This window comes from Macaca mulatta, chromosome 6, assembly GCF_049350105.2.
Source record: "Macaca mulatta isolate MMU2019108-1 chromosome 6, T2T-MMU8v2.0, whole genome shotgun sequence".
NCBI lineage: Eukaryota > Metazoa > Chordata > Mammalia > Primates > Cercopithecidae > Macaca > Macaca mulatta.
In genome coordinates, this window is record NC_133411.1 from 51509319 (window position 1) to 51653497 (window position 144179).

The following is a 144179-nucleotide window of genomic DNA, read 5'->3' on the forward strand; positions in this document are numbered from 1 at the left end:
AGAGAAAGAAGCTTTCTGAGAAACTTCTTTGTGTTCTGTTAAATCATCTCACAGAGTTACAGCTTTCCCCTCAAGAAGCCTTTCGCTAAGACAGTTCTTGTGGAATTGGCCAAGTTATATTTGGAAGCCCTTAGAGGGCTATGGTGAAAAAGGAAATATCCTCAGATGAAATCTGGAAAGAAGCTTTCTGAGAAACTGCTTAGTGTTCTGTTAATTCATCTCACAGAGTTACATCTGTATTTCGTGGATCTCTTTGCTAGCCTTATTTCTGTGGAATCTGACAACAGATATTTCGAATCCCTTTGAAGACTATAGGGCCAAAGGAAATATCCTCCGATAACTAAGAGAAAGAAGCTTTCTGAGAAACTTCTTTGTGTTCTGTAAAATCATCTCACAGAGTTACAGCTTTCCCCTCAAGAAGCCTTTCGCTAAGACAGTTCTTGTGGAATTGGCCAAGTGATATTTGGAAGCCCATAGAGGGCTATGGTGAAAAAGGAAATATCCTCCGATGAAATCTGGAAAGAAGCTTTCTGAGAAACTGCTTAGTGTTCTGTTAATTCATCTCACAGAGTTACATCTATATTTCGTGGATCTCTTTGCTAGCCTCATTTCTGTGGAATCTGAGAACAGATATTTCGGATCCCTTTGAAGACTATAGGGCCAAAGGAAATATCCTCCGATAACTAAGAGAAAGAAGCTTTCTGAGAAACTTCTTTGTGTTCTGTGAAATCATCTCACAGAGTTACAGCTTTCCCCTCAAGAAGCCTTTCGCTAAGACAGTTCTTGTGGAATTGGCAAAGTGATATTTGGAAGCCCATAGAGGGCTATGGTGAAAAAGGAAATATCCTCAGATGAAATCTGGAAAGAAGCTTTCTGAGAAACTGCTTAGTGTTCTGTTAATTCATCTCACAGAGTTACATCTCTATTTCGTGGATCACTTGGCTAGCCTTATTTCTGTGGTATCTGAGAACAGATATTTCGGATCCCTTTGAAGACTATAGGGCCAAAGGAAATATCCTCCGATAACTAAGAGAAAGAAGCTTTCTCAGAAACTTCTTTGTGTTCTGTGAAATCATCTCACAGAGTTACAGCTTTCCCCTCAAGAAGCCTTTCGCTAAGACAGTTCTTGTGGAATTGGCAAAGTGATATTTGGAAGCCCATAGAGGGCTATGGTGAAAAAGGAAATATCTTCAGATGAAATCTGGAAAGAAGCTTTCTGAGAAACTGCTTAGTGTTCTGTTAATTCATCTCACAGAGTTACATCTGTATTTCGTGGATCTCTTTGCTAGCCTTATTTCTGTGGAATCTGACAACAGATATTTCGAATCCCTTTGAAGACTATAGGGCCAAAGGAAATATCCTCCGATAACTAAGAGAAAGAAGCTTTCTGAGAAACTTCTTTGTGTTCTGTGAAATCATCTCACAGAGTTACAGCTTTCCCCTCAAGAAGCCTTTCGCTAAGACAGTTCTTTGGGAATTGGCAAAGTGATATTTGGAAGCCCATAGAGGGCTATGGTGAAAAAGGAAATATCCTCAGATGAAATCTGGAAAGAAGCTTTCTGAGAAACTGCTTAGTGTTCTGTTAATTCATCTCACATAGTTACATCTGTATTTCGTGGATCACTTGGCTAGCCTTATTTCTGTGGAATCTGAGAACAGATATTTCGGATCCCTTTGAAGACTATAGGGCCAAAGGAAATATCCTTCGATAACTAAGAGAAAGAAGCTTTCTCAGAAACTTCTTTGTGTTCTGTGAAATCATCTCACAGAGTTACAGCTTTCCCCTCAAGAAGCCTTTCGCTAAGACAGTTCTTGTGGAATTGGCAAAGTGATATTTGGAAGCCCATAGAGGGCTATGGTGAAAAAGGAAATATCCTCAGATGAAATCTGGAAAGAAGCTTTCTGAGAAACTGCTTAGTGTTCTGTTAATTCATCTCACAGAGTTAGATCTGTATTTCGTGGATCACTTGGCTAGCCTTATTTCTGTGGAATCTCAAAACAGATATTTCGGATCCCTTTGAAGACTATAGGGCCAAAGGAAATATCCTCCGATAACTAAGAGAAAGAAGCTTTCTCAGAAACTTCTTTGTGTTCTGTGAAATCATCTCACAGAGTTACAGCTTTCCCCTCAAGAAGCCTTTCGCTAAGACAGTTCTTGTGGAATTGGCCAAGTTATATTTGGAAGCCCTTAGAGGGCTATGGTGAAAAAGGAAATATCCTCAGATGAAATCTGGAAAGAAGCTTTCTGAGAAACTGCTTAGTGTTCTGTTAATTCATCTCACAGAGTTACATCTGTATTTCGTGGATCTCTTTGCTAGCCTTATTTCTGTGGAATCTGACAACAGATATTTCGAATCCCTTTGAAGACTATAGGGCCAAAGGAAATATCCTCCGATAACTAAGAGAAAGAAGCTTTCTGAGAAACTTCTTTGTGTTCTGTAAAATCAGCTCACAGAGTTACAGCTTTCCCCTCAAGAAGCCTTTCGCTAAGACAGTTCTTGTGGAATTGGCCAAGTGATATTTGGAAGCCCATAGAGGGCTATGGTGAAAAAGGAAATATCCTCCGATGAAATCTGGAAAGAAGCTTTCTGAGAAACTGCTTAGTGTTCTGTTAATTCATCTCACAGAGTTACATCTATATTTCGTGGATCTCTTTGCTAGCCTCATTTCTGTGGAATCTGAGAACAGATATTTCGGATCCCTTTGAAGACTATAGGGCCAAAGGAAATATCCTCCGATAACTAAGAGAAAGAAGCTTTCTGAGAAACTTCTTTGTGTTCTGTGAAATCATCTCACAGAGTTACAGCTTTCCCCTCAAGAAGCCTTTCGCTAAGACAGTTCTTGTGGAATTGGCAAAGTGATATTTGGAAGCCCATAGAGGGCTATGGTGAAAAAGGAAATATCCTCAGATGAAATCTGGAAAGAAGCTTTCTGAGAAACTGCTTAGTGTTCTGTTAATTCATCTCACAGAGTTACATCTCTATTTCGTGGATCACTTGGCTAGCCTTATTTCTGTGGTATCTGAGAACAGATATTTCGGATCCCTTTGAAGACTATAGGGCCAAAGGAAATATCCTCCGATAACTAAGAGAAAGAAGCTTTCTCAGAAACTTCTTTGTGTTCTGTGAAATCATCTCACAGAGTTACAGCTTTCCCCTCAAGAAGCCTTTCGCTAAGACAGTTCTTGTGGAATTGGCAAAGTGATATTTGGAAGCCCATAGAGGGCTATGGTGAAAAAGGAAATATCTTCAGATGAAATCTGGAAAGAAGCTTTCTGAGAAACTGCTTAGTGTTCTGTTAATTCATCTCACAGAGTTACATCTGTATTTCGTGGATCTCTTTGCTAGCCTTATTTCTGTGGAATCTGACAACAGATATTTCGAATCCCTTTGAAGACTATAGGGCCAAAGGAAATATCCTCCGATAACTAAGAGAAAGAAGCTTTCTGAGAAACTTCTTTGTGTTCTGTGAAATCATCTCACAGAGTTACAGCTTTCCCCTCAAGAAGCCTTTCGCTAAGACAGTTCTTGTGGAATTGGCAAAGTGATATTTGGAAGCCCATAGAGGGCTATGGTGAAAAAGGAAATATCCTCAGATGAAATCTGGAAAGAAGCTTTCTGAGAAACTGCTTAGTGTTCTGTTAATTCATCTCACATAGTTACATCTGTATTTCGTGGATCACTTGGCTAGCCTTATTTCTGTGGAATCTGAGAACAGATATTTCGGATCCCTTTGAAGACTATAGGGCCAAAGGAAATATCCTTCGATAACTAAGAGAAAGAAGCTTTCTCAGAAACTTCTTTGTGTTCTGTGAAATCATCTCACAGAGTTACAGCTTTCCCCTCAAGAAGCCTTTCGCTAAGACAGTTCTTGTGGAATTGGCAAAGTGATATTTGGAAGCCCATAGAGGGCTATGGTGAAAAAGGAAATATCCTCAGATGAAATCTGGAAAGAAGCTTTCTGAGAAACTGCTTAGTGTTCTGTTAATTCATCTCACAGAGTTACATCTGTATTTCGTGGATCACTTGGCTAGCCTTATTTCTGTGGAATCTCAAAACAGATATTTCGGATCCCTTTGAAGACTATAGGGCCAAAGGAAATATCCTCCGATAACTAAGAGAAAGAAGCTTTCTCAGAAACTTCTTTGTGTTCTGTGAAATCATCTCACAGAGTTACAGCTTTGCCCTCAAGAAGCCTTTCGCTAAGACAGTTCTTGTGGAATTGGCAAAGTGATATTTGGAAGCCCATAGAGGGCTATGGTGAAAAAGGAAATATCCTCAGATGAAATCTGGAAAGAAGCTTTCTGAGAAACTGCTTAGTGTTCTGTTAATTCATCTCACAGAGTTACATCTGTATTTCGTGGATCTCTTTGCTAGCCTTATTTCTGTGGAATCTGACAACAGATATTTCGAATCCCTTTGAAGACTATAGGGCCAAAGGAAATATCCTCCGATAACTAAGAGAAAGAAGCTTTCTGAGAAACTTCTTTGTGTTCTGTTAAATCATCTCACAGAGTTACAGCTTTCCCCTCAAGAAGCCTTTCGCTAAGACAGTTCTTGTGGAATTGGCCAAGTTATATTTGGAAGCCCTTAGAGGGCTATGGTGAAAAAGGAAATATCCTCAGATGAAATCTGGAAAGAAGCTTTCTGAGAAACTGCTTAGTGTTCTGTTAATTCATCTCACAGAGTTACATCTGTATTTCGTGGATCTCTTTGCTAGCCTTATTTCTGTGGAATCTGACAACAGATATTTCGAATCCCTTTGAAGACTATAGGGCCAAAGGAAATATCCTCCGATAACTAAGAGAAAGAAGCTTTCTGAGAAACTTCTTTGTGTTCTGTAAAATCATCTCACAGAGTTACAGCTTTCCCCTCAAGAAGCCTTTCGCTAAGACAGTTCTTGTGGAATTGGCCAAGTGATATTTGGAAGCCCATAGAGGGCTATGGTGAAAAAGGAAATATCCTCCGATGAAATCTGGAAAGAAGCTTTCTGAGAAACTGCTTAGTGTTCTGTTAATTCATCTCACAGAGTTACATCTATATTTCGTGGATCTCTTTGCTAGCCTCATTTCTGTGGAATCTGAGAACAGATATTTCGGATCCCTTTGAAGACTATAGGGCCAAAGGAAATATCCTCCGATAACTAAGAGAAAGAAGCTTTCTGAGAAACTTCTTTGTGTTCTGTGAAATCATCTCACAGAGTTACAGCTTTCCCCTCAAGAAGCCTTTCGCTAAGACAGTTCTTGTGGAATTGGCAAAGTGATATTTGGAAGCCCATAGAGGGCTATGGTGAAAAAGGAAATATCCTCAGATGAAATCTGGAAAGAAGCTTTCTGAGAAACTGCTTAGTGTTCTGTTAATTCATCTCACAGAGTTACATCTCTATTTCGTGGATCACTTGGCTAGCCTTATTTCTGTGGTATCTGAGAACAGATATTTCGGATCCCTTTGAAGACTATAGGGCCAAAGGAAATATCCTCCGATAACTAAGAGAAAGAAGCTTTCTCAGAAACTTCTTTGTGTTCTGTGAAATCATCTCACAGAGTTACAGCTTTCCCCTCAAGAAGCCTTTCGCTAAGACAGTTCTTGTGGAATTGGCAAAGTGATATTTGGAAGCCCATAGAGGGCTATGGTGAAAAAGGAAATATCTTCAGATGAAATCTGGAAAGAAGCTTTCTGAGAAACTGCTTAGTGTTCTGTTAATTCATCTCACAGAGTTACATCTGTATTTCGTGGATCTCTTTGCTAGCCTTATTTCTGTGGAATCTGACAACAGATATTTCGAATCCCTTTGAAGACTATAGGGCCAAAGGAAATATCCTCCGATAACTAAGAGAAAGAAGCTTTCTGAGAAACTTCTTTGTGTTCTGTGAAATCATCTCACAGAGTTACAGCTTTCCCCTCAAGAAGCCTTTCGCTAAGACAGTTCTTGTGGAATTGGCAAAGTGATATTTGGAAGCCCATAGAGGGCTATGGTGAAAAAGGAAATATCCTCCGATGAAATCTGGAAAGAAGCTTTCTGAGAAACTGCTTAGTGTTCTGTTAATTCATCTCACAGAGTTACATCTGTATTTCGTGGATCACTTGGCTAGCCTTATTTCTGTGGAATCTGAGAACAGATATTTCGGATCCCTTTGAAGACTATAGGGCCAAAGGAAATATCCTTCGATAACTAAGAGAAAGAAGCTTTCTCAGAAACTTCTTTGTGTTCTGTGAAATCATCTCACAGAGTTACAGCTTTCCCCTCAAGAAGCCTTTCGCTAAGACAGTTCTTGTGGAATTGGCAAAGTGATATTTGGAAGCCCATAGAGGGCTATGGTGAAAAAGGAAATATCCTCAGATGAAATCTGGAAAGAAGCTTTCTGAGAAACTGCTTAGTGTTCTGTTAATTCATCTCACAGAGTTAGATCTGTATTTCGTGGATCACTTGGCTAGCCTTATTTCTGTGGAATCTCAAAACAGATATTTCGGATCCCTTTGAAGACTATAGGGCCAAAGGAAATATCCTCCGATAACTAAGAGAAAGAAGCTTTCTCAGAAACTTCTTTGTGTTCTGTGAAATCATCTCACAGAGTTACAGCTTTGCCCTCAAGAAGCCTTTCGCTAAGACAGTTCTTGTGGAATTGGCAAAGTGATATTTGGAAGCCCATAGAGGGCTATGGTGAAAAAGGAAATATCCTCAGATGAAATCTGGAAAGAAGCTTTCTGAGAAACTGCTTAGTGTTCTGTTAATTCATCTCACAGAGTTACATCTGTATTTCGTGGATCTCTTTGCTAGCCTTATTTCTGTGGAATCTGACAACAGATATTTCGAATCCCTTTGAAGACTATAGGGCCAAAGGAAATATCCTCCGATAACTAAGAGAAAGAAGCTTTCTCAGAAACTTCTTTGTGTTCTGTGAAATCATCTCACAGAGTTACAGCTTTCCCCTCAAGAAGTCTTTCGCTAAGACAGTTCTTGTGGAATTGGCAAAGTGATATTTGGAAGCCCATAGAGGGCTATGGTGAAAAAGGAAATATCCTCAGATGAAATCTGGAAAGAAGCTTCCTGAGAAACTGCTTAGTGTTCTGTTAATTCATCTCACAGAGTTACATCTGTATTTCGTGGATCTCTTTGCTAGCCTTATTTCTGTGGAATCTGACAACAGATATTTCGAATCCCTTTGAAGACTATAGGGCCAAAGGAAATATCCTCCGATAACTAAGAGAAAGAAGCTTTCTGAGAAACTTCTTTGTGTTCTGTAAAATCATCTCACAGAGTTACAGCTTTCCCCTCAAGAAGCCTTTCGCTAAGACAGTTCTTGTGGAATTGGCCAAGTGATATTTGGAAGCCCATAGAGGGCTATGGTGAAAAAGGAAATATCCTCCGATGAAATCTGGAAAGAAGCTTTCTGAGAAACTGTTTAGTGTTCTGTTAATTCATCTCACAGAGTTACATCTATATTTCGTGGATCTCTTTGCTAGCCTCATTTCTGTGGAATCTGAGAACAGATATTTCGGATCCCTTTGAAGACTATAGGGCCAAAGGAAATATCCTCCGATAACTAAGAGAAAGAAGCTTTCTGAGAAACTTCTTTGTGTTCTGTGAAATCATCTCACAGAGTTACAGCTTTCCCCTCTAGAAGCCTTTCGCTAAGACAGTTCTTGTGGAATTGGCAAAGTGATATTTGGAAGCCCATAGAGGGCTATGGTGAAAAAGGAAATATCCTCAGATGAAATCTGGAAAGAAGCTTTCTGAGAAACTGCTTAGTGTTCTGTTAATTCATCTCACAGAGTTACATCTGTATTTCGTGGATCTCTTTGCTAGCCTTATTTCTGTGGAATCTGACAACAGATATTTCGAATCCCTTTGAAGACTATAGGGCCAAAGGAAATATCCTCCGATAACTAAGAGAAAGAAGCTTTCTGAGAAACTTCTTTGTGTTCTGTGAAATCATCTCACAGAGTTACAGCTTTCCCCTCAAGAAGCCTTTCGCTAAGACAGTTCTTGTGGAATTGGCAAAGTGATATTTGGAAGCCCATAGAGGGCTATGGTGAAAAAGGAAATATCCTCAGATGAAATCTGGAAAGAAGCTTTCTGAGAAACTGCTTAGTGTTCTGTTAATTCATCTCACATAGTTACATCTGTATTTCGTGGATCACTTGGCTAGCCTTATTTCTGTGGAATCTGAGAACAGATATTTCGGATCCCTTTGAAGACTATAGGGCCAAAGGAAATATCCTTCGATAACTAAGAGAAAGAAGCTTTCTCAGAAACTTCTTTGTGTTCTGTGAAATCATCTCACAGAGTTACAGCTTTCCCCTCAAGAAGCCTTTCGCTAAGACAGTTCTTGTGGAATTGGCAAAGTGATATTTGGAAGCCCATAGAGGGCTATGGTGAAAAAGGAAATATCCTCAGATGAAATCTGGAAAGAAGCTTTCTGAGAAACTGCTTAGTGTTCTGTTAATTCATCTCACAGAGTTAGATCTGTATTTCGTGGATCACTTGGCTAGCCTTATTTCTGTGGAATCTCAAAACAGATATTTCGGATCCCTTTGAAGACTATAGGGCCAAAGGAAATATCCTCCGATAACTAAGAGAAAGAAGCTTTCTCAGAAACTTCTTTGTGTTCTGTGAAATCATCTCACAGAGTTACAGCTTTGCCCTCAAGAAGCCTTTCGCTAAGACAGTTCTTGTGGAATTGGCAAAGTGATATTTGGAAGCCCATAGAGGGCTATGGTGAAAAAGGAAATATCCTCAGATGAAATCTGGAAAGAAGCTTTCTGAGAAACTGCTTAGTGTTCTGTTAATTCATCTCACAGAGTTACATCTGTATTTCGTGGATCTCTTTGCTAGCCTTATTTCTGTGGAATCTGACAACAGATATTTCGAATCCCTTTGAAGACTATAGGGCCAAAGGAAATATCCTCCGATAACTAAGAGAAAGAAGCTTTCTCAGAAACTTCTTTGTGTTCTGTGAAATCATCTCACAGAGTTACAGCTTTCCCCTCAAGAAGTCTTTCGCTAAGACAGTTCTTGTGGAATTGGCAAAGTGATATTTGGAAGCCCATAGAGGGCTATGGTGAAAAAGGAAATATCCTCAGATGAAATCTGGAAAGAAGCTTCCTGAGAAACTGCTTAGTGTTCTGTTAATTCATCTCACAGAGTTACATCTGTATTTCGTGGATCTCTTTGCTAGCCTTATTTCTGTGGAATCTGACAACAGATATTTCGAATCCCTTTGAAGACTATAGGGCCAAAGGAAATATCCTCCGATAACTAAGAGAAAGAAGCTTTCTGAGAAACTTCTTTGTGTTCTGTAAAATCATCTCACAGAGTTACAGCTTTCCCCTCAAGAAGCCTTTCGCTAAGACAGTTCTTGTGGAATTGGCCAAGTGATATTTGGAAGCCCATAGAGGGCTATGGTGAAAAAGGAAATATCCTCCGATGAAATCTGGAAAGAAGCTTTCTGAGAAACTGTTTAGTGTTCTGTTAATTCATCTCACAGAGTTACATCTATATTTCGTGGATCTCTTTGCTAGCCTCATTTCTGTGGAATCTGAGAACAGATATTTCGGATCCCTTTGAAGACTATAGGGCCAAAGGAAATATCCTCCGATAACTAAGAGAAAGAAGCTTTCTGAGAAACTTCTTTGTGTTCTGTGAAATCATCTCACAGAGTTACAGCTTTCCCCTCTAGAAGCCTTTCGCTAAGACAGTTCTTGTGGAATTGGCAAAGTGATATTTGGAAGCCCATAGAGGGCTATGGTGAAAAAGGAAATATCCTCAGATGAAATCTGGAAAGAAGCTTTCTGAGAAACTGCTTAGTGTTCTGTTAATTCATCTCACAGAGTTACATCTCTATTTCGTGGATCACTTGGCTAGCCTTATTTCTGTGGTATCTGAGAACAGATATTTCGGATCCCTTTGAAGACTATAGGGCCAAAGGAAATATCCTCCGATAACTAAGAGAAAGAAGCTTTCTCAGAAACTTCTTTGTGTTCTGTGAAATCATCTCACAGAGTTACAGCTTTCCCCTCAAGAAGCCTTTCGCTAAGACAGTTCTTGTGGAATTGGCAAAGTGATATTTGGAAGCCCATAGAGGGCTATGGTGAAAAAGGAAATATCCTCAGATGAAATCTGGAAAGAAGCTTTCTGAGAAACTGCTTAGTGTTCTGTTAATTCATCTCACAGAGTTACATCTGTATTTCGTGGATCTCTTTGCTAGCCTTATTTCTGTGGAATCTGACAACAGATATTTCGAATCCCTTTGAAGACTATAGGGCCAAAGGAAATATCCTCTGATAACTAAGAGAAAGAAGCTTTCTGAGAAACTTCTTTGTGTTCTGTGAAATCATCTCACAGAGTTACAGCTTTCCCCTCAAGAAGCCTTTCGCTAAGACAGTTCTTGTGGAATTGGCCAAGTGATATTTGGAAGCCCATAGAGGGCTATGGTGAAAAAGGAAATATCCTCCGATGAAATCTGGAAAGAAGCTTTCTGAGAAACTGCTTAGTGTTCTGTTAATTCATCTCACAGAGTTACATCTATATTTCGTGGATCTCTTTGCTAGCCTCATTTCTGTGGAATCTGAGAACAGATATTTCGGATCCCTTTGAAGACTATAGGGCCAAAGGAAATATCCTCCGATAACTAAGAGAAAGAAGCTTTCTGAGAAACTTCTTTGTGTTCTGTGAAATCATCTCACAGAGTTACAGCTTTCCCCTCAAGAAGCCTTTCGCTAAGACAGTTCTTGTGGAATTGGCAAAGTGATATTTGGAAGCCCATAGAGGGCTATGGTGAAAAAGGAAATATCCTCAGATGAAATCTGGAAAGAAGCTTTCTGAGAAACTGCTTAGTGTTCTGTTAATTCATCTCACAGAGTTACATCTCTATTTCGTGGATCACTTGGCTAGCCTTATTTCTGTGGTATCTGAGAACAGATATTTCGGATCCCTTTGAAGACTATAGGGCCAAAGGAAATATCCTCCGATAACTAAGAGAAAGAAGCTTTCTCAGAAACTTCTTTGTGTTCTGTGAAATCATCTCACACAGTTACAGCTTTCCCCTCAAGAAGCCTTTCGCTAAGACAGTTCTTGTGCAATTGGCCAAGTGATATTTGGAAGCCCATAGAGGGCTATGGTGAAAAAGGAAATATCCTCAGATGAAATCTGGAAAGAAGCTTTCTGAGAAACTGCTTAGTGTTCTGTTAATTCATCTCACAGAGTTACATCTGTATTTCGTGGATCTCTTTGCTAGCCTTATTTCTGTGGAATCTGACAACAGATATTTCGAATCCCTTTGAAGACTATAGGGCCAAAGGAAATATCCTCCGATAACTAAGAGAAAGAAGCTTTCTGAGAAACTTCTTTGTGTTCTGTGAAATCATCTCACAGAGTTACAGCTTTCCCCTCAAGAAGCCTTTCGCTAAGACAGTTCTTGTGGAATTGGCAAAGTGATATTTGGAAGCCCATAGAGGGCTATGGTGAAAAAGGAAATATCCTCAGATGAAATCTGGAAAGAAGCTTTCTGAGAAACTGCTTAGTGTTCTGTTAATTCATCTCACAGAGTTACATCTGTATTTCGTGGATCACTTGGCTAGCCTTATTTCTGTGGAATCTGAGAACAGATATTTCGGATCCCTTTGAAGACTATAGGGCCAAAGGAAATATCCTTCGATAACTAAGAGAAAGAAGCTTTCTCAGAAACTTCTTTGTGTTCTGTGAAATCATCTCACAGAGTTACAGCTTTCCCCTCAAGAAGCCTTTCGCTAAGACAGTTCTTGTGGAATTGGCAAAGTGATATTTGGAAGCCCATAGAGGGCTATGGTGAAAAAGGAAATATCCTCAGATGAAATCTGGAAAGAAGCTTTCTGAGAAACTGCTTAGTGTTCTGTTAATTCATCTCACAGAGTTACATCTGTATTTCGTGGATCATTTGGCTAGCCTTATTTCTGTGGAATCTGAGAACAGATATTTCGGATCCCTTTGAAGACTCTAGGGCCAAAGGAAATATCCTCCGATAACTAAGAGAAAGAAGCTTTCTCAGAAACTTCTTTGTGTTCTGTGAAATCATCTCACAGAGTTACAGCTTTGCCCTCAAGAAGCCTTTCGCTAAGACAGTTCTTGTGGAATTGGCAAAGTGATATTTGGAAGCCCATAGAGGGCTATGGTGAAAAAGGAAATATCCTCAGATGAAATCTGGAAAGAAGCTTTCTGAGAAACTGCTTAGTGTTCTGTTAATTCATCTCACAGAGTTACATCTGTATTTCGTGGATCTCTTTGCTAGCCTTATTTCTGTGGAATCTGACAACAGATATTTCGAATCCCTTTGAAGACTATAGGGCCAAAGGAAATATCCTCCGAAAACTAAGAGAAAGAAGGTTTCTGAGAAACTTCTTTGTGTTCTGTGAAATCATCTCACAGAGTTACAGCTTTCCCCTCAAGAAGCCTTTCGCTAAAACAGTTCTTGTGGAATTGGCAAAGTGATATTTGGAAGCCCATAGAGGGCTATGGTGAAAAAGGAAATATCCTCAGATGAAATCTGGAAAGAAGCTTTCTGAGAAACTGCTTAGTGTTCTGTTAATTCATCTCACAGAGTTACATCTGTATTTCGTGGATCTCTTTGCTAGCCTTATTTCTGTGGAATCTGACAACAGATATTTCGAATCCCTTTGAAGACTATAGGGCCAAAGGAAATATACTCCGATAACTAAGAGAAAGAAGCTTTCTGAGAAACTTCTTTGTGTTCTGTAAAATCATCTCACAGAGTTACAGCTTTCCCCTCAAGAAGCCTTTCGCTAAGACAGTTCTTGTGGAATTGGCCAAGTGATATTTGGAAGCCCATAGAGGGCTATGGTGAAAAAGGAAATATCCTCCGATGAAATCTGGAAAGAAGCTTTCTGAGAAACTGCTTAGTGTTCTGTTAATTCATCTCACAGAGTTACATCTATATTTCGCGGATCTCTTTGCTAGCCTCATTTCTGTGGAATCTGAGAACAGATATTTCGGATCCCTTTGAAGACTATAGGGCCAAAGGAAATATCCTCCGAAAACTAAGAGAAAGAAGGTTTCTGAGAACCTTCTTTGTGTTCTGTCAAATCAGCTCACAGAGTTACAGCTTTCCCCTCAAGAAGCCCTTCGCTAAGACAGTTCTTGTGGAATTGGCAAAGTGATATTTGGAAGCCCTTAGAGGGCTATGGTGAAAAAGGAAATATCCTCCGATGAAATCTGGAAAGAAGCTCTCTGAGAAACTGCTTAGTGTTCTGTTAGTTCATCTCACAGAGTTACATCTATATTTCGTGGATCTCTTTGCTAGCCTTATTTCTGTGGAATCTGAGAACAGATATTTCGGATCCGTTTGAAGACTATAGGGACAAAGGAAATATCCTCCGAAAACTAAGAGAAAGAAGCTTTCTGAGAAACTTCTTTGTGTTCTGTGAAATGAGCTCACAGAGTTACAGCTTTCCACTCAAGAAGCCTTTCGCTAAGACAGTTCTTGTGGAATTGGCAAAGTGATATTTGGAAGCCCATGGAGGGCTACGGTGAAAAAGGAAATATCCTCAGATGAAATCTGGAAAGAAGCTTTTTGAGAAACTGCTTAGTGTTCTGTTAATTCATCTCACAGAGTTACATCTGTATTTCGTGGATCTCTTTGCTAGACTTATTTCTGTGGAATCTGAGAACAGATATTTCGGATCCCTTTGAAGACTATAGGGCCAAAGGAAATATCCTCCGATAACAAAGAGAAAGAAGCTTTGTGAGAAATTTCTTTGTGTTCTATGTAATCATCTCACGGAGTTACAACTTTCCCCTCAAGAAGCCTTTCGCTAAGACAGTTCTTGTGGAATTGGCAAAGTGATATTTGGACGCCCATAGAGGGCTATGGTAAAAAAGGAAATATCCTCCGATGAAATATGGAAAGAAGCTTTCTGAGAAACTGCTTAGTGTTCTGTTAATTCATCTCACAGAGTTACATCTGTATTTCGTGGATCTCTTTGCTAGGCTTATTTCTGTGGAATCTGAGAACAGATATTTCGGATCCCTTTGAAGACTATAGGGCCAAAGGAAATATCCTCGGATAACAAAGAAAAAGAAGCTTTCTGAGAAACTTTTTTGTGTTCTGTGAAATCATCTCACAGAGATACAGCTTTCCCCTCAAGAAGCCTTTCGCTAAGTCAGTTCTTGTGGAATTGGCAAAGTGATATTTGGAAGCCCATAGAGGGCTATGGTGAAAAAGGAAATATCCTCCGATGAAATCTGGAAAGAAGCTTTCTGAGAAACTGCTTAGTGTTCTGTTAATTCATCTCACAGAGTTACATCTGTATTTCGTGGATCTCTTTGCTAGCCTTATTTCTGTGGAATTTGAGAACAGATATTTCGGATCCCTTTGAAGACTATCGGGCCAAAGGAAATATCCTCCGATAACTAAGAGAAAGAAGCTTTCTGAGAAACTTCTTTGTGTTCTGTGAAATCAACTCACAGAGATACAGCTTTCCCCTCAAGAAGCCTTTCGCTAAGACAGTTCTTGTGTAATTGGCCAAGTGATATTTGGAAGCCCATAGAGGGCTATGGTGAAAAAGGAAATATCCTCAGATGAAATCTGGAAAGAAGCTTTCTGAGAAACTGCTTAGTGTTCTGTTAATTCATCTCACAGAGTTACATCTGTATTTCGTGGATCTCTTTGCTAGCCTTATTTCTGTGGAATCTGACAACAGATATTTCGGATCCCTCTGAAGACTATAGGGCCAAAGGAAATATCCTCCGATAACTAAGAGAAAGAAGCTTTCTCAGAAACTTCTTTGTGTTCTGTGAAATCATCTCACAGAGTTACAGCTTTCCCCTCAAGAAGCCTTTCGCTAAGACAGTTCTTGTGGAATTGGCAAAGTGATATTTGGAAGCCCATAGAGGGCTATGGTGAAAAAGGAAATATCCTCAGATGAAATCTGGAAAGAAGCTTTCTGAGAAACTGCTTAGTGTTCTGTTAATTCATCTCACAGAGTTACATCTGTATTTCGTGGATCTCTTTGCTAGCCTTATTTCTGTGGAATCTGACAACAGATATTTCGAATCCCTTTGAAGACTATAGGGCCAAAGGAAATATCCTCCGATAACTAAGAGAAAGAAGCTTTCTGAGAATCTTCTTTGTGTTCTGTGAAATCATCTCACAGAGTTACAGCTTTCCACTCAAGAAGCCTTTCGCTAAGACAGTTCTTGTGGAATTGGCAAAGTGATATTTGGAAGCCCTTAGAGGGCTATGGTGAAAAAGGAAATATCCTCCGATGAAATCTGGAAAGAAGCTTTCTGAGAAACTGCTTAGTGTTCTGTTAATTCATCTCACAGAGTTACATCTATATTTCGTGGATCTCTTTGCTAGCCTTATTTCTGTGGAATCTGAGAACAGATATTTCGGATCCCTTTGAAGACTATAGGGCCAAAGGAAATATCCTCCGAAAACTAAGAGAAAGAAGGTTTCTGAGAAACTTCTTTGTGTTCTGTCAAATCAGCTCACAGAGTTACAGCTTTCCTCTCAAGAAGCCTTTCGCTAAGACAGTTCTTGTGGAATTGGCAAAGTGATATTTGGAAGCCCAAAGAGGGCTATGGTGAAAAAGGAAATATCCTGAGATGAAATCTGGGAAGAAGCTTTCTGAGAAACTGCTTAGAGTTCTGTTAATTCATCTCACAGAGTTACATCTATATTTCGTGGATCTCTTTGCTAGCCTTATTTCTGTGGAATCTGAGAACAGATATTTCGGATCCCTTTCAAGACTATAGGGCCAAAGGAAATATCCTCCGAAAACTAAGAGAAAGAAGCTGTCTGAGAAACTTCTTTGTGTTCTGTGAAATGAGCTCACAGAGTTACAGCTTTCCCCTCAAGAAGCCTTTCGCTAAGACTGTTCTTGTGGAATTGGCAAAGTGATATTTGGAAGCCCATAGAGGGCTATGGTGAAAAAGGAAATATCCTCCGATGAAATCTGGAAAGAAGCTCTCTGAGAAACTGCTTAGTGTTCTGTTAATTCCTCTCACAGAGTTACATCTATATTTCGTGGATCTCTTTGCTAGCCTTATTTCTGTGGAATCTGAGAACAGATATTTCGGATCCGTTTGAAGACTATAGGGACAAAGGAAATATCCTCCGAAAACTAAGAGAAAGAAGCTTTCTGAGAAACTTCTTTGTGTTCTGTGAAATGAGCTCACAGAGTTACAGCTTTCCACTCAAGAAGCCTTTCGCTAAGACAGTTCTTGTGGAATTGGCAAAGTGATATTTGGAAGCCCACAGAGGGCTATGGTGAAAAAGGAAATATCCTCAGATGAAATCTGGAAAGAAGCTTTCTGAGAAACTGCTTAGTGTTCTGTTAATTCATCTCACAGAGTTACATCTGTATTTCGTGTATCTCTTTGCTAGCCTTATTTCTGTGGAATCTGAGAAAAGATATTTCGGATCCCTTTGAAGACTATAGGGCCAAAGGAAATATCCTCCGATAACAAAGAGAAAGAAGCTTTGTGAGAAATTTCTTTGTGTTCTATGTAATCATCTCACAGAGTTACAACTTTCCCCTCAAGAAGCCTTTCGCTAAGACAGTTCTTGTGGAATTGGCAAAGTGATATTTGGAAGCCCATAGAGGGCTATGGTGAAAAAGGAAATATCCTCCGATGAAATCTGGAAAGAAGCTTTCTGAGAAACTGCTTAGTGTTCTGTTAATTCATCTCACAGAGTTACATCTGTATTTCGTGGATCTCTTTGCTAGGCTTATTTCTGTGGAATCTGAGAACAGATATTTCGGATCCCTTTGAAGACTATAGGGCCAAAGGAAATATCCTCGGATAACAAAGAAAAAGAAGCTTTCTGAGAAACTTTTTTGTGTTCTGTGAAATCATCTCACAGAGTTACAGCTTTCCCCTCAAGAAGCCTTTCGCTAAGGCAGTTCTTGTGGAATTGGCAAAGTGATATTTGGAAGCCCATAGAGGGCTATGGTGAAAAAGGAAATATCCTCAAATGAAATCTGGAAAGAAGCTTTCTGAGAAACTGCTTAGTGTTCTGTTAATTCATCTCACAGAGTTACATCTGTATTTCGTGGATCTCTTTGCTAGCCTTATTTCTGTGGAATCTGACAACAGATATTTCGAATCCCTTTGAAGACTATAGGGCCAAAGGAAATATCCTCCGATAACTAAGAGAAAGAAGCTTTCTGAGAAACTTCTTTGTGTTCTGTGAAATCATCTCACAGAGTTACAGCTTTCCCCTTAAGAAGCCTTTCGCTAAGACAGTTCTTGTGGAATTGGCAAAGTGATATTTGGAAGCCCATAGAGGGCTATGGTGAAAAAGGAAATATCCTCCGATGAAATCTGGAAAGAAGCTTTCTGAGAAACTGCTTAGTGTTCTGTTAATTCATCTCACAGAGTTACATCTATATTTCGTGGATCTCTTTGCTAGCCTTATTTCTGTGGAATCTGAGAACAGATATTTCGGATCCCTTTGAAGACTATAGGGCCAAAGGAAATATCCTCGGAAAACTAAGAGAAAGAAGGTTTCTGAGAAACTTCTTTGTGTTCTGTCAAATCAGCTCACAGAGTTACAGCTTTCCTCTCAAGAAGCCTTTCGCTAAGACAGTTCTTGTGGAATTGGCAAAGTGATATTTGGAAGCCCAAAGAGGGCTATGGTGAAAAAGGAAATATCCTGAGATGAAATCTGGGAAGAAGCTTTCTGAGAAACTGCTTAGAGTTCTGTTAATTCATCTCACAGAGTTACATCTATATTTCGTGGATCTCTTTGCTAGCCTTATTTCTGTGGAATCTGAGAACAGATATTTCGGATCCCTTTCAAGACTATAGGGCCAAAGGAAATATCCTCCGAAATCTAAGAGAAAGAAGCTGTCTGAGAAACTTCTTTGTGTTCTGTGAAATGAGCTCACAGAATTACAGCTTTCCCCTCAAGAAGCCTTTCGCTAAGACAGTTCTTGTGGAATTGGCAAAGTGATATTTGGAAGCCCATAGAGGGCTATGGTGAAAAAGGAAATATCCTCCGATGAAATCTGGAAAGAAGCTCTCTGAGAAACTGCTTAGTGTTCTGTTAATTCCTCTCACAGAGTTACATCTATATTTCGTGGATCTCTTTGCTAGCCTTATTTCTGTGGAATCTGAGAACAGATATTTCGAATCCGTTTGAAGACTATAGGGACAAAGGAAATATCCTCCGAAAACTAAGAGAAAGAAGCTTTCTGAGAAACTTCTTTGTGTTCTGTGAAATGAGCTCACAGAGTTACAGCTTTCCACTCAAGAAGCCTTTCGCTAAGACAGTTCTTGTGGAATTGGCAAAGTGATATTTGGAAGCCCATAGAGGGCTATGGTGAAAAAGGAAATATCCTCCGATGAAATCTGGAAAGAAGCTTTCTGAGAAACTGCTTAGTGTTCTGTTAATTCATCTCACAGAGTTACATCTGTATTTCGTGGATCTCTTTGCTAGCCTTATTTCTGTGGAATCTGAGAACAGATATTTCGGATCCCTTTGAAGACTATAGGGCCAAAGGAAATATCCTCGGATAACAAAGAAAAAGAAGCTTTCTGAGAAACTTTTTTGTGTTCTGTGAAATCATCTCACAGAGTTACAGCTTTCCCCTCAAGAAGCCTTTCGCTAAGGCAGTTCTTGTGGAATTGGCAAAGTGATATTTGGAAGCCCATAGAGGGCTATGGTGAAAAAGGAAATATCCTCAAATGAAATCTGGAAAGAAGCTTTCTGAGAAACTGCTTAGTGTTCTGTTAATTCATCTCACAGAGTTACATCTGTATTTCGTGGATCTCTTTGCTAGCCTTATTTCTGTGGAATCTGACAACAGATATTTCGAATCCCTTTGAAGACTATAGGGCCAAAGGAAATATCCTCCGATAACTAAGAGAAAGAAGCTTTCTGAGAAACTTCTTTGTGTTCTGTGAAATCATCTCACAGAGTTACAGCTTTCCCCTTAAGAAGCCTTTCGCTAAGACAGTTCTTGTGGAATTGGCAAAGTGATATTTGGAAGCCCATAGAGGGCTATGGTGAAAAAGGAAATATCCTCCGATGAAATCTGGAAAGAAGCTTTCTGAGAAACTGCTTAGTGTTCTGTTAATTCATCTCACAGAGTTACATCTATATTTCGTGGATCTCTTTGCTAGCCTTATTTCTGTGGAATCTGAGAACAGATATTTCGGATCCCTTTGAAGACTATAGGGCCAAAGGAAATATCCTCGGAAAACTAAGAGAAAGAAGGTTTCTGAGAAACTTCTTTGTGTTCTGTCAAATCAGCTCACAGAGTTACAGCTTTCCTCTCAAGAAGCCTTTCGCTAAGACAGTTCTTGTGGAATTGGCAAAGTGATATTTGGAAGCCCAAAGAGGGCTATGGTGAAAAAGGAAATATCCTGAGATGAAATCTGGGAAGAAGCTTTCTGAGAAACTGCTTAGAGTTCTGTTAATTCATCTCACAGAGTTACATCTATATTTCGTGGATCTCTTTGCTAGCCTTATTTCTGTGGAATCTGAGAACAGATATTTCGGATCCCTTTCAAGACTATAGGGCCAAAGGAAATATCCTCCGAAATCTAAGAGAAAGAAGCTGTCTGAGAAACTTCTTTGTGTTCTGTGAAATGAGCTCACAGAATTACAGCTTTCCCCTCAAGAAGCCTTTCGCTAAGACAGTTCTTGTGGAATTGGCAAAGTGATATTTGGAAGCCCATAGAGGGCTATGGTGAAAAAGGAAATATCCTCCGATGAAATCTGGAAAGAAGCTCTCTGAGAAACTGCTTAGTGTTCTGTTAATTCCTCTCACAGAGTTACATCTATATTTCGTGGATCTCTTTGCTAGCCTTATTTCTGTGGAATCTGAGAACAGATATTTCGAATCCGTTTGAAGACTATAGGGACAAAGGAAATATCCTCCGAAAACTAAGAGAAAGAAGCTTTCTGAGAAACTTCTTTGTGTTCTGTGAAATGAGCTCACAGAGTTACAGCTTTCCACTCAAGAAGCCTTTCGCTAAGACAGTTCTTGTGGAATTGGCAAAGTGATATTTGGAAGCCCATAGAGGGCTATGGTGAAAAAGGAAATATCCTCAGATGAAATCTGGAAAGAAGCTTTCTGAGAAACTGCTTTGTGTTCTGTTAATTCATCTCACAGAGTTACATCTGTATTTCGTGGATCTCTTTGCTAGCCTTATTTCTGTGGAATCTGAGAAAAGATATTTCGGATCCCTTTGAAGACTATAGGGCCAAAGGAAATATCCTCCGATAACAAAGAGAAAGAAGCTTTGTGAGAAATTTCTTTGTGTTCTATGTAATCATCTCACAGAGTTACAACTTTCCCCTCAAGAAGCCTTTCGCTAAGACAGTTCTTGTGGAATTGGCAAAGTGATATTTGGAAGCCCATAGCGGGCTATGGTGAAAAAGGAAATATCCTCAGATGAAATCTGGAAAGAAGCTTTCTGAGAAACTGCTTAGTGTTCTGTTAATTCATCTCACAGAGTTACATCTGTATTTCGTGGATCTCTTTGCTAGGCTTATTTCTGTGGAATCTGAGAACAGATATTTCGGATCCCTTTGAAGACTATAGGGCCAAAGGAAATATCCTCGGATAACAAAGAAAAAGAAGCTTTCTGAGAAACTTTTTTGTGTTCTGTGAAATCATCTCACAGAGTTACAGCTTTCCCCTCAAGAAGCCTTTCGCTAAGACAGTTCTTGTGGAATTGGCAAAGTGATATTTGGAAGCCCATAGAGGGCTATGGTGAAAAAGGAAATATCCTCCGATGAAATCTGGAAAGAAGCTTTCTGAGAAACTGCTTAATGTTCTGTTAATTAATCTCACAGAGTTACATCTATATTTCGTGGATCTCTTTGCTAGCCTTATTTCTGTGGAATCTGAGAACAGATATTTCGGATCCCTTTGAAGACTATAGGGCCAAAGGAAATATCCTCCGAAAACTAAGAGAAAGAAGGTTTCTGAGAAACTTCTTTGTGTTCTGTCAAATCAGCTCACAGAGTTACAGCTTTCCTCTCAAGAAGCCTTTCGCTAAGACAGTTCTTGTGGAATTGGCAAAGTGATATTTGGAAGCCCATAGAGGGCTATGGTGAAAAAGGAAATATCCTGAGAAGAAATCTGGAAAGAAGCTTTCTGAGAAACTGCTTAGAGTTCTGTTAATTCATCTCACAGAGTTACGTCTATATTTCGTGGATCTCTTTGCTAGCCTTATTTCTGTGGAATCTGAGAACAGATATTTCGGATCCGTTTGAAGACTATAGGGCCAAAGGAAATATCCTCCGAAAACTAAGAGAAAGAAGCTTTCTGAGAAACTTCTTTGTGTTCTGTGAAATGAGCTCACAGAGTTACAGCTTTCCACTCAAGAAGACTTTCGCTAAGACAGTTCTTGTGGAATTGGCAAAGTGATATTTGGAAGCCCATAGAGGGCTATGGTGAAAAAGGAAATATCCTCCGATGAAATCTGGAAAGAAGCTTTCTGAGAAACTGCTTAGTGTTCTGTTAATTCATCTCACAGAGTTACATCTATATTTCGTGGATCTCTTTGCTAGCCTTATTTCTGTGGAATCTGAGAACAGATATTTCGGATCCCTTTGAAGACTATAGGGCCAAAGGAAATATCCTCCGAAAACTAAGAGAAAGAAAGTTTCTGAGAAACTTCTTTGTGTTCTGTCAAATCAGCTCACAGAGTTACAGCTTTCCTCTCAAGAAGCCTTTCGCTAAGACAGTTCTTGTGGAATTGGCAAAGTGATATTTGGAAGCCCATAGAGGGCTATGGTGAAAAAGGAAATATCCTGAGATGAAATCTGGAAAGAAGCTTTCTGAGAAACTGCTTAGACTTCTGTTAATGCATCTCACAGAGTTACATCTATATTTCGTGGATCTCTTTGCTAGCCTTATTTCTGTGGAATCTGAGAACAGATATTTCTGATCCCTTTGAAGACTATAGGGCCAAAGGAAATATCCTCCGAAAACTAAGAGAAAGAAGCTGTCTGAGAAACTTCTTTGTGTTCTGTGAAATGAGCTCACAGAGTTACAGCTTTCCCCTCAAGAAGCCTTTCGCTAAGACAGTTCTTGTGGAATTGGCAAAGTGATATTTGGAAGCCCATAGAGGGCTATGGTGAAAAAGGAAATATCCTCCGATGAAATCTGGAAAGAAGCTCTCTGAGAAACTGCTTAGTGTTCTGTTAATTCATCTCACAGAGTTACATCTATATTTCGTGGATCTCTTTGCTAGCCTTATTTCTGTGGAATCTGAGAACAGATATTTCGGATCCGTTTGAAGACTATAGGGACAAAGGAAATATCCTCCGAAAACTAAGAGAAAGAAGCTTTCTGAGAAACTTCTTTGTGTTCTGTGAAATCATCTCACAGAGTTACAGCTTTCCCCTCAAGAAGCCTTTCGCTAAGACAGTTCTTGTGGAATTGGCAAAGTGATATTTGGAAGCCCTTAGAGGGCTATGGTGAAAAAGGAAATATCCTCCGATGAAATCTGGAAAGAAGCTTTCTGAGAAACTGCTTAGTGTTCTGTTAATTCATCTCACAGAGTTACATCTGTATTTCGTGGATCTCTTTGCTAGCCTTATTTCTGTGGAATTAGAGAACAGATATTTCGGATCCCATTGAAGACTATAGGGCCAAAGGAAATATCCTCCGATAACTAAGAGAAGAAGCTTTCTGAGAAACTTCTTTGTGTTCTGTGAAATCATCTCACAGAGTTACAGCTTTCCCCTCAAGAAGCCTTTCGCTAAGACATTTCTTGTGGAATTGGCAAAGTGATATTTGGAAGCCCATAGAGGGCTATGGTGAAAAAGGAAATATCCTCAGATGAAATCTGGAAAGAAGCTTTCTGAGAAACTGCTTAGTGTTCTGTTAATTCATCTCACAGAGTTACATCTGTATTTCGTGGATCTCTTTGCTAGCCTTATTTCTGTGGAATCTGACAACAGATATTTCGGATCCCTTTGAAGACTATAGGGCCAAAGGAAATATCCTCCGATAACTAAGAGAAAGAAGCTTTCTGAGAAACTTCTTTGTGTTCTGTGAAATCATCTCACAGAGTTACAGCTTTCCCCTCAAGAAGCCATTCGCTAAGACAGTTCTTGTGGAATTGGCAAAGTGATATTTGGAAGCCCATAGAGGGCTATGGTGAAAAAGGAAATATCCTCAGATGAAATCTGGAAAGAAGCTTTCTGAGAAACTGCTTAGTGTTCTGTTAATTCATCTCACAGAGTTACATCTGTATTTCGTGGATCTCTTTGCTAGCCTTATTTCTGTGGAATCTGAGAACAGATATTTCGAATCCCTTTGAAGACTATAGGGCCAAAGGAAATATCCTCCGATAACTAAGAGAAAGAAGCTTTCTGAGAAACTTCTTTGTGTTCTGTGAAATCATCTCACAGAGTTACAGCTTTCCCCTCAAGAAGCCTTTAGCTAAGACAGTTCTTGTGGAATTGGCAAAGTGATATTTGGAAGCCCTTAGAGGGCTATGGTGAAAAAGGAAATATCCTCCGATGAAATCTGGAAAGAAGCTTTCTGAGAAACTGCTTAGTGTTCTGTTAATTCATCTCACAGAGTTACATCTATATTTCGTGGATCTCTTTGCTAGCCTTATTTCTGTGGAATCTGAGAACAGATATTTCGGATCCCTTTGAAGACTATAGGGCCAAAGGAAATATCCTCCGAAAACTAAGAGAAAGAAGGTTTCTGAGAAACTTCTTTGTGTTCTGTCAAATCAGCTCACAGAGTTACAGCTTTCCACTCAAGAAGCCTTTCGCTAAGACAGTTCTTGTGGAATTGGCAAAGTGATATTTGGAAGCCCATAGAGGGCTATGGTGAAAAAGGAAATATCCTCAGATGAAATCTGGAAAGAAGCTTTCTGAGAAACTGCTTAGTGTTCTGTTAATTCATCTCACAGAGTTACATCTGTATTTCGTGGATCTCTTTTCTAGCCTTATTTCTGTGGAATCTGACAACAGATATTTCGAATCCCTTTGAAGACTATAGGGCCAAAGGAAATATCCTCCGATAACTAAGAGAAAGAAGCTTTCTGAGAAACTTCTTTGTGTTCTGTGAAATCATCTCACAGAGTTACAGCTTTCCCCTCAAGAAGCCTTTCGCTAAGACAGTTCTTGTGGAATTGGCAAAGTGATATTTGGAAGCCCATAGAGGGCTATGGTGAAAAAGAAAATATCCTCAGATGAAATCTGGAAAGAAGCTTTCTGAGAAACTGCTTAGTGTTCTGTTAATTCATCTCACAGAGTTACATCTGTATTTCGTGGATCACTTGGCTAGCCTTATTTCTGTGGAATCTGAGAACAGATATTTCGGATCCCTTTGAAGACTCTAGGGCCAAAGGAAATATCCTCCGATAACTAAGAGAAAGAAGCTTTCTCAGAAACTTCTTTGTGTTCTGTGAAATCATCTCACAGAGTTACAGCTTTCCCCTCAAGAAGCCTTTCGCTAAGACAGTTCTTGTGGAATTGGCAAAGTGATATTTGGAAGCCCATAGAGGGCTATGGTGAAAAAGGAAATATCCTCAGATGAAATCTGGAAAGAAGCTTTCTGAGAAACTGCTCAGTGTTCTTTGAATTCATCTCACAGAGTTACATCTGTATTTCGTGGATCTCTTTGCTAGGCTTATTTCTGTGGAATATGAGAACAGATATTTCGGATCCCTTTGAAGACTATAGGGCCAAAGGAAATATCCTCGGATAACAAAGAAAAAGAAGCTTTCTGAGAAACTTCTTTGTGTTCTGTGAAATCATCTCACAGAGTTACAGCTTTCCCCTCAAGAAGCCTTTCGCTAAGACAGTTCTTGTGGAATTGGCAAAGTGATATTTGGAAGCCCGTAGAAGGCTATGGTGAAAAAGGAAATATCCTCAGATGAAATCTGGAAAGAAGCTTTCTGAGAAACTGCTTAGTGTTCTGTTAATTCATCTCACATAGTTACATCTGTATTTCGTGGATCTCTTTGCTAGCCTTATTTCTGTGGAATCTGAGAACAGATATTTCGGATCCCTTTGAAGACTATAGGGCCAAAGGAAATATCCTCCGATAACTAAGAGAAAGAAGCTTTCTGAGAAACTTCTTTGTGTTCTGTGAAATCATCTCACAGAGTTACAGCTTTCCCCTCAAGAAGCCTTTCGCTAAGACAGTTCTTGTGGAATTGGCAAAGTGATATTTGGAAGCCCATAGAGGGCTATGGTGAAAAAGGAAATATCCTCCGATGAAATCTGGAAAGAAGCTTTCTGAGAAACTGCTTAGTGTTCTGTTAATTCATCTCACAGAGTTACATCTGTATTTCGTGGATCACTTGGCTAGCCTTATTTCTGTGGAATCTGAGAACAGATATTTCGGATCCCTTTGAAGACTATAGAGCCAAAGGAAATATCCTCCGATAACTAAGAGAAAGAAGCTTTCTGAGAAACTTCTTTGTGTTCTGTGAAATCATCTCACAGAGTTACAGCTTTCCCCTCAAGAAGCCTTTCGCTAAGACAGTTCTTGTGGAATTGGCAAAGTGATATTTGGAAGCCCATAGAGGGCTATGGTTAAAAAGGAAATATCCTCCGATGAAATCTGGAAAGAAGCTTTCTGAGAAACTGCTTAGTGTTCTGTTAATTCATCTCACAGAGTTACATCTACATTTCGTGGATCTCTTTGCTAGCCTTATTTCTGTGGAATCTGAGAACAGATATTTCGGATCCCTTTGAAGACTATAGGGCCAAAGGAAATATCCTCCGAAAACTAAGAGAAAGAAGGTTTCTGAGAAACTTCTTTGTGTTCTGTCAAATCAGCTCACAGAGTTACAGCTTTCCTCTCACGAAGCCTTTCGCTAAGACAGTTCTTGTGGAATTGGCAAAGTGATATTTGGAAGCCCATAGAGGGCTATGGTGAAAAAGGAAATATCCTGAGATGAAATCTGGAAAGAAGCTTTCTGAGAAACTGCTTAGAGTTCTGTTAATTCATCTCACAGAGTTACATCTATATTTCGTGGATCTCTTTGCTAGCCTTATTTCTGTGGAATCTGAGAACAGATATTTCGGATCCCTTTGAAGGCTATAGGGCCAAAGGAAATATCCTCCGAAAACTAAGAGAAAGAAGCTGTCTGAGAAACTTCTTTGTGTTCTGTGAAATGAGCTCACAGAGTTACAGCTTTCCCCTCAAGAAGCCTTTCGCTAAGACAGTTCTTGTGGAATTGGCAAAGTGATATTTGGAAGCCCATAGAGGGCTATGGTGAAAAAGGAAATATCCTCCGATGAAATCTGGAAAGAAGCTTTCTGAGAAACTGCTTAGTGTTCTGTTAATTCATCTCACAGAGTTACATCTGTATTTCGTGGATCTCTTTGCTAGCCTTATTTCTGTGGAATTTGAGAACAGATATTTCGGATCCCTTTGAAGACTATAGTGCCAAAGGAAATATCCTCCGATAACTAAGAGAAAGAAGCTTTCTGAGAAACTTCTTTGTGTTCTGTGAAATCATCTCACAGAGTTACAGCTTTCCCCTCAAGAAGCCTTTCGCTGAGACAGTTCTTGTGGAATTGGCAAAGTGATATTTGGAACCCCTAGAGGGCTATGGTGAAAAAGGAAATATCCTCAGATGAAATCTGGAAAGAAGCTTTCTGAGAAACTGCTTAGTGTTCTGTTAATTCATCTCACAGAGTTACATCTGTATTTCGTGGATCTCTTTGCTAGCCTTATTTCTGTGGAATCTGACAACAGATATTTCGGATCCCTTTGAAGACTATAGGGCCAAAGGAAATATCATCCGATAACTAAGAGAAAGAAGCTTTCTGAGAAACTTCTTTGTGTTCTGTGAAATCATCTCACAGAGTTACAGCTTTCCCCTCAAGAAGTCTTTAGCTAAGATAGTTCTTGTGGAATTGGCAAAGTGATATTTGGAAGCCCATAGAGGGCTATGGTGAAAAAGGAAATATCCTCCGATGAAATCTGGAAAGAAGATTTCTGAGAAACTGCTTAGTGTTCTGTTAATTCATCTCACAGAGTTACATCTATATTTCGTGTATCTCTTTGCTAGCCTTATTTCTGTGGAATCTGAGAACAGATATTTCGGATCCCTTGAAGACTATAGGGCCAAAGGAAATATCCTCCGAAAACTAAGAGAAAGAAGCTTTCTGAGAAACTTCTTTGTGTTCTGTGAAATCATCTCACAGAGTTACAGCTTTCCCCTCAAGAAGCCTTTCGCTAAGACACTTCTTGTGGAATTGACAAAGTGATATTTGGAAGCCCATAGAGGGCTATGGTGAAAAAGGAAATATCCTCCGATGAAATCTGGAAAGAAGCTTTCTGAGAAACTGCTTAGTGTTCTGTTAATTCATCTCACAGAGTTACATCTATATTTCGTGGATCTCTTTGCTAGCCTTATTTCTGTGGAATCTGAGAACAGATATTTCGGATCCCTTTGAAGACTATAGGGCCAAGGGAAATATCCTCCGAAAACTAAGAGAAAGAAGCTCTATGAGAAACTTCTTTGTGTTCTGTGAAATGAGCTCACAGAGTTACAGCTTTCCCCTCAAGAAGCCTTTTGCTAAGACAGTTCTTGTGGAATTGGCAAAGTGATATTTGGAAGCCCATAGAGGGCTATGGTGAAAAAGGAAATATCCTCAGATGAAATCTGGAAAGAAGCTTTCTGAGAAACTGCTCAGTGTTCTGTTAATTCATCTCACAGAGTTACATCTGTATTTCGTGGATCTCTTTGCCAGCCTTATTTCTGTGGAATCTGACAACAGATATTCCGGATCCCTTTGAAGACTATAGGGCCAAGGAAATATCCTCCGATAACTAAGAGAAAGAAGCTTTCTGAGAAACTTCTCTGTGTTCTGTGAAATCATCTCACAGAGTTACAGCTTTCCCCTCAAGAAGCCTTTAGCTAAGACAGTTCTTGTGGAATTGGCAAAGTGATATTTGGAAGCCCATAGAGGGCTATGGTGAAAAAGGAAATATCCTCCGATGAAATCTGGAAAGAAGCTTTCTTAGAAACTGCTTAGTGTTCTGTTAATTCATCTCACAGAGTTACATCTATATTTCGTGGATCTCTTTGCTAGCCTTATTTCTGTGGAATCTGAGAACAGATATTTCGGATCCCTTTGAAGACTATAGGGCCAAGGGAAATATCCTCCGAAAACTAAGAGAAAGAAGCTTTCTGAGAAACTTCTTTGTGTTCTGTGAAATGGGCTCACAGAGTTACAGCTTTCCCCTCAAGAAGCCTTTTGCTAAGACAGTTCTTGTGGAATTGGCAAAGTGATATTTGGAAGCCCATAGAGGGCTATGGTGAAAAAGGAAATATCCTCCGATGAAATCTGGAAAGAAGCTTTCTGAGAAACTGCTTAGTGTTCTGTTAATTCATCTCACAGAGTTACATCTGTATTTCGTGGATTTCTTTGCTAGCCTTATTTCTGTGGAATCTGAGAACAGATATTTCGGATCCCTTTGAAGACTATAGGGCCAAAGGAAATATCCTCAGATAACAAAGAGAAAGAAGCTTTGTGAGAAATTTCTTTGTGTTCTATGTAATCATCTCACAGAGTTACAGCTTTCCCCTCAAGAAGACTTTCGCTAAGACAGTTCTTGTGGAATTGGCCAAGTGATATTTGGAAGCCCATAGAGGGCTATGGTGAAAAAGGAAATATCCTCAGATGAAATCTGGAAAGAAGCTTTCTGAGAAACTGCTCAGTGTTCTGTTAATTCATCTCACAGAGTTACATCTGTATTTCGTGGATCTCTTTTCTAGCCTTATTTCTGTGGAATCTGACAACAGATATTTCGAATCCCTTTGAAGACTATAGGGCCAAAGGAAATATCCTCCGATAACTAAGAGAAAGAAGCTTTCTGAGAAACTTCTTTGTGTTCTGTGAAATCATCTCACAGAGTTACAGCTTTCCCCTCAAGAAGCCTTTCGCTAAGACAGTTCTTGTGGAATTGGCAAAGTGATATTTGGAAGCCCATAGAGGGCTATGGTGAAAAAGAAAATATCCTCAGATGAAATCTGGAAAGAAGCTTTCTGAGAAACTGCTTAGTGTTCTGTTAATTCATCTCACAGAGTTACATCTGTATTTCGTGGATCACTTGGCTAGCCTTATTTCTGTGGAATCTGAGAACAGATATTTCGGATCCCTTTGAAGACTCTAGGGCCAAAGGAAATATCCTCCGATAACTAAGAGAAAGAAGCTTTCTCAGAAACTTCTTTGTGTTCTGTGAAATCATCTCACAGAGTTACAGCTTTCCCCTCAAGAAGCCTTTCGCTAAGACAGTTCTTGTGGAATTGGCAAAGTGATATTTGGAAGCCCATAGAGGGCTATGGTGAAAAAGGAAATATCCTCAGATGAAATCTGGAAAGAAGCTTTCTGAGAAACTGCTCAGTGTTCTTTGAATTCATCTCACAGAGTTACATCTGTATTTCGTGGTTCTCTTTGCTAGGCTTATTTCTGTGGAATATGAGAACAGATATTTCGGATCCCTTTGAAGACTATAGGGCCAAAGGAAATATCCTCGGATAACAAAGAAAAAGAAGCTTTCTGAGAAACTTCTTTGTGTTCTGTGAAATCATCTCACAGAGTTACAGCTTTCCCCTCAAGAAGCCTTTCGCTAAGACAGTTCTTGTGGAATTGGCAAAGTGATATTTGGAAGCCCGTAGAAGGCTATGGTGAAAAAGGAAATATCCTCAGATGAAATCTGGAAAGAAGCTTTCTGAGAAACTGCTTAGTGTTCTGTTAATTCATCTCACATAGTTACATCTGTATTTCGTGGATCTCTTTGCTAGCCTTATTTCTGTGGAATCTGAGAACAGATATTTCGGATCCCTTTGAAGACTATAGGGCCAAAGGAAATATCCTCCGATAACTAAGAGAAAGAAGCTTTCTGAGAAACTTCTTTGTGTTCTGTGAAATCATCTCACAGAGTTACAGCTTTCCCCTCAAGAAGCCTTTCGCTAAGACAGTTCTTGTGGAATTGGCAAAGTGATATTTGGAAGCCCATAGAGGGCTATGGTGAAAAAGGAAATATCCTCCGATGAAATCTGGAAAGAAGCTTTCTGAGAAACTGCTTAGTGTTCTGTTAATTCATCTCACAGAGTTACATCTGTATTTCGTGGATCACTTGGCTAGCCTTATTTCTGTGGAATCTGAGAACAGATATTTCGGATCCCTTTGAAGACTATAGAGCCAAAGGAAATATCCTCCGATAACTAAGAGAAAGAAGCTTTCTGAGAAACTTCTTTGTGTTCTGTGAAATCATCTCACAGAGTTACAGCTTTCCCCTCAAGAAGCCTTTCGCTAAGACAGTTCTAGTGGAATTGGCAAAGTGATATTTGGAAGCCCATAGAGGGCTATGGTTAAAAAGGAAATATCCTCCGATGAAATCTGGAAAGAAGCTTTCTGAGAAACTGCTTAGTGTTCTGTTAATTCATCTCACAGAGTTACATCTACATTTCGTGGATCTCTTTGCTAGCCTTATTTCTGTGGAATCTGAGAACAGATATTTCGGATCCCTTTGAAGACTATAGGGCCAAAGGAAATATCCTCCGAAAACTAAGAGAAAGAAGGTTTCTGAGAAACTTCTTTGTGTTCTGTCAAATCAGCTCACAGAGTTACAGCTTTCCTCTCACGAAGCCTTTCGCTAAGACAGTTCTTGTGGAATTGGCAAAGTGATATTTGGAAGCCCATAGAGGGCTATGGTGAAAAAGGAAATATCCTGAGATGAAATCTGGAAAGAAGCTTTCTGAGAAACTGCTTAGAGTTCTGTTAATTCATCTCACAGAGTTACATCTATATTTCGTGGATCTCTTTGCTAGCCTTATTTCTGTGGAATCTGAGAACAGATATTTCGGATCCCTTTGAAGGCTATAGGGCCAAAGGAAATATCCTCCGAAAACTAAGAGAAAGAAGCTGTCTGAGAAACTTCTTTGTGTTCTGTGAAATGAGCTCACAGAGTTACAGCTTTCCCCTCAAGAAGCCTTTCGCTAAGACAGTTCTTGTGGAATTGGCAAAGTGATATTTGGAAGCCCATAGAGGGCTATGGTGAAAAAGGAAATATCCTCCGATGAAATCTGGAAAGAAGCTTTCTGAGAAACTGCTTAGTGTTCTGTTAATTCATCTCACAGAGTTACATCTGTATTTCGTGGATCTCTTTGCTAGCCTTATTTCTGTGGAATTTGAGAACAGATATTTCGGATCCCTTTGAAGACTATAGTGCCAAAGGAAATATCCTCCGATAACTAAGAGAAAGAAGCTTTCTGAGAAACTTCTTTGTGTTCTGTGAAATCATCTCACAGAGTTACAGCTTTCCCCTCAAGAAGCCTTTCGCTGAGACAGTTCTTGTGGAATTGGCAAAGTGATATTTGGAACCCCTAGAGGGCTATGGTGAAAAAGGAAATATCCTCAGATGAAATCTGGAAAGAAGCTTTCTGAGAAACTGCTTAGTGTTCTGTTAATTCATCTCACAGAGTTACATCTGTATTTCGTGGATCTCTTTGCTAGCCTTATTTCTGTGGAATCTGACAACAGATATTTCGGATCCCTTTGAAGACTATAGGGCCAAAGGAAATATCATCCGATAACTAAGAGAAAGAAGCTTTCTGAGAAACTTCTTTGTGTTCTGTGAAATCATCTCACAGAGTTACAGCTTTCCCCTCAAGAAGTCTTTAGCTAAGATAGTTCTTGTGGAATTGGCAAAGTGATATTTGGAAGCCCAAAGAGGGCTATGGTGAAAAAGGAAATATCCTCCGATGAAATCTGGAAAGAAGATTTCTGAGAAACTGCTTAGTGTTCTGTTAATTCATCTCACAGAGTTACATCTATATTTCGTGTATCTCTTTGCTAGCCTTATTTCTGTGGAATCTGAGAACAGATATTTCGGATCCCTTGAAGACTATAGGGCCAAAGGAAATATCCTCCGAAAACTAAGAGAAAGAAGCTTTCTGAGAAACTTCTTTGTGTTCTGTGAAATCATCTCACAGAGTTACAGCTTTCCCCTCAAGAAGCCTTTCGCTAAGACACTTCTTGTGGAATTGACAAAGTGATATTTGGAAGCCCATAGAGGGCTATGATGAAAAAGGAAATATCCTCCGATGAAATCTGGAAAGAAGCTTTCTGAGAAACTGCTTAGTGTTCTGTTAATTCATCTCACAGAGTTACATCTATATTTCGTGGATCTCTTTGCTAGCCTTATTTCTGTGGAATCTGAGAACAGATATTTCGGATCCCTTTGAAGACTATAGGGCCAAGGGAAATATCCTCCGAAAACTAAGAGAAAGAAGCTCTATGAGAAACTTCTTTGTGTTCTGTGAAATGAGCTCACAGAGTTACAGCTTTCCCCTCAAGAAGCCTTTTGCTAAGACAGTTCTTGTGGAATTGGCAAAGTGATATTTGGAAGCCCATAGAGGGCTATGGTGAAAAAGGAAATATCCTCAGATGAAATCTGGAAAGAAGCTTTCTGAGAAACTGCTCAGTGTTCTGTTAATTCATCTCACAGAGTTACATCTGTATTTCGTGGATCTCTTTGCCAGCCTTATTTCTGTGGAATCTGACAACAGATATTCCGGATCCCTTTGAAGACTATAGGGCCAAGGAAATATCCTCCGATAACTAAGAGAAAGAAGCTTTCTGAGAAACTTCTCTGTGTTCTGTGAAATCATCTCACAGAGTTACAGCTTTCCCCTCAAGAAGCCTTTAGCTAAGACAGTTCTTGTGGAATTGGCAAAGTGATATTTGGAAGCCCATAGAGGGCTATGGTGAAAAAGGAAATATCCTCCGATGAAATCTGGAAAGAAGCTTTCTTAGAAACTGCTTAGTGTTCTGTTAATTCATCTCACAGAGTTATATCTATATTTCGTGGATCTCTTTGCTAGCCTTATTTCTGTGGAATCTGAGAACAGATATTTCGGATCCCTTTGAAGACTATAGGGCCAAGGGAAATATCCTCCGAAAACTAAGAGAAAGAAGCTTTCTGAGAAACTTCTTTGTGTTCTGTGAAATGGGCTCACAGAGTTACAGCTTTCCCCTCAAGAAGCCTTTTGCTAAGACAGTTCTTGTGGAATTGGAAAAGTGATATTTGGAAGCCCATAGAGGGCTATGGTGAAAAAGGAAATATCCTCCGATGAAATCTGGAAAGAAGCTTTCTGAGAAACTGCTTAGTGTTCTGTTAATTCATCTCACAGAGTTACATCTGTATTTCGTGGATTTCTTTGCTAGCCTTATTTCTGTGGAATCTGAGAACAGATATTTCGGATCCCTTTGAAGACTATAGGGCCAAAGGAAATATCCTCAGATAACAAAGAGAAAGAAGCTTTGTGAGAAATTTCTTTGTGTTCTATGTAATCATCTCACAGAGTTACAGCTTTCCCCTCAAGAAGACTTTCGCTAAGACAGTTCTTGTGGAATTGGCCAAGTGATATTTGGAAGCCCATAGAGGGCTATGGTGAAAAAGGAAATATCCTCAGATGAAATCTGGAAAGAAGCTTTCTGAGAAACTGCTCAGTGTTCTGTTAATTCATCTCACAGAGTTACATCTGTATTTCGTGGATCTCTTTGCTAGGCTTATTTCTGTGGAATCTGACAACAGATATTTCGGATCCCTTTGAAGACTATAGGGCCAAAGGAAATATCCTCCGATAACTAAGAGAAAGAAGCTTTCTGAGAAACTTCTTTGTGTTCTGTGAAATCATCTCACAGAGTTACAGCTTTCCCCTCCAGAATCCTTTCGCTAAGACAGTTCTTGTGGAATTGGCAAAGTGATATTTGGAAGCCCATAGAGGGCTATGGTGAAAAAGGAAATATCCTCAGATGAAATCTGGAAAGAAGCTTTCTGAGAAACTGCTTAGTGTTCTGTTAATTCATCTCACAGAGTTACATCTGTATTTCGTGGATCTCTTTGCTAGCCTTATTTCTGTGGAATCTGACAACAGATATTTCGGATCCCTTTGAAGACTATAGGGCCAAAGGAAATATCCTCCGATAACTAAGAGAAAGAAGCTTTCTGAGAAACTTCTTTTTGTTCTGTGAAATCATCTCACAGAGTTACAGCTTTCCCCTCAAGAAGCCTTTAGCTAAGACAGTTCTTGTGGAATTGGCAAAGTGATATTTGGAAGCCCATAGAGGGCTATGGTGAAAAAGGAAATATCCTCCGATGAAATCTGGAAAGAAGCTTTCTGAGAAACTACTCAGTGTTCTGTTAATTCATCTCACAGAGTTACATCTGTATTTCTTGGATCTCTTTGCTAGGCTTATTTCTGTGGAATCTGAGAACAGATATTTCGGATCCCTTTGAAGACTATAGGGCCAAAGGAAATATCCTCGGATAACAAAGACAAAGAAGCTTTCTGAGAAACTTCTTTGTGTTCTGTGAAATCATCTCACAGAGTTACAGCTTTCCCCTCAAGAAGCCTTTCGCTAAGACAGTTCTTGTGGAATTGGCAAAGTGATATTTGCAACCCCTAGAGGGCTATGGTGAAAAAGGAAATATCCTCAGATGAAATCTGGAAAGAAGCTTTCTGAGAAACTGCTTAGTGTTCTGTTAATTCATCTCACAGAGTTACATCTATTTCGTGGATCTCTTTGCTAGCCTTATTTCTGTGGAATCTGACAACAGATATTTCGGATCCCTATGAAGACTATAGGGCCAAAGGAAATATCCTCCGATAACTAAGAGAAAGAAGCTTTCTGAGAAACTTCTTTGTGTTCTGTGAAATCATCTCACAGAGTTACAGCTTTCCCCTCAAGAAGCCTTTAGCTAAGACAGTTCTTGTGGAATTGGCAAAGTGATATTTGGAAGCCCATAGAGGGCTATGGTGAAAAAGGAAATATCCTCAGATGAAATCTGGAAAGAAGCTTTCTGAGAAACTACTCAGTGTTCTGTTAATTCATCTCACAGAGTTACATCTGTATTTCATGGATCTCTTTGCTAGGCTTATTTCTGTGGAATCTGAGAACAGATATTTCGGATCCCTTTGAAGACTATAGGGCCAAAGGAAATATCCTCGGATAACAAAGAAAAAGAAGCTTTCTGAGAAACTTCTTTGTGTTCTGTGAAATCATCTCACAGAGTTACAGCTTTCCCCTCAAGAAGCCTTTCGCTAGAACAGTTCTTGTGGAATTGGCAAAGTGATATTTGGAAGCCCATAGAGGGCTATGGTGAAAAAGGAAATATCCTCCGATGAAATCTGGAAAGAAGCTTTCTGAGAAACTGCTTAGTGTTCCGTTAATTCATCTCACAGAGTTACATCTGTATTTCGTGGATCTCTTTGCTAGCCTTATTTCTGTGGAATCTGAAAACAGATATTTCGGATCCCTTTGAAGACTATAGGGCCAAAGGAAATATCCTCCGATAACTAAGAGAAAGAAGCTTTCTGCGAAACTTCTTTGTGTTCTGTGAAATCATCTCACAGAGTTACAGCTTTCCCCTCAAGAAGCCTTTCGCTAAGACAGTTCTTGTGGAATTGGCAAAGTGATATTTGGAAGCCCATAGAGGGCTATGGTGAAAAAGGAAATATCCTCCGATGAAATCTGGAAAGAAGCTTTCTGAGAAACTGCTCAATGTTCTGTTAATTCATCTCACAGAGTTACATCTGTATTTCGTGGATTTCTTTGCTAGCCTTATTTCTGTGGAATCTGAGAACAGATATTTCGGATCCCTTTGAAGACTATAGGGCCAAAGGAAATATCCTCAGATAACAAAGAGAAAGAAGCTTTGTGAGAAATTTCTTTGTGTTCTATGTAATCATCTCACAGAGTTACAGCTTTCCCCTCAAGAAGACTTTCGCTAAGACAGTTCTTGTGGAATTGGCCAAGTGATATTTGGAAGCCCATAGAGGGCTATGGTGAAAAAGGAAATATCCTCAGATGAAATCTGGAAAGAAGCTTTCTGAGAAACTGCTCAGTGTTCTGTTAATTCATCTCACAGAGTTACATCTGTATTTCGTGGATCTCTTTGCTAGGCTTATTTCTGTGGAATCTGACAACAGATATTTCGGATCCCTTTGAAGACTATAGGGCCAAAGGAAATATCCTCCGATAACTAAGAGAAAGAAGCTTTCTGAGAAACTTCTTTGTGTTCTGTGAAATCATCTCACAGAGTTACAGCTTTCCTCTCAAGAATCCTTTCGCTAAGACAGTTCTTGTGGAATTGGCAAAGTGATATTTGGAAGCCCATAGAGGGCTATGGTGAAAAAGGAAATATCCTCAGATGAAATCTGGAAAGAAGCTTTCTGAGAAACTGCTTAGTGTTCTGTTAATTCATCTCACAGAGTTACATCTGTATTTCGTGGATCTCTTTGCTAGCCTTATTTCTGTGGAATCTGACAACAGATATTTCGGATCCCTTTGAAGACTATAGGGCCAAAGGAAATATCCTCCGATAACTAAGAGAAAGAAGCTTTCTGAGAAACTTCTTTGTGTTCTGTGAAATCATCTCACAGAGTTACAGCTTTCCCCTCAAGAAGCCTTTAGCTAAGACAGTTCTTGTGGAATTGGCAAAGTGATATTTGGAAGCCCATAGAGGGCTATGGTGAAAAAGGAAATATCCTCCGATGAAATCTGGAAAGAAGCTTTCTGAGAAACTACTCAGTGTTCTGTTAATTCATCTCACAGAGTTACATCTGTATTTCTTGGATCTCTTTGCTAGGCTTATTTCTGTGGAATCTGAGAACAGATATTTCGGATCCCTTTGAAGACTATAGGGCCAAAGGAAATATCCTCGGATAACAAAGACAAAGAAGCTTTCTGAGAAACTTCTTTGTGTTCTGTGAAATCATCTCACAGAGTTACAGCTTTCCCCTCAAGAAGCCTTTCGCTAAGACAGTTCTTGTGGAATTGGCAAAGTGATATTTGCAACCCCTAGAGGGCTATGGTGAAAAAGGAAATATCCTCAGATGAAATCTGGAAAGAAGCTTTCTGAGAAACTGCTTAGTGTTCTGTTAATTCATCTCACAGAGTTACATCTATTTCGTGGATCTCTTTGCTAGCCTTATTTCTGTGGAATCTGACAACAGATATTTCGGTTCCCTTTGAAGACTATAGGGCCAAAGGAAATATCCTCCGATAACTAAGAGAAAGAAGCTTTCTGAGAAACTTCTTTGTGTTCTGTGAAATCATCTCACAGAGTTACAGCTTTCCCCTCAAGAAGCCTTTAGCTAAGACAGTTCTTGTGGAATTGGCAAAGTGATATTTGGAAGCCCATAGAGGGCTATGGTGAAAAAGGAAATATCCTCAGATGAAATCTGGAAAGAAGCTTTCTGAGAAACTACTCAGTGTTCTGTTAATTCATCTCACAGAGTTACATCTGTATTTCATGGATCTCTTTGCTAGGCTTATTTCTGTGGAATCTGAGAACAGATATTTCGGATCCCTTTGAAGACTATAGGGCCAAAGGAAATATCCTCGGATAACAAAGAAAAAGAAGCTTTCTGAGAAACTTCTTTGTGTTCTGTGAAATCATCTCACAGAGTTACAGCTTTCCCCTCAAGAAGCCTTTCGCTAGAACAGTTCTTGTGGAATTGGCAAAGTGATATTTGGAAGCCCATAGAGGGCTATGGTGAAAAAGGAAATATCCTCCGATGAAATCTGGAAAGAAGCTTTCTGAGAAACTGCTTAGTGTTCCGTTAATTCATCTCACAGAGTTACATCTGTATTTCGTGGATCTCTTTGCTAGCCTTATTTCTGTGGAATCTGAAAACAGATATTTCGGATCCCTTTGAAGACTATAGGGCCAAAGGAAATATCCTCCGATAACTAAGAGAAAGAAGCTTTCTGCGAAACTTCTTTGTGTTCTGTGAAATCATCTCACAGAGTTACAGCTTTCCCCTCAAGAAGCCTTTCGCTAAGACAGTTCTTGTGGAATTGGCAAAGTGATATTTGGAAGCCCATAGAGGGCTATGGTGAAAAAGGAAATATCCTCCGATGAAATCTGGAAAGAAGCTTTCTGAGAAACTGCTCAATGTTCTGTTAATTCATCTCACAGAGTTACATCTGTATTTCGTGGATTTCTTTGCTAGCCTTATTTCTGTGGAATCTGAGAACAGATATTTCGGATCCCTTTGAAGACTATAGGGCCAAAGGAAATATCCTCAGATAACAAAGAGAAAGAAGCTTTGTGAGAAATTTCTTTGTGTTCTATGTAATCATCTCACAGAGTTACAGCTTTCCCCTCAAGAAGACTTTCGCTAAGACAGTTCTTGTGGAATTGGCCAAGTGATATTTGGAAGCCCATAGAGGGCTATGGTGAAAAAGGAAATATCCTCAGATGAAATCTGGAAAGAAGCTTTCTGAGAAACTGCTCAGTGTTCTGTTAATTCATCTCACAGAGTTACATCTGTATTTCGTGGATCTCTTTGCTAGGCTTATTTCTGTGGAATCTGACAACAGATATTTCGGATCCCTTTGAAGACTATAGGGCCAAAGGAAATATCCTCCGATAACTAAGAGAAAGAAGCTTTCTGAGAAACTTCTTTGTGTTCTGTGAAATCATCTCACAGAGTTACAGCTTTCCCCTCAAGAATCCTTTCGCTAAGACAGTTCTTGTGGAATTGGCAAAGTGATATTTGGAAGCCCATAGAGGGCTATGGTGAAAAAGGAAATATCCTCAGATGAAATCTGGAAAGAAGCTTTCTGAGAAACTGCTTAGTGTTCTGTTAATTCATCTCACAGAGTTACATCTGTATTTCGTGGATCTCTTTGCTAGCCTTATTTCTGTGGAATCTGACAACAGATATTTCGGATCCCTTTGAAGACTATAGGGCCAAAGGAAATATCCTCCGATAACTAAGAGAAAGAAGCTTTCTGAGAAACTTCTTTGTGTTCTGTGAAATCATCTCACAGAGTTACAGCTTTCCCCTCAAGAAGCCTTTAGCTAAGACAGTTCTTGTGGAATTGGCAAAGTGATATTTGGAAGCCCATAGAGGGCTATGGTGAAAAAGGAAATATCCTCCGATGAAATCTGGAAAGAAGCTTTCTGAGAAACTACTCAGTGTTCTGTTAATTCATCTCACAGAGTTACATCTGTATTTCTTGGATCTCTTTGCTAGGCTTATTTCTGTGGAATCTGAGAACAGATATTTCGGATCCCTTTGAAGACTATAGGGCCAAAGGAAATATCCTCGGATAACAAAGACAAAGAAGCTTTCTGAGAAACTTCTTTGTGTTCTGTGAAATCATCTCACAGAGTTACAGCTTTCCCCTCAAGAAGCCTTTCGCTAAGACAGTTCTTGTGGAATTGGCAAAGTGATATTTGCAACCCCTAGAGGGCTATGGTGAAAAAGGAAATATCCTCAGATGAAATCTGGAAAGAAGCTTTCTGAGAAACTGCTTAGTGTTCTGTTAATTCATCTCACAGAGTTACATCTATTTCGTGGATCTCTTTGCTAGCCTTATTTCTGTGGAATCTGACAACAGATATTTCGGTTCCCTTTGAAGACTATAGGGCCAAAGGAAATATCCTCCGATAACTAAGAGAAAGAAGCTTTCTGAGAAACTTCTTTGTGTTCTGTGAAATCATCTCACAGAGTTACAGCTTTCCCCTCAAGAAGCCTTTAGCTAAGACAGTTCTTGTGGAATTGGCAAAGTGATATTTGGAAGCCCATAGAGGGCTATGGTGAAAAAGGAAATATCCTCAGATGAAATCTGGAAAGAAGCTTTCTGAGAAACTACTCAGTGTTCTGTTAATTCATCTCACAGAGTTACATCTGTATTTCATGGATCTCTTTGCTAGGCTTATTTCTGTGGAATCTGAGAACAGATATTTCGGATCCCTTTGAAGACTATAGGGCCAAAGGAAATATCCTCGGATAACAAAGAAAAAGAAGCTTTCTGAGAAACTTCTTTGTGTTCTGTGAAATCATCTCACAGAGTTACAGCTTTCCCCTCAAGAAGCCTTTCGCTAGAACAGTTCTTGTGGAATTGGCAAAGTGATATTTGGAAGCCCATAGAGGGCTATGGTGAAAAAGGAAATATCCTCCGATGAAATCTGGAAAGAAGCTTTCTGAGAAACTGCTTAGTGTTCCGTTAATTCATCTCACAGAGTTACATCTGTATTTCGTGGATCTCTTTGCTAGCCTTATTTCTGTGGAATCTGAAAACAGATATTTCGGATCCCTTTGAAGACTATAGGGCCAAAGGAAATATCCTCCGATAACTAAGAGAAAGAAGCTTTCTGCGAAACTTCTTTGTGTTCTGTGAAATCATCTCACAGAGTTACAGCTTTCCCCTCAAGAAGCCTTTCGCTAAGACAGTTCTTGTGGAATTGGCAAAGTGATATTTGGAAGCCCATAGAGGGCTATGGTGAAAAAGGAAATATCCTCCGATGAAATCTGGAAAGAAGCTTTCTGAGAAACTGCTCAATGTTCTGTTAATTCATCTCACAGAGTTACAACTGTATTTCGTGGATCTGTTTGCTAGGCTTATTTCTGTGGAATCTGAGAACAGATATTTCGGATCCCTTTGAAGACTATAGGGCCAAAGGAAATATCCTCCGATAACAAAGAAAAAGAAGCTTTCTGAGAAACTTCTTTGTGTTCTGTGAAATCATCTCACAGAGTTACAGCTTTCCCCTCAAGAAGCCTTTCGCTAAGACAGTTCTTGTGGAATTGGCAAAGTGATATTTGGAACCCCTAGAGGGCTATGGTGAAAAAGAAAATATCCTCAGATGATATCTGGAAAGAAGCTTTCTGAGAAACTGCTTAGTGTTCTGTTAATTCATCTCACAGAGTTACATCTGTATTTCGTGGATCTCTTTGCTAGCCTTATTTCTGTGGAATCTGACAACAGATATTTGGGATCCCTTTGAAGACTATAGGGCCAAAGGAAATATCCTCCGATAACTAAGAGAAAGAAGCTTTCTGAGAAACTTCTTTGTGTTCTGTGAAATCATCTCACAGAGTTACAGCTTTCCCCTCAAAAAGCCTTTAGCTAAGACAGTTCTTGTGGAATTGGCAAAGTGATATTTGGAAGCCCAGAGAGGGCTATGGTGAAAAAGGAAATATCCTCCGATGAAATCTGGAAAGAAGCTTTCTGAGAAACTGCTCAGTGTTCTGTTAATTCATCTCACAGAGTTACATCTACATTTCGTGGATCTCTTTGCTAGCCTTATTTCTGTGGAATCTGAGAACAGATATTTCGGATCCCTTTGAAGACTATAGGGCCAAAGGAAATATCCTCCGAAAACTAAGAGAAAGAAGGTTTCTGAGAAACTTCTTTGTGTTCTGTCAAATCAGCTCACAGAGTTACAGCTTTCCTCTCACGAAGCCTTTCGCTAAGACAGTTCTTGTGGAATTGGCAAAGTGATATTTGGAAGCCCATAGAGGGCTATGGTGAAAAAGGAAATATCCTGAGATGAAATCTGGAAAGAAGCTTTCTGAGAAACTGCTTAGAGTTCTGTTAATTCATCTCACAGAGTTACATCTATATTTCGTGGATCTCTTTGCTAGCCTTATTTCTGTGGAATCTGAGAACAGATATTTCGGATCCCTTTGAAGGCTATAGGGCCAAAGGAAATATCCTCCGAAAACTAAGAGAAAGAAGCTGTCTGAGAAACTTCTTTGTGTTCTGTGAAATGAGCTCACAGAGTTACAGCTTTCCCCTCAAGAAGCCTTTCGCTAAGACAGTTCTTGTGGAATTGGCAAAGTGATATTTGGAAGCCCATAGAGGGCTATGGTGAAAAAGGAAATATCCTCCGATGAAATCTGGAAAGAAGCTTTCTGAGAAACTGCTTAGTGTTCTGTTAATTCATCTCACAGAGTTACATCTGTATTTCGTGGATCTCTTTGCTAGCCTTATTTCTGTGGAATTTGAGAACAGATATTTCGGATCCCTTTGAAGACTATAGTGCCAAAGGAAATATCCTCCGATAACTAAGAGAAAGAAGCTTTCTGAGAAACTTCTTTGTGTTCTGTGAAATCATCTCACAGAGTTACAGCTTTCCCCTCAAGAAGCCTTTCGCTGAGACAGTTCTTGTGGAATTGGCAAAGTGATATTTGGAACCCCTAGAGGGCTATGGTGAAAAAGGAAATATCCTCAGATGAAATCTGGAAAGAAGCTTTCTGAGAAACTGCTTAGTGTTCTGTTAATTCATCTCACAGAGTTACATCTGTATTTCGTGGATCTCTTTGCTAGCCTTATTTCTGTGGAATCTGACAACAGATATTTCGGATCCCTTTGAAGACTATAGGGCCAAAGGAAATATCATCCGATAACTAAGAGAAAGAAGCTTTCTGAGAAACTTCTTTGTGTTCTGTGAAATCATCTCACAGAGTTACAGCTTTCCCCTCAAGAAGTCTTTAGCTAAGATAGTTCTTGTGGAATTGGCAAAGTGATATTTGGAAGCCCATAGAGGGCTATGGTGAAAAAGGAAATATCCTCCGATGAAATCTGGAAAGAAGATTTCTGAGAAACTGCTTAGTGTTCTGTTAATTCATCTCACAGAGTTACATCTATATTTCGTGTATCTCTTTGCTAGCCTTATTTCTGTGGAATCTGAGAACAGATATTTCGGATCCCTTGAAGACTATAGGGCCAAAGGAAATATCCTCCGAAAACTAAGAGAAAGAAGCTTTCTGAGAAACTTCTTTGTGTTCTGTGAAATCATCTCACAGAGTTACAGCTTTCCCCTCAAGAAGCCTTTCGCTAAGACACTTCTTGTGGAATTGACAAAGTGATATTTGGAAGCCCATAGAGGGCTATGGTGAAAAAGGAAATATCCTCCGATGAAATCTGGAAAGAAGCTTTCTGAGAAACTGCTTAGTGTTCTGTTAATTCATCTCACAGAGTTACATCTATATTTCGTGGATCTCTTTGCTAGCCTTATTTCTGTGGAATCTGAGAACAGATATTTCGGATCCCTTTGAAGACTATAGGGCCAAGGGAAATATCCTCCGAAAACTAAGAGAAAGAAGCTCTATGAGAAACTTCTTTGTGTTCTGTGAAATGAGCTCAAAGAGTTACAGCTTTCCCCTCAAGAAGCCTTTTGCTAAGACAGTTCTTGTGGAATTGGCAAAGTGATATTTGGAAGCCCATAGAGGGCTATGGTGAAAAAGGAAATATCCTCAGATGAAATCTGGAAAGAAGCTTTCTGAGAAACTGCTCAGTGTTCTGTTAATTCATCTCACAGAGTTACATCTGTATTTCGTGGATCTCTTTGCCAGCCTTATTTCTGTGGAATCTGACAACAGATATTCCGGATCCCTTTGAAGACTATAGGGCCAAGGAAATATCCTCCGATAACTAAGAGAAAGAAGCTTTCTGAGAAACTTCTCTGTGTTCTGTGAAATCATCTCACAGAGTTACAGCTTTCCCCTCAAGAAGCCTTTAGCTAAGACAGTTCTTGTGGAATTGGCAAAGTGATATTTGGAAGCCCATAGAGGGCTATGGTGAAAAAGGAAATATCCTCCGATGAAATCTGGAAAGAAGCTTTCTGAGAAACTGCTTAGTGTTCTGTCAGTTCATCTCACAGATTTACATCTATGTTTCGTGGATCTCTTTGCTAGCCTTATTTCTGTGGAATCTGAGAACAGATATTTCGGATCCCTTTGAAGACTATAGGGCCAAAGGAAATATCCTCCGATAACAAAGAGAAAGAAGCTTTCTGAGAAACTTCTTTGTGTTCTCTGAAATCATCTCACAGAGTTACAGCTTTCCCCTCAAGAAGCCTTTCGCTAAGACAGTTCTTGTGGAATTGGCCAAGTGATATTTGGAAGCCCATAGAGGGCTATGGTGAAAAAGGAAATATCCTCAGACGAAATCTGGAAAGAAGCTTTCTGAGAAACTGCTTAGTGTTCTGTTAATTCATCTCACACAGTTACCTCTGTATTTCGTGGATCTCTTTGCTAGCCTTATTTCTGTGGAATCTGAGAACAGATATTTCGGATCCCTTTGAAGACTATAGGGCCAAAGGAAATATACTCCGATAACAAAGAGAAAGAAGCTTTGTGAGAAAATTCTTTGTGTTCCATGTAATCATCTCACAGAGTTACAGCTTTTCCCTCAAGAAGCCTTTCGCTAAGACAGTTCTTGTGGAATTGGCAAAGTGATATTTGGAAGCCCATAGAGGGCTATGGTGAAAAAGGAAATATAATTAGATGAAATCTGGAAAGAAGCTTTCTGAGAAACTGCTTAGTGTTTTGTTAATTCATCTCACAGAGTTATATCTGTATTTCGTGGATCACTTGGCTAGCCTTATTTCTGTGGAATCTGAGAACAGATATTTCGGATCCCTTTGTAGACTATAGGGCCAAAGGAAATATCCTCCGATAACTAAGAGAAAGAAGCTTTCTGAGAAACTTCTTTGTGTTCTGTAAAATCATCTCACAGAGTTACAGCTTTCCCCTCAAGAAGCCTTTCGCTAAGACAGTTCTTGTGGAATTGGCAAATTGATATTTGGAAGCCCATAGAGGGCTATGGTGAAAAAGGAAATATCCTCAGATGAAATCTGGAAAGAAGCTTTCTGAGAAACTGCTCAGTGTTCTGTTAATTCATCTCACAGAGTTACATCTGTATTTCGTGGATCTCTTTGCTAGCCTTATTTCTGTGGAATCTGAGAACAGATATTTCGGATCCCTTTGAAGACTATAGGGCAAAAGGAAATATCCTCCGATAACAAAGAGAAAGAAGCTTTCTGAGAAACTTCTTTGTGTTCTGTGAAATCATCTCACAGAGTTACAGCTTTCCCCTCAAGAAGCCTTTCGCTAAGACAGTTCTTGTGGAATTGGCAAAGAGATATTTGGAAGCCCATAGAGGGCTATGGTGAAAAAGGAAATATCCTCAGATGAAATCTGGAAAGAAGCTTTCTGAGAAACTGCTTAGTGTTCTGTTAATTCATCTCACAGAGTTACATCTATATTTCGTGCATCTCTTTGCTAGCCTTATTTCTGTGGAATCTGAGAACAGATATTTCGGATCCCTTTGAAGACTATAGGGCCAAAGGAAATATCCTCCGAAAACTAAGAGAAAGAAGCTGTCTGAGAAACTTATTTGAGTTCTGTGAAATGAGCTCACAGAGTTACAGCTTTCCCCTCAAGAAGCCTTTCGCTAGACAGTTCTTGTGGAATTGGCAAAGTGATATTTGGAAGCCCATAGAGGGCTATGGTGAAAAAGGAAATATCCTCCGATGAAATCTGGAAAGAAGCTTTCTGAGAAACTGCTTAGTGTTCTGTTAATTCATCTCACAGAGTTACATCTATATTTCGTGGATCTCTTTGCTAGCCTTATTTCTGTGGAATCTGAGAACAGATATTTCCGATCCGTTTGAAGACTATAGGGCCAAAGGAAATATCCTCCGAAAACTAAGAGAAAGAAGCTTTCTGAGAAACTTCTTTGTGTTCTGTGAAATCATCTCACAGAGTTACAGCTTTCCCCTCAAGAATCCTTTCGCTAAGACAGTTCTTGTGGAATTGGCAAAGTGATATTTGGAAGCCCATAGAGGGCTATGGTGAAAAAGGAAATATCCTCAGATGAAATCTGGAAAGAAGCTTTCTGAGAAACTGATTAGTGTTCTGTTAATTCATCTCACAGAGTTACATCTGTATTTCGTGGATCTCTTTGCTAGCCTTATTTCTGTGGAATCTGAGAACAGATATTTCGGATCCCTTTGAAGACTATAGGGCCAAAGGAAATATCCTCCGATAACTAAGAGAAAGAAGCTTTCTGAGAAACTTCTTTGTGTTCTGTGAAATCAACTCACAGAGTTACAGCTTTCCCCTCAAGAAGCCTTTCGCTAAGACAGTTCTTGTGGAATTGGCAAAGTGATATTTGGAAGCCCATAGAGGGCTATGGTGAAAAAGGAAATATCCTCCGATGAAATATGGAAAGAAGCTTTCTGAGAAACTGCTTAGTGTTCTGTTAATTCATCTCACAGAGTTACTTCTATATTTCGTGGATCTCTTTGCTAGCCTTATTTCTGTGGAATCTGAGAACAGATATTTCGGATCCGTTTGAAGACTATAGGGCCAAAGGAAATATCCTCCGAAAACTAAGAGAAAGAAGCTTTCTGAGAAACTTCTTTGTGTTCTGTGACATCATCTCACAGAGTTACAGCTTTCCCCTCAAGAAGCCTTTCGCTAAGACAGTTCTTGTGGAATTGGCCAAGTGATATTTGGAAGCCCATAGAGGGCTATGGTGAAAAAGGAAATATCCTCAGACGAAATCTGGAAAGAAGCTTTCTGAGAAACTGCTTAGTGTTCTGTTAATTCATCTGACACAGTTACATCTGTATTTCGTGGATCTCTTTGCTAGCCTTATTTCTGTGGAATCTGAGAACAGATATTTCGGATCCCTTTGAAGACTATAGGGCCAAAGGAAATATACTCCGATAAAAAAGAGAAAGAAGCTTTGTGAGAAAATTCTTTGTGTTCCATGTAATCATCTCACAGAGTTACAGCTTTCCCCTCAAGAAGCCTTTCGCTAAGACAGTTCTTGTGGAAATGGCAAAGTGATATTTGGAAGCCCATAGAAGGCTATGGTGAAAAAGGAAATATAATTAGATGAAATCTGGAAAGAAGCTTTCTGAGAAACTGCTTAGTGTTTTGTTAATTCATCTCACAGAGTTATATCTGTATTTCGTGGATCACTTGGCTAGCCTTATTTCTGTGGAATCTGAGAACAGATATTTCGGATCCCTTTGTAGACTATAGGGCCAAAGGAAATATCCTCCGATAACTAAGAGAAAGAAGCTTTCTGAGAAACTTCTTTGTGTTCTGTAAAATCATCTCACAGAGTTACAGCTTTCCCCTCAAGAAGCCTTTCGCTAAGACAGTTCTTGTGGAATTGGCAAATTGATATTTGGAAGCCCATAGAGGGCTATGGTGAAAAAGGAAATATCCTCAGATGAAATCTGGAAAGAAGCTTTCTGAGAAACTGCTCAGTGTTCTGTTAATTCATCTCACAGAGTTACATCTGTATTTCGTGGATCTCTTTGCTAGCCTTATTTCTGTGGAATCTGAGAACAGATATTTCGGATCCCTTTGAAGACTATAGGGCAAAAGGAAATATCCTCCGATAACAAAGAGAAAGAAGCTTTCTGAGAAACTTCTTTGTGTTCTGTGAAATCATCTCACAGAGTTACAGCTTTCCCCTCAAGAAGCCTTTCGCTAAGACAGTTCTTGTGGAATTGGCAAAGAGATATTTGGAAGCCCATAGAGGGCTATGGTGAAAAAGGAAATATCCTCAGATGAAATCTGGAAAGAAGCTTTCTGAGAAACTGCTTAGTGTTCTGTTAATTCATCTCACAGAGTTACATCTATATTTCGTGCATCTCTTTGCTAGCCTTATTTCTGTGGAATCTGAGAACAGATATTTCGGATCCCTTTGAAGAGTATAGGGCCAAAGGAAATATCCTCCGAAAACTAAGAGAAAGAAGCTGTCTGAGAAACTTATTTGAGTTCTGTGAAATGAGCTCACAGAGTTACAGCTTTCCCCTCAAGAAGCCTTTCGCTAGACAGTTCTTGTGGAATTGGCAAAGTGATATTTGGAAGCCCATAGAGGGCTATGGTGAAAAAGGAAATATCCTCCGATGAAATCTGGAAAGAAGCTTTCTGAGAAACTGCTTAGTGTTCTGTTAATTCATCTCACAGAGTTACATCTATATTTCGTGGATCTCTTTGCTAGCCTTATTTCTGTGGAATCTGAGAACAGATATTTCCGATCCGTTTGAAGACTATAGGGCCAAGGGAAATATCCTCCGAAAACTAAGAGAAAGAAGCTTTCTGAGAAACTTCTTTGTGTTCTGTGAAATCATCTCACAGAGTTACAGCTTTCCCCTCAAGAAGCCTTTCGCGAAGACAGTTCTTGTGGAATTGGCAAAGTGATATTTGGAAGCCCATAGAGGGCTATGGTGAAAAAGGAAATATCCTCAGATGAAATCTGGAAAGAAGCTTTCTGAGAAACTGATGAGTGTTCTGTTAATTCATCTCACAGAGTTACATCTGTATTTCGTGGATCTCTTTGCTAGCCTTATTTCTGTGGAATCTGAGAACAGATATTTCGGATCCCTTTGAAGACTATAGGGCCAAAGGAAATATCCTCCGATAACTAAGAGAAAGAAGCTTTCTGAGAAACTTCTTTGTGTTCTGTGAAATCATCTCACAGAGTTACAGCTTTCCCCTCAAGAAGCCTTTCGCTAAGACAGTTCTTGTGGAATTGGCAAAGTGATATTTGGAAGCCCATAGAGGGCTATGGTTAAAAAGGAAATATCCTCCGATGAAATATGGAAAGAAGCTTTCTGAGAAACTGCTTAGTGTTCTGTTAATTCATCTCACAGAGTTACTTCTATATTTCGTGGATCTCTTTGCTAGCCTTATTTCTGTGGAATCTGAGAACAGATATTTCGGATCCGTTTGAAGACTATAGGGCCAAAGGAAATATCCTCCGAAAACTAAGAGAAAGAAGCTTTCTGAGAAACTTCTTTGTGTTCTGTGAAATCATCTCACAGAGTTACAGCTTTCCCCTCAAGAAGCCTTTCGCTAAGACAGTTCTTGTGGAATTGGCCAAGTGATATTTGGAAGCCCATAGAGGGCTATGGTGAAAAAGGAAATATCCTCAGACGAAATCTGGAAAGAAGCTTTCTGAGAAACTGCTTAGTGTTCTGTTAATTCATCTCACACAGTTACATCTGTATTTCGTGGATCTCTTTGCTAGCCTTATTTCTGTGGAATCTGAGAACAGATATTTCGGATCCCTTTGAAGACTATAGGGCCAAAGGAAATATACTCCGATAACAAAGAGAAAGAAGCTTTGTGAGAAAATTCTTTGTGTTCCATGTAATCATCTCACAGAGTTACAGCTTTCCCCTCAAGAAGCCTTTCGCTAAGACAGTTCTTGTGGAAATGGCAAAGTGATATTTGGAAGCCCATAGAGGGCTATGGTGAAAAAGGAAATATAATTAGATGAAATCTGGAAAGAAGCTTTCTGAGAAACTGCTTAGTGTTTTCTTAATTCATCTCACAGAGTTATATCTGTATTTCGTGGATCACTTGGCTAGCCTTATTTCTGTGGAATCTGAGAACAGATATTTCGGATCCCTTTGTAGACTATAGGGCCAAAGGAAATATCCTCCGATAACTAAGAGAAAGAAGCTTTCTGAGAAACTTCTTTGTGTTCTGTGAAATCATCTCACAGAGTTACAGCTTTCCCCTCAAGAAGCCTTTCGCTAAGACAGTTCTTGTGGAATTGGGAAATTGATATTTGGAAGCCCATAGAGGGCTACGGTGAAAAAGGAAATATCCTCAGATGAAATCTGGAAAGAAGCTTTCTGAGAAACTGCTCAGTGTTCTGTTAATTCATCTCACAGAGTTACATCTGTATTTCGTGGATCTCTTTGCTAGCCTTATTTCTGTGGAATCTGAGAACAGATATTTCGGATCCCTTTGAAGACTATAGGGCAAAAGGAAATATCCTCCGATAACAAAGAGAAAGAAGCTTTCTGAGAAACTTCTTTGTGTTCTGTGAAATCATCTCACAGAGTTACAGCTTTCCCCTCAAGAAGCCTTTCGCTAAGACAGTTCTTGTGGAATTGGCAAAGAGATATTTGGAAGCCCATAGAGGGCTATGGTGAAAAAGGAAATATCCTCAGATGAAATCTGGAAAGAAGCTTTCTGAGAAACTGCTTAGTGTTCTGTTAATTCATCTCACAGAGTTACATCTATATTTCGTGCATCTCTTTGCTAGCCTTATTTCTGTGGAATCTGAGAACAGATATTTCGGATCCCTTTGAAGACTATAGGGCCAAAGGAAATATCCTCCGAAAACTAAGAGAAAGAAGCTTTCTGAGAAACTTATTTGAGTTCTGTGAAATGAGCTCACAGAGTTACAGCTTTCCCCTCAAGAAGCCTTTCGCTAGACAGTTCTTGTGGAATTGGCAAAGTGATATTTGGAAGCCCATAGAGGGCTATGGTGAAAAAGGAAATATCCTCCGATGAAATCTGGAAAGAAGCTTTCTGAGAAACTGCTTAGTGTTCTGTTAATTCATCTCACAGAGTTACATCTATATTTCGTGGATCTCTTTGCTAGCCTTATTTCTGTGGAATCTGAGAACAGATATTTCCGATCCGTTTGAAGACTATAGGGCCAAAGGAAATATCCTCCGATAACTAAGAGAAAGAAGCTTTCTCAGAAACTTCTTTGTGTTCTGTGAAATCATCTCACAGAGTTACAGCTTTCCCCTCAAGAAGCCTTTCGCTAAGACAGTTCTTGTGGAATTGGCAAAGTGATATTTGGAAGCCCATAGAGGGCTATGGTGAAAAAGGAAATATCCTCAGATGAAATCTGGAAAAAAGCTTTCTGAGAAACTGATTAGTGTTCTGTTAATTCATCTCACAGAGTTACATCTGTATTTCGTGGATCTCTTTGCTAGCCTTATTTCTGTGGAATCTGAGAAGAGATATTTCGGATCCCTTTGAAGACTATAGGGCCAAAGGAAATATCCTCCGATAACTAAGAGAAAGAAGCTTTCTGAGAAACTTCTTTGTGTTCTGTGAAATCATCTCACAGAGTTACAGCTTTCCCCTCAAGAAGCCTTTCGCTAAGACAGTTCTTGTGGAATTGGCAAAGTGATATTTGGAAGCCCATAGAGGGCTATGGTGAAAAAGGAAATATCCTCCGATGAAATATGGAAAGAAGCTTTCTGAGAAACTACTTAGTGTTCTGTTAATTCATCTCACAGAGTTACTTCTATATTTCGTGGATCTCTTTGCTAGCCTTATTTCTGTGGAATCTGAGAACAGATATTTCGGATCCGTTTGAAGACTATAGTTCCAAAGGAAATATCCTCCGAAAACTAAGAGAAAGAAGCTTTCTGAGAAACTTCTTTGTGTTCTGTGACATCATCTCACAGAGTTACAGCTTTCCCCTCAAGAATCCTTTCGCTAAGACAGTTCTTGTGGAATTGGCAAAGCGATATTTGGAAGCCCATAGAGGGCTATGGTGAAAAAGGAAATATCCTCAGATGAAATCTGGAAAGAAGCCTTCTGAGAAACTGCTTAGTGTTCTGTTAATTCATCTCACAGAGTTACATCTGTATTTCATGGATCTCTTTGCTAGGCTTATTTCTGTGGAATCTGAGAACAGATATTTCGGATCCCTTTGAAGACTATAGGGCCAAAGGAAATATCCTCCGATAACTAAGAGAAAGAAGCTTTCTGAGAAACTTCTTTGTGTTCTGTGAAATCATCTCACAGAGTTACAGCTTTCCCCTCAAGAAGCCTTTCGCTAAGACAGTTCTTGTGGAATTGGCAAAGTGATATTTGGAAGCCCATAGAGGGCTATGGTGAAAAAGGAAATATAATTAGATGAAATCTGGAAAGAAGCTTTCTGAGAAACTGCTTAGTGTTCTGTTAATTCATCTCACAGAGTTATATCTGTATTTCGTGGATCTCTTTGCTAGCCTTATTTCTGTGGAATCTGAGAACAGATATTCCGGATCCCTTTGAAGACTATAGGGCCAAAGGAAATATCCTCCGATAACTAAGAGAAAGAAGCTTTCTCAGAAACTTCTTTGTGTTCTGTCAAATCAGCTCACAGAGTTACAGCTTTCCTTTCAAGAAGCCTTTCGCTAAGACAGTTCTTGTGGAATTGGCAAAGTGATATTTGGAAGCCCATAGAGGGCTATGGTGAAAAAGGAAATATCCTCAGATGAAATCTGGAAAGAAGCTTTCTGAGAAACTGCTTAGTGTTCTGTTAATTCATCTCACAGAGTTACATCTATATTTCGTGCATCTCTTTGCTAGCCTTATTTCTGTGGAATCTGAGAACAGATATTTCGGATCCCTTTGAAGACTATAGGGGCAAAGGAAATATCCTCCGAAAACTAAGAGAAAGAAGCTTTCTGAGAAAGTTCTTTGTGTTCTGTGAAATGAGCTCACAGAGTTACAGCTTTCCCCTCAAGAAGCCTTTCGATAAGACAGTTCTTGTGGAATTGGCAAAGTGATATTTGGAAGCCCATAGAGGGCTATGGTGAAAAAGGAAATATCCTCCGATGAAATCTGGAAAGAAGCTTTCTGAGAAACTGCTTAGTGTTCTGTTAATTCATCTCACAGAGTTACATCTATATTTCGTGGATCTCTTTGCTAGCCTTATTTCTGTGGAATCTGAGAACAGATATTTCGGATCCGTTTGAAGACTATAGGGCCAAAGGAAATATCCTCCGATAACTAAGAGAAAGAAGCATTCTGAGAAACTTCTTTGTGTTCTGTGAAATGAGCTCACAGAGTTACAGCTTTCCCCTCAAGAAGCCTTTCGCTAAGACAGTTCTTGTGGAATTGGCAAAGTGATATTTGGAAGCCCGTAGAGGGCTATGGTGAAAAAGGAAATATCCTCCGATGAAATCTGGAAAGAAGCTTTCTGAGAAACTGTTTAGTGTTCTGTTAATTCATCTCACAGAGTTACATCTGTATTTCGTGGATCTCTTTGCTTGGCTTATTTCTGTGGAATCTGAGAACAGATATTTCGGATCCCTTTGAAGACTATAGGGCCAAAGGAAATATCCTCCGAAAACTAAGAGAAAGAAGCTTTCTGAGAAACTTCTTTGTGTTCTGTGAAATGAGCTCACAGAGTTACAGCTTTCCCCTCAAGAAGCCTTTCGATAAGACAGTTCTTGTGGAATTGGCAAAGTGATATTTGGAAGCCCATAGAGGGCTATGGTGAAAAAGGAAATATCCGCCGATGAAATCTGGAAAGAAGCTTTCTGAGAAACTGCTTAGTGTTCTGTTAATTCATCTCACAGAGTTACATCTATATTTCGTGGATCTCTTTGCTAGCCTTATTTCTGTGGAATCTGAGAACAGATATTTCGGATCCGTTTGAAGACTATAGGGCCAAAGGAAATATCCTCCGAAAACTAAGAGAAAGAAGCTTTCTGAGAATCTTCTTTGTGTTCTGTGAAATCATCTCACAGAGTTACAGCTTTCCCCTCAAGAATCCTTTCGCTAAGACAGTTCTTGTGGAATTGGCAAAGTGATATTTGGAAGCCCATAGAGGGCTATGGTGAAAAAGGAAATATCCTCAGATGAAATCTGGAAAGAAGCTTTCTGAGAAACTGCTTAGTGTTCTGTTAATTCATCTCACAGAGTTACATCTGTATTTCGTGGATCTCTTTGCTAGCCTTATTTCTGTGGAATCTGAGAACAGATAATTCGGATCCCTTTGAAGACTATAGGGCCAAAGGAAATATCCTCCGATAACTAAGAGAAAGAAGCTTTCTGAGAAACTTCTTTGTGTTCTGTGAAATTATCTCACAGAGTTACAACTTTCCCCTCAAGAAGCCTTTCGCTAAGACAGTTCTTGTGGAATTGGCAAAGGGATATTTGGAAGCCCATAGAGGGCTATGGTGAAAAAGGAAATATCCTCCGATGAAATCTGGAAAGAAGCTTTCTGAGAAACTGTTTAGTGTTCTGTTAATTCATCTCACAGAGTTACATCTATATTTCGTGGATCTCTTTGCTAGCCTTATTTCTGTGGAATCTGAGAACAGATATTTCGGATCCGTTTGAAGACTATAGGGCCAAAGGAAATATCCTCCGAAAACTAAGAGAAAGAAGCTTTCTGAGAAACTTCTTTGTGTTCTGTGAAATCATCTCACAGAGTTACAGCTTTCCCCTCAAGAATCCTTTCGCTAAGACAGTTCTTGTGGAATTGGCAAAGTGATATTTGGAAGCCCATAGAGGGCTATGGTGAAAAAGGAAATATCCTCAGATGAAATCTGGAAAGAAGCTTTCTGAGAAACTGCTTAGTGTTCTGTTAATTCATCTCACAGAGTTACATCTGTATTTCGTGGATCTCTTTGCTAGCCTTATTTCTGTGGAATCTGAGAACAGATATTTCGGATCCCTTTGAAGACTATAGGGCCAAAGGAAATATCCTCCGAAAACTAAGAGAAAGAAGCTTTCTGAGAAACTTCTTTGTGTTCTGTCAAATCAGCTCACAGAGTTACAGCTTTCCCCTCAAGAAGCCTTTCGCTAAGACAGTTCTTGTGGAATTGGCAAAGTGATATTTGGAAGCCCATAGAGGGCTATGGTGAAAAAGGAAATATCCTCAGATGAAATCTGGAAAGAAGCTTTCTCAGAAACTGCTTAGTGTTCTGTTAATTCATCTCACAGAGTTACATCTATATTTCGTGGATCTCTTTGCTAGCCTTATTTCTGTGGAATCTGAGAACAGATATTTCGGATTCGTTTGAAGACTATAGGGCCAAAGGAAATATCCTCCGAAAACTAAGAGAAAGAAGCTTTCTGAGAAACTTCTTTGTGTTCTGTGAAATGAGCTCACAGAGTTACAGCTTTCCCCTCAAGAAGCCTTTCGCTAAGACAGTTCTTGTGGAATTGGCAAAGTGATATTTGGAAGCCCATAGAGGGCTATGGTGAAAAAGGAAATATCCTCCGATGAAATCTGGAAAGAAGCTTTCTGAGAAACTGCTTAGTGTTCTGTTAATTCATCTCAGAGTTACATCTGTATTTCGTGGATCTCTTTGCTAGCCTTATTTCTGTGGAATCTGAGAACAGATATTTCAGATCCCTTTGAAGACTATAGGGCCAAAGGAAATATCCTCCGATAACAAAGAGAAAGAAGCTTTGTGAGAAATTTCTTTGTGTTCTATGTAATCATCTCACAGAGTTACAGCTTTCCCCTAAAGAAGCCTTTCGCTAAGACAGTTCTTGTGGAATTGGCAAAGTGATATTTGGAAGCCCATAGAGGGCTATGGTGAAAAAGGAAATATCCTCCGATGAAATATGGAAAGAAGCTTTCTGAGAAACTGCTTAGTGTTCTGTTAATTCATCTCACAGAGTTACATCTGTATTTCGTGGATCTCTTTGCTAGGCTTATTTCTGTGGAATCTGAAAACAGATATTTCAGATCCCTTTGAAGACTATAGGGCCAAAGGAAATATCCTCCGAAAACTAAGAGAAAGAAGCTTTCTGAGAAACTTCTTTGTGTTCTGTGAAATGAGCTCAGAGAGTTACAGCTTTCCTCTCAAGAAGCCTTTCGCTAAGACAGTTCTTGTGGAATTGGCAAAGTGATATTTGGAAGCCCATAGAGGGCTATGGTGAAAAAGGAAATATCCTCCGATGAAATCTGGAAAGAAGCTTTCTGAGAAACTGCTTAGTGTTCTGTTAATTCATCTCACAGAGTTACATCTATATTTCGTGGATCTCTATGCTAGCCTTATTTCTGTGGAACCTGAGAACAGATATTTCGGATCCGTTTGAAGACTATAGGGCCAAAGGAAATATCCTCCGAAAACTAAGAGAAAGATGCTTTCTGAGAAACTTCTTTGTGTTCTGTGAAATCATCTCACAGAGTTACAGCTTTACCCTCAAGAATCCTTTCGCTAAGACAGTTCTTGTGGAATTGGCAAAGTGATATTTGGAAGCCCATAGTGGGCTATGGTGAAAAAGGAAATATCCTCAGATGAAATCTGGAAAGAAGCTTTCTGAGAAACTGCTTAGTGTTCTGTTAATTCATCTCACAGAGTTACATCTGTATTTCGTGGATCTCTTTGCTTGCCTTATTTCTGTGGAATCTGAGAACAGATTTTTCGGATCCCTTTGAAGACTATAGGGCCAAAGGAAATATCCTCCGATAACTAAGAGAAAGAAGCTTTCTGAGAAACTTCTTTGTGTTCTGTGAAATTATCTCACAGAGTTACAGCTTTCCCCTCAAGAAGCCTTTCGCTAAGACAGTTCTTGTGGAATTGGCAAAGGGATATTTGGAAGCCCATAGAGGGCTATGGTGAAAAAGGAAATATCCTCCGATGAAATCTGGAAAGAAGCTTTCTGAGAAACTGTTTAGTGTTCTGTTAATTCATCTCACAGAGTTACATCTATATTTCGTGGATCTCTTTGCTAGCCTTATTTCTGTGGAATCTGAGAACAGATATTTCTGATCCGTTTGAAGACTATAGGGCCAAAGGAAATATCCTCCGAAAACTAAGAGAAAGAAGCTTTCTGAGAAACTTCTTTGTGTTCTGTGAAATCATCTCACAGAGTTACAGCTTTCCCCTCAAGAATCCTTTCGCTAAGACAGTTCTTGTGGAATTGGCAAAGTGATATTGGGAAGCCCATAGAGGGCTATGGTGAAAAAGGAAATATCCTCAGATGAAATCTGGAAAGAAGCTTTCTGAGAAACTGCTTAGTGTTCTGTTAATTCATCTCACAGAGTTACATCTGTATTTCGTGGATCTCTTTGCTAGCCTTATTTCTGTGGAATCTGAGAACAGATATTTCGGATCCCTTTGAAGACTATAGGGCCAAAGGAAATATCCTCCGATAACTAAGAGAAAGAAGCTTTCTGAGAAACTTCTTTGTGTTCTGTCAAATCAGCTCACAGAGTTACAGCTTTCCTCTCAAGAAGCCTTTCGCTAAGACAGTTCTTGTGGAATTGGCAAAGTGATATTTGGAAGCCCATAGAGGGCTATGGTGAAAAAGGAAATATCCTCAGATGAAATCTGGAAAGAAGCTTTCTCAGAAACTGCTTAGTGTTCTGTTAATTCATCTCACAGAGTTACATCTATATTTCGTGGATCTCTTTACTAGCCTTATTTCTGTGGAATCTGAGAACAGATATTTCGGATCCCTTTGAAGACTATAGGGCCAAAGGAAATATCCTCCGATAACTAAGAGAAAGAAGCTTTCTGAGAAACTTCTTTGTGTTCTGTGAAATGAGCTCACAGAGTTACAGCTTTCCCCTCAAGAAGCCTTTCGCTAAGACAGTTCTTGTGGAATTGGCAAAGTGATATTTGGAAGCCCATAGAGGGCTATGGTGAAAAAGGAAATATCCTCCGATGAAATCTGGAAAGAAGCTTTCTGAGAAACTGCTTAGTGTTCTGTTAATTCATCTCAGAGTTACATCTGTATTTCGTGGATCTCTTTGCTAGCCTTATTTCTGTGGAATCTGAGAACAGATATTTCAGATCCCTTTGAAGACTATAGGGCCAAAGGAAATATCCTCCGATAAGAAAGAGAAAGAAGCTTTGTGAGAAATTTCTTTGTGTTCTATGTAATCATCTCACAGAGTTACAGCTTTCCCCTCAAGAAGCCTTTCGCTAAGACAGTTCTTGTGGAATTGGCAAAGTGATATTTGGAAGCCCATAGAGGGCTATGGTGAAAAAGGAAATATCCTCCGATGAAATATGGAAAGAAGCTTTATGAGAAACTGCTTAGTGTTCTGTTAATTCATCTCACAGAGTTACATCTGTATTTCGTGGATCTCTTTGCTAGGCTTATTTCTGTGGAATCTGAAAACAGATATTTCAGATCCCTTTGAAGACTATAGGGCCAAAGGAAATATCCTCCGAAAACTAAGAGAAAGAAGCTTTCTGAGAAACTTCTTTGTGTTCTGTGAAATGAGCTCACAGAGTTACAGCTTTCCCCTCAAGAAGCCTTTCGCTAAGACAGTTCTTGTGGAATTGGCAAAGTGATATTTGGAAGCCCATAGAGGGCTATGGTGAAAAAGGAAATATCCTCCGATGAAATCTGGAAAGAAGCTTTCTGAGAAACTGCTTAGTGTTCTGTTAATTCATCTCACAGAGTTACATCTGTATTTCGTGGATCTCTTTACTAGCCTTATTTCTGTGGAATCTGAGAACAGATTTTTCTGATCCCTTTTAAGACTATAGGGCCAAAGGAAATATCCTCCGATAACTAAGAGAAAGAAGCTTTCTGAGAAACTTCTTTGTGTTCTGTGAAATTATCTCACAGAGTTACAACTTTCCCCTCAAGAAGCCTTTCGCTAAGACAGTTCTTGTGGAATTGGCAAAGGGATATTTGGAAGCCCATAGAGGGCTATGGTGAAAAAGGAAATATCCTCCGATGAAATCTGGAAAGAAGCTTTCTGAGAAACTGTTTAGTGTTCTGTTAATTCATCTCACAGAGTTATATCTATATTTCGTGGATCTCTTTGCTAGCCTTATTTCTGTGGAATCTGAGAACAGATATTTCTGATCCGTTTGAAGACTATAGGGCCAAAGGAAATATCCTCCGAAAACTAAGAGGAAGAAGCTTTCTGAGAAACTTCTTTGTGTTCTGTGAAATCATCTCACAGAGTTACAGCTTTCCCCTCAAGAATCCTTTCGCTAAGACAGTTCTTGTGGAATTGGCAAAGTGATATTGGGAAGCCCATAGAGGGCTATGGTGAAAAAGGAAATATCCTCAGATGAAATCTGGAAAGAAGCTTTCTGAGAAACTGCTTAGTGTTCTGTTAATTCATCTCACAGAGTTACATCTGTATTTCGTGGATCTCTTTGCTGGCCTTATTTCTGTGGAATCTGAGAACAGATATTTCGGATCCCTTTGAAGACTATAGGGCCAAAGGAAATATCCTCCGATAACTAAGAGAAAGAAGCTTTCTGAGAAACTTCTTTGTGTTCTGTCAAATCAGCTCACAGAGTTACAGCTTTCCTCTCAAGAAGCCTTTCGCTAAGACAGTTCTTGTGGAATTGGCAAAGTGATATTTGGAAGCCCATAGAGGGCTATGGTGAAAAAGGAAATATCCTCAGATGAAATCTGGAAAGAAGCTTTCTCAGAAACTGCTTAGTGTTCTGTTAATTCATCTCACAGAGTTACATCTATATTTCGTGGATCTCTTTACTAGCCTTATTTCTGTGGAATCTGAGAACAGATATTTCGGATCCCTTTGAAGACTATAGGGCCAAAGGAAATATCCTCCGATAACTAAGAGAAAGAAGCTTTCTGAGAAACTTCTTTGTGTTCTGTGAAATGAGCTCACAGAGTTACAGCTTTCCCCTCAAGAAGCCTTTCGCTAAGACAGTTCTTGTGGAATTAGCAAAGTGATATTTGGAAGCCCATAGAGGGCTATGGTGAAAAAGGAAATATCCTCCGATGAAATCTGGAAAGAAGCTTTCTGAGAAACTGCTTAGTGTTCTGTTAATTCATCTCAGAGTTACATCTGTATTTCGTGGATCTCTTTGCTAGCCTTATTTCTGTGGAATCTGAGAACAGATATTTCAGATCCCTTTGAAGACTATAGGGCCAAAGGAAATATCCTCCGATAAGAAAGAGATAGAAGCTTTGTGAGAAATTTCTTTGTGTTCTATGTAATCATCTCACAGAGTTACAGCTTTCCCCTCAAGAAGCCTTTCGCTAAGACAGTTCTTGTGGAATTGGCAAAGTGATATTTGGAAGCCCATAGAGGGCTATGGTGAAAAAGGAAATATCCTCCGATGAAATCTGGAAAGAAGCTTTCTGAGAAACTGCTTAGTGTTCTGTTAATTCATCTCACAGAGTTACATCTGTATTTCGTGGATCTCTTTGCTAGGCTTATTTCTGTGGAATCTGAAAACAGATATTTCAGATCCCTTTGAAGACTATAGGGCCAAAGGAAATATCCTCCGAAAACTAAGAGAAAGAAGCTTTCTGAGAAACTTCTTTGTGTTCTGTGAAATGAGCTCACAGAGTTACAGCTTTCCCCTCAAGAAGCCTTTCGCTAAGACAGTTCTTGTGGAATTGGCAAAGTGATATTTGGAAGCCCATAGAGGGCTATGGTGAAAAAGGAAATATCCTCCGATGAAATCTGGAAAGAAGCTTTCTGAGAAACTGCTTAGTGTTCTGTTAATTCATCTCACAGAGTTACATCTATATTTCGTGGATCTCTTTGCTAGCCTTATTTCTGTGGAATCTGAGAACAGATATTTCGGATCCGTTTGAAGACTATAGGGCCAAAGGAAATATCCTCCGAAAACTAAGAGAAAGAAGCTTTCTGAGAAACTTCTTTGTGTTCTGTGAAATCATCTCACAGAGTTACAGCTTTCCCCTCAAGAATCCTTTCGCTAAGACAGTTCTTGTGGAATTGGCAAAGTGATATTTGGAAGCCCATAGAGGGCTATGGTGAAAAAGGAAATATCCTCCGATGAAATCTGGAAAGAAGCTTTCTGAGAAACTGCTTAGTGTTCTGTTAATTCATCTCACAGAATTACATCTGTATTTCGTGGATCTCTTCGCTAACCTTATTTCTGTGGAATCTGAGAACAGATATTTCGGATCCCTTTGAAGACTATAGGGCCAAAGGAAATATCCTCCGATAACTAAGAGAAAGAAGCTTCCTGAGAAACTTCTTTGTGTTCTGTGAAATCATCTCACAGAGTTACAGCTTTCCCCTCAAGAAGCCTTTCGCTAAGACAGTTCTTGTGGAATTGGCAAAGTGATATTTGGAAGCCCATAGAGGGCTATGGTGAAAAAGGAAATATCCTCCGATGAAATCTGGAAAGAAGCTTTCTGAGAAACTGCTTAGTGTTCTGTTAATTCATCTCACAGAGTTACATCTATATTTCGTGGATCTCTATGCTAGCCTTATTTCTGTGGAACCTGAGAACAGATATTTCGGATCCGTTTGAAGACTATAGGGCCAAAGGAAATATCCTCCGAAAACTAAGAGAAAGATGCTTTCTGAGAAACTTCTTTGTGTTCTGTGAAATCATCTCACAGAGTTACAGCTTTCCCCTCAAGAATCCTTTCGCTAAGACAGTTCTTGTGGAATTGGCAAAGTGATATTTGGAAGCCCATAGTGGGCTATGGTGAAAAAGGAAATATCCTCAGATGAAATCTGGAAAGAAGCTTTCTGAGAAACTGCTTAGTGTTCTGTTAATTCATCTCACAGAGTTACATCTGTATTTCGTGGATCTCTTTGCTAGCCATATTTCTGTGGAATCTGAGAACAGATTTTTCGGATCCCTTTGAAGACTATAGGGCCAAAGGAAATATCCTCCGATAACTAAGAGAAAGAAGCTTTCTGAGAAACTTCTTTGTGTTCTGTGAAATCATCTCACAGAGTTACAGCTTTCCCCTCAAGAAGCCTTTCGCTAAGACAGTTCTTGTGGAATTGGCAAAGTGATATTTGGAAGCCCATAGAGGGCTATGGTGAAAAAGGAAATATCCTCCGATGAAATCTGGAAAGAAGCTTTCTGAGAAACTGCTTAGTGTTCTGTTAATTCATCTCACAGAGTTACATCTATATTTCGTGGATCTCTTTGCTAGCCTTATTTCTGTGGAATCTGAGAACAGATATTTCGGATCCCTTTGAAGACTATAGGGCCAAAGGAAATATCCTCCGAAAACTATGAGAAAGAAGCTTTCTGAGAAACTTCTTTGTGTTCTGTCAAATCAGCTCACAGAGTTACAGCTTTCCTCTCAAGAAGCCTTTCGCTAAGACACTTCTTGTGGAATTGGCAAAGTGATATTTGGAAGCCCATAGAGGGCTATGGTGAAAAAGGAAATATCCTCAGATGAAATCTGGAAAGAAGCTTTCTGAGAAACTGCTTAGTGTTCTGTTAATTCATCTCACAGAGTTACATCTATATTTCGTGGATCTCTTTGCTAACCTTATTTCTGTGAAATCTGAGAACAGATATTTCGGATCCCTTTGAAGACTATAGGGCCAAAGGAAATATCCTCCGAAAACTAAGAGAAAGAAGCTTTCTGAGAAACTTCTTTGTGTTCTGTGAAATGAGCTCACAGAGTTACAGCTTTCCCCTCAAGAAGCCTTTCACTAAGACAGTTCTTGTGGAATTGGCCAAGTGATATTTGGAAGCCCATAGAGGGCTATGGTGAAAAAGGAAATATCCTCCGATGAAATCTGGAAAGAAGCTTTCTGAGAAACTGCTTAGTGTTCTGTTAATTCATCTCACAGAGTTACATCTATATTTCGTGGATCTCTTTGCTAGCCTTATTTCTGTGGAATCTGAGAACAGATATTTCGGATCCGTTTGAAGACTACAGGGCCAAAGGAAATATCCTCCGAAAACTAAGAGAAAAAAGCTTTCTGAGAAACTTCTTTGTGTTATGTGAAATGAGCTCACAGAGTTACAGCTTTCCCCTCAAGAAGCCTTTCGCTAAGACAGTTCTTGTGGAATTGGCAAAGTGATATTTGGAAGCCCATAGAGGGCTATGGTGAAAAAGGAAATATCCTCCGATGAAATCTGGAAAGAAGCTCTCTGAGAAACTGCTTAGTGTTCTGTTAATTCATCTCACGGAGTTACATCTATATTTCGTGGATCTGTTTGCTAGCCTTATTTCTGTGGAATCTGAGAACAGATATTTCGGATCCGTTTGAAGACTACAGGGCCAAAGGAAATATCCTCCGAAAACAAAGAGAAAGAAGCTTTCTGAGAAACTTCTTTGTGTTCTGTGAAATGAGCTCACAGAGTTACAGCTTTCCCCTCAAGAAGCCTTTCGCTAAGACAGTTCTTGTGGAATTGGCAAAGTGATATTTGGAAGCCCATAGAGGGCTATGGTGAAAAAGGAAATATCCTCCGATGAAATCTGGAAAGAAGCTTTCTGAGAAACTGCTTAGTGTTCTGTTAATTCATCTCACAGAGTTACATCTGTATTTCGTGGATCTCTTTGCTAGGCTTATTTCTGTGGAATCTGAAAACAGATATTTCAGATCCCTTTGAAGACTATAGGGCCAAAGGAAATATCCTCCGAAAACTAAGAGAAAGAAGCTTTCTGAGAAACTTCTTTGTGTTCTGTGAAATGAGCTCACAGAGTTACAGCTTTCCCCTCAAGAAGCCTTTCGCTAAGACAGTTCTTGTGGAATTGGCAAAGTGATATTTGGAAGCCCATAGAGGGCTATGGTGAAAAAGGAAATATCCTCCGATGAAATCTGGAAAGAAGCTTTCTGAGAAACTGCTTAGTGTTCTGTTAATTCATCTCACAGTGTTACATCTATATTTCGTGGATCTCTTTGCTAGCCTTATTTCTGTGGAATCTGAGAACAGATATTTCGGATCCGTTTGAAGACTATAGGGCCAAAGGAAATATCCTCCGAAAACTAAGAGAAAGAAGCTTTCTGAGAAACTTCTTTGTGTTCTGTGAAATCATCTCACAGAGTTACAGCTTTCCCCTCAAGAATCCTTTCGCTAAGACAGTTCTTGTGGAATTGGCAAAGTGATATTTGGAAGCCCATAGAGGGCTATGGTGAAAAAGGAAATATCCTCCGATGAAATCTGGAAAGAAGCTTTCTGAGAAACTGCTTAGTGTTCTGTTAATTCATCTCACAGAGTTACATCTGTATTTCGTGGATCTCTTCGCTAGCCTTATTTCTGTGGAATCTGAGAACAGATATTTCGGATCCCTTTGAAGACTATAGGGCCAAAGGAAATATCCTCCGATAACTAAGAGAAAGAAGCTTTCTGAGAAACTTCTTTGTGTTCTGTGAAATCATCTCACAGAGTTACAGCTTTCCCCTCAAGAAGCCTTTCGCTAAGACAGTTCTTGTGGAATTGGCAAAGTGATATTTGGAAGCCCATAGAGGGCTATGGTGAAAAAGGAAATATCCTCCGATGAAATCTGGAAAGAAGCTTTCTGAGAAACTGCTTAGTGTTCTGTTAATTCATCTCACAGTGTTACATCTATATTTCGTGGATCTCTTTGCTAGCCTTATTTCTGTGGAATCTGAGAACAGATATTTCGGATCCCTTTGAAGACTATAGGGCCAAAGGAAATATCCTCCGAAAACTATGAGAAAGAAGGTTTCTGAGAAACTTCTTTGTGTTCTGTCAAATCAGCTCACAGAGTTACAGCTTTCCTCTCAAGAAGCCTTTCGCTAAGACAGTTCTTGTGGAATTGGCAAAGTGATATTTGGAAGCCCATAGAGGGCTATGGTGAAAAAGGAAATATCCTCCGATGAAATCTGGAAAGAAGCTTTCTGAGAAACTGCTTAGTGTTCTGTTAATTCATCTCAGAGTTACATCTGTATTTCGTGGATCTCTTTGCTAGCCTTATTTCTGTGGAATCTGAGAACAGATATTTCAGATCCCTTTGAAGACTATAGGGCCAAAGGAAATATCCTCCGATAAGAAAGAGAAAGAAGCTTTGTGAGAAATTTCTTTGTGTTCTATGTAATCATCTCACAGAGTTACAGCTTTCCCCTCAAGAAGCCTTTCGCTAAGACAGTTCTTGTGGAATTGGCAAAGTGATATTTGGAAGCCCATAGAGGGCTATGGTGAAAAAGGAAATATCCTCCGATGAAATATGGAAAGAAGCTTTCTGAGAAACTGCTTAGTGTTCTGTTAATTCATCTCACAGAGTTACATCTGTATTTCGTGGATCTCTTTGCTAGGCTTATTTCTGTGGAATCTGAAAACAGATATTTCAGATCCCTTTGAAGACTATAGGGCCAAAGGAAATATCCTCCGAAAACTAAGAGAAAGAAGCTTTCTGAGAAACTTCTTTGTGTTCTGTGAAATGAGCTCACAGAGTTACAGCTTTCCCCTCAAGAAGCCTTTCGCTAAGACAGTTCTTGTGGAATTGGCAAAGTGATATTTGGAAGCCCATAGAGGGCTATGGTGAAAAAGGAAATATCCTCCGATGAAATCTGGAAAGAAGCTTTCTGAGAAACTGCTTAGTGTTCTGTTAATTCATCTCACAGAGTTACATCTGTATTTCGTGGATCTCTTTGCTAGCCTTATTTCTGTGGAATCTGAGAACAGATTTTTCGGATCCCTTTTAAGACTATAGGGCCAAAGGAAATATCCTCCGATAACTAAGAGAAAGAAGCTTTCTGAGAAACTTCTTTGTGTTCTGTGAAATTATCTCACACAGTTACAGCTTTCCCCTCAAGAAGCCTTTCGCTAAGACAGTTCTTGTGGAATTGGCAAAGGGATATTTGGAAGCCCATAGAGGGCTATGGTGAAAAAGGAAATATCCTCCGATGAAATCTGGAAAGAAGCTTTCTGAGAAACTGTTTAGTGTTCTGTTAATTCATCTCACAGAGTTATATCTATATTTCGTGGATCTCTTTGCTAGCCTTATTTCTGTGGAATCTGAGAACAGATATTTCTGATCCGTTTGAAGACTATAGGGCCAAAGGAAATATCCTCCGAAAACTAAGAGAAAGAAGCTTTCTGAGAAACTTCTTTGTGTTCTGTGAAATCATCTCACAGAGTTACAGCTTTCCCCTCAAGAATCCTTTCGCTAAGACAGTTCTTGTGGAATTGGCAAAGTGATATTGGGAAGCCCATAGAGGGCTATGGTGAAAAAGGAAATATCCTCAGATGAAATCTGGAAAGAAGCTTTCTGAGAAACTGCTTAGTGTTCTGTTAATTCATCTCACAGAGTTACATCTGTATTTCGTGGATCTCTTTGCTAGCCTTATTTCTGTGGAATCTGAGAACAGATATTTCGGATCCCTTTGAAGACTATAGGGCCAAAGGAAATATCCTCCGATAACTAAGAGAAAGAAGCTTTCTGAGAAACTTCTTTGTGTTCTGTCAAATCAGCTCACAGAGTTACAGCTTTCCTCTCAAGAAGCCTTTCGCTAAGACAGTTCTTGTGGAATTGGCAAAGTGATATTTGGAAGCCCATAGAGGGCTATGGTGAAAAAGGAAATATCCTCAGATGAAATCTGGAAAGAAGCTTTCTCAGAAACTGCTTAGTGTTCTGTTAATTCATCTCACAGAGTTACATCTATATTTCGTGGATCTCTTTACTAGCCTTATTTCTGTGGAATCTGAGAACAGATATTTCGGATCCCTTTGAAGACTATAGGGCCAAAGGAAATATCCTCCGATAACTAAGAGAAAGAAGCTTTCTGAGAAACTTCTTTGTGTTCTGTGAAATGAGCTCACAGAGTTACAGCTTTCCCCTCAAGAAGCCTTTCGCTAAGACAGTTCTTGTGGAATTGGCAAAGTGATATTTGGAAGCCCATAGAGGGCTATGGTGAAAAAGGAAATATCCTCCGATGAAATCTGGAAAGAAGCTTTCTGAGAAACTGCTTAGTGTTCTGTTAATTCATCTCAGAGTTACATCTGTATTTCGTGGATCTCTTTGCTAGCCTTATTTCTGTGGAATCTGAGAACAGATATTTCAGATCCCTTTGAAGACTATAGGGCCAAAGGAAATATCCTCCGATAAGAAAGAGAAAGAAGCTTTGTGAGAAATTTCTTTGTGTTCTATGTAATCATCTCACAGAGTTACAGCTTTCCCCTCAAGAAGCCTTTCGCTAAGACAGTTCTTGTGGAATTGGCAAAGTGATATTTGGAAGCCCATAGAGGGCTATGGTGAAAAAGGAAATATCCTCCGATGAAATATGGAAAGAAGCTTTCTGAGAAACTGCTTAGTGTTCTGTTAATTCATCTCACAGAGTTACATCTGTATTTCGTGGATCTCTTTGCTAGGCTTATTTCTGTGGAATCTGAAAACAGATATTTCAGATCCCTTTGAAGACTATAGGGCCAAAGGAAATATCCTCCGAAAACTAAGAGAAAGAAGCTTTCTGAGAAACTTCTTTGTGTTCTGTGAAATGAGCTCACAGAGTTACAGCTTTCCCCTCAAGAAGCCTTTCGCTAAGACAGTTCTTGTGGAATTCGCAAAGTGATATTTGGAAGCCCATAGAGGGCTATGGTGAAAAAGGAAATATCCTCCGATGAAATCTGGAAAGAAGCTTTCTGAGAAACTGCTTAGTGTTCTGTTAATTCATCTCACAGAGTTACATCTATATTTCGTGGATCTCTTTGCTAGCCTTATTTCTGTGGAATCTGAGAACAGATATTTCGGATCCGTTTGAAGACTATAGGGCCAAAGGAAATATCCTCCGAAAACTAAGAGAAAGAAGCTTTCTGAGAAACTTCTTTGTGTTCTGTGAAATCATCTCACAGAGTTACAGCTTTCCCCTCAAGAATCCTTTCGCTAAGACAGTTCTTGTGGAATTGGCAAAGTGATATTTGGAAGCCCATAGAGGGCTATGGTGAAAAAGGAAATATCCTCCGATGAAATCTGGAAAGAAGCTTTCTGAGAAACTGCTTAGTGTTCTGTTAATTCATCTCACAGAATTACATCTGTATTTCGTGGATCTCTTCGCTAGCCTTATTTCTGTGGAATCTGAGAACAGATATTTCGGATCCCTTTGAAGACTATAGGGCCAAAGGAAATATCCTCCGATAACTAAGAGAAAGAAGCTTTCTGAGAAACTTCTTTGTGTTCTGTGAAATCATCTCACAGAGTTACAGCTTTCCCCTCAAGAAGCCTTTCGCTAAGACAGTTCTTGTGGAATTGGCAAAGTGATATTTGGAAGCCCATAGAGGGCTATGGTGAAAAAGGAAATATCCTCCGATGAAATCTGGAAAGAAGCTTTCTGAGAAACTGCTTAGTGTTCTGTTAATTCATCTCACAGAGTTACATCTATATTTCGTGGATCTCTATGCTAGCCTTATTTCTGTGGAACCTGAGAACAGATATTTCGGATCCGTTTGAAGACTATAGGGCCAAAGGAAATATCCTCCGAAAACTAAGACAAAGATGCTTTCTGAGAAACTTCTTTGTGTTCTGTGAAATCATCTCACAGAGTTACAGCTTTCCCCTCAAGAATCCTTTCGCTAAGACAGTTCTTGTGGAATTGGCAAAGTGATATTTGGAAGCCCATAGTGGGCTATGGTGAAAAAGGAAATATCCTCAGATGAAATCTGGAAAGAAGCTTTCTGAGAAACTGCTTAGTGTTCTGTTAATTCATCTCACAGAGTTACATCTGTATTTCGTGGATCTCTTTGCTAGCCATATTTCTGTGGAATCTGAGAACAGATTTTTCGGATCCCTTTGAAGACTATAGGGCCAAAGGAAATATCCTCCGATAACTAAGAGAAAGAAGCTTTCTGAGAAACTTCTTTGTGTTCTGTGAAATCATCTCACAGAGTTACAGCTTTCCCCTCAAGAAGCCTTTCGCTAAGACAGTTCTTGTGGAATTGGCAAAGTGATATTTGGAAGCCCATAGAGGGCTATGGTGAAAAAGGAAATATCCTCCGATGAAATCTGGAAAGAAGCTTTCTGAGAAACTGCTTAGTGTTCTGTTAATTCATCTCACAGAGTTACATCTATATTTCGTGGATCTCTTTGCTAGCCTTATTTCTGTGGAATCTGAGAACAGATATTTCGGATCCCTTTGAAGACTATAGGGCCAAAGGAAATATCCTCCGAAAACTATGAGAAAGAAGCTTTCTGAGAAACTTCTTTGTGTTCTGTCAAATCAGCTCACAGAGTTACAGCTTTCCTCTCAAGAAGCCTTTCGCTAAGACAGTTCTTGTGGAATTGGCAAAGTGATATTTGGAAGCCCATAGAGGGCTATGGTGAAAAAGGAAATATCCTCAGATGAAATCTGGAAAGAAGCTTTCTGAGAAACTGCTTAGTGTTCTGTTAATTCATCTCACAGAGTTACATCTATATTTCGTGGATCTCTTTGCTAACCTTATTTCTGTGAAATCTGAGAACAGATATTTCGGATCCCTTTGAAGACTATAGGGCCAAAGGAAATATCCTCCGAAAACTAAGAGAAAGAAGCTTTCTGAGAAACTTCTTTGTGTTCTGTGAAATGAGCTCACAGAGTTACAGCTTTCCCCTCAAGAAGCCTTTCACTAAGACAGTTCTTGTGGAATTGGCCAAGTGATATTTGGAAGCCCATAGAGGGCTATGGTGAAAAAGGAAATATCCTCCGATGAAATCTGGAAAGAAGCTTTCTGAGAAACTGCTTAGTGTTCTGTTAATTCATCTCACAGAGTTACATCTATATTTCGTGGATCTCTTTGCTAGCCTTATTTCTGTGGAATCTGAGAACAGATGTTTCGGATCCGTTTGAAGACTACAGGGCCAAAGGAAATATCCTCCGAAAACTAAGAGAAAAAAGCTTTCTGAGAAACTTCTTTGTGTTATGTGAAATGAGCTCACAGAGTTACAGCTTTCCCCTCAAGAAGCCTTTCGCTAAGACAGTTCTTGTGGAATTGGCAAAGTGATATTTGGAAGCCCATAGAGGGCTATGGTGAAAAAGGAAATATCCTCCGATGAAATCTGGAAAGAAGCTCTCTGAGAAACTGCTTAGTGTTCTGTTAATTCATCTCACGGAGTTACATGTATATTTCGTGGATCTCTTTGCTAGCCTTATTTCTGTGGAATCTGAGAACAGATATTTCGGATCCGTTTGAAGACTACAGGGCCAAAGGAAATATCCTCCGAAAACTAAGAGAAAGAAGCTTTCTGAGAAACTTCTTTGTGTTCTGTGAAATGAGCTCACAGAGTTACAGCTTTCCCCTCAAGAAGCCTTTCGCTAAGACAGTTCTTGTGGAATTGGCAAAGTGATATTTGGAAGCCCATAGAGGGCTATGGTGAAAAAGGAAATATCCTCCGATGAAATCTGGAAAGAAGCTTTCTGAGAAACTGCTTAGTGTTCTGTTAATTCATCTCACAGAGTTACATCTGTATTTCGTGGATCTCTTTGCTAGGCTTATTTCTGTGGAATCTGAAAACAGATATTTCAGATCCCTTTGAAGACTATAGGGCCAAAGGAAATATCCTCCGAAAACTAAGAGAAAGAAGCTTTCTGAGAAACTTCTTTGTGTTCTGTGAAATGAGCTCACAGAGTTACAGCTTTCCCCTCAAGAAGCCTTTCGCTAAGACAGTTCTTGTGGAATTGGCAAAGTGATATTTGGAAGCCCATAGAGGGCTATGGTGAAAAAGGAAATATCCTCCGATGAAATCTGGAAAGAAGCTTTCTGAGAAACTGCTTAGTGTTCTGTTAATTCATCTCACAGAGTTACATCTATATTTCGTGGATCTCTTTGCTAGCCTTATTTCTGTGGAATCTGAGAACAGATATTTCGGATCCGTTTGAAGACTATAGGGCCAAAGGAAATATCCTCCGAAAACTAAGAGAAAGAAGCTTTCTGAGAAACTTCTTTGTGTTCTGTGAAATCATCTCACAGAGTTACAGCTTTCCCCTCAAGAATCCTTTCGCTAAGACAGTTCTTGTGGAATTGGCAAAGTGATATTTGGAAGCCCATAGAGGGCTATGGTGAAAAAGGAAATATCCTCAGATGAAATCTGGAAAGAAGCTTTCTGAGAAACTGCTTAGTGTTCTGTTAATTCATCTCACAGAGTTACATCTGTATTTCGTGGATCTCTTCGCTAGCCTTATTTCTGTGGAATCTGAGAACAGATATTTCGGATCCCTTTGAAGACTATAGGGCCAAAGGAAATATCCTCCGATAACTAAGAGAAAGAAGCTTTCTGAGAAACTTCTTTGTGTTCTGTGAAATCATCTCACAGAGTTACAGCTTTCCCCTCAAGAAGCCTTTCGCTAAGACAGTTCTTGTGGAATTGGCAAAGTGATATTTGGAAGCCCATAGAGGGCTATGGTGAAAAAGGAAATATCCTCCGATGAAATCTGGAAAGAAGCTTTCTGAGAAACTGCTTAGTGTTCTGTTAATTCATCTCACAGAGTTACATCTATATTTCGTGGATCTCTTTGCTAGCCTTATTTCTGTGGAATCTGAGAACAGATATTTCGGATCCCTTTGAAGACTATAGGGCCAAAGGAAATATCCTCCGAAAACTATGAGAAAGAAGCTTTCTGAGAAACTTCTTTGTGTTCTGTCAAATCAGCTCACAGAGTTACAGCTTTCCTCTCAAGAAGCCTTTCGCTAAGACAGTTCTTGTGGAATTGGCAAAGTGATATTTGGAAGCCCATAGAGGGCTATGGTGAAAAAGGAAATATCCTCAGATGAAATCTGGAAAGAAGCTTTCTGAGAAACTGCTTAGTGTTCTGTTAATTCATCTCACAGAGTTACATCTATATTTCGTGGATCTCTTTGCTAACCTTATTTCTGTGAAATCTGAGAACAGATATTTCGGATCCCTTTGAAGACTATAGGGCCAAAGGAAATATCCTCCGAAAACTAAGAGAAAGAAGCTTTCTGAGAAACTTCTTTGTGTTCTGTGAAATGAGCTCACAGAGTTACAGCTTTCCCCTCAAGAAGCCTTTCACTAAGACAGTTCTTGTGGAATTGGCCAAGAGATATTTGGAAGCCCATAGAGGGCTATGGTGAAAAAGGAAATATCCTCCGATGAAATCTGGAAAGAAGCTTTCTGAGAAACTGCTTAGTGTTCTGTTAATTCATCTCACAGAGTTACATCTATATTTCGTGGATCTCTTTGCTAGCCTTATTTCTGTGGAATCTGAGAACAGATATTTCGGATCCGTTTGAAGACTACAGGGCCAAAGGAAATATCCTCCGAAAACTAAGAGAAAAAAGCTTTCTGAGAAACTTCTTTGTGTTATGTGAAATGAGCTCACAGAGTTACAGCTTTCCCCTCAAGAAGCCTTTCGCTAAGACAGTTCTTGTGGAATTGGCAAAGTGATATTTGGAAGCCCATAGAGGGCTATGGTGAAAAAGGAAATATCCTCCGATGAAATCTGGAAAGAAGCTTTCTGAGAAACTGCTTAGTGTTCTGTTAATTCATCTCACAGAGTTACATCTGTATTTCCTGGATCTCTTTGCTAGGCTTATTTCTGTGGGATCTGAAAACAGATATTTCAGATCCCTTTGAAGACTATAGGGCCAAAGGAAATATCCTCCGAAAACTAAGAGAAAGAAGCTTTCTGAGAAACTTCTTTGTGATCTGTGAAATGAGCTCACAGAGTTACAGCTTTCCCCTCAAGAAGCCTTTCGCTAAGACAGTTCTTGTGGAATTGGCAAAGTGATATTTGGAAGCCCATAGAGGGCTATGGTGAAAAAGGAAATATCCTCCGATGAAATCTGGAAAGAAGCTTTCTGAGAAACTGCTTAGTGTTCTGTTAATTCATCTCACAGAGTTACATCTATATTTCGTGGATCTCTTTGCTAGCCTTATTTCTGTGGAATCTGAGAACAGATATTTCGGATCCGTTTGAAGACTATAGGGCCAAAGGAAATATCCTCCGAAAACTAAGAGAAAGAAGCTTTCTGAGAAACTTCTTTGTGTTCTGTGAAATCATCTCACAGAGTTACAGCTTTCCCCTCAAGAATCCTTTCGCTAAGACAGTTCTTGTGGAATTGGCAAAGTGATATTTGGAAGCCCATAGAGGGCTATGGTGAAAAAGGAAATATCCTCCGATGAAATCTGGAAAGAAGCTTTCTGAGAAACTGCTTAGTGTTCTGTTAATTCATCTCACAGAGTTACATCTGTATTTCGTGGATCTCTTCGCTAGCCTTATTTCTGTGGAATCTGAGAACAGATATTTCGGATCCCTTTGAAGACTATAGGGCCAAAGGAAATATCCTCCGATAACTAAGAGAAAGAAGCTTTCTGAGAAACTTCTTTGTGTTCTGTGAAATCATCTCACAGAGTTACAGCTTTCCCCTCAAGAAGCCTTTCGCTAAGACAGTTCTTGTGGAATTGGCAAAGTGATATTTGGAAGCCCATAGAGGGCTATGGTGAAAAAGGAAATATCCTCCGATGAAATCTGGAAAGAAGCTTTCTGAGAAACTGCTTAGTGTTCTGTTAATTCATCTCACAGAGTTACATCTATATTTCGTGGATCTCTTTGCTAGCCTTATTTCTGTGGAATCTGAGAACAGATATTTCGGATCCGTTTGAAGACTATAGGGCCAAAGGAAATATCCTCCGAAAACTAAGAGAAAGAAGCTTTCTGAGAAACTTCTTTGTGTTCTGTGAAATCATCTCACAGAGTTACAGCTTTCCCCTCAAGAATCCTTTCGCTAAGACAGTTCTTGTGGAATTGGCAAAGTGATATTTGGAAGCCCATAGAGGGCTATGGTGAAAAAGGAAATATCCTCCGATGAAATCTGGAAAGAAGCTTTCTGAGAAACTGCTTAGTGTTCTGTTAATTCATCTCACAGAGTTACATCTGTATTTCGTGGATCTCTTCGCTAGCCTTATTTCTGTGGAATCTGAGAACAGATATTTCGGATCCCTTTGAAGACTATAGGGCCAAAGGAAATATCCTCCGATAACTAAGAGAAAGAAGCTTTCTAGAAACTTCTTTGTGTTCTGTGAAATCATCTCACAGAGTTACAGCTTTCCCCTCAAGAAGCCTTTCGCTAAGACAGTTGTTGTGGAATTGGCAAAGTGATATTTGGAAGCCCATAGAGGGCTATGGTGAAAAAGGAAATATCCTCCGATGAAATCTGGAAAGAAGCTTTCTGAGAAACTGCTTAGTGTTCTGTTAATTCATCTCACAGAGTTACATCTATATTTCGTGGATCTCTATGCTAGCCTTATTTCTGTGGAACCTGAGAACAGATATTTCGGATCCGTTTGAAGACTATAGGGCCAAAGGAAATATCCTCCGAAAACTAAGAGAAAGATGCTTTCTGAGAAACTTCTTTGGGTTCTGTGAAATCATCTCACAGAGTTACAGCTTTCCCCTCAAGAAACCTTTCGCTAAGACAGTTCTTGTGGAATTGGCAAAGTGATATTTGGAAGCCCATAGTGGGCTATGGTGAAAAAGGAAATATCCTCAGATGAAATCTGGAAAGAAGCTTTCTGAGAAACTGCTTAGTGTTCTGTTAATTCATCTCACAGAGTTACATCTGTATTTCGTGGATCTCTTTGCTAGCCATATTTCTGTGGAATCTGAGAACAGATTTTTCGGATCCCTTTGAAGACTATAGGGCCAAAGGAAATATCCTCCGATAACTAAGAGAAAGAAGCTTTCTGAGAAACTTCTTTGTGTTCTGTGAAATCATCTCACAGAGTTACAGCTTTCCCCTCAAGAAGCCTTTCGCTAAGACAGTTCTTGTGGAATTGGCAAAGTGATATTTGGAAGCCCATAGAGGGCTATGGTGAAAAAGGAAATATCCTCAGATGAAATCTGGAAAGAAGCTTTCTGAGAAACTGCTTAGTGTTCTGTTAATTCATCTCACAGAGTTACATCTGTATTTCGTGGATCTCTTTGCTAGCCTTATTTCTGTGGAATCTGAGAACAGATATTTCAGATCCCTTTGAAGACTATAGGGCCAAAGGAAATATCCTCCGATAAGAAAGAGAAAGAAGCTTTGTGAAAAATTTCTTTGTGTTCTATGTAATCATCTCACAGAGTTACAGCTTTCCCCTCAAGAAGCCTTTCGCTAAGACAGTTCTTGTGGAATTGGCAAAGTGATATTTGGAAGCCCATAGAGGGCTATGGTGAAAAAGGAAATATCCTCCGATGAAATATGGAAAGAAGCTTTCTGAGAAACTGCTTAGTGTTCTGTTAATTCATCTCACAGAGTTACATCTGTATTTCGTGGATCTCTTTGCTAGGCTTATTTCTGTGGAATCTGAAAACAGATATTTCAGATCCCTTTGAAGACTACAGGGCCAAAGGAAATATCCTCCGAAAATTAAGAGAAAGAAGCTTTCTGAGAAACTTCTTTGTGTTCTGTGAAATGAGCTCACAGAGTTACAGCTTTCCCCTCAAGAAGCCTTTCGCTAAGACAGTTCTTGTGGAATTGGCAAAGTGATATTTGGAAGCCCATAGAGGGCTATGGTGAAAAAGGAAATATCCTCCGATGAAATCTGGAAAGAAGCTTTCTGAGAAACTGCTTAGTGTTCTGTTAATTCATCTCACAGAGTTACATGTATATTTCGTGGATCTCTTTGCTAGCCTTATTTCTGTGGAATCTGAGAACAGATATTTCGGATCCGTTTGAAGACTATAGGGCCAAAGGAAATATCCTCCGAAAACTAAGAGAAAGAAGCTTTCTGAGAAACTTCTTTGTGATCTGTGAAATCATCTCACAGAGTTACAGCTTTCCCCTCAAGAATCCTTTCGCTAAGACAGTTCTTGTGGAATTGGCAAAGTGATATTTGGAAGCCCATAGAGGGCTATGGTGAAAAAGGAAATATCCTCCGATGAAATCTGGAAAGAAGCTTTCTGAGAAACTGCTTAGTGTTCTGTTAATTCATCTCACAGAGTTACATCTGTATTTCGTGGATCTCTTCGCTAGCCTTATTTCTGTGGAATCTGAGAACAGATATTTCGGATCCCTTTGAAGACTATAGGGCCAAAGGAAATATCCTCCGATAACTAAGAGAAAGAAGCTTTCTGAGAAACTTCTTTGTGTTCTGTGAAATCATGTCACAGAGTTACAGCTTTCCCCTCAAGAAGCCTTTCGCTAAGACAGTTCTTGTGGAATTGGCAAAGTGATATTTGGAAGCCCATAGAGGGCTATGGTGTAAAAGGAAATATCCTCCGATGAAATCTGGAAAGAAGCTTTCTGAGAAACTGCTTAGTGTTCTGTTAATTCATCTCACAGAGTTACATCTATATTTCGTGGATCTCTTTGCTAGCCTTATTTCTGTGGAATCTGAGAACAGATATTTCGGATCCCTTTGAAGACTATAGGGCCAAAGGAAATATCCTCCGAAAACTATGAGAAAGAAGCTTTCTGAGAAACTTCTTTGTGTTCTGTCAAATCAGCTCACAGAGTTACAGCTTTCCTCTCAAGAAGCCTTTCGCTAAGACAGTTCTTGTGGAATTGGCAAAGTGATATTTGGAAGCCCATAGAGGGCTATGGTGAAAAAGGAAATATCCTCAGATGAAATCTGGAAAGAAGCTTTCTGAGAAACTGCTCAGTGTTCTGTTAATTCATCTCACAGAGTTACATCTATATTTCGTGGATCTCTTTGCTAACCTTATTTCTGTGAAATCTGAGAACAGATATTTCGGATCCCTTTGAAGACTATAGGGCCAAAGGAAATATCCTCCGAAAACTAAGAGAAAGAAGCTTTCTGAGAAACTTCTTTGTGTTCTGTGAAATGAGCTCACAGAGTTACAGCTTTCCCCTCAAGAAGCCTTTCACTAAGACAGTTCTTGTGGAATTGGCCAAGTGATATTTGGAAGCCCATAGAGGGCTATGGTGAAAAAGGAAATATCCTCCGATGAAATCTGGAAAGAAGCTTTCTGAGAAACTGCTTAGTGTTCTGTTAATTCATCTCACAGAGTTACATCAATATTTCGTGGATCTCTTTGCTAGCCTTATTTCTGTGGAATCTGAGAACAGATATTTCGGATCCGTTTGAAGACTACAGGGCCAAAGGAAATATCCTCCGAAAACTAAGAGAAAAAAGCTTTCTGAGAAACTTCTTTGTGTTATGTGAAATGAGCTCACAGAGTTACAGCTTTCCCCTCAAGAAGCCTTTCGCTAAGACAGTTCTTGTGGAATTGGCAAAGTGATATTTGGAAGCCCATAGACTGCTATGGTGAAAAAGGAAATATCCTCCGATGAAATCTGGAAAGAAGCTCTCTGAGAAACTGCTTAGTGTTCTGTTAATTCATCTCACAGAGTTACATCTATATTTCGTGGATCTCTTTGCTAGCCTTATTTCTGTGGAATCTGAGAACAGATATTTCGGATCCGTTTGAAGACTACAGGGCCAAAGGAAATATCCTCCGAAAACTAAGAGAAAGAAGCTTTCTGAGAAACTTCTTTGTGTTCTGTGAAATGAGCTCTCAGAGTTACAGCTTTCCCCTCAAGAAGCCTTTCGCTAAGACAGTTCTTGTGGAATTGGCAAAGTGATATTTGGAAGCCCTTAGAGGGCTATGGTGAAAAAGGAAATATCCTCCGATGAAATCTGGAAAGAAGCTTTCTGAGAAACTCCTTAGTGTTCTGTTAATTCATCTCACAGAGTTACATCTATATTTCGTGGATCTCTTTGCTAGCCTTATTTCTGTGGATCTGAGAACAGATATTTCGGATCCCTTTGAAGACTATAGGGCCAAAGGAAATATCCTCCGAAAACTAAGAGAAAGAAGCTTTCTGAGAAACTTCTTTGTGTTCTGTGAAATCATCTCACAGAGTTACAGCTTTCCCCTCAAGAATCATTTCGCTAAGACAGTTCTTGTGGAATTCGCAAAGTGATATTTGGAAGCCCATAGAGGGCTATGGTGAAAAAGGAAATATCCTCAGATGAAATCTGGAAAGAAGCTTTCTGAGAAACTGCTTAGTGTTCTGTTAATTCATCTCACAGAGTTACATCTGTATTTCGTGGATCTCTTTGCTAGCCTTATTTCTGTGGAATCTAAGAACAGATATTTCGGATCCCTTTGAAGACTATAGGGCCAAAGGAAATATCCTCCGATAACTAAGAGAAAGAAGCTTTCTGAGAAACTTCTTTGTGTTCTGTGAAATCATCTCACAGAGTTACAGCTTTCCCCTCAAGAAGCCTTTCGCTAAGACATTTCTTGTGGAATTGGCAAAGTGATATTTGGAAGCCCTTAGAGGGCTATGGTGAAAAAGGAAATATCCTCCGATGAAATCTGGAAAGAAGCTTTCTGAGAAACTGCTTAGTGTTCTGTTAATTCATCTCACAAAGTTACATCTATATTTCTTGGATCTCTTTGCTAGCCTTATTTCTGTGGATCCTGAGAACAGATATTTCGGATCCGTTTGAAGACTATAGGGCCAAAGGAAATATCCTCCGAAAACTAAGAGAAAGAAGCTTTCTGAGAAACTTCTTTGTGTTCTGTGAAATCATCTCACAGAGTTACAGCTTTCCCCTCAAGAATCCTTTCGCTAAGAAACTTCTTGTGGAATTGGCAAAGTGATATTTGGAAGCCCATAGAGGGCTATGGTGAAAAAGGAAATATCCTCAGATGAAATCTGGAAAGAAGCTTTCTGAGAAACTGCTTAGTGTTCTGTTAATTCATCTCACAGAGTTACATCTGTATTTCGTGGATCTCTTTGCTAGCCTTATTTCTGTGGAATCTGAGAACAGATATTTCGGATCCCTTTGAAGACTATAGGGCCAAAGGAAATATCCTCCGATAACTAAGAGAAAGAAGCTTTCTGAGAAACTTCTTTGTGTTCTGTGAAATCATCTCACAGAGTTACAGCTTTCCCCTCAAGAAGCCTTTCGCTAAGACATTTCTTGTGGAATTGGCAAAGTGATATTTGGAAGCCCATAGAGGGCTATGGTGAAAAAGGAAATATCCTCAGATGAAATCTGGAAAGAAGCTTTCTGAGAAACTGCTTAGTGTTCTGTTAATTCATCTCACAGAGTTACATCTGTATTTCGTGGATCTCTTTGCTAGCCTTATTTCTGTGGAATCTAAGAACAGATATTTCGGATCCCTTTGAAGACTATAGGGCCAAAGGAAATATCCTCCGATAACTAAGAGAAAGAAGCTTTCTGAGAAACTTCTTTGTGTTCTGTGAAATCATCTCACAGAGTTACAGCTTTCCCCTCAAGAAGCCTTTCGCTAAGAAAGTTCTTGTGGAATTGGCAAAGTGATATTTGGAAGCCCATAGAGGGCTATGGTGAAAAAGGAAATATCCTGAGATGAAATCTGGAAAGAAGCTTTCTGAGAAACTGCTTAGAGTTCTGTTAATTCATCTCACAGAGTTACATCTATATTTCGTGGATCTCTTTGCTAGCCTTATTTCTGTGGAATCTGAGAACAGATATTTCGGATCCCTTTGAAGACTATAGGGCCAAAGGAAATATCCTCCGACAACTAAGAGAAAGAAGGTTTCTGAGAAACTTCTTTGTGTTCTGTCAAATAAGCTCACAGAGTTACAGCTTTCCTCTCAAGAAGCCTTTCGCTAAGACAGTTCTTGTGGAATTGGCAAAGTGATATTTGGAAGCCCATAGAGGGCTATGGTCAAAAAGGAAATATCCTGAGATGAAATCTGGAAGGAAGCTTTCTGAGAAACTGCTTAGAGTTCTGTTAATTCATCTCACAGAGTTACATCTATATTTCGTGGATCTCTTTGCTAGCGTTATTTCTGTGGAATCTGAGAACAGATATTTCGGATCCCTTTGAAGACTATAGGGCCAAAGGAAATATCCTCCGAAAACTAAGAAAAAGAAGCTGTCTGAGAAACTTCTTTGTGTTCTGTGAAATGAGCTCACAGAGTTACAGCTTTCCCCTCAAGAAGCCTTTCGCTAAGACAGTTCTTGTGGAATTGGCAAAGTGATATTTGGAAGCCCATAGAGGGCTATGGTGAAAAAGGAAATATCCTCCGATGAAATCTGGAAAGAAGCTCTCTGAGAAACTGCTTAGTGTTCTGTTAATTCATCTCACAGAGTTACATCTATATTTCGTGGATGTCTTTGCTAGCCTTATTTCTGTGGAATCTGAGAACAGATATTTCGGATCCGTTTGAAGACTACAGGGACAAAGGAAATATCCTCCGAAAATTAAGAGAAAGAAGCTTTCTGAGAAACTTCTTTGTGTTCTGTGAAATGAGCTCACAGAGTTACAGCTTTCCACTCAAGAAGCCTTTCGCTAAGACAGTTCTTGTGGAATTGGCAAAGTGATATTTGGAAGCCCATAGAGGGCTTTGGTGAAAAAGGAAATATCCTCCGATGAAATCTGGAAAGAAGCTTTCTGAGAAACTGCTTAGTGTTCTGTTAATTCATCTCACAGAGTTACATCTGTATTTCGTGGATTTCTTTGCTAGCCTTATTTCTGTGGAATCTGAGAACAGATATTTCGGATCCCTTTGAAGACTATAGGGCCAAAGGAAATATCCTCCGATAACAAAGAGAAAGAAGCTTTGTGAGAAATTTCTTTGTGTTCTATGTAATCATCTCACAGAGTTACAGCTTTCCCCTCAAGAAGCCTTTCGCTAAGACAGTTCTTGTGGAATTGGCAAAGTGATATTTGGAAGCCCATAGAGGGCTATGGTGAAAAAGGAAATATCCTCAGATGAAATCTGGAAAGAAGCTTTCTGAGAAACTGCTTAGTGTTCTGTTAATTCATCTCACAGAGTTACATCTATATTTCGTGGATCTCTTTGCTAGCCTTATTTCTGTGGATCTGAGAACAGATATTTCGGATCCCTTTGAAGACTATAGGGCCAAAGGAAATATCCTCCGAAAACTAAGAGAAAGAAGCTTTCTGAGAAACTTCTTTGTGTTCTGTGAAATCATCTCACAGAGTTACAGCTTTCCCCTCAAGAATCCTTTCGCTAAGACAGTTCTTGTGGAATTCGCAAAGTGATATTTGGAAGCCCATAGAGGGCTATGGTGAAAAAGGAAATATCCTCAGATGAAATCTGGAAAGAAGCTTTCTGAGAAACTGCTTAGTGTTCTGTTAATTCATCTCACAGAGTTACATCTGTATTTCTTGGATCTCTTTGCTAGCCTTATTTCTGTGGAATCTATGAACAGATATTTCAGATCCCTTTGAAGAGTATAGGGCCAAAGGAAATATCCTCCGATAACTAAGAGAAAGAAGCTTTCTGAGAAACTTCTTTGTGTTCTGTGAAATCATCTCACAGAGTTACAGCTTTCCCCTCAAGAAGCCTTTCGCTAAGACATTTCTTGTGGAATTGGCAAAGTGATATTTGGAAGCCCTTAGAGGGCTATGGTGAAAAAGGAAATATCCTCCGATGAAATCTGGAAAGAAGCTTTCTGAGAAACTGCTTAGTGTTCTGTTAATTCATCTCACAGAGGTACATCTATATTTCGTGGATCTCTTTGCTAGCCTTATTTCTGTGGATCTGAGAACAGATATTTCGGATCCCTTTGAAGACTATAGGGCCAAAGGAAATATCCTCCGAAAACTAAGAGAAAGAAGCTTTCTGAGAAACTTCTTTGTGTTCTGTGAAATCATCTCACAGAGTTACAGCTTTCCCCTCAAGAATCCTTTCGCTAAGAAAGTTCTTGTGGAATTGGCAAAGTGATATTTGGAAGCCCATAGAGGGCTATGGTGAAAAAGGAAATATCCTCAGATGAAATCTGGAAAGAAGCTTTCTGAGAAACTGCTTAGTGTTCTGTTAATTCATCTCACAGATTTACATCTGTATTTCGTGGATCTCTTTGCTAGCCTTATTTCTGTGGAATCTGAGAACAGATATTTCGGATCCCTTTGAAGACTATAGGGCCAAAGGAAATATCCTCCGATAACTAAGAGAAAGAAGCTTTCTGAGAAACTTCTTTGTGTTCTGTGAAATCATCTCACAGAGTTACAGCTTTCCCCTCAAGAAGCCTTTCGCTAAGACATTTCTTGTGGAATTGGCAAAGTGATATTTGGAAGCCCATAGAGGGCTATGGTGAAAAAGGAAATATCCTCAGATGAAATCTGGAAAGAAGCTTTCTGAGAAACTGCTTAGTGTTCTGTTAATTCATCTCACAGAGTTACATCTGTATTTCGTGGATCTCTTTGCTAGCCTTATTTCTGTGGAATCTGACAACAGATATTTCGGATCCCTTTGAAGACTATAGGGCCAAAGGAAATATCCTCTGATAACTAAGAGAAAGAAGCTTCCTCAGAAACTTCTTTGTGTTCTGTGAAATCATCTCACAGAGTTACAGCTTTCCCCTCAAGAAGCCTTTCGCTAAGACAGTTCTTGTGGAATTGGCAAAGTGATATTTGGAAGCCCATAGAGGGCTACGGTGAAAAAGGAAATATCCTCAGATGACATCTGGAAAGAAGCTTTCTGAGAAACTGCTTAGTGTTCTGTTAATTCATCTCACAGAGTTACATCTGTATTTCGTGGATCTCTTTGCTAGCCTTATTTCTGTGGAATCTGACAACAGAGATTTCGAATCCCATTGAAGACTATAGGGCCAAAGGAAATATCCTCCGATAACTAAGAGAAAGAAGCTTTCTGAGAAACTTCTTTGTGTTCTGTGAAATCATCTCACAGAGTTACAGCTTTCCCCTCAAGAAGCCTTTCGCTAAGACAGTTCTTGTGGAATTGGCAAAGTGATATTTGGAAGCCCATAGAGGGCTATGGTGAAAAAGGAAATATCCTCCGATGAAATCTGGAAAGAAGCTGTCTGAGAAACTGCTTAGTGTTCTGTTAATTCATCTCACAGAGTTACATCTATATTTCGTGGATCTCTTTGCTAGCCTTATTTCTGTGGAATCTGACAACAGATATTTCGGATCCCTTTGAAGACTATAGGGCCAAAGGAAATATCCTCCGAAAACTAAGAGAAAGAAGGTTTCTGAGAAACTTCTTTGTGTTCTGTCAAATCAGCTCACAGAGTTACAGCTTTCCACTCAAGAAGCCTTTCGCTAAGACAGTTCTTGTGGAATTGGCAAAGTGATATTTGGAAGCCCATAGAGGGCTATGGTGAAAAAGGAAATATCCTCAGATGAAATCTGGAAAGAAGCTTTCTGAGAAACTGCTTAGTGTTCTGTTAATTCATCTCACAGAGTTACATCTGTATTTCGTGGATTTCTTTGCTAGCCTTATTTCTGTGGAATCTGAGAACAGATATTTCGGATCCCTTTGAAGACTATAGGGCCAAAGGAAATATCCTCCGATAACAAAGAGAAAGAAGCTTTGTGAGAAATTTCTTTGTGTTCTATGTAATCATCTCACAGAGTTACAGCTTTCCCCTCAAGAAGCCTTTCGCTAAGACAGTTCTTGTGGAATTGGCAAAGTGATATTTGGAAGCCCATAGAGGGCTATGGTGAAAAAGGAAATATCCTCCGATGAAATCTGGAAAGAAGCTTTCTGAGAAACTGCTTAGTGTTCTGTTAATTCATCTCACAGAGTTACATCTATATTTCGTGGATCTCTTTGCTAGGCTTATTTCTGTGGAATCTGAAAACAGATATTTCGGATTCCTTTGAAGACTATAGGGCCAAAGGAAATATCCTCCGATATCTAAGAGAAAGAAGCTTTCTGAGAAACTTCTTTGTGTTCTGTGAAATCATCTCACAGAGTTACAGCTTTCCCCTCAAGAAGCCTTTCGCTAAGACAGTTCTTGTGGAATTGGCCAAGTGATATTTGGAAGCCCATAGAGTCCTATGGTGAATAAGGAAATATCCTCAGATGAAATCTGGAAAGAAGCTTTCTGAGAAACTGCTTACTGTTCTGTTAATTCATCTCACAGAGTTACATCTGTATTTCGTGGATCTCTTTGCTAGCCTTATTTCTGTGGAATCTGAGAACAGATATTCCGGATCCCTTTGAAGACTATAGGGCCAAAGGAAATATCCTCCGATAACTAAGAGAAAGAAGCTTTCTGAGAAACTTCTTTGTGTTCTGTGAAATCATCTCACAGAGTTACAGCTTTCCCCTCAAGAAGCCTTTCGCTAAGACAGTTCTTGTGGAATTGGCAAAGTGATATTTGGAAGCCCATAGAGGGCTATGGTGAAAAAGGAAATATCCTCCGATGAAATCTGGAAAGAAGCTTTCTGAGAAACTGCTTAGTGTTCTGTTAATTCATCTCACAGAGTTACATCTATATTTCGTGGATCTCTTTGCTAGCCTTATTTCTGTGGATCTGAGAACAGATATTTCGGATCCCTTTGAAGACTATAGGGCCAAAGGAAATATCCTCCGAAAACTAAGAGAAAGAAGCTTTCTGAGAAACTTCTTTGTGTTCTGTGAAATCATCTCACAGAGTTACAGCTTTCCCCTCAAGAATCCTTTCCCTAAGACAGTTCTTGTGGAATTCGCAAAGTGATATTTGGAAGCCCATAGAGGGCTATGGTGAAAAAGGAAATATCCTCAGATGAAATCTGGAAAGAAGCTTTCTGAGAAACTGCTTAGTGTTCTGTTAATTCATCTCACAGAGTTACATCTGTATTTCGTGGATCTCTTTGCTAGCCTTATTTCTGTGGAATCTAAGAACAGATATTTCGGATCCCTTTGAAGACTATAGGGCCAAAGGAAATATCCTCCGATAACTAAGAGAAAGAAGCTTTCTGAGAAACTTCTTTGTGTTCTGTGAAATCATCTCACAGAGTTACAGCTTTCCCCTCAAGAAGCCTTTCGCTAAGACAGTTCTTGTGGAATTGGCAAAGTGATATTTGGAAGCCCATAGAGGGCTATGGTGAAAAAGGAAATATCCTCCGATGAAATCTGGAAAGAAGCTTTCTGAGAAACTGCTTAGTGTTCTGTTAATTCATCTCACAGAGTTACATCTATATTTCGTGGATCTCTTTGCTAGCCTTATTTCTGTGGAACCTGAGAACAGATATTTCGGATCCGTTTGAAGACTATAGGGCCAAAGGAAATATCCTCCGAAAACTAAGAGAAAGAAACTTTCTGAGAAACTTCTTTGTGTTCTGTGAAATCATCTCACAGAGTTACAGCTTTCCCCTCAAGAATCCTTTCGCTAAGAAAGTTCTTGTGGAATTGGCAAAGTGATATTTGGAAGCCCATAGAGGGCTATGGTGAAAAAGGAAATATCCTCAGATGAAATCTGGAAAGAAGCTTTCTGAGAAACTGCTTAGTGTTCTGTTAATTCATCTCACAGAGTTACATCTGTATTTCGTGGATCTCTTTGCTAGCCCTATTTCTGTGGAATCTGAGAACAGATATTTCGGATCCCTTTGAAGACTATAGGGCCAAAGGAAATATCCTCTGATAACTAAGAGAAAGAAGCTTTCTGAGAAACTTCTTTGTGTTCTGTGAAATCATCTCACAGAGTTACAGCTTTCCCCTCAAGAAGCCTTTCGCTAAGACATTTCTTGTGGAATTGGCAAAGTGATATTTGGAAGCCCATAGAGGGCTATGGTGAAAAAGGAAATATCCTCAGATGAAATCTGGAAAGAAGCTTTCTGAGAAACTGCTTAGTGTTCTGTTAATTCATCTCACAGAGTTACATCTGTATTTCGTGGATCTCTTTGCTAGCCTTATTTCTGTGGAATCTGACAACAGATATTTCGGATCCCTTTGAAGACTATAGGGCCAAAGGAAATATCCTCTGATAACTAAGAGAAAGAAGCTTCCTCAGAAACTTCTTTGTGTTCTGTGAAATCATCTCACAGAGTTACAGCTTTCCCCTCAAGAAGCCTTTCGCTAAGACAGTTCTTGTGGAATTGGCAAAGTGATATTTGGAAGCCCATAGAGGGCTATGGTGAAAAAGGAAATATCCTCAGATGACATCTGGAAAGAAGCTTTCTGAGAAACTGCTTAGTGTTCTGTTAATTCATCTCACAGAGTTACATCTGTATTTCGTGGATCTCTTTGCTAGCCTTATTTCTGTGGAATCTGACAACAGATATTTCGGATCCCTTTGAAGACTATAGGGCCAAAGGAAATATCCTCCGAAAACTAAGAGAAAGAAGCTTTCTGAGAAACTTCTTTGTGTTCTGTGAAATCATCTCACAGAGTTACAGCTTTCCCCTCAAGAATCCTTTCGCTAAGACAGTTCTTGTGGAATTCGCAAAGTGATATTTGGAAGCCCATAGAGGGCTATGGTGAAAAAGGAAATATCCTCAGATGAAATCTGGAAAGAAGCTTTCTGAGAAACTGCTTATTGTTCTGTTAATTCATCTCACAGAGTTACATCCGTATTTCGTGGATCTCTTTGCTAGCCTTATTTCTGTGGAATCTAAGAACAGATATTTCGGATCCCTTTGAAGACTATAGGGCCAAAGGAAATATCCTCCGATAACTAAGAGAAAGAAGCTTTCTGAGAAACTTCTTTGTGTTCTGTGAAATCATCTCACAGAGTTACAGCTTTCCCCTCAAGAAGCCTTTCGCTAAGACAGTTCTTGTGGAATTGGCAAAGTGATATTTGGAAGCCCATAGAGGGCTATGGTGAAAAAGGAAATATCCTCCGATGAAATCTGGAAAGAAGCTTTCTGAGAAACTGCTTAGTGTTCTGTTAATTCATCTCACAGAGTTACATATATATTTCGTGGATCTCTTTGCCAGCCTTATTTCTGTGGAACCTGAGAACAGATATTTCGGATCCGTTTGAAGACTATAGGGCCAAAGGAAATATCCTCCGAAAACTAAGAGAAAGAAACTTTCTGAGAAACTTCTTTGTGTTCTGTGAAATCATCTCACAGAGTTACAGCTTTCCCCTCAAGAATCCTTTCGCTAAGAAAGTTCTTGTGGAATTGGCAAAGTGATATTTGGAAGCCCATAGAGGGCTATGGTGAAAAAGGAAATATCCTCAGATGAAATCTGGAAAGAAGCTTTCTGAGAAACTGCTTAGTGTTCTGTTAATTCATCTCACAGAGTTACATCTGTATTTCGTGGATCTCTTTGCTAGCCTTATTTCTGTGGAATCTGAGAACAGATATTTCGGATCCCTTTGAAGACTATAGGGCCAAAGGAAATATCCTCTGATAACTAAGAGAAAGAAGCTTTCTGAGAAACTTCTTTCTGTTCTGTGAAATCATCTCACAGAGTTACAGCTTTCCCCTCAAGAAGCCTTTCGCTAAGACATTTCTTGTGGAATTGGCAAAGTGATATTTGGAAGCCCATAGAGGGCTATGGTGAAAAAGGAAATATCCTCAGATGAAATCTGGAAAGAAGCTTTCTGAGAAACTGCTTAGTGTTCTGTTAATTCATCTCACAGAGTTACATCTGTATTTCGTGGATCTCTTTGCTAGCCTTATTTCTGTGGAATCTGACAACAGATATTTCGGATCCCTTTGAAGACTATAGGGCCAAAGGAAATATCCTCTGATAACTAAGAGAAAGAAGCTTCCTCAGAAACTTCTTTGTGTTCTGTGAAATCATCTCACAGAGTTACAGCTTTCCCCTCAAGAAGCCTTTCGCTAAGACAGTTCTTGTGGAATTGGCAAAGTGATATTTGGAAGCCCATAGAGGGCTACGGTGAAAAAGGAAATATCCTCAGATGACATATGGAAAGAAGCTTTCTGAGAAACTGCTTAGTGTTCTGTTAATTCATCTCACAGAGTTACATCTGTATTTCGTGGATCTCTTTGCTAGCCTTATTTCTGTGGAATCTGACAACAGATATTTCGAATCCCATTGAAGACTATAGGGCCAAAGGAAATATCCTCCGAAAAATAAGAGAAAGAAGCTTTCTGAGAAACTTCTTTGTGTTCTGTGAAATCATCTCACAGAGTTACAGCTTTCCCCTCAAGAAGCCTTTCGCTAAGACAGTTCTTGTGGAATTGGCAAAGTGATATTTGGAAGCCCATAGAGGGCTATGGTGAAAAAGGAAATACCCTCCGATGAAATCTGGAAAGAAGCTTTCTAAGAAACTGCTTAGTGTTCTGTTAATTCATCTCACAGAGTTACATCTATATTTCGTGGATCTCTTTGCTAGCCTTATTTCTGTGGAATCTGAGAACAGATATTTCGGATCCCTTTGAAGACTATAGGGCCAAAGGAAATATCCTCGGAAAACTAAGAGAAAGAAGGTTTCTGAGAAACTTCTTTGTGTTCTGTCAAATCAGCTCACAGAGTTACAGCTTTCCTCTCAAGAAGCCTTTCGCTAAGACAGTTCTTGTGGAATTGGCAAAGTGATATTTGGAAGCCCATAGAGGGCTATGGTGAAAAAGGAAATATCCTGAGATGAAATCTGGAAAGAAGCTTTCTGAGAAACTGCTTAGAGTTCTGTTAATTCATCTCACAGAGTTACATCTATATTTCGTGGATCTCTTTGCTAGCCTTATTTCTGTGGAATCTGAGAACAGATATTTCGGATCCGTTTGAAGACTATAGGGCCAAAGGAAATATCCTCCGAAAACTAAGACAAAGAAGCTTTCTGAGAAACTTCTTTCTGTTCTGTGAAATGAGCTCACAGAGTTACAGCTTTCCCCTCAAGAAGCCTTTCGCTAAGACAGTTCTTGTGGAATTGGCAAAGTGATATTTGGAAGCCCATAGAGGGCTATGGTGAAAAAGGAAATATCCTCCGATGAAATCTGGAAAGAAGCTTTCTGAGAAACTGCTTAGTGTTCTGTTAATTCATCTCACAGAGTTACATCTATATTTCGTGGATCTCTTTGCTAGCCTTATTTCTGTGGAATCTGAGAACAGATATTTCGGATCCCTTTGAAGACTATAGGGCCAAAGGAAATATCCTCCGAAAACTAAGAGAAAGAAGGTTTCTGAGAAACTTCTTTGTGTTCTGTCAAATCAGCTCACAGAGTTACAGCTTTCCTCTCAAGAAGCCTTTCGCTAAGACAGTTCTTGTGGAATTGGCAAAGTGATATTTGGAAGCCCATAGAGGGCTATGGTGAAAAAGGAAATATCCTGAGATGAAATCTGGAAAGAAGCTTTCTGAGAAACTGCTTAGAGTTCTGTTAATTCATCTCACAGAGTTACATCTATATTTCGTGGATCTCTTTGCTAGCCTTATTTCTGTGGAATCTGAGAACAGATATTTCGGATCCCTTTGAAGACTATAGGGCCAAAGGAAATATCCTCCGAAAACTAAGAGAAAGAAGCTGTCTGAGAAACTTCTTTGTGTTCTGTGAAATGAGCTCACAGAGTTACAGCTTTCCCCTCAAGAAGCCTTTCGCTAAGACACTGCTTGTGGAATTGGCAAAGTGATATTTGGAAGCCCATAGAGGGCTATGGTGAAAAAGGAAATATCCTCCGATGAAATCTGGAAAGAAGCTTTCTGAGAAACTGCTTAGTGTTCTGTTAATTCATCTCACAGAGTTACATCTGTATTTCGTGGATGTCTTTGCTAGCCTTATTTCTGTGGAATTTGAGAACAGATATTTCGGATCCCTTTGAAGACTATAGGGCCAAAGGAAATATCCTCCGATAACTAAGAGAAAGAAGCTTTCTGAGAAACTTCTTTGTGTTCTGTGAAATCATCTCACAGAGTTACAGCTTTCCCCTCAAGAAGCCTTTCGCTAAGACAGTTCTTGTGGAATTGGCAAAGTGATATTTGGAAGCCCATAGAGGGCTATGGTGAAAAAGGAAATATCCTCAGATGAAATCTGGAAAGAAGCTTTCTGAGAAACTGCTTAGTGTTCTGTTAATTCATCTCACAGAGTTACATCTGTATTTCGTGGATCTCTTTGCTAGCCTTATTTCTGTGGAATCTGACAACAGATATTTCGGATCCCTTTGAAGACTATAGGGCCAAAGGAAATATCCTCCGATAACTAAGAGAAAGAAGCTTTCTCAGAAACTTCTTTGTGTTCTGTGAAATCATCTCACAGATTACAGCTTTCCCCTCAAGAAGCCTTTCGCTAAGACAGTTCTTGTGGAATTGGCAAAGTGATATTTGGAAGCCCATAGAAGGCTACGGTGAAAAAGGAAATATCCTCAGATGACATCTGGAAAGAAGCTTTCTGAGAAACTGCTTAGTGTTCTGTTAATTCATCTCACAGAGTTACATCTGTATTTCGTGGATCTCTTTGCTAGCCTTATTTCTGTGGAATCTGACAACAGATATTTCGAATCCCATTGAAGACTAGAGGGCCAAAGGAAATATCCTCCGATAACTAAGAGAAAGAAGCTTTCTGAGAAACTTCTTTGTGTTCTGTGAAATCATCTCACAGAGTTACAGTTTTCCCCTCAAGAAGCCTTTCGCTAAGACAGTTCTTGTGGAATTGGCAAAGTGATATTTGGAAGCCCATAGAGGGCTATGGTGAAAAAGGAAATATCCTCCGATGAAATCTGGAAAGAAGCTTTCTGAGAAACTGCTTAGTGTTCTGTTAATTCATCTCACAGAGTTACATCTATATTTCGTGGATCTCTTTGCTAGCCTTATTTCTGTGGAATCTGAGAACAGATATTTCGGATCCCTTTGAAGACTATAGGGCCAAAGGAAATATCCTCTGATAACTAAGAGAAAGAAGCTTTCTGAGAAACTTCTTTGTGTTCTGTGAAATCATCTCACAGAGTTACAGCTTTCCCCTCAAGAAGCCTTTCGCTAAGACATTTCTTGTGGAATTGGCAAAGTGATATTTGGAAGCCCATAGAGGGCTATGGTGAAAAAGGAAATATCCTCCGATGAAATCTGGAAAGAAGCTTTCTGATAAACTGCTTAGTGTTCTGTTAATTCATCTCACAGAGTTACATCTGTATTTCGTGGATCTCTTTGCTAGCCTTATTTCAGTGGAATCTGACAACAGATATTTCGGATCCCTTTGAAGACTATAGGGCCAAAGGAAATATCCTCTGATAACTAAGAGAAAGAAGCTTCCTCAGAAACTTCTTTGTGTTCTGTGAAATCATCTCACAGAGTTACAGCTTTCCCCTCAAGAAGCCTTTCGCTAAGACAGTTCTTGTGGAATTGGCAAAGTGATATTTGGAAGCCCATAGAGGGCTATGGTGAAAAAGGAAATATCCTCAGATGACATCTGGAAAGAAGCTTTCTGAGAAACTGCTTAGTGTTCTGTTAATTCATCTCACAGAGTTACATCTGTATTTCGTGGATCTCTTTGCTAGCCTTATTTCTGTGGAATCTGACAACAGATATTTCGGATCCCTTTGAAGACTATAGGGCCAAAGGAAATATCCTCCGAAAACTAAGAGAAAGAAGCTTTCTGAGAAACTTCTTTGTGTTCTGTGAAATCATCTCACAGAGTTACAGCTTTCCCCTCAAGAATCCTTTCGCTAAGACAGTTCTTGTGGAATTCGCAAAGTGATATTTGGAAGCCCATAGAGGGCTATGGTGAAAAAGGAAATATCCTCAGATGAAATCTGGAAAGAAGCTTTCTGAGAAGCTGCTTATTGTTCTGTTAATTCATCTCACAGAGTTACATCTGTATTTCGTGGATCTCTTTGCTAGCCTTATTTCTGTGGAATCTAAGAACAGATATTTCGGATCCCTTTGAAGACTATAGGGCCAAAGGAAATATCCTCCGATAACTAAGAGAAAGAAGCTTTCTGAGAAACTTCTTTGTGTTCTGTGAAATCATCTCACAGAGTTACAGCTTTCCCCTCAAGAAGCCTTTCGCTAAGACAGTTCTTGTGGAATTGGCAAAGTGATATTTGGAAGCCCATAGAGGGCTATGGTGAAAAAGGAAATATCCTCCGATGAAATCTGGAAAGAAGCTTTCTGAGAAACTGCTTAGTGTTCTGTTAATTCATCTCACAGAGTTACATCTGTATTTCGTGGATGTCTTTGCTAGCCTTATTTCTGTGGAATTTGAGAACAGATATTTCGGATCCCTTTGAAGACTATAGGGCCAAAGGAAATATCCTCCGATAACTAAGAGAAAGAAGCTTTCTGAGAAACTTCTTTGTGTTCTGTGAAATCATCTCACAGAGTTACAGCTTTCCCCTCAAGAAGCCTTTCGCTAAGACATTTCTTGTGGAATTGGCAAAGTGATATTTGGAAGCCCATAGAGGGCTATGGTGAAAAAGGAAATATCCTCAGATGAAATCTGGAAAGAAGCTTTCTGAGAAACTGCTTAGTGTTCTGTTAATTCATCTCACAGAGTTACATCTGTATTTCGTGGATCTCTTTGCTAGCCTTATTTCTGTGGAATCTGACAACAGATATTTCGGATCCCTTTGAAGACTATAGGGCCAAAGGAAATATCCTCCGATAACTAAGAGAAAGAAGCTTTCTCAGAAACTTCTTTGTGTTCTGTGAAATCATCTCACAGATTACAGCTTTCCCCTCAAGAAGCCTTTCGCTAAGACAGTTCTTGTGGAATTGGCAAAGTGATATTTGGAAGCCCATAGAAGGCTACGGTGAAAAAGGAAATATCCTCAGATGACATCTGGAAAGAAGCTTTCTGAGAAACTGCTTAGTGTTCTGTTAATTCATCTCACAGAGTTACATCTGTATTTCGTGGATCTCTTTGCTAGCCTTATTTCTGTGGAATCTGACAACAGATATTTCGAATCCCATTGAAGACTAGAGGGCCAAAGGAAATATCCTCCGATAACTAAGAGAAAGAAGCTTTCTGAGAAACTTCTTTGTGTTCTGTGAAATCATCTCACAGAGTTACAGTTTTCCCCTCAAGAAGCCTTTCGCTAAGACAGTTCTTGTGGAATTGGCAAAGTGATATTTGGAAGCCCATAGAGGGCTATGGTGAAAAAGGAAATATCCTCCGATGAAATCTGGAAAGAAGCTTTCTGAGAAACTGCTTAGTGTTCTGTTAATTCATCTCACAGAGTTACATCTATATTTCGTGGATCTCTTTGCTAGCCTTATTTCTGTGGAATCTGAGAACAGATATTTCGGATCCCTTTGAAGACTATAGGGCCAAAGGAAATATCCTCCGAAAACTAAGAGAAAGAAGGTTTCTGAGAAACTTCTTTGTGTTCTGTCAAATCAGCTCACAGAGTTACAGCTTTCCTCTCAAGAAGCCTTTCGCTAAGACAGTTCTTGTGGAATTGGCAAAGTGATATTTGGAAGCCCATAGACTGCTATGGTGAAAAAGGAAATATCCTGAGATGAAATCTGGAAAGAAGCTTTCTGAGAAACTGCTTAGAGTTCTGTTAATTCATCTCACAGAGTTACATCTATATTTCGTGGATCTCTTTGCTAGCCTTATTTCTGTGGAATCTGAGAACAGATATTTCGGATCCGTTTGAAGACTATAGGGCCAAAGGAAATATCCTCCGAAAACTAAGAGAAAGAAGCTTTCTGAGAAACTTCTTTGTGTTCTGTGAAATGAGCTCACAGAGTTACAGCTTTCCACTCAAGAAGCCTTTCGCTAAGACAGTTCTTGTGGAATTGGCAAAGTGATATTTGGAAGCCCATAGAGGGCTATGGTGAAAAAGGAAATATCCTCCGATGAAATCTGGAAAGGAGCTTTCTGAGAAACTGCTTAGTGTTCTGTTAATTCATCTCACAGAGTTACATCTATATTTCGTGGATCTCTTTGCTAGCCTTATTTCTGTGGAATCTGAGAACAGATATTTCGGATCCCTTTGAAGACTATAGGGCCAAAGGAAATATCCTCGGAAAACTAAGAGAAAGAAGGTTTCTGAGAAACTTCTTTGTGTTCTGTCAAATCAGCTCACAGAGTTACAGCTTTCCTCTCAAGAAGCCTTTCGCTAAGACAGTTCTTGTGGAATTGGCAAAGTGATATTTGGAAGCCCATAGAGGGCTATGGTCAAAAAGGAAATATCCTGAGATGAAATCTGGAAAGAAGCTTTCTGAGAAACTGCTTAGAGTTCTGTTAATTCATCTCACAGAGTTACATCTATATTTCGTGGATCTCTTTGCTAGCCTTATTTCTGTGGAATCTGAGAACAGATATTTCGGATCCCTTTGAAGACTATAGGGCCAAAGGAAATATCCTCCGAAAACTAAGAGAAAGAAGCTGTCTGAGAAACTTCTTTGTTTTCTGTGAAATGAGCCCACAGAGTTACAGCTTTCCCCTCAAGAAGCCTTTCGCTAAGACAGTTCTTGTGGAATTGGCAAAGTGATATTTGGAAGCCCATAGAGGGCTATGGTGAAAAAGGAAATATCCTCCGATGAAATCTGGAAAGAAGCTTTCTGAGAAACTGCTTAGTGTTCTGTTAATTCATCTCACAGAGTTACATCTGTATTTCGTGGATTTCTTTGCTAGCCTTATTTCTGTGGAATCTGAGAACAGATATTTCGGATCCCTTTGAAGACTATAGGGCCAAAGGAAATATCCTCCGATAACAAAGAGAAAGAAGCTTTGTGAGAAATTTCTTTGTGTTCTATGTAATCATCTCACAGAGTTACAACTTTCCCCTCAAGAAGCCTTTCGCTAAGACAGTTCTTGTGGAATTGGCAAAGTGATATTTGGAAGCCCATAGAGGGCTATGGTGAAAAAGGAAATATCCTCCGATGAAATATGGAAAGAAGCTTTCTGAGAAACTGCTTAGTGTTCTGTTAATTCATCTCACAGAGTTACATCTGTATTTCGTGGATCTCTTTGCTAGGCTTATTTCTGTGGAATCTGAGAACAGATATTTCGGATCCCTTTGAAGACTATAGGGCCAAAGGAAATATCCTCGGATAACAAAGAAAAGAAGCTTTCTGAGAAACTTTTTTGTGTTCTGTGAAATCATCTCACAGAGTTACAGCTTTCCCCTCCAGAAGCCTTTCGCTAAGACAGTTCTTGTGGAATTGGCAAAGTGATATTTGGAAGCCCATAGAGGGCTATGGTGAAAAAGGAAATATCCTCCGATGAAATCTGGAAAGAAGCTTTCTGAGAAACTGCTTAGTGTTCTGTTAATTCATCTCACAGAGTTACATCTGTATTTCGTGGATCTCTTTGCTAGCCTTATTTCTGTGGAATTTGAGAACAGATATTTCGGATCTCTTTGAAGACTATAGGGCCAAAGGAAATATCCTCCGATAACTAAGAGAAAGAAGCTTTCTGAGAAACTTCTTTGTGTTCTGTGAAATCATCTCACAGAGTTACAGCTTTCCCCTCAAGAAGCCTTTCGCTAAGACATTTCTTGTGGAATTGGCAAAGTGATATTTGGAAGCCCATAGAGGGCTATGGTGAAAAAGGAAATATCCTCAGATGAAATCTGGAAAGAAGCTTTCTGAGAAACTGCTTAGTGTTCTGTTAATTCATCTCACAGAGTTACATCTGTATTTCGTGGATCTCTTTGCTAGCCTTATTTCTGTGGAATCTGACAACAGATATTTCGGATCCCTTTGAAGACTATAGGGCCAAAGGAAATATCCTCCGATAACTAAGAGAAAGAAGCTTTCTCAGAAACTTCTTTGTGTTCTGTGAAATCATCTCACAGAGTTACAGCTTTCCCCTCAACAAGCCTTTCGCTAAGACAGTTCTTGTGGAATTGGCAAAGTGATATTTGGAAGCCAATAGAGGGCTATGGTGAAAAAGGAAATATCCTCAGATGAAATCTGGAAAGAAGCTTTCTGAGAAACTGCTTAGTGTTCTGTTAATTCATCTCACAGAGTTACATCTGTATTTCGTGGATCTCTTTGCTAGCCTTATTTCTGTGGAATCTGACAACAGATATTTCGAATCCCTTTGAAGACTATAGGGCCAAAGGAAATATCCTCCGATAACTAAGAGAAAGAAGCTTTCTGAGAAACTTCTTTGTGTTCTGTGAAATCATCTCACAGAGTTACAGCTTTCCCCTCAAGAAGCCTTTCGCTAAGACAGTTCTTGTGGAATTGGCAAAGTGATATTTGGAAGCCCACAGAGGGCTATGGTGAAAAAGGAAATATCCTCCGATGAAATCTGGAAAGAAGCTTTCTGAGAAACTGCTTAGTGTTCTGTTAATTCATCTCACAGAGTTACATCTATATTTCGTGGATCTCTTTGCTAGCCTTATTTCTGTGGAATCTGAGAACAGATATTTCGGATCCCTTTGAAGACTATAGGGCCAAAGGATATATCCTCCGAAAACTAAGAGAAAGAAGGTTTCTGAGAAACTTCTTTGTGTTCTGTCAAATCAGCTCACAGAGTTACAGCTTTCCTCTCAAGAAGCCTTTGGCTAAGACAGTTCTTGTGGAATTGGCAAAGTGATATTTGGAAGCCCATAGAGGGCTATGGTGAAAAAGGAAATATCCTCCGATGAAATCTGGAAAGAAGCTTTCTGAGAAACTGCTTAGTGTTCTGTTAATTCATCTCACAGAGTTACATCTGTATTTCGTGGATCTCTTTGCTAGCCTTATTTCTGTGGAATCTGACAACAGATATTTCGAATCCCTTTGAAGACTATAGGGCCAAAGGAAATATCCTCCGATAAATAAGAGAAAGAAGCTTTCTGAGAATCTTCTTTGTGTTCTGTGAAATCATCTCACAGAGTTACAGCTTTCCCCTCAAGAAGCCTTTCGCTAAGACAGTTCTTGTGGAATTGGCAAAGTGATATTTGGAAGCCCATAGAGGGCTATGGTGAAAAAGGAAATATCCTCAGATGAAATCTGGAAAGAAGCTTTCTGAGAAACTGCTTAGTGTTCTGTTAATTCATCTCACAGAGTGACATCTGTATTTCGTGGATCTCTTTGCTAGCCTTATTTCTGTGGAATCTGAGAACAGATATTTCGGATCCCTTTGAAGACTATAGGGCCAAAGGAAATATCCTCTGATAACTAAGAGAAAGATGCTTTCTGAGAAACTTCTTTGTGTTCTGTGAAATCATCTCACAGAGTTACAGCTTTCCCCTCAAGAAGCCTTTCGCTAAGACAGTTCTTGTGGAATTGGCAAAGTGATATTTGGAAGCCCATAGAGGGCTATGGTGAAAAAGGAAATATCCTCAGATGAAATCTGGAAAGAAGCTTTCTGAGAAACTGCTCAGTGTTCTTTGAATTCATCTCACAGAGTTACATCTGTATTTCGTGGATCTCTTTGCTAGGCTTATTTCTGTGGAATCTGAGAACAGATATTTCGGATCCCTTTGAAGACTATAGGGCCAAAGGAAATATCCTCGGATAACAAAGAAAAAGAAGCTTTCTGAGAAACTTCCTTGTGTTCTGTGAAATCATCTCACAGAGTTACAGCTTTCCCCTCAAGAAGCCTTTCGCTAAGTCAGTTCTTGTGGATGGCAAAGTGATATTTGGAAGCCCGTAGAAGGCTATGGTGAAAAAGGAAATATCCTCAGATGAAATCTGGAAAGAAGCTTTCTGAGAAACTGCTTAGTGTTCTGTTAATTCATCTCACATAGTTACATCTGTATTTCGTGGATCTCTTTGCTAGCCTTATTTCTGTGGAATCTGACAACAGATATTTCGGATCCCTTTGAAGACTATAGGGCCAAAGGAAATATCCTCCGATAACTAAGAGAAAGAAGCTTTCTGAGAAACTTCTTTGTGTTCTGTGAAATCATCTCACAGAGTTACAGCTTTCCCCTCAAAAAGCCTTTCGCTAAGACAGTTCTTGTGAAATTGGCAAAGTGATATTTGGAAGCCCATAGAGGGCTATGGTGAAAAAGGAAATATCCTCCGATGAAATCTGGAAAGAAGCTTTCTGAGAAACTGCTTAGTGTTCTGTTAATTCATCTCACAGAGTTACATCTGTATTTCGTGGATCACTTGGCTAGCCTTATTTCTGTGGAATCTGAGAACAGATATTTCGGATCCCTTTGAAGACTATAGGGCCAAAGGAAATATCCTCCGATAACTAAGAGAAAGAAGCTTTCTCAGAAACTTCTTTGTGTTCTGTGAAATCATCTCACAGAGTTACAGCTTTCCCCTCAAGAAGCCTTTCGCTAAGACAGTTCTTGTGGAATTGGCAAAGTGATATTTGGAAGCCCATAGAGGGCTATGGTGAAAAAGGAAATATCCTCAGATGAAATCTGGAAAGAAGCTTTCTGAGAAACTGCTTAGTGTTCTGTTAATTCATCTCACAGAGTTACATCTGTATTTCGTGGATCTCTTTGCTAGCCTTATTTCTGTGGAATCTGAGAACAGATATTTCGAATCCCTTTGAAGACTATAGGGCCAAAGGAAATATCCTCCGATAACTAAGAGAAAGAAGCTTTCTGAGAAACTTCTTTGTGTTCTGTGAAATCATCTCACAGAGTTACAGCTTTCCCCTCAAGAAGCCTTTCGCTAAGACAGTTCTTGTGGAATTGGCAAAGTGATATTTGGAAGCCCATAGAGGGCTATGGTGAAAAAGGAAATATCCTCCAATGAAATCTGGAAAGAAGCTTTCTGAGAAACTGCTTAGTGTTCTGTTAATTCATCTCACAGAGTTACATCTATATTTCGTGGATCTCTTTGCTAGCCTTATTTCTGTGGAATCTGAGAACAGATATTTCGGATCCCTTTGAAGACTATAGGGCCAAAGGAAATATCCTCCGAAAACTAAGAGAAAGAATCTGTCTGAGAAACTTCTTTGTGTTCTGTGAAATGAGCTCACAGAGTTACAGCTTTCCCCTCAAGAAGCCTTTCGCTAAGACAGTTCTTGTGGAATTGGCAAAGTGATATTTGGAAACCCATAGAGGGCTATGGTGAAAAAGGAAATATCCTCCGATGAAATCTGGAAAGAAGCTCTCTGAGAAACTGCTTAGTGTTCTGTTAATTCATCTCACAGAGTTACATCTATATTTCGTGGATCTCTTTGCTAGCCTTATTTCTGTGGAATCTGAGAACAGATATTTCGGATCCGTTTGAAGACTATAGGGCCAAAGGAAATATCCTCAGATAACTAAGAGAAAGAAGCTTTCTGAGACACTTCTTTGTGTTCTCTGAAATCATCTCACAGAGTTACAGCTTTCCCCTCAAGAAGCCTTTCGCTAAGACAGTTCTTGTGGAATTGGCCAAGTGATATTTGGAAGACCATAGAGGGCTATGGTGAAAAAGGAAATATCCTCAGATGAAATCTGGAAAGAAGCTTTCTGAGAAACTGCTTAGTGTTCTGTTAATTCATCTCACACAGTTACATCTGTATTTCGTGGATCTCTTTGCTAGGCTTATTTCTGTGGAATCTGAGAACAGATATTTCGGATCCCTTTGAAGACTATAGGGCCAAAGGAAATATCCTCCGATAACTAAGAGAAAGAAGCTTTCTGAGAAACTTCTTTGTGTTCTGTGAAATCATCTCACAGAGTTACAGCTTTCCCCTCAAGAAGCCTTTCGCTAAGACAGTTCTTGTGGAATTGGCAAAGTGATATTTTGAAACCCTTAGTGGGCTATGGTGAAAAAGGAAATATCCTCCGATGAAATCTGGAAAGAAGCTTTCTGAGAAACTGCTTAGTGTTCTGTTAATTCATCTCACAGAGTTACATCTGTATTTCGTGGATCTCTTTGCTAGCCTTATTTCTGTGGAATCTGACAACAGATATTTCGGATCCCTTTGAAGACTATAGGGCCAAAGGAAATATCCTCCTATAACTAAGAGAAAGAAGCTTTCTGAGAAACTTCTTTGTGTTCTGTGAAATCATCTCACAGAGTTACAGCTTTCCCCTCAAGAAGCCTTTCGCTAAGACAGTTCTTCTGGAATTGGCAAAGTGATATTTGGAAGCCCATAGAGGGCTATGGTGAAAAAGGAAATATCCTCCGATGAAATCTGGAAAGAAGCTTTCTGAGAAACTGCTTAGTGTTCTGTTAATTCATCTCACAGAGTTACATCTGTATTTCGTGGATCTCTTTGCTAGGCTTATTTCTGTGGAATCTGAGAACAGATATGTCGGATCCCTTTGAAGACTATAGGGACAAAGGAAATATCCTCGGATAACAAAGAAAAACAAGCTTTCTGAGAAACTTTTTTGTGTTCTGTGAAATCATCTCACAGAGTTACAGCTTTCCCCTCCAGAAGCCTTTCGCTAAGACAGTTCTTGTGGAATTGGCAAAGTGATATTTGGAAGCCCTTAGAGGGCTATGGTGAAAAAGGAAATATCCTCCGATGAAATCTGGAAAGAAGCTTTCTGAGAAACTGCTTAGTGTTCTGTTAATTCATCTCACAGAGTTACATCTGTATTTCGTGGATCTCTTTGCTAGCCTTATTTCTGTGGAATTTGAGAACAGATATTTCGGATCCCTTTGAAGACTATAGGGCCAAAGGAAATATCCTCCGATAACTAAGAGAAAGAAGCTTTCTGAGAAACTTCTTTGTGTTCTGTGAAATCATCTCACAGAGTTACAGCTTTCCCCTCAAGAAGCCTTTCGCTAAGACAGTTCTTGTGGAATTGGCAAAGTGATATTTGGAAGCCCATAGAGGGCTATGGTGAAAAAGGAAATATCCTCAGATGAAATCTGGAAAGAAGCTTTCTGAGAAACTGCTTAGTGTTCTGTTAATTCATCTCACAGAGTTACATCTGTATTTCGTGGATCTCTTTGCTAGCCTTATTTCTGTGGAATCTGACAACAGATATTTCGGATCCCTTTGAAGACTATAGGGCCAAAGGAAATATTCTCCGATAACTAAGAGAAAGAAGCTTTCTGAGAAACTTCTTTGTGTTCTGTGAAATCATCTCACAGAGTTACAGCTTTCCCCTCAAGAAACCTTTCGCTAAGACAGTTCTTGTGGAATTGGCAAAGTGATATTTGGAAGCCCATAGAGGGCTGTGGTGAAAAAGGAAATATCCTAAGATGAAATCTGGAAAGAAGCTTTCTGAGAAACTGCTTAGTGTTCTGTTAATTCATCTCACAGAGTTACATCTGTATTTCGTGGATCTCTTTGCTAGCCTTATTTCTGTGGAATCTGACAACAGATATTTCGAATCCCTTTGAAGACTATAGGGCCAAAGGAAATATCCTCCGATAACTAAGATAAAGAAGCTTTCTGAGAAACTTCTTTGTGTTCTGTGAAATCATCTCACAGAGTTACAGCTTTCCCCTCAAGAAGCCTTTCGCTAAGACAGTTCTTGTGGAATTGGCAAAGTGATATTTGGAAGCCCATAGAGGGCTATGTTGAAAAAGGAAATATCCTCCGATGAAATCTGGAAAGCTTTCTGAGAAACTGCTTAGTGTTCTGTTAATTCATCTCACAGAGTTACATCTATATTTCGTGGATCTCTTTGCTAGCCTTATTTCTGTGGAATCTGAGAACAGATATTTCGGATCCCTTTGAAGACTATAGGGCCAAAGGAAATATCCTCCGAAAACTAAGAGAAAGAAGGTTTCTGAGAAACTTCTTTGTGTTCTGTCAAATCAGCTCACAGAGTTACAGCTTTCCTCTCAAGAAGCCTTTCGCTAAGACAGTTCTTGTGGAATTGGCAAAGTGATATTTGGAAGCCCATAGAGGGCTATGGTGAAAAAGGAAATATCCTGAGATGAAATCTGGAAAGAAGCTTTCTGAGAAACTGCTTAGAGTTCTGTTAATTCATCTCACAGAGTTACATCTATATTTCGTGGATCTCTTTGCTAGCCTTATTTCTGTGGAATCTGAGAACAGATATTTCGGATCCGTTTGAAGACTATTGGGCCAAAGGAAATATCCTCCGAAAACTAAGAGAAAGAAGCTTTCTGAGAAACTTCTTAGTGTTCTGTGAAATGAGCTCACAGAGTTACAGCTTTCCACTCAAGAAGCCTTTCGCTAAGACAGTTCTTGTGGAATTGGCAAAGTGATATTTGGAAGCCCATAGATGGCTATGGTGAAAAAGGAAATATCCTCAGATGAAATCTGGAAAGAAGCTTTCTGAGAAACTGCTTAGTGTTCTGTTAATTCATCTCACAGAGTTACATCTGTATTTCGTGGATCTCTTTGCTAGCCTTATTTCTGTGGAATCTGAGAACAGATATTTCGGATCCCTTTGAAGACTATAGGGCCAAAGGAAATATCCTCCGATAACAAAGAGAAAGAAGCTTTGTGAGAAATTTCTTTGTGTTCTATGTAATCATCTCACAGAGTTACAGCTTTCCCCTCAAGAAGCCTTTCGCTAAGACAGTTCTTGTGGAATTGGCAAAGTGATATTTGGAAGCCCATAGAGGGCTATGGTGAAAAAGGAAATATCCTCAGATGAAATCTGGAAAGAAGCTTTCTGAGAAACTGCTTAGTGTTCTGTTAATTCATCTCACAGAGTTACATCTGTATTTCGTGGATCTCTTTGCTAGCCTTATTTCTGTGGAATCTGAGAACAGATATTTCGAATCCCTTTGAAGACTATAGGGCCAAAGGAAATATCCTCCGATAACTAAGAGAAAGAAGCTTTCTGAGAAACTTCTTTGTGTTCTGTGAAATCATCTCACAGAGTTACAGCTTTCCCCTCAAGAAGCCTTTCGCTAAGACAGTTCTTGTGGAATTGGCAAAGTGATATTTGGAAGCCCATAGAGGGCTATGGTGAAAAAGGAAATATCCTCCGATGAAATCTGGAAAGAAGCTTTCTGAGAAACTGCTTAGTGTTCTGTTAATTCATCTCACAGAGTTACATCTGTATTTCGTGGATCACTTGGCTAGCCTTATTTCTGTGGAATCTGAGAACAGATATTTCGGATCCCTTTGAAGACTATAGGGCCAAAGGAAATATCCTCCGATAACTAAGAGAAAGAAGCTTTCTGAGAAACTTCTTTGTGTTCTGTGAAATCATCTCACAGAGTTACAGCTTTCCCCTCAAGAAGCCTTTCGCTAAGACAGTTCTTGTGGAATTGGCCAAGTGATATTTGGAAGCCCATAGAGGGCTATGGTGAAAAAGGAAATATCCTCAGATGAAATCTGGAAAGAAGCTTTCTGAGAAACTTCTTTGTGTTCTGTGAAATCATCTCACAGAGTTACAGCTTTCCCCTCAAGAAGCCTTTCGCTAAGACAGTTCTTGTGGAATTGGCAAAGTGATATTTGGAAGCCCATAGAGGGCTATGGTGAAAAAGGAAATATCCTCAGATGAAATCTGGAAAGAAGCTTTCTGAGAAACTGCTTAGTGTTCTGTTAATTCATCTCACAGAGTTACATCTGTATTTCGTGGATCTCTTTGCTAGCCTTATTTCTGTGGAATCTGACAACAGATATTTCGGATCCCTTTGAAGACTATAGGGCCAAAGGAAATATCCTCCGATAACTAAGAGAAAGAAGCTTTCTGAGAAACTTCTTTGTGTTCTGTGAAATCATCTCACAGAGTTACAGCTTTCCCCTCAAGAAGCCTTTCGCTAAGACAGTTCTTGTGGAATTGGCAAAGTGATATTTGGAAGCCCATAGAGGGCTGTGGTGAAAAAGGAAATATCCTCAGATGAAATCTGGAAAGAAGCTTTCTGAGAAACTGCTTAGTGTTCTGTTAATTCATCTCACAGAGTTACATCTGTATTTCGTGGATCTCTTTGCTAGCCTTATTTCTGTGGAATCTGACAACAGATATGTCGAATCCCTTTGAAGACTATAGGGCCAAAGGAAATATCCTCCGATAACTAAGATAAAGAAGCTTTCTGAGAAACTTCTTTGTGTTCTGTGAAATCATCTCACAGAGTTACAGCTTTCCCCTCAAGAAGCCTTTCGCTAAGACAGTTCTTGTGGAATTGGCAAAGTGATATTTGGAAGCCCATAGAGGGCTATGTTGAAAAAGGAAATATCCTCCGATGAAATCTGGAAAGCTTTCTGAGAAACTGCTTAGTGTTCTGTTAATTCATCTCACAGAGTTACATCTATATTTCGTGGATCTCTTTGCTAGCCTTATTTCTGTGGAATCTGAGAACAGATATTTCGGATCCCTTTGAAGACTATAGGGCCAAAGGAAATATCCTCCGAAAACTAAGAGAAAGAAGGTTTCTGAGAAACTTCTTTGTGTTCTGTCAAATCAGCTCACAGAGTTACAGCTTTCCTCTCAAGAAGCCTTTCGCTAAGACAGTTCTTGTGGAATTGGCAAAGTGATATTTGGAAGCCCATAGAGGGCTATGGTGAAAAAGGAAATATCCTGAGATGAAATCTGGAAAGAAGCTTTCTGAGAAACTGCTTAGAGTTCTGTTAATTCATCTCACAGAGTTACATCTATATTTCGTGGATCTCTTTGCTAGCCTTATTTCTGTGGAATCTGAGAACAGATATTTCGGATCCGTTTGAAGACTATTGGGCCAAAGGAAATATCCTCCGAAAACTAAGAGAAAGAAGCTTTCTGAGAAACTTCTTAGTGTTCTGTGAAATGAGCTCACAGAGTTACAGCTTTCCACTCAAGAAGCCTTTCGCTGAGACAGTTCTTGTGGAATTGGCAAAGTGATATTTGGAAGCCCATAGATGGCTATGGTGAAAAAGGAAATATCCTCAGATGAAATCTGGAAAGAAGCTTTCTGAGAAACTGCTTAGTGTTCTGTTAATTCATCTCACAGAGTTACATCTGTATTTCGTGGATCTCTTTGCTAGCCTTATTTCTGTGGAATCTGAGAACAGATATTTCGGATCCCTTTGAAGACTATAGGGCCAAAGGAAATATCCTCCGATAACAAAGAGAAAGAAGCTTTGTGAGAAATTTCTTTGTGTTCTATGTAATCATCTCACAGAGTTACAGCTTTCCCCTCAAGAAGCCTTTCGCTAAGACAGTTCTTGTGGAATTGGCAAAGTGATATTTGGAAGCCCATAGAGGGCTATGGTGAAAAAGGAAATATCCTCAGATGAAATCTGGAAAGAAGCTTTCTGAGAAACTGCTTAGTGTTCTGTTAATTCATCTCACAGAGTTACATCTGTATTTCGTGGATCTCTTTGCTAGCCTTATTTCTGTGGAATCTGAGAACAGATATTTCGAATCCCTTTGAAGACTATAGGGCCAAAGGAAATATCCTCCGATAACTAAGAGAAAGAAGCTTTCTGAGAAACTTCTTTGTGTTCTGTGAAATCATCTCACAGAGTTACAGCTTTCCCCTCAAGAAGCCTTTCGCTAAGACAGTTCTTGTGGAATTGGCAAAGTGATATTTGGAAGCCCATAGAGGGCTATGGTGAAAAAGGAAATATCCTCCGATGAAATCTGGAAAGAAGCTTTCTGAGAAACTGCTTAGTGTTCTGTTAATTCATCTCACAGAGTTACATCTGTATTTCGTGGATCACTTGGCTAGCCTTATTTCTGTGGAATCTGAGAACAGATATTTCGGATCCCTTTGAAGACTATAGGGCCAAAGGAAATATCCTCCGATAACTAAGAGAAAGAAGCTTTCTGAGAAACTTCTTTGTGTTCTGTGAAATCATCTCACGGAGTTACAGCTTTCCCCTCAAGAAGCCTTTCGCTAAGACAGTTCTTGTGGAATTGGCCAAGTGATATTTGGAAGCCCATAGAGGGCTATGGTGAAAAAGGAAATATCCTCAGATGAAATCTGGAAAGAAGCTTTCTGAGAAACTGCTTAGTGTTCTGTTAATTCATCTCACAGAGTTACATCTGTATTTCGTGGATCACTTGGCTAGCCTTATTTCTGTGGAATCTGAGAACAGATATTTCGGATCCCTTTGAAGACTATAGGGCCAAAGGAAATATCCTCTGATAACTAAGAGAAAGAAGCTTTCTCAGAAACTTCTTTGTGTTCTGTGAAATCATCTCACAGAGTTACAGCTTTCCCCTCAAGAAGCCTTTCGCTAAGACAGTTCTTGTGGAATTGGCAAAGTGATATTTTGAAACCCTTAGTGGGCTATGGTGAAAAAGGAAATATCCTCCGATGAAATCTGGAAAGAAGCTTTCTGAGAAACTGCTTAGTGTTCTGTTAATTCATCTCACAGAGTTACATCTGTATTTCGTGGATCTCTTTGCTAGCCTTATTTCTGTGGAATCTGACAACAGATATTTCGGATCCCTTTGAAGACTATAGGGCCAAAGGAAATATTCTCCGATAACTAAGAGAAAGAAGCTTTCTGAGAAACTTCTTTGTGTTCTGTGAAATCATCTCACAGAGTTACAGCTTTCCCCTCAAGAAGCCTTTCGCTAAGACAGTTCTTGTGGAATTGGCAAAGTGATATTTGGAAGCCCATAGAGGGCTATGGTGAAAAAGGAAATATCCTCCGATGAAATCTGGAAAGAAGCTTTCTGAGAAACTGCTTAGTGTTCTGTTAATTCATCTCACAGAGTTACATCTGTATTTCGTGGATCTCTTTGCTAGCCTTATTTCTGTGGAATTTGAGAACAGATATTTCGGATCCCTTTGAAGACTATAGGGCCAAAGGAAATATCCTCCGATAACTAAGAGAAAGAAGCTTTCTGAGAAACTTCTTTGTGTTCTGTGAAATCATCTCACAGAGTTACAGCTTTCCCCTCAAGAAGCCTTTCACTAAGACATTTCTTGTGGAATTGGCAAAGTGATATTTGGAAGCCCATAGAGGGCTATGGTGAAAAAGGAAATATCCTCAGATGAAATCTGGAAAGAAGCTTTCTGAGAAACTGCTTAGTGTTCTGTTAATTCATCTCACAGAGTTATATCTGTATTTCGTGGATCTCTTTGCTAGCCTTATTTCTGTGGAATCTGACAACAGATATTTCGAATCCCTTTGAAGACTATAGGGCCAAAGGAAATATCCTCCGATAACTAAGAGAAAGAAGCTTTCTGAGAAACTTCTTTGTGTTCTGTGAAATCATCTCACAGAGTTACAGCTTTCCCCTCAAGAAGCCTTTCGCTAAGACAGTTCTTGTGGAATTGGCAAAGTGATATTTGGAAGCCCATAGAGGGCTATGGTGAAAAAGGAAATATCCTCAGATGAAATCTGGAAAGAAGCTTTCTGAGAAACTGCTTAGTGTTCTGTTAATTCATCTCACAGAGTTACATCTGTATTTCGTGGATCACTTGGCTAGCCTTATTTCTGTGGAATCTGAGAACAGATATTTCGGATCCCTTTGAAGACTATAGGGCCAAAGGAAATATCCTCCGATAACTAAGAGAAAGAAGCTTTCTCAGAAACTTCTTTGTGTTCTGTGAAATCATCTCACAGAGTTACAGCTTTCCCCTCAAGAAGCCTTTCGCTAAGACATTTCTTGTGGAATTGGCCAAGTGATATTTGGAAGCCCCTAAAGGGCTATGGTGAAAAAGGAAATATCCTCAGATGAAATCTGGAAAGAAGCTTTCTGAGAAACAGCTTAGTGTTCTGTTAATTCATCTCACAGAGTTACATCTGTATTTCGTGGATCTCTTTGCTACCCTTATTTCTGTGGAATCTGAGAACAGATATTTCGGATCCCTTTGAAGACTATAGGGACAAAGGAAATATCCTCCGATAACTAAGAGAAAGAAGCTTTCTGAGAAACTTCTTTGTGTTCTGTGAAATCATCTCACAGAGTTACAGCTTTCCCCTCAAGAAGCCTTTCGCTAAGACAGTTCTTGTGGAATTGGCAAAGTGATATTTTGAAACTCTTAGTGGGCTATGGTGAAAAAGGAAATATCCTCCGATGAAATCTGGAAAGAAGCTTTCTGAGAAACTGCTTAGTGTTCTGTTAATTCATCTCACAGAGTTACATCTGTACTTCGTGGATCTCTTTGCTAGCCTTATTTCTGTGGAATTTGAGAACAGATATTTCGGATCCCTTTGAAGACTATAGGGCCAAAGGAAATATCCTCCGATAACTAAGAGAAAGAAGCTTTCTGAGAAACTTCTTTGTGTTCTGTGAAATCATCTCACAGAGTTACAGCTTTCCCCTCAAGAAGCCTTTCGCTAAGACATTTCTTGTGGAATTGGCAAAGTGATATTTGGAAGCCCATAGAGGGCTATGCTGAAAAAGGAAATATCCTCAGATGAAATCTGGAAAGAAGCTTTCTGAGAAACTGCTTAGTGTTCTGTTAATTCATCTCACAGAGTTACATCTGTATTTCGTGGATCTCTTTGCTAGCCTTATTTCTGTGGAATCTGAGAACAGATATTTCGGATCCCTTTGAAGACTATAGGGCCAAAGGAAATATCCTCGGATAACAAAGAAAAAGAAGCTTTCTGAGAAACTTCTTTGTGTTCTGTGAAATCATCTCACAGAGTTACAGCTTTCCCCTCAAGAAGCCTTTCGCTAAGACAGTTCTTGTGGAATTGGCAAAGTGATATTTTGAAACTCTTAGTGGGCTATGGTGAAAAAGGAAATATCCTCCGATGAAATCTGGAAAGAAGCTTTCTGAGAAACTGCTTAGTGTTCTGTTAATTGATCTCACAGAGTTACATCTGTACTTCGTGGATCTCTTTGCTAGCCTTATTTCTGTGGAATCTGAGAACAGATATTTCGGATCCGTTTGAAGACTATAGGGCCAAAGGAAATATCCTCCGAAAACTAAGAGAAAGAAGCTTTCTAAGAAACTTCTTTGTGTTCTGTCAAATGAGCTCACAGAGTTACAGCTTTCCACTCAAGAAGCCTTTCGCTAAGACAGTTCTTGTGGAATTGGCAAAGTGATATTTGGAAGCCCATAGAGGGCTATGGTGAAAAAGGAAATATCCTCCGATGAAATCTGGAAAGAAGCTTTCTGAGAAACTGCTTAGTGTTCTGTTAATTCATCTCACAGAGTTACATCTGTATTTCGTGGATCTCTTTGCTAGCCTTATTTCTGTGGAATCTGAGAACAGATATTTCGGATCCCTTTGAAGACTATAGGGTCAAAGGAAATATCCTCCGATAACAAAGAGAAAGAAGCTTTGTGAGAAATTTCTTTGTGTTCTATGTAATCATCTCACAGAGTTACAGCTTTCCCCTCAAGAAACCTTTCGCTAAGACAGTTCTTGTGGAATTGGCAAAGTGATATTTGGAAGTCCATAGAGGGCTATGGTGAAAAAGGAAATATCCTCCGATGAAATCTGGAAAGAAGCTTTCTGAGAAACTGCTTAGTGTTCTGTTAGTTCATCTCACAGAGTTACATCTATATTTCGTGGATCTCTTTGCTAGCCTTATTTCTGTGGAATCTGAGAACAGATATTTCGGATCCCTTTGAAGACTATAGGGCCAAAGGAAATATCCTCCGAAAACTAAGAGAAAGAAGGTTTCTGAGAAACTTCTTTGTGTTCTGTCAAATCAGCTCACAGAGTTACAGCTTTCCTCTCAAGAAGCCTTTCGCTAAGACAGTTCTTGTGGAATTGGCAAAGTGATATTTGGAAGCCCATAGAGGGCTATGGTGAAAAAGGAAATATCCTGACATGAAATCTGGAAAGAAGCTTTCTGAGAAACTGCTTAGAGTTCTGTTAATTCATCTCACAGAGTTACATCTATATTTCGTGGATCTCTTTGCTAGCCTTATTTCTGTGGAATCTGAGAACAGATATTTCGGATCCGTTTGAAGACTATAGGGCCAAAGGAAATATCCTCCGAAAACTAAGAGAAAGAAGCTTTCTAAGAAACTTCTTTGTGTTCTGTGAAATGAGCTCACAGAGTTACAGCTTTCCACTCAAGAAGCCTTTCGCTAAGACAGTTCTTGTGGAATTGGCAAAGTGATATTTGGAAGCCCATAGAGGGCTATGGTGAAAAAGGAAATATCCTCAGATGAAATCTGGAAAGAAGCTTTCTGAGAAACTGCTTAGTGTTCTGTTAATTCATCTCACAGAGTTACATCTGTATTTCGTGGATCTCTTTGCTAGCCTTATTTCTGTGGAATCTGAGAACAGATATTTCGGATCCCTTTGAAGACTATAGGGCCAAAGGAAATATCCTCCGATAACAAAGAGAAAGAAGCTTTGAGAGAAATTTCTTTGTGTTCTATGTAATCATCTCACAGAGTTACAGCTTTCCCCTCAAGAAGCCTTTCGCTAAGACAGTTCTTGTGGAATTGGCAAAGTGATATTTGGATGCCCATAGAGGGCTATGGTGAAAAAGGAAATATCCTCCGATGAAATCTGGAAAGAAGCTTTCTGAGAAACTGCTTAGTGTTCTGTTAGTTCATCTCACAGAGTTACATCTATATTTCGTGGATCTCTTTGCTAGCCTTATTTCTGTGGAATCTGAGAACAGATATTTCGGATCCCTTTGAAGACTATAGGGCCAAAGGAAATATCCTCCGATAACAAAGAGAAAGAAGCTTTCTGAGAAACTTCTTTGTGTTCTGTGAAATCATCTCACAGAGTTACAGCTTTCCCCTCAAGAAGCCTTTCGCTAAGACAGTTCTTGTGGGATTGGCCAAGTGATATTTGGAAGCCCATAGAGGGCTGTGGTGAAAAAGGAAATATCCTCAGATGAAATCTGGAAAGAAGCTTTCTGAGAAACTGCTTAGTGTTCTGTTAATTCATCTCACACAGTTACATCTGTATTTCGTGGATCTCTTTGCTAGCCTTATTTCTGTGGAATCTGAGAACAGATATTTCGGATCCCTTTGAAGACTATAGGGCCAAAGGAAATATCCTCCGATAACTAAGAGAAAGAAGCTTTCTGAGAAACTTCTTTGTGTTCTGTGAAATCATCTCACAGAGTTACAGCTTTCCCCTCAAGAAGCCTTTCGCTAAGACAGTTCTTGTGGAATTGGCAAAGTGATATTTGGAAACCCTTAGTGGGCTATGGTGAAAAAGGAAATATCCTCCGATGAAATCTGGAGAGAAGCTTTCTGAGAAACTGCTTAGTGTTCTGTTAATTCATGTCACAGGGTTACATCTGTACTTCGTGGATCTCTTTGCTAGGCTTATTTCTGTGGAATATGAGAACAGATATTTCGGATCCCTTTGAAGACTATAGGGCCAAAGGAAATATCCTCCGATAACTAAGAGAAAGAAGCTGTCTGAGAAACTTCTTTGTGTTCTGTGAAATGAGCTCACAGAGTTACAGCTTTCCCCTCAAGAAGCCTTTCGCTAAGACAGTTCTTGTGGAATTGGCAAAGTGATATTTGGAAGCCCATAGAGGGCTATGGTGAAAAAGGAAATATCCTCCGATGAAATCTGGAAAGAAGCTCTCTGAGAAACTGCTTAGCGTTCTGTTAATTCATCTCACAGAGTTACATCTATATTTCGTGGATCTCTTTGCTAGCCTTATTTCTGTGGAATCTGAGAACAGATATTTCGGATCCGTTTGAAGACTATAGGGCCAAAGGAAATACCCTCCGAAAACTAAGAGAAAGAAGCTTTCTGAGAATCTTCTTTGTGTTCTGTGAAATGAACTCACAGAGTTACAGATTTCCACTCAAGAAGCCTTTCGCTAAGACAGTTCTTGTGGAATTGGCAAAGTGATATTTGGAAGCCCATAGAGGGCTATGGTGAAAAAGGAAATATCCTCAGATGAAATCTGGAAAGAAGCTTTCTGAGAAACTGCTTAGTGTTCTGTTAATTCATCTCACAGAGTTACATCTGTATTTCGTGGATCTCTTTGCTAGCCTTATTTCTGTGGAATCTGACAACAGATATTTCGGATCCCTTTAAAGACTATAGGGCCAAAGGAAATATCCTCCGATAACTAAGAGAAAGAAGCTTTGTGAGAAATTTCTTTGTGTTCTATGTAATCATCTCACAGAGTTACAGCTTTCCCCTCAAGAAGCCTTTCGCTAAGACAGTTCTTGTGGAATTGGCAAAGTGATATTTGGAAGCCCATTGAGGGCTATGGTGAAAAAGGAAATATCCTCAGATGAAATATGGAAAGAAGCTTTCTGAGAAACTACTTAGTGTTCTGTTAATTCATCTCACAGAGTTACATCTGTATTTCGTGGATCTCTTTGCTAGGCTTATTTCTGTGGAATCTGAGAACAGATATTTCGGATCCCTTTGAAGACTATAGGGCCAAAGGAAATATCCTCGGATAACAAAGAAAAAGAAGCTTTCTGAGAAACTTTTTTGTGTTCTGTGAAATCATCTCACAGAGTTACAGCTTCCCCTCCAGAAGCCTTTCGCTAAGACAGTTCTTGTGGAATTGGAAAAGTGATATTTTGAAGCCCATAGAGGGCTGTGGTGAAAAAGGAAATATCCTCCGATGAAATCTGGAAAGAAGCTTTCTGAGAAACTGCTTAGTGTTCTGTTAATTCATCTCACAGAGTTACATCTGTATTTCGTGGATCTCTTTGCTAGCCTTATTTCTGTGGAATATGAGAACAGATATTTCGGATCCCTTTGAAGACTATAGGGCCAAAGGAAATATCCTCCGATAACTAAGAGAAAGAAGCTTTCTCAGAAACTTCTTTGTGTTCCGTGAAATCATCTCACAGAGTTACAGCTTTCCCCTCAAGAAGCCTTTCGCTAAGACATTTCTTGTGGAATTGGCAAAGTGATATTTGGAAGCCCATAGAGGGCTATGGTGAAAAAGGAAATATCCTCAGATGAAATCTGGAAAGAAGCTTTCTGAGAAACTGCTTAGTGTTCTGTTAATTCATCTCACAGAGTTACATCTGTATTTCGTGGATCTCTTTGCTAGCCTTATTTCTGTGGAATCTGAGAACAGATATTTCGGATCCCTTTGAAGACTATAGGGCCAAAGGAAATATCCTCCGATAACTAAGAGAAAGAAGCTTTCTGAGAAACTTCTTTGTGTTCTGTGAAATCATCTCACAGAGTTACAGCTTTCCCCTCAAGAAGCCTTTCGCTAAGACAGTTCTTGTGGAATTGGCAAAGTGATATTTGGAAGCCCATAGAGGGCTATGGTGAAAAAGGAAATATCCTCAGATGAAATCTGGAAAGAAGCTTTCTGAGAAACTGCTTAGTGTTCTGTTAATTCATCTCACAGAGTTACATCTGTATTTCGTGGATCTCTTTGCTAGCCTTATTTCTGTGGAATCTGACAACAGATATTTCGAATCCCTTTGAAGACTATAGGGCCAAAGGAAATATCCTCCGATAACTAAGAGAAAGAAGCTTTCTGAGAAACTTCTTTGTGTTCTGTGAAATCATCTCACAGAGTTACAGCTTTCCCCTCAAGAAGCCTTTCGCTAAGACAGTTCTTGTGGAATTGGCAAAGTGATATTTGGAAGCCCATTGAGGGCTATGGTGAAAAAGGAAATATCCTCAGATGAAATCTGGAAAGAAGCTTTCTGAGAAACTGCTTAGTGTTCTGTTAATTCATCTCACAGAGTTACATCTATATTTCGTGGATCTCTTTGCTAGCCTTATTTCTGTGGAATCTGAGAACAGATATTTCGGATCCCTTTGAAGACTATAGGGCCAAAGGAAATATCCTCCGAAAACTAAGAGAAAGAAGGTTTCTGAGAAACTTCTTTGTGTTCTGTCAAATCAGCTCACAGAGTTACAGCTTTCCTCTCAAGAAGCCTTTCGCTTAGACAGTTCTTGTGGAATTGGCAAAGTGATATTTGGAAGCCCATAGAGGGCTATGGTGAAAAAGGAAATATCCTGAGATGAAATCTGGAAAGAAGCTTTCTGAGAAACTGCTTAGAGTTCTGTTAATTCATCTCACAGAGTTACATCTATATTTCGTGGATCTCTTTGCTAGCCTTATTTCTGTGGAATCTGAGAACAGATATTTCGGATCCGTTTGAAGACTATAGGGCCAAAGGAAATATCCTAAGAAAACTAAGAGAAAGAAGCTTTCTGAGAAACTTCTTTGTGTTCTGTGAAATGAGCTCACAGAGTTACAGCTTTCCACTCAAGAAGCCTTTCGCTAAGACAGTTCTTGTGGAATTGGCAAAGTGATATTTGGAAGCCCATAGAGGGCTATGGTGAAAAAGGAAATATCCTCAGATGAAATCTGGAAAAAAGCTTTCTGAGAAACTGCTTAGTGTTCTGTTAATTCATCTCACAGAGTTACATCTGTATTTCGTGGATCTCTTTGCTAGCCTTATTTCTGTGGAATCTGACAACAGATATTTCGGATCCCTTTGAAGACTATAGGGCCAAAGGAAATATCCTCCGATAACAAAGAGAAAGAAGCTTTGTGAGAAATTTCTTTGTGTTCTATGTAATCATCTCACAGAGTTACAGCTTTCCCCTCAAGAAGCCTTTCGCTAAGACAGTTCTTGTGGAATTGGCAAAGTGATATTTGGAAGCCCATTGAGGGCTATGGTGAAAAAGGAAATATCCTCCGATGAAATATGGAAAGAAGCTTTCTGAGAAACTGCTTAGTGTTCTGTTAATTCATCTCACAGAGTTACATCTGTATTTCGTGGAACTCTTTGCTAGGCTTGTTTCTGTGGAATCTGAGAACAGATATTTCGGATCCCTTTGAAGACTATAGGGCCAAAGGAAATATCCTCGGATAACAAAGAAAAAGAAGCTTTCTGAGAAACTTTTTTGTGTTCTTTGAAATCATCTCACAGAGTTACAGCTTTCCCCTCAAGAAGCCTTTTGCTAAGACAGTTCTTGTGGAATTGGCAAAGTGATATTTGGAAGCCCATAGAGGGCTATGGTGAAAAAGGAAATATCCTCCGATGAAATCTGGAAAGAAGCTTTCTGAGAAACTGCTTAGTGTTCCGTTAATTCATCTCACAGAGTTACATCTGTATTTCGTGGATCTCTTTGCTAGCCTTATTTCTGTGGAATTTGAGAACAGATATTTCGGATCCCTTTGAAGACTATAGGGCCAAAGGAAATATCCTCCGATAACTAAGAGAAAGAAGCTTTCTCAGAAACTTCTTTGTGTTCTGTGAAATCATCTCACAGAGTTACAGCTTTCCCCTCAAGAAGCCTTTCGCTAAGACATTTCTTGTGGAATTGGCAAAGTGATATTTGGAAGCCCATAGAGGGCTATGGTGAAAAAGGAAATATCCTCAGATGAAATCTGGAAAGAAGTTTTCTGAGAAACTGCTTAGTGTTCTGTTAATTCATCTCACAGAGTTACATCTGTATTTCGTGGATCTCTTTGCTAGCCTTATTTCTGTGGAATCTGAGAACAGATAATTCGGATCCCTTTGAAGACTATAGGGCCAAAGGAAATATCCTCCGATAACTAAGAGAAAGAAGCTTTCTCAGAAACTTCTTTGTGTTCTGTGAAATCATCTCACAGAGTTACAGCTTTCCCCTCAAGAAGCCTTTCGCTAAGACAGTTCTTGTGGAATTGGCAAAGTGATATTTGGAAGCCCATAGAGGGCTATGGTGAAAAAGGAAATATCCTCAGATGAAATCTGGAAAGAAGCTTTCTGAGAAACTGCTTAGTGTTCTGTTAATTCATCTCACAGAGTTACATCTGTATTTCGTGGGTCTCTTTGGTAGCCTTTTTTCTGTGGAATCTGAGAACAGATATTTCGGATCCCTTTGAAGACTATAGGGCCAAAGGAAATCTCCTCGGATAACAAAGAAAAAGAAGCTTTCTGAGAAACTTTTTTGTGTTCTGTGAAATCATCTCACAGAGTTACAGCTTTCCCCTCAAGAAGCCTTTCGCTAAGACAGTTCTTGTGGAATTGGCAAAGTGATATTTGGAAGCCCATAGAGGGCTATGGTGAAAAAGGAAATATCCTCCGATGAAATCTGGAAAGAAGCTTTCTGAGAAACTGCTTAGTGTTCTGTTAATTCATCTCACAGAGTTACATCTGTATTTCGTGGATCTCTTTGCTAGCCTTATTTCTGTGGAATCTGACAACAGATATTTCGGATCCCTTTGAAGACTATAGGGCCAAAGGAAATATCCTCCGATAACTAAGAGAAAGAAGCTTTCTGAGAAACTTCTTTGTGTTCTGTGAAATCATCTCACAGAGTTACAGCTTTCCCCTCAAGAAGCCTTTCGCTAAGACAGTTCTTGTGGAATTGGCAAAGTGATATTTGGAAGCCCATAGAGGGCTATGGTGAAAAAGGAAATATCCTCAGAAGAAATCTGGAAAGAAGCTTTCTGAGAAACTGCTTAGTGTTCTGTTAATTCATCTCACAGAGTTACATCTGTATTTCGTGGATCTCTTTGCTAGCCTTATTTCTGTGGAATCTGACAACAGATATTTCGGATCCCTTTGAAGACTATAGGGCCAAAGGAAATATCCTCCGATAACTAAGAGAAAGAAGCTTTCTGAGAAACTTCTTTGTGTTCTGTGAAATCATCTCACAGAGTTACAGCTTTCCCCTCAAGAAGCCTTTCGCTAAGACAGTTCTTGTGGAATTGGCAAAGTGATATTTGGAAGCCCATAGAGGGCTATGGTGAAAAAGGAAATATCCTCAGATGAAATCTGGAAAGAAGCTTTCTGAGAAACTGCTTAGTGTTCTGTTAATTCATCTCACAGAGTTACATCTGTGTTTCGTGGATCACTTGGCTAGCCTTATTTCTGTGGAATATGAGAACAGATATTTCGGATCCCTTTGAAGACTATAGGGCCAAAGGAAATATCCTCCGATAACTAAGAGAAAGAAGCTTTCTGAGAAACTTCTTTGTGTTCTGTGAAATCATCTCACAGAGTTACAGCTTTCCCCTCAAGAAGCCTTTCGCTAAGACAGTTCTTGTGGAATTGGCAAAGTGATATTTGGAAGCCCATAGAGGCCTATGGTGAAAAAGGAAATATCCTCCGATGAAATCTGGAAGGAAGCTTTCTGAGAAACTGCTTAGTGTTCTGTTACTTCATCTCACAGAGTTACATCTATATTTCGTGGATCTCTTTGCTAGCCTTATTTCTGTGGAATCTGAGAACAGATATTTCGGATCCCTTTGAAGACTATAGGGCCAAAGGAAATATCCTCCGATAACAAAGAGAAAGAAGCTTTCTGAGAAACTTCTTTGTGTTCTGTGAAATCATCTCACAGAGTTACAGCTTTCCCCTCAAGAAGCCTTTCGCTAAGACAGTTCTTGTGGAATTGGCAAAGTGATATTTGGAAGCCCATAGAGGGCTATGGTGAAAAAGGAAATATCCTCAGATGAAATCTGGAAAGAAGCTTTCTGAGAAACTGCTTAGTGTTCTGTTAATTCATCTCACCGAGTTACATCTATATTTCGTGGATCTCTTTGCTAGCCTTATTTTTGTGGAATCTGAGAACAGATATTTCGGATCCCTTTGAAGACTATAGGGCCAAAGGAAATATCCTCCGATAACTAAGAGAAAGAAGCTTTCTGAGAAACTTCTTTGTGTTCTGTGAAATCATCTCACAGAGTTACAGCTTTCCCCTCAAGAAGCCCTTCGCTAAGACAGTTCTTGTGGAATTGGCAAAGTGATATTTGGAAGCCCATAGAGGGCTATGGTGAAAAAGGAAATATCCTCCGATGAAATCTGGAAAGAAGCTTTCTGAGAAACTGCTTAGTGTTCTGTTAGTTCATCTCACAGAGTTACATCTATATTTCGTGGATCTCTTTGCTAGCCTTATTTCTGTGGAATCTGAGAACAGATATTTCGGATCCCTTTGAAGACTATAGGGCCAAAGGAAATATCCTCCGATAACAAAGAGAAAGAAGCTTTCTGAGAAACTTCTTTGTGTTCTGTGAAATCATCTCACAGAGTTACAGCCTTCCCCTCAAGAAGCCTTTCGCTAAGACAGTTCTTGTGGAATTGGCCAAGTGATATTTGTAAGCCCATAGAGGGCTATGGTGAAAAAGGAAATATCCTCAGATGAAATCTGGAAAGAAGCTTTCTGAGAAACTGCTTAGTGTTCTGTTAATTCATCTCACAGAGTTACATCTGTATTTCGTGGATCTCTTTGCTAGCCTTATTTCTGTGGAATCTGAGAACAGATATTTCGGATCCCTTTGAAGACTATAGGGCCAAAGGAAATATCCTCCGATAACAAAGAGAAAGAAGCTTTCTGAGAAACTTCTTTGTGTTCTGTGAAATCATCTAACAGAGTTACAGCTTTCCCCTCAAGAAGCCTTTCGCTAAGATAGTTCTTGTGGAATTGGCAAAGTGATATTTGGAAGCCCATAGAGGGCTATGGTGAAAAAGGAAATATCCTCAGATGAAATCTGCAAAGAAGCTTTCTGAGAAACTGCTTAGTGTTCTGTTAATTCATCTCACAGAGTTACATCTGTATTTCGTGGATCTTTTTGTTAGCCTTATTTCTGTGGAATCTGAGAACAGATATTTCGGATCCCTTTGAAGACTATAGGGCCAAAGGAAATATCCTCGGATAACAAAGAAAAAGAAGCTTTCTGAGAAACTTTTTTGTGTTCTGTGAAATCATCTCACAGAGTTACAGCTTTCCCCTCAAGAAGCCTTTCGCTAAGACAGTTCTTGTGGAATTGGCAAAGTGATATTTGGAAGCCCATAGAGGGCTATGGTGAAAAAGGAAATATCCTCCGATGAAATCTGGAAAGAAGCTTTCTGAGAAACTGCTTAGTGTTCTGTTAATTCATCTCACAGAGTTACATCTGTATTTCGTGGATCTCTTTGCTAGCCTTATTTCTGTGGAATCTGACAACAGATATTTCGGATCCCTTTGAAGACTATAGGGCCAAAGGAAATATCCTCCGATAACTAAGAGAAAGAAGCTTTCTGAGAAACTTCTTTGTGTTCTGTGAAATCATCTCACAGAGTTACAGCTTTCCCCTCAAGAAGCCTTTCGCTAAGACAGTTCTTGTGGAATTGGCAAAGTGATATTTGGAAGCCCATAGAGGGCTATGGTGAAAAAGGAAATATCCTCAGATGAAATCTGGAAAGAAGCTTTCTGAGAAACTGCTTAGTGTTCTGTTAATTCATCTCACAGAGTTACATCTGTATTTCGTGGATCTCTTTGCTAGCCTTATTTCTGTGGAATCTGACAACAGATATTTCGGATCCCTTTGAAGACTATAGGGCCAAAGGAAATATCCTCCGATAACTAAGAGAAAGAAGCTTTCTGAGAAACTTCTTTGTGTTCTGTGAAATCATCTCACAGAGTTACAGCTTTCCCCTCAAGAAGCCTTTCGCTAAGACATTTCTTGTGGAATTGGCAAAGTGATATTTGGAAGCCCATAGAGGGCTACGGTGAAAAAGGAAATATCCTCAGATGAAATCTGGAAAGAAGCTTTCTGAGAAACTGCTTAGTGTTCTGTTAATTCATCTCACAGAGTTACATCTGTATTTCGTGGATCACTTGGCTAGCCTTATTTCTGTGGAATATGAGAACAGATATTTCGGATCCCTTTGAAGACTATAGGGCCAAAGGAAATATCCTCCGATAACTAAGAGAAAGAAGCTTTCTCAGAAACTTCTTTGTGTTCTGTGAAATCATCTCACAGAGTTACAGCTTTCCCCTCAAGAAGCCTTTCGCTAAGACAGTTCTTGTGGAATTGGCAAAGTGATATTTGGAAGCCCATAGAGGGCTATGGTGAAAAAGGAAATATCCTCCGATGAAATCTGGAAAGAAGCTTTCTGAGAAACTGCTTAGTGTTCTGTTAGTTCATCTCACAGAGTTACATCTATATTTCGTGGATCTCTTTGCTAGCCTTATTTCTGTGGAATCTGAGAACAGATATTTCGGATCCCTTTGAAGACTATAGGGCCAAAGGAAATATCCTCCGATAACAAAGAGAAAGAAGCTTTCTGAGAAACTTCTTTGTGTTCTGTGAAATCATCTCACAGAGTTACAGCTTTCCCCTCAAGAAGCCTTTCGCTAAGACAGTTCTTGTGGAATTGGCCAAGTGATATTTGGAAGCCCATAGAGGGCTATGGTGAAAAAGGAAATATCCTCAGATGAAATCTGGAAAGAAGCTTTCTGAGAAACTGCTTAGTGTTCTGTTAATTCATCTCACCGAGTTACATCTATATTTCGTGGATCTCTTTGCTAGCCTTATTTTTGTGGAATCTGAGAACAGATATTTCGAATCCCTTTGAAGACTATAGGGCCAAAGGAAATATCCTCCGATAACTAAGAGAAAGAAGCTTTCTGAGAAACTTCTTTGTGTTCTGTGAAATCATCTCACAGAGTTACAGCTTTCCCCTCAAGAAGCCCTTCGCTAAGACAGTTCTTGTGGAATTGGCAAAGTGATATTTGGAAGCCCATAGAGGGCTATGGTGAAAAAGGAAATATCCTCCGATGAAATCTGGAAAGAAGCTTTCTGAGAAACTGCTTAGTGTTCTGTTAGTTCATCTCACAGAGTTACATCTATATTTCGTGGATCTCTTTGCTAGCCTTATTTCTGTGGAATCTGAGAACAGATATTTCGGATCCCTTTGAAGACTATAGGGCCAAAGGAAATATCCTCCGATAACAAAGAGAAAGAAGCTTTCTGAGAAACTTCTTTGTGTTCTGTGAAATCATCTCACAGAGTTACAGCCTTCCCCTCAAGAAGCCTTTCGCTAAGACAGTTCTTGTGGAATTGGCCAAGTGATATTTGGAAGCCCATAGAGGGCTATGGTGAAAAAGGAAATATCCTCAGATGAAATCTGGAAAGAAGCTTTCTGAGAAACTGCTTAGTGTTCTGTTAATTCATCTCACAGAGTTACATCTGTATTTCGTGGATCTCTTTGCTAGCCTTATTTCTGTGGAATCTGACAACAGATATTTCGGATCCCTTTGAAGACTATAGGGCCAAAGGAAATATCCTCCGATAACTAAGAGAAAGAAGCTTTCTGAGAAACTTCTTTGTGTTCTGTGAAATCATCTCACAGAGTTACAGCTTTCCCCTCAAGAAGCCTTTCGCTAAGACAGTTCTTGTGGAATTGGCAAAGTGATATTTGGAAGCCCATAGAGGGCTATGGTGAAAAAGGAAATATCCTCAGATGAAATCTGGAAAGAAGCTTTCTGAGAAACTGCTTAGTGTTCTGTTAATTCATCTCACAGAGTTACATCTGTATTTCGTGGATCTCTTTGGTAGCCTTATTTCTGTGGAATCTGAGAACAGATATTTCGGATCCCTTTGAAGACTATAGGGCCAAAGGAAATATCCTCCGATAACAAAGAAAAAGAAGCTTTCTGAGAAACTTTTTTGTGTTCTGTGAAATCATCTCACAGAGTTACAGCTTTCCCCTCAAGAAGCCTTTCGCTAAGACAGTTCTTGTGGAATTGGCAAAGTGATATTTGGAAGCCCATAGAGGGCTATGGTGAAAAAGGAAATATCCTCCGATGAAATCTGGAAAGAAGCTTTCTGAGAAACTGCTTAGTGTTCTGTTAATTCATCTCACAGAGTTACATCTGTATTTCGTGGATCTCTTTGCTAGCCTTATTTCTGTGGAATCTGACAACAGATATTTCGGATCCCTTTGAAGACTATAGGGCCAAAGGAAATATCCTCCGATAACTAAGAGAAAGAAGCTTTCTGAAAAACTTCTTTGTGTTCTGTGAAATCATCTCACAGAGTTACAGCTTTCCCCTCAAGAAGCCTTTCGCTAAGACAGTTCTTGTGGAATTGGCAAACTGATATTTGGAAGCCCATAGAGGGCTATGGTGAAAAAGGAAATATCCTCAGATGAAATCTGGAAAGAAGCTTTCTGAGAAACTGCTTAGTGTTCTGTTAATTCATCTCACAGAGTTACATCTGTATTTCGTGGAACACTTGGCTAGCCTTATTTCTGTGGAATCTGAGAACAGATATTTCGGATCCGTTTGAAGACTATAGGGCCAAGGGAAATATCCTCCGATAACAAAGAGAAAGAGGCTTTCTCAGAAACTTCTTTGTGTTCTGTGAAATCATCTCACAGAGTTACAGCTTTCCCCTCAAGAAGCCTTTCGCTAAGACAGTTCTTGTGGAATTGGCAAAGTGATATTTGGAAGCCCATAGAGGGCTACGGTGAAAAAGGAAATATCCTCAGATGAAATCTGGAAAGAAGCTTTCTGAGAAACTGCTCAGTGTTCTTTGAATTCATCTCACAGAGTTACATCTGTATTTCGTGGATCTCTTTGCTAGGCTTATTTCTGTGGAATCTGAGAACAGATATTTCGGATCCCTTTGAAGACTATAGGGCCAAAGGAAATATCCTCCGATAACTAAGAGAAAGAAGCTTTCTGAGAAACTTCTTTGTGTTCTGTGAAATCACCTCACAGAGTTACAGCTTTCCCCTCAAGAAGCCTTTCGCTAAGACAGTTCTTGTGGAATTGGCAAAGTGATATTTGGAAGCCCTTAGAGGGCTATGGTGAAAAAGGAAATATCCTCCGATGAAATCTGGAAAGAAGCTTTCTGAGAAACTGCTTAGTGTTCTGTTAATTCATCTCACAGAGTTACATCTATATTTCGTGGATCTCTTTGCTAGCCTTATTTCTGTGGAATCTGAGAACAGATATTTCGGATCCATTTGAAGACTATAGGGCCAAAGGAAATATCCTCCGAAAACTAAGAGAAAGAAGGTTTCTGAGAAACTTCTTTGTGTTCTGTCAAATCAGCTCACAGAGTTACAGCTTTCCTCTCAAGAAGCCTTTCGCTAAGACAGTTCTTGTGGAATTGGCAAAGTGATATTTGGAAGCCCATAGAGGGCTATGGTGAAAAAGGAAATATCCTCCGATGAAATATGGAAAGAAGCTTTCTGAGAAACTGCTTAGTGTTCTGTTAATTCATCTCACAGAGTTACATCTGTATTTCGTGGATCTCTTTGCTAGGCTTATTTCTGTGGAATCTGAGAACAGATATTTCGGATCCCTTTGAAGACTATAGGGCCAAAGGAAATATCCTCGGATAACAAAGAAAAAGAAGCTTTCTGAGAAACTTTTTTGTGTTCTGTGAAATCATCTCACAGAGTTACAGCTTTCCCCTCAAGAAGCCTTTCGCTAAGACAGTTCTTGTGGAATTGGCAAAGTGATATTTGGCAGCCCATAGAGGGCTATGGTGAAAAAGGAAATATCCTCCGATGAAATCTGGAAAGAAGCTTTCTGAGAAACTGCTTAGTGTTCTGTTAATTCATCTCACAGAGTTACATCTGTATTTCGTGGATCTCTTTGCTAGCCTTATTTCTGTGGAATTTGAGAACAGATATTTCGGATCCCTTTGAAGACTATAGGGCCAAAGGAAATATCCTCCGATAACTAAGAGAAAGAAGCTTTCTGAGAAACTTCTTTGTGTTCTGTGAAATCATCTCACAGAGTTACAGCTTTCCCCTCAAGAACCTTTCGCTAAGACAGTTCTTGTGGAATTGGAAAAGTGATATTTGGAAGCCCATAGACGGCTATGGTCAAAAAGGAAATATCCTCAGATGAAATCTGGAAAGAAGCTTTCTGAGAAACTGCTTAGTGTTCTGTTAATTCATCTCACCGAGTTACATCTATATTTCGTGGATCTCTTTGCTAGCCTTATTTCTGTGGAATCTGAGAACAGATATTTCGGATCCCTTTGAAGACTATAGGGCCAAAGGAAATATCCTCCGATAACAAAGAGAAAGAAGCTTTCTGAGAAACTTCTTTGTGTTCTGTGAAATCATCTCACAGAGTTACAGCTTTCCCCTCAAGAAGCCTTTCGCTAAGACAGTTCTTGTGGAATTGGCAAAGTGATATTTGGAAGCCCATTGAGGGCTATGGTGAAAAAGGAAATATCCTCAGATGAAATCTGGAAAGAAGCTTTCTGAGAAACTGCTTAGTGTTCTGTTAATTCATCTCACAGAGTTACATCTGTATTTCGTGGATCTCTTTGCTAGCCTTATTTCTGTGGAATCTGACAACAGATATTTCGAATCCCTTTGAAGACTATAGGGCCAAAGGAAATATCCTCCGATAACTAAGAGAAAGAAGCTTTCTGAGAAACTTCTTTGTGTTCTGTGAAATCATCTCACAGAGTTACAGCTTTCCCCTCAAGAAGCCTTTCGCTAAGACAGTTCTTGTGGAATTGGCAAAGTGATATTTGGAAGCCCATAGAGGGCTATGGTGAAAAAGGAAATATCCTCCGATGAAATCTGGAAAGAAGCTTTCTGAGAAACGGCTTAGTGTTCTGTTAATTCATCTCACAGAGTTACATCAATATTTCGTGGATCTCTTTGCTAGCCTTATTTCTGTGGAATCTGAGAACAGATATTTCGGATCCCTTTGAAGACTATAGGGCCAAAGGAAATATCCTCCGAAAACTAAGAGAAAGAAGGTTTCTGAGAAACTTCTTTGTGTTCTGTCAAATCAGCTCACAGAGTTACAGCTTTCCTCTCAAGAAGCCTTTCGCTAAGACAGTTCTTGTGGAATTGGCAAAGTGATATTTGGAAACCCTTAGTGGGCTATCGTGAAAAAGAAAATATCCTCCGATGAAATCTGGAAAGAAGCTTTCTGAGAAACTGCTTAGTGTTCTGTTAATTCATGTCACAGAGTTACATCTGTACTTCAGGGATCTCTTTGCTAGGCTTATTTCTGTGGAATCTGAGAACAGATATTTCGGATACCTTTGAAGACTATAGGGCCAAAGGAAATATCCTCGGATAACAAAGAAAAAGAAGCTTTCTGAGAAACTTTTTTGTGTTCTGTGAAATCATCTCACAGAGTTACAGCTTTCCCCTCAAGAAGCCTTTCGCTAAGACAGTTCTTGTGGAATTGGCCAAGTGATATTTGGAAGCCCATAGAGGGCTATGGTGAAAAAGGAAATATCCTCAGATGAAATCTGGAAAGAAGCTTTCTGAGAAACTGCTTAGTGTTCTGTTAATTCATCTCACACAGTTACATCTGTATTTCGTGGATCTCTTTGCTAGCCTTATTTCTGTGGAATCTGAGAACAGATATTTCGGATCCCTTTGAAGACTATAGGGCCAAAGGAAATATGCTCCGAAAACTAAGAGAAAGAAGCTTTCTGAGAAACTTCTTTGTGTTCTGTGAAATGAGCTCACACAGTTACAGCTTTCCCCTCAAGAAGCCTTTCGCTAAGACAGTTCTTGTGGAATTGGCAAAGTGATATTTGGAAGCCCATAGAGGGCTATGGTGAAAAAGGAAATATCCTCAGATGAAATCTGGAAAGAAGCTTTCTGAGAAACTGCTTAGTGTTCTGTTAATTCATCTCACAGAGTTACATCTGTATTTCGTGGATCTCTTTGCTAGCCTTATTTCTGTGGAATCTGAGAACAGATATTTCGGATCCGTTGGAGGACTATAGGGCCAAAGGAAATATCCTCCGAAAACTAAGAGAAAGAAGCTTTCTGAGAAACTTCTTTGTGTTCTGTGAAATGAGCTCACAGAGTTACAGCTTTCCACTCAAGAAGCCTTTCGCTAAGACAGTTCTTGTGGAATTGGCAAAGTGATATTTGGAAGCCCATAGAGGGCTATGGTGAAAAAGGAAATATCCTCAGATGAAATCTGGAGAAAAGCTTTCTGAGAAACTGCTTAGTGTTCTGTTAATTCATCTCACAGAGTTACATCTGTATTTCGTGGATCTCTTTGCTAGCCTTATTTCTGTGGAATCTGACAACAGATATTTCCGATCCCTTTGAAGACTATAGGGCCAAAGGAAATATCCTCCGATAACAAAGAGAAAGAAGCTTTGTGAGAAATTTCTTTGTGTTCTATGTAATCATCTCACAGAGTTACAGCTTTCCCCTCAAGAAGCCTTTCGCTAAGACAGTTCTTGTGGAATTGGCAAAGTGATATTTGGAAGCCCATTGAGGGCTATGGTGAAAAAGGAAATATCCTCCGATGAAATATGGAAAGAAGCTTTCTGAGAAACTGCTTAGTGTTCTGTTAATTCATCTCACAGAGTTACATCTGTATTTCGTGGAACTCTTTGCTAGGCTTATTTCTGTGGAATCTGAGAACAGATATTTCGGATCCCTTTGAAGACTATAGGGCCAAAGGAAATATCCTCGGATAACAAAGAAAAAGAAGCTTTCTGAGAAACTTTTTTGTGTTCTGTGAAATCATCTCACAGAGTTACAGCTTTCCCCTCAAGAAGCCTTTCGCTAAGACAGTTCTTGTGGAATTGGCAAAGTGATGTTTGGAAGCCCATAGAGGGCTATGGTGAAAAAGGAAATATCCTCCGATGAAATCTGGAAAGAAGCTTTCTGAGAAACTGCTTAGTGTTCTGTTAATTCATCTCACAGAGTTACATCTGTATTTCGTGGATCTCTTTGCTAGCCTTATTTCTGTGGAATTTGAGAACAGATATTTCGGATCCCTTTGAAGACTATAGGGCCAAAGGAAATATCCTCCGATAACTAAGAGAAAGAAGCTTTCTCAGAAACTTCTTTGTGTTCTGTGAAATCATCTCACAGAGTTACAGCTTTCCCCTCAAGAAGCCTTTCGCTAAGACATTTCTTGTGGAATTGGCAAAGTGATATTTGGAAGCCCATAGAGGGCTATGGTGAAAAAGGAAATATCCTCAGATGAAATCTGGAAAGAAGCTTTCTGAGAAACTGCTTAGTGTTCTGTTAATTCATCTCACAGAGTTACATCTGTATTTCGTGGATCTCTTTGCTAGCCTTATTTCTGTGGAATCTGAGAACAGATATTTCGGATCCCTTTGAAGACTATAGGGCCAAAGGAAATATCCTCCGATAACTAAGAGAAAGAAGCTTTCTCAGAGACTTCTTTGTGTTCTGTGAAATCATCTCACAGAGTTACAGCTTTCCCCTCATGAAGCCTTTCGCTAAGACTGTTCTTGTGGAATTGGCAAAGTGATATTTGGAAGCCCATAGAGGGCTATGGTGAAAAAGGAAATATCCTCAGATGAAATCTGGAAAGAAGCTTTCAGAGAAACTGCTTAGTGTTCTGTTAATTCATCTCACAGAGTTACATCTGTATTTCGTGGATCTCTTTGCTAGCCTTATTTCTGTGGAATCTGACAACAGATATTTCGAATCCCTTTGAAGACTATAGGGCCAAAGGAAATATCCTCCGATAACTAAGAGAAAGAAGCTTTCTGAGAAACTTCTTTGTGTTCTTTGAAATCATCTCACAGAGTTACAGCTTTCCCCTCAAGAAGCCTTTCGCTAAGACAGTTCTTGTGGAATTGGCAAAGTGATATTTGGAAGCCCATTGAGGGCTATGGTGAAAAAGGAAATATCCTCCGATGAAATCTGCAAAGAAGCTTTCTGAGAAACTGCTTAGTGTTCTGTTAATTCATCTCACAGAGTTACATCTATATTTCGTGGTTCTCTTTGCTAGCCTTATTTCTGTGGAATCTGAGAACAGATATTTCGGATCCCTTTGAAGACTATAGGGCCAAAGGAAATATCCTCCGAAAACTAAGAGAAAGAAGGTTTCTGAGAAACTTCTTTGTGTTCTGTCAAATCAGCTCACAGAGTTACAGCTTTCCTCTCAAGAAGCCTTTCGCTAAGACAGTTCTTGTGGAATTGGCAAAGTGATATTTGGAAGCCCATAGAGGGCTATGGTGAAAAAGGAAATATCCTGAGATGAAATCTGGAAAGAAGCTTTCTGAGAAACTGCTTAGAGTTCTGTTAATTCATCTCACAGAGTTACATCTATATTTCGTGGATCTCTTTGCTAGCCTTATTTCTGTGGAATCTGAGAACAGATATTTCGGATCCGTTTGAAGACTATAGGGCCAAAGGAAATATCCTCCGAAAACTAAGAGAAAGAAGCTTTCTGAGAAACTTCTTTGTGTTCTGTGAAATGAGCTCACAGAGTTACAGCTTTCCACTCAAGAAGCCTTTCGCTAAGACAGTTCTTGTGTAATTGGCAAAGTGATATTTGGAAGCGCATAGAGGGCTATGGTGAAAAAGGAAATATCCTCAGATGAAATCTGGAAAGAAGCTTTCTGAGAAACTGCTTAGTGTTCTGTTAATTCATCTCCAGAGTTACATCTGTATTTCGTGGATCTCTTTGCTAGCCTTATTTCTGTGGAATCTGAGAACAGATATTTCGGATCCCTTTTAAGACTATAGGGCCAAAGGAAATATCCTCGGATAACAAAGAGAAAGAAGCTTTGTGAGAAATTTCTTTGTGTTCTATGTAATCATCTCACAGAGTTACAGCTTTCCCCTCAAGAAGCCTTTCGCTAAGACAGTTCTTGTGGAATTGGCAAAGTTATATTTGGAAGCCCATAGAGGGCTATGGTGAAAAAGGAAATATCCTCAGATGAAATCTGGAAAGAAGCTTTCTGAGAAACTGCTTAGTGTTCTGTTAATTCATCTCACAGAGTTACATCTGTATTTCTTGGATCTCTTTGCTAGCCTTATTTCTGTGGAATCTGACAACAGATATTTTGAATCCCTTTGAAGACTATAGGACCAAAGGAAATATCCTCCGATAACTAAGAGAAAGAAGCTTTCTGAGAAACTTCTTTGTGTTCTTTGAAATCATCTCACAGAGTTACAGCTTTCCCCTCAAGAAGCCTTTCGCTAAGACAGTTCTTGTGGAATTGGCAAAGTGATATTTGGAAGCCCATTGAGGGCTATGGTGAAAAAGGAAATATCCTCCGATGAAATCTGGAAAGAAGCTTTCTGAGAAACTGCTTAGTGTTCTGTTAATTCATCTCACAGAGTTACATCTGTATTTCGTGGATCTCTTTGCTAGCCTTATTTCTGTGGAATCTGAGAACAGATATTTCGGATCCCTTTGAAGACTATAGGGCCAAAGGAAATATCCTCCGAAAACTAAGAGAAAGAAGCTTTCTGAGAAACTTCTTTGTGTTCTGTCAAATCAGCTCACAGAGTTACAGCTTTCCTCTCAAGAAGCCTTTCGCTAAGACAGTTCTTGTGGAATTGGCAAAGTGATATTTGGAAGCCCATAGAGGGCTATGGTGAAAAAGGAAATATCCTGAGATGAAATGTGGAAAGAAGCTTTCTGAGAAACTGCTTAGAGTTCTGTTAATTCATCTCACAGAGTTACATCTATATTTCGTGGATCTCTTTGCTAGCCTTATTTCTGTGGAATCTGAGAACAGATATTTCGGATCCCTTTGAAGACTATAGGGCCAAAGGAAATATCCTCCGAAAACTAAGAGAAAGAAGCTTTCTGAGAAACTTCTTTGTGTTCTGTGAAATGAGCTAACAGAGTTACAGCTTTCCACTCAAGAAGCCTTTCGCTAAGACAGTTCTTGTGGAATTGGCAAAGTGATATTTGGAAGCCCATAGAGGGCTATGGTGAAAAAGGAAATATCCTCAGATGAAATCTGGAAAGAAGCTTTCTGAGAAACTGCTTAGTGTTCTGTTAATTCATCTCACAGAGTTACATCTGTATTTCGTGGATCTCTTTGCTAGCCTTATTTCTGTGGAATCTGAGAACAGATATTTCGGATCCCTTTGAAGACTATAGGGCCAAAGGAAATATCCTCCGATAACAAAGAGAAAGAAGCTTTGTGAGAAATTTCTTTGTGTTCTATGTAATCATCTCACAGAGTTACAGCTTTCCCCTCAAGAAGCCTTTCGCTAAGACAGTTCTTGTGGAATTGGCAAAGTGATATTTGGAAGCCCATAGAGGGCTATGGTGAAAAAGGAAATATCCTCAGATGAAATCTGGAAAGAAGCTTTCTGAGAAACTGCTTAGTGTTCTGTTAATTCATCTCACAGAGTTACATCTGTATTTCGTGGATCTCTTTGCTAGGCTTATTTCTGTGGAATCTGAGAACAGATATTTCGGATCCCTTTGAAGACTATAGGGCCAAAGGAAATATCCTCGGATAACAAAGAAAAAGAAGCTTTCTGAGAAACTTTTTTGTGTTCTGTGAAATCATCTCACAGAGTTACAGCTTTCCCCTCAAGAAGCCTTTCGCTAAGACAGTTCTTGTGGAATTGGCAAAGTGATATTTGGAGGCCCATAGAGGGCTATGGTGAAAAAGGAAATATCCTCCGATGAAATCTGGAAAGAAGCTTTCTGAGAAACTGCTTAGTGTTCTGTTAATTCATCTCACAGAGTTACATCTGTATTTCGTGGATCTCTTTGCTAGCCTTATTTCTGTGGAATCTGAGAACAGATATTTCGGATCCCTTTGAAGACTATAGGGCCAAAGGAAATATCCTCCGATAACTAAGAGAAAGAAGCTTTCTGAGAAACTTCTTTGTGTTCTGTGAAATCATCTCACAGAGTTACAGCTTTCCCCTCAAGAAGCCTTTCGCTAAGACAGTTCTTGTGGAATTGGCCAAGTGATATTTGGAAGCCCATAGAGGGCTATGGTGAAAAAGGAAATATCCTCAGATGAAATCTGGAAAGAAGCTTTCTGAGAAACTGCTTAGTGTTCTGTTAATTCATCTCACACAGTTACATCTGTATTTCGTGGATCTCTTTGCTAGCCTTATTTCTGTGGAATCTGAGAACAGATATTTCGGATCCCATTGAAGACTATAGGGCCAAAGGAAATATCCTCCGAAAACTAAGAGAAAGAAGCTTTCTGAGAAACTTCTTTGTGTTCTGTGAAATGAGCTCACAGAGTTACAGCTTTCCCCTCAAGAAGCCTTTCGCTAAGACAGTTCTTGTGGAATTGGCAAAGTGATATTTGGAAGCCCATAGAGGGCTATGGTGAAAAAGGAAATATCCTCAGATGAAATCTGGAAAGAAGCTTTCTGAGAAACTGCTTAGTGTTCTGTTAATTCATCTCACAGAGTTACATCTGTATTTCGTGGATCTCTTTGCTAGCCTTATTTCTGTGGAATCTGAGAACAGATATTTCGGATCCGTTTGAGGACTATAGGGCCAAAGGAAATATCCTCCGAAAACTAAGAGAAGGAAGCTTTCTGAGAAACTTCTTTGTGTTCTGTGAAATGAGCTCACAGAGTTACAGCTTTCCCCTCAAGAAGCCTTTCGCTAAGACAGTTCTTGTGGAATTGGCAAAGTGATATTTGGAAGCCCATAGAGGGCTATGGTGAAAAAGGAAATATCCTCAGATGAAATCTGGAAAAAAGCTTTCTGAGAAACTGCTTAGTGTTCTGTTAATTCATCTCACAGAGTTACATCTGTATTTCGTGGATCTCTTTGCTAGCCTTATTTCTGTGGAATCTGACAACAGATATTTCGGATCCCTTTGAAGACTATAGGGCCAAAGGAAATATCCTCCGATAACAAAGAGAAAGAAGCTTTGTGAGAAATTACTTTGTGTTCTATGTAATCATCTCACAGAGTTACAGCTTTCCCCTCAAGAAGCCTTTCGCTAAGACAGTTCTTGTGGAATTGGCAAAGTGATATTTGGAAGCCCATTGAGGGCTATGGTGAAAAAGGAAATATCCTCCGATGAAATATGGAAAGAAGCTTTCTGAGAAACTGCTTAGTGTTCTGTTAATTCATCTCACAGAGTTACATCTGTATTTCGTGGAACTCTTTGCTAGGCTTATTTCTGTGGAATCTGAGAACAGATATTTCGGATCCCTTTGAAGACTATAGGGCCAAAGGAAATATCCTCGGATAACAAAGAAAAAGAAGCTTTCTGAGAAACTTTTTTGTGTTCTGTGAAATCATCTCACAGAGTTACAGCTTTCCCCTCAAGAAGCCTTTCGCTAAGACAGTTCTTGTGGAATTGGCAAAGTGATATTTGGAAGCCCATAGAGGGCTATGGTGAAAAAGGAAATATCCTCCGATGAAATCTGGAAAGAAGCTTTCTGAGAAACTGCTTAGTGTTCTGTTAATTCATCTCACAGAGTTACATCTGTATTTCGTGGATCTCTTTGCTAGCCTTATTTCTGTGGAATTTGAGAACAGATATTTCGGATCCCTTTGAAGACTATAGGGCCAAAGGAAATATCCTCCGATAACTAAGAGAAAGAAGCTTTCTCAGAAACTTCTTTGTGTTCTGTGAAATCATCTCACAGAGTTACAGCTTTCCCCTCAAGAAGCCTTTCGCTAAGACATTTCTTGTGGAATTGGCAAAGTGATATTTGGAAGCCCATAGAGGGCTATGGTGAAAAAGGAAATATCCTCAGATGAAATCTGGAAAGAAGCTTTCTGAGAAACTGCTTAGTGTTCTGTTAATTCATCTCACAGAGTTACATCTGTATTTCGTGGATCTCTTTGCTAGCCTTATTTCTGTGGAATCTGAGAACAGATATTTCGGATCCCTTTGAAGACTATAGGGCCAAAGGAAATATCCTCCGATAACTAAGAGAAAGAAGCTTTCTCAGAGACTTCTTTGTGTTCTGTGAAATCATCTCACAGAGTTACAGCTTTCCCCTCAAGAAGCCTTTCGCTAAGACAGTTCTTGTGGAATTGGCAAAGTGATATTTGGAAGCCCATAGAGGGCTATGGTGAAAAAGGAAATATCCTCTGATGAAATCTGGAAAGAAGCTTTCTGAGAAACTGCTTAGTGTTCTGTTAATTCATCTCACAGAGTTACATCTGTATTTCGTGGATCTCTTTGCTAGCCTTATTTCTGTGGAATCTGACAACAGATATTTCGAATCCCTTTGAAGACTATAGGGCCAAAGGAAATATCCTCCGATAACTAAGAGAAAGAAGCTTTCTGAGAAACTTCTTTGTGTTCTTTGAAATTATCTCACAGAGTTACAGCTTTCCCCTCAAGAAGCCTTTCGCTAAGACAGTTCTTGTGGAATTGGCAAAGTGATATTTGGAAGCCCATTGAGGGCTATGGTGAAAAAGGAAATATCCTCCGATGAAATCTGGAAAGAAGCTTTCTGAGAAACTGCTTAGTGTTCTGTTAATTCATCTCACAGAGTTACATCTATATTTCGTGGATCTCTTTGCTAGCCTTATTTCTGTGGAATCTGAGAACAGATATTTCGGATCCCTTTGAAGACTATAGGGCCAAAGGAAATATCCTCCGAAAACTAAGAGAAAGAAGGTTTCTGAGAAACTTCTTTGTGTTCTGTCAAATCAGCTCACAGAGTTACAGCTTTCCTCTCAAGAAGCCTTTCGCTAAGACAGTTCTTGTGGAATTGGCAAAGTGATATTTGGAATCCCATAGAGGGCTATGGTGAAAAAGGAAATATCCTGAGATGAAATCTGGAAAGAAGCTTTCTGAGAAACTGCTTAGAGTTCTGTTAATTCATCTCACAGAGTTACATCTATATTTCGTGGATCTCTTTGCTAGCCTTATTTCTGTGGAATCTGAGAACAGATATTTCGGATCCGTTTGAAGACTATAGGGCCAAAGGAAATATCCTCCGAAAACTAAGAGAAAGAAGCTTTCTGAGAAACTTCTTTGTGTTCTGTGAAATGAGCTCACAGAGTTACAGCTTTCCACTCAAGAAGCCTTTCGCTACGACAGTTCTTGTGGAATTGGCAAAGTGATATTTGGAAGCCCATAGAGGGCTATGGTGAAAAAGGAAATATCCTCAGATGAAATCTGGAAAGAAGCTTTCTGAGAAACTGCTTAGTGTTCTGTTAATTCATCTCACAGAGTTACATCTGTATTTCGTGGATCTCTTTGCTAGCCTTATTTCTGTGGAATCTGAGAACAGATATTTCGGATCCCTTTGAAGACTATAGGGCCAAAGGAAATATCCTCCGATAACAAAGAGAAAGAAGCTTTGTGAGAAATTTCTTTGTGTTCTATGTAATCATCTCACAGAGTTACAGCTTTCCCCTAAAGAAGCCTTTCGCTAAGACAGTTCTTGTGGAAATGGCAAAGTGATATTTGGAAGCCCATAGAGGGCTATGGTGAAAAAGGAAATATCCTCAGATGAAATCTGGAAAGAAGCTTTCTGAGAAACTGCTTAGTGTTCTGTTAATTCATCTCACAGAGTTACATCTGTATTTCTTGGATCTCTTTGCTAGCCTTATTTCTGTGGAATCTGACAACAGATATTTTGAATCCCTTTGAAGACTATAGGGCCAAAGGAAATATCCTCCGATAACTAAGAGAAAGAAGCTTTCTGAGAAACTTCTTTGTGTTCTTTGAAATCATCTCACAGAGTTACAGCTTTCCCCTCAAGAAGCCTTTCGATAAGACAGTTCTTTTGGAATTGGCAAAGTGATATTTGGAAGCCCATTGAGGGCTATGGTGAAAAAGGAAATATCCTCCGATGAAATCTGGAAAGAAGCTTTCTGAGAAACTGCTTAGTGTTCTGTTAATTCATCTCACAGAGTTACATCTGTATTTCGTGGATCTCTTTGCTAGCCTTATTTCTGTGGAATCTGAGAACAGATATTTCGGATCCCTTTGAAGACTATAGGGCCAAAGGAAATATCCTCCGAAAACTAAGAGAAAGAAGCTTTCTGAGAAACTTCTTTGTGTCCTGTCAAATCAGCTCACAGAGTTACAGCTTTCCTCTCAAGAAGCCTTTCGCTAAGACAGTTCTTGTGGAATTGGCAAAGTGATATTTGGAAGCCCATAGAGGGCTATGGTGAAAAAGGAAATATCCTGAGATGAAATCTGGAAAGAAGCTTTCTGAGAAACTGCTTAGAGTTCTGTTAATTCATCTCACAGAGTTACATCTATATTTCGTGGATCTCTTTGCTAGCCTTATTTCTGTGGAATCTGAGAACAGATATTTCGGATCCCTTTGAAGACTATAGGGCCAAAGGAAATTTCCTCCGAAAACTAAGAGAAAGAAGCTTTCTGAGAAACTTCTTTGTGTTCTGTGAAATGAGCTCACAGAGTTACAGCTTTCCACTCAAGAAGCCTTTCGCTAAGACAGTTCTTGTGGAATTGGCAAAGTGATATTTGGAAGCCCATAGAGGGCTATGGTGAAAAAGGAAATATCCTCAGATGAAATCTGGAAAGAAGCTTTCTGAGAAACTGCTTAGTGTTCTGTTAATTCATCTCACAGAGTTACATCTGTATTTCGTGGATCTCTTTGCTAGCCTTATTTCTGTGGAATCTGAGAACAGATATTTCGGATCCCTTTGAAGACTATAGGGCCAAAGGAAATATCCTCCGATAACAAAGAGAAAGAAGCTTTGTGAGAAATTTCTTTGTGTTCTATGTAATCACCTCACAGAGTTACAGCTTTCCCCTCAAGAAGCCTTTCGCTAAGACAGTTCTTGTGGAATTGGCAAAGTGATATTTGGAAGCCCATAGAGGGCTATGGTGAAAAAGGAAATATCCTCAGATGAAATCTGGAAAGAAGCTTTCTGAGAAACTGCTTAGTGTTCTGTTAATTCATCTCACAGAGTTACATCTGTATTTCATGGATCTCTTTGCTAGGCTTATTTCTGTGGAATCTGAGAACAGATATTTCGGATCCCTTTGAAGACTATAGGGCCAAAGGAAATATCCTCGGATAACAAAGAAAAAGAAGCTTTCTGAGAAACTTTTTTGTGTTCTGTGAAATCATCTCACAGAGTTACAGCTTTCCCCTCAAGAAGCCTTTCGCTAAGACAGTTCTTGTGGAATTGGCAAAGTGATATTTGGAGGCCCATAGAGGGCTATGGTGAAAAAGGAAATATCCTCCGATGAAATCTGGAAAGAAGCTTTCTGAGAAACTGCTTAGTGTTCTGTTAATTCATCTCACAGAGTTACATCTGTATTTCGTGGATCTCTTTGCTAGCCTTATTTCTGTGGAATCTGACAACAGATATTTCGGATCCCTTTGAAGACTATAGGGCCAAAGGAAATATCCTCCGATAACTAAGAGAAAGAAGCTTTCTGAGAAACTTCTTTGTGTTCTGTGAAATCATCTCACAGAGTTACAGCTTTCCCCTCAAGAAGCCTTTCGATAAGACATTTCTTGTGGAATTGGCAAAGTGATATTTGGAACCCCTAGAGGGCTATGGTGAAAAAGGAAATATCCTCAGATGAAATCTGGAAAGAAGCTTTCTGAGAAACTGCTTAGTGTTCTGTTAATTCATCTCACAGAGTTACATCTGTATTTCGTGGATCTCTTTGCTAGCCTTATTTCTGTGGAATCTGACAACAGATATTTCGGATCCCTTTGAAGACTATAGGGCCAAAGGAAATATCCTCCGATAACTAAGAGAAAGAAGCTTTCTGAGAAACTTCTTTGTGTTCTGTGAAATCATCTCACAGAGTTACAGCTTTCCCCTCAAGAAGCCTTTCGCTAAGACATTTCTTGTGGAATTGGCAAAGTGATATTTGGAAGCCCATAGAGGGCTACGGTGAAAAAGGAAATATCCTCAGATGAAATCTGGAAAGAAGCTTTCTGAGAAACTGCTTAGTGTTCTGTTAATTCATCTCACAGAGTTACATCTGTATTTCGTGGATCACTTGGCTAGCCTTATTTCTGTGGAATATGAGAACAGATATTTCGGATCCCTTTGAAGACTATAGGGCCAAAGGAAATATCCTCCGATAAGTAAGAGAAAGAAGCTTTCTCAGAAACTTCTTTGTGTTCTGTGAAATCATCTCACAGAGTTACAGCTTTCCCCTCAAGAAGCCTTTCGCTAAGACAGTTCTTGTGGAATTGGCAAAGTGATATTTGGAAGCCAATAGAGGGCTATGGTGAAAAAGGAAATATCCTCCGATGAAATCTGGAAAGAAGCTTTCTGAGAAGCTGCTTAGTGTTCTGTTAGTTCATCTCACAGAGTTACATCTATATTTCGTGGATCTCTTTGCTAGCCTTATTTCTGTGGAATCTGAGAACAGATATTTCGGATCCCTTTGAAGACTATAGGGCCAAAGGAAATATCCTCCGATAACAAAGAGAAAGAAGCTTTCTGAGAAACTTCTTTGTGTTCTGTGAAATCATCTCACAGAGTTACAGCTTTCCCCTCAAGAAGCCTTTCGCTAAGACAGTTCTTGTGGAATTGGCAAAGTGATATTTGGAAGCCCATAGAGGGCTATGGTGAAAAAGGAAATATCCTCAGATGAAATCTGGAAAGAAGCTTTCTGAGAAACTGCTTAGTGTTCTGTTAATTCATCTCACCGAGTTACATCTATATTTCGTGGATCTCTTTGCTAGCCTTATTTTTGTGGAATCTGAGAACAGATATTTCGGATCCCTTTGAAGACTATAGGGCCAAAGGAAATATCCTCCGATAACTAAGAGAAAGAAGCTTTCTGAGAAACTTCTTTGTGTTCTGTGAAATCATCTCACAGAGTTACAGCTTTCCCCTCAAGAAGCCCTTCGCTAAGACAGTTCTTGTGGAATTGGCAAAGTGATATTTGGAAGCCCATTGAGGGCTATGGTGAAAAAGGAAATATCCTCCGATGAAATCTGGAAAGAAGCTTTCTGAGAAACTGCTTAGTGTTCTGTTAGTTCATCTCACAGAGTTACATCTATATTTCGTGGATCTCTTTGCTAGCCTTATTTCTGTGGAATCTGAGAACAGATATTTCGGATCCCTTTGAAGACTATAGGGCCAAAGGAAATATCCTCCGAAAACTAAGAGAAAGAAGCTTTCTGAGAAACTTCTTTGTGTTCTGTGAAATCATCTCACAGAGTTACAGCCTTCCCCTCAAGAAGCCTTTCGCTAAGACAGTTCTTGTGGAATTGGCCAAGTGATATTTGGAAGCCCATAGAGGGCTATGGTGAAAAAGGAAATATCCTCAGATGAAATCTGGAAAGAAGCTTTCTGAGAAACTGCTTAGTGTTCTGTTAATTCATCTCACAGAGTTACATCTGTATTTCGTGGATCTCTTTGCTAGCCTTATTTCTGTGGAATCTGAGAACAGATATTTCGGATCCCTTTGAAGACTATAGGGCCAAAGGAAATATCCTCCGATAACAAAGAGAAAGAAGCTTTCTGAGAAACTTCTTTGTGTTCTGTGAAATCATCTCACAGAGTTACAGCTTTCCCCTCAAGAAGCCTTTCGCTAAGACAGTTATTGTGGAATTGGCAAAGTGATATATGGAAGCCCATAGAGGGCTATGGTGAAAAAGGAAATATCCTCAGATGAAATCTGGAAAGAAGCTTTCTGAGAAACTGCTTAGTGTTCTGTTAATTCATCTCACAGAGTTACATCTGTATTTCGTGGATCTCTTTGGTAGCCTTATTTCTGTGGAATCTGAGAACAGATATTTCGGATCCCTTTGAAGACTATAGGGCCAAAGGAAATATCCTCGGATAACAAAGAAAAAGAAGCTTTCTGAGAAACTTTTTTGTGTTCTGTGAAATCATCTCACAGAGTTACAGCTTTCCCCTCAAGAAGCCTTTCGCTAAGACAGTTCTTGTGGAATTGGCAAAGTGATATTTGGAAGCCCATAGAGGGCTATGGTGAAAAAGGAAATATCCTCCGATGAAATCTGGAAAGAAGCTTTCTGAGAAACTGCTTAGTGTTCTGTTAATTCATCTCACAGTGTTACATCTGTATTTCGTGGATCTCTTTGCTAGCCTTATTTCTGTGGAATCTGACAACAGATATTTCGGATCCCTTTGAAGACTATAGGGCCAAAGGAAATATCCTCCGATAACTAAGAGAAAGAAGCTTTCTGAGAAACTTCTTTGTGTTCTGTGAAATCATCTCACAGAGTTACAGCTTTCCCCTCAAGAAGCCTTTCGCTAAGACAGTTCTTGTGGAATTGGCAAAGTGATATTTGGAAGCCCATAGAGGGCTATGGTGAAAAAGGAAATATCCTCAGATGAAATCTGGAAAGAAGCTTTCTGAGAAACTGCTTAGTGTTCTGTTAATTCATCTCACAGAGTTACATCTGTATTTCGTGGATCTCTTTGCTAGCCTTATTTCTGTGGAATCTGACAACAGATATTTCGGATCCCTTTGAAGACTATAGGGCCAAAGGAAATATCCTCCGATAACTAAGAGAAAGAAGCTTTCTGAGAAACTTCTTTGTGTTCTGTGAAATCATCTCACAGAGTTACAGCTTTCCCCTCAAGAAGCCTTTCGCTAAGACAGTTCTTGTGGAATTGGCAAAGTGATATTTGGAAGCCCATAGAGGGCTATGGTGAAAAAGGAAATATCCTCAGATGAAATCTGGAAAGAAGCTTTCTGAGAAACTGCTTAGTGTTCTGTTAATTCATCTCACCGAGTTACATCTATATTTCGTGGATCTCTTTGCTAGCCTTATTTTTGTGGAATCTGAGAACAGATATTTCGGATCCCTTCGAAGACTATAGGGCCAAAGGAAATATCCTCCGATAACTAAGAGAAAGAAGCTTTCTGAGAAACTTCTTTGTGTTCTGTGAAATCATCTCACAGAGTTACAGCTTTCCCCTCAAGAAGCCCTTCGCTAAGACAGTTCTTGTGGAATTGGCAAAGTGATATTTGGAAGCCCATTGAGGGCTATGGTGAAAAAGGAAATATCCTCCGATGAAATCTGGAAAGAAGCTTTCTGAGAAACTGCTTAGTGTTCTGTTAGATCATCTCACAGAGTTACATCTATATTTCGTGGATCTCTTTGCTAGCCTTATTTCTGTGGAATCTGAGAACAGATATTTCGGATCCCTTTGAAGACTATAGGGCCAAAGGAAATATCCTCCGAAAACTAAGAGAAAGAAGCTTTCTGAGAAACTTCTTTGTGTTCTGTGAAATCATCTCACAGAGTTACAGCCTTCCCCTCAAGAAGCCTTTCGCTAAGAGAGTTCTTGTGGAATTGGCCAAGTGATATTTGGAAGCCCATAGAGGGCTATGGTGAAAAAGGAAATATCCTCAGATGAAATCTGGAAAGAAGCTTTCTGAGAAACTGCTTAGTGTTCTGTTAATTCATCTCACAGAGTTACATCTGTATTTCGTGGATCTCTTTGCTAGCCTTATTTCTGTGGAATCGGAGAACAGATATTTCGGATCCCTTTGAAGACTATAGGGCCAAAGGAAATATCCTCCGATAACAAAGAGAAAGAAGCTTTCTGAGAAACTTCTTTGTGTTCTGTGAAATCATCTCACAGAGTTACAGCTTTCCCCTCAAGAAGCCTTTCGCTAAGACAGTTCTTGTGGAATTGGCAAAGTGATATATGGAAGCCCATAGAGGGCTATGGTGAAAAAGGAAATATCCTCAGATGAAATCTGGAAAGAAGCTTTCTGAGAAACTGCTTAGTGTTCTGTTAATTCATCTCACAGAGTTACATCTGTATTTCGTGGATCTCTTTGGTAGCCTTATTTCTGTGGAATCTGAGAACAGATATTTCGGATCCCTTTGAAGACTATAGGGCCAAAGGAAATATCCTCGGATAACAAAGAAAAAGAAGCTTTCTGAGAAACTTTTTTGTGTTCTGTGAAATCATCTCACAGAGTTACAGCTTTCCCCTCAAGAAGCCTTTCGCTAAGACAGTTCTTGTGGAATTGGCAAAGTGATATTTGGAAGCCCATAGAGGGCTATGGTGAAAAAGGAAATATCCTCCGATGAAATCTGGAAAGAAGCTTTCTGAGAAACTGCTTAGTGTTCTGTTAATTCATCTCACAGTGTTACATCTGTATTTCGTGGATCTCTTTGCTAGCCTTATTTCTGTGGAATCTGACAACAGATATTTCGGATCCCTTTGAAGACTATAGGGCCAAAGGAAATATCCTCCGATAACTAAGAGAAAGAAGCTTTCTGAGAAACTTCTTTGTGTTCTGTGAAATCATCTCACAGAGTTACAGCTTTCCCCTCAAGAAGCCTTTCGCTAAGACAGTTCTTGTGGAATTGGCAAAGTGATATTTGGAAGCCCATAGAGGGCTATGGTGAAAAAGGAAATATCCTCAGATGAAATCTGGAAAGAAGCTTTCTGAGAAACTGCTTAGTGTTCTGTTAATTCATCTCACAGAGTTACATCTGTATTTCGTGGATCTCTTTGCTAGCCTTATTTCTGTGGAATCTGACAACAGATATTTCGGATCCCTTTGAAGACTATAGGGCCAAAGGAAATATCCTCCGATAACTAAGAGAAAGAAGCTTTCTGAGAAACTTCTTTGTGTTCTGTGAAATCATCTCACAGAGTTACAGCTTTCCCCTCAAGAAGCCTATCGCTAAGACAGTTCTTGTGGAATTGGCAAAGTGATATTTGGAAGCCCATAGAGGGCTATGGTGAAAAAGGAAATATCCTCTGATGAAATCTGGAAAGAAGCTTTCTGAGAAACTGCTTAGTGTTCTGTTAATTCATCTCACAGAGTTACATCTGTATTTCGTGGAACACTTGGCTAGCCTTATTTCTGTGGAATCTGAGAACAGATATTTCGGATCCGTTTGAAGACTATAGGGCCAAGGGAAATATCCTCCGAAAACAAAGAGAAAGAAGCTTTCTCAGAAACTTCTTTGTGTTCTGTGAAATCAGCTCACAGAGTTACAGCTTTCCCCTCAAGAAGCCTTTCGCTAAGACAGTTCTTGTGGAATTGGCAAAGTGATATTTGGAAGCCCATAGAGGGCTATGGTGAAAAAGGAAATATCCTCAGATGAAATCTGGAAAGAAGCTTTCTGAGAAACTGCTCAGTGTTCTTTGAATTCATCTCACAGAGTTACATCTGTATTTCGTGGATCTCTTTGCTAGGCTTATTTCTGTGGAATCTGAGAACAGATATTTCGGATCCCTTTGAAGACTATAGGGCCAAAGGAAATATCCTCCAATAACTAAGAGAAAGAAGCTTTCTGAGAAACTTCTTTGTGTTCTGTGAAATCATCTCACAGAGTTACAGCTTTCCCCTCAAGAAGCCTTTCGCTAAGACAGTTCTTGTGGAATTGGCAAAGTGATATTTGGAAGCCCTTAGAGGGCTATGGTGAAAAAGGAAATATCCTCCGATGAAATCTGGAAAGAAGCTATCTGAGAAACTGCTTAGTGTTCTGTTAATTCATCTCACAGAGTTACATCTATATTTCGTGGATCTCTTTGCTAGCCTTATTTCTGTGGAATCTGAGAACAGATATTTCGGATCCCTTTGAAGACTATAGGGCCAAAGGAAATATCCTCCGAAAACTAGGAGAAAGAAGGTTTCTGAGAAACTTCTTTGTGTTCTGTCAAATCAGCTCACAGAGTTACAGCTTTCCTCTCAAGAAGCCTTTCGCTAAGACAGTTCTTGTGGAATTGGCAAAGTGATATTTGGAAGCCCATAGAGGGCTATGGTGAAAAAGGTAATATCCTGAGATGAAATCTGGAAAGAAGCTTTCTGACAAACTGCTTAGAGTTCTGTTAATTCATCTCACAGAGTTACATCTATATTTCTTGGATCACTCTGCTAGCCTTATTTCTGTGGAATCTGAGAACAGATATTTCGGATCCCTTTGAAGACTATAGGGCCAAAGGAAATATCCTCCGATAACAAAGAGAAAGAAGCTTTGTGAGAAATTTCTTTGTGTTCTATGTAATCATCTCACAGAGTTACAGCTTTCCCCTCAAGAAGCCTTTCGCTAAGACAGTTCTTGTGGAATTGGCAAAGTGATATTTGGAAGCCCATAGAGGGCTATGGTGAAAAAGGAAATATCCTCCGATGAAATCTGGAAAGAAGCTTTCTGAGAAACTGCTTAGTGTTCTGTTAGTTCATCTCACAGAGTTACATCTATATTTCGTGGATCTCTTTGATAGCCTTATTTCTGTGGAATCTGAGAACAGATATTTCGGATCCCTTTGAAGACTATAGGGCCAAAGGAAATATCCTCCGATAACAAAGAGAAAGAAGCTTTCTGAGACACTTCTTTGTGTTCTGTGAAATCATCTCACAGAGTTACAGCTTTCCCCTCAAGAAGCCTTTCGCTAAGACAGTTCTTGTGGGATTGGCCAAGTGATATTTGGAAGCCCATAGAGGGCTGTGGTGAAAAAGGAAATATCCTCAGATGAAATCTGGAAAGAAGCTTTCTGAGAAACTGCTTAGTGTTCTGTTAATTCATCTCACACAGTTACATCTGTATTTCGTGGATCTCTTTGCTAGCCTTATTTCTGTGGAATCTGAGAACAGATATTTCGGATCCCTTTGAAGACTATAGGGCCAAAGGAAATATCCTCCGATAACTAAGAGAAAGAAGCTTTCTGAGAAACTTCTTTGTGTTCTGTGAAATCATCTCACAGAGTTACAGCTTTCCCCTCAAGAAGCCTTTCGCTAAGACAGTTCTTGTGGAATTGGCAAAGTGATATTTGGAAACCCTTAGTGGGCTATGGTGAAAAAGAAAATATCCTCCGATGAAATCTGGAAAGAAGCTTTCTGAGAAACTGCTTAGTGTTCTGTTAATTCATGTCACAGAGTTACATCTGTACTTCGTGGATCTCTTTGCTAGGCTTATTTCTGTGGAATCTGAGAACAGATATTTCGGATACCTTTGAAGACTATAGGGCCAAAGGAAATATCCTCGGATAACAAAGAAAAAGAAGCTTTCTGAGAAACTTTTTTGTGTTCTGTGAAATCATCTCACAGAGTTACAGCTTTCCCCTCAAGAAGCCTTTCGCTAAGACAGTTCTTGTGGAATTGGCCAAGTGATATTTGGAAGCCCATAGAGGGCTATGGTGAAAAAGGAAATATCCTCAGATGAAATCTGGAAAGAAGCATTCTGAGAAACTGCTTAGTGTTCTGTTAATTCATCTCACACAGTTACATCTGTATTTCGTGGATCTCTTTGCTAGCCTTATTTCTGTGGAATCTGAGAACAGATATTTCGGATCCCTTTGAAGACTATAGGGCCAAAGGAAATATCCTCCGAAAACTAAGAGAAAGAAGCTTTCTGAGAAACTTCTTTGTGTTCTGTGAAATGAGCTCACAGAGTTACAGATTTCCACTCAAGAAGCCTTTCGCTAAGACAGTTCTTGTGGAATTGGCAAAGTGATATTTGGAAGCCCATAGAGGGCTATGGTGAAAAAGGAAATATCCTCAGATGAAATCTGGAAAGAAGCTTTCTGAGAAACTGCTTAGTGTTCTGTTAATTCATCTCACAGAGTTACATCTGTATTTCCTGGATCTCTTTGCTAGCCTTATTTCTGTGGAATCTGACAACAGATATTTCGGATCCCTTTGAAGACTATAGGGCCAAAGGAAATATCCTCCGATAACAAAGAGAAAGAAGCTTTGTGAGAAATTTCTTTGTGTTCTATGTAATCATCTCACAGAGTTACAGCTTTCCCCTCAAGAAGCCTTTCGCTAAGACAGTTCTTGTGGAATAGGCAAAGTGATATTTGGAAGCCCATTGAGGGCTATGGTGAAAAAGGAAATATCCTCCGATGAAATATGGAAAGAAGCTTTCTGAGAAACTGCTTAGTGTTCTGTTAATTCATCTCACAGAGTTACATCTGTATTTCGTGGATCTCTTTGCTAGGCTTATTTCTGTGGAATCTGAGAACAGATATTTCGGATCCCTTTGAAGACTATAGGGCCAAAGGAAATATCCTCGGATAACAAAGAAAAAGAAGCTTTCTGAGAAACTTTTTTGTGTTCTGTGAAATCATCTCACAGAGTTACAGCTTTCCCCTCAAGAAGCCTTTCGCTAAGACAGTTCTTGTGGAATTGGCAAAGTGATATTTGGAAGCCCGTAGAGGGCTATGGTGAAAAAGGAAATATCCTCCGATGAAATCTGGAAAGAAGCTTTCTGAGAAACTGCTTAGTGTTCTGTTAATTCATCTCACAGAGTTACATCTGTATTTCGTGGATCTCTTTGCTAGCCTTATTTCTGTGGAATTTGAGAACAGATATTTCGGATCCCTTTGAAGACTATAGGGCCAAAGGAAATATCCTCCGATAACTAAGAGAAAGAAGCTTTCTCAGAAACTTCTTTGTGTTCCGTGAAATCATCTCACAGAGTTACAGCTTTCCCCTCAAGAAGCCTTTCGCTAAGACATTTCTTGTGGAATTGGCAAAGTGATATTTGGAAGCCCATAGAGGGCTATGGTGAAAAAGGAAATATCCTCCGATGAAATCTGGAAAGAAGCTTTCTGAGAAACTGCTTAGTGTTCTGTTAATTCATCTCACAGAGTTACATCTGTATTTCGTGGATCTCTTTGCTAGCCTTATTTCTGTGGAATCTGAAAACAGATATTTTGGATCCCTTTGAAGACTATAGGGCCAAAGGAAATATCCTCCGATAACTAAGAGAAAGAAGCTTTCTGAGAAACTTCTTTGTGTTCTGTGAAATCATCTCACAGAGTTACAGCTTTCCCCTCAAGAAGCCTTTCGCTAAGACAGTTCTTGTGGAATTGGCAAAGTGATATTTGGAAGCCCATAGAGGGCTATGGTGAAAAAGGAAATATCCTCAGATGAAATCTGGAAAGAAGCTTTCTGAGAAACTGCTTAGTGTTCTGTTAATTCATCTCACAGAGTTACATCTGTATTTCGTGGATCTCTTTGCTAGCCTTATTTCTGTGGAATCTGACAACAGATATTTCGAATCCCTTTGAAGACTATAGGGCCAAAGGAAATATCCTCCGATAACTAAGAGAAAGAAGCTTTCTGAGAAACTTCTTTGTGTTCTGTGAAATCATCTCACAGAGATACAGCTTTCCCCTCAAGAAGCCTTTCGTTAAGACAGTTCTTGTGGAATTGGCAAAGTGATATTTGGAACCCCATTGAAGGCTATGGTGAAAAAGGAAATATCCTCAGATGAAATCTGGAAAGAAGCTTTCTGAGAAACTGCTTAGTGTTCTGTTAATTCATATCACAGAGTTACATCTATATTTCGTGGATCTCTTTGCTAGCCTTATTTCTGTGGAATCTGAGAACAGATATTTCGGATCCCTTTGAAGACTATAGGGCCAAAGGAAATATCCTCGGATAACAAAGAAAAAGAAGCTTTCTGAGAAACTTTTTTGTGTTCTGTGAAATCATCTCACAGAGTTACAGCTTTCCCCTCAAGAAGCCTTTCGCTAAGACAGTTCTTGTGGAATTGGCAAAGTGATATTTGGAAGCCCATAGAGGGCTATGGTGAAAAAGGAAATATCCTTCGATGAAATCTGGAAAGAAGCTTTCTGAGAAACTGCTTAGTGTTCTGTTAATTCATCTCACAGAGTTACATCTGTATTTCGTGGATCTCTTTGCTAGCCTTATTTCTGTGGAATTTGAGAACAGATATTTCGGATCCCTTTGAAGACTATAGGGCCAAAGGGAATATCCTCCGATAACTAAGAGAAAGAAGCTTTCTCAGAAACTTCTTTGTGTTCTGTGAAATCATCTCACAGAGTTACAGCTTTCCCCTCAAGAAGCCTTTCGCTAAGACATTTCTTGTGGAATTGGCAAAGTGATATTTGGAAGCCCATAGAGGGCTATGGTGAAAAAGGAAATATCCTCAGATGAAATCTGGAAAGAAGCTTTCCGAGAAACTGCTTAGTGTTCTGTTAATTCATCTCACAGAGTTACATCTGTATTTCGTGGATCTCTTTGCTAGCCTTATTTCTGTGGAATCTGAGAACAGATATTTCGGATCCCTTTGAAGACTATAGGGCCAAAGGAAATATCCTCCGATAACTA